This window comes from Bos mutus, chromosome 13 (genome assembly GCF_027580195.1).
Source record: "Bos mutus isolate GX-2022 chromosome 13, NWIPB_WYAK_1.1, whole genome shotgun sequence".
Lineage (NCBI taxonomy): Eukaryota > Metazoa > Chordata > Mammalia > Artiodactyla > Bovidae > Bos > Bos mutus.
Window position 1 is genome coordinate 8723535 of NC_091629.1, and position 144179 is coordinate 8867713.

General features: G+C 38.0%; 2 protein-coding genes across 2 annotated transcripts; one reads left to right on the forward strand and one right to left on the reverse strand.

Moving 5' to 3' along the window:
• Nucleotides 1–2481: 2481 nt before the first annotated feature.
• On the reverse strand, nucleotides 2482–70267 carry LOC102275284 (coiled-coil domain-containing protein 7). The gene is made up of 18 exons (XM_070380979.1): nucleotides 70069–70267; nucleotides 69586–69684; nucleotides 67165–67494; nucleotides 65388–65480; nucleotides 59569–59652; nucleotides 58491–58511; nucleotides 58156–58188; nucleotides 56486–56652; nucleotides 50462–50523; nucleotides 48470–48526; nucleotides 46068–46140; nucleotides 44719–44749; nucleotides 44237–44326; nucleotides 38197–38282; nucleotides 32040–32094; nucleotides 25077–25142; nucleotides 21769–21990; nucleotides 2482–2649 (listed from the first exon to the last, which is right to left on the reverse strand). The coding sequence occupies exons 3-18, from the start codon at nucleotides 67441–67443 to the stop codon at nucleotides 2629–2631; spliced, it is 1440 nt and encodes a 479-aa protein (XP_070237080.1). The 5' UTR covers nucleotides 67444–67494; nucleotides 69586–69684; nucleotides 70069–70267; the 3' UTR covers nucleotides 2482–2628.
• A 7800-nt stretch (nucleotides 70268–78067) lies between these two features.
• On the forward strand, nucleotides 78068–104988 carry ARL5B (ARF like GTPase 5B). Its single transcript, XM_070380980.1, has 6 exons — nucleotides 78068–78410; nucleotides 91289–91349; nucleotides 93255–93402; nucleotides 96015–96098; nucleotides 97481–97632; nucleotides 98642–104988. Exons 1-6 carry the CDS (start codon nucleotides 78362–78364, stop codon nucleotides 98688–98690), a joined length of 543 nt encoding a protein of 180 aa, XP_070237081.1. The 5' UTR covers nucleotides 78068–78361; the 3' UTR covers nucleotides 98691–104988.
• Nucleotides 104989–144179: the final 39191 nt, after the last annotated feature.

The window sequence follows — 144179 nt, forward strand, 5'->3', positions numbered from 1 at the left end:
GGATTGGGAGTTACTGCCTAACATGTTTCTTTTCAGGGTGATGAAAGTTGTGGATATAGATGTAGTGATGATTGCACAACACTGAATGCAGTTGATGCTATTGAATTTTATACTTTAAAGATGATTAAAATGTCAAATTTTATGTATATTTTATCACAATGGAAAAAAAATGGGTCAGTTGATTAAATTGAGTTCAATACTGGTTAAAAATTCATGATAAACTCTGAACAAAAGAAAACATCCTGACCATAATCAAAATATTTATCTCAGGTAACTAATCATCATAGGTGAAACCATAGAGACACTCTCATTTCAAAGCACAAAACAAGAGCAATACTTCCATACTCTCAGTTCAGTCACTCAGTTGTGTCCAACTCTTTGCAACCCCATGCTGCAGCACGCCAGGCTGCCCTGTCCATCACCAACTCCTGGAGCTAGCTCAAACTCAAGTCCATCAAGTTGGTGATGCCATCCAACCATCTCATCCTCTGTTGTTCTCTTCTCCTTCTGCCTTCAATCTTTTCCAGCATCAGGGTCTTTTCCAATGAGTCAGTTCTTCATATCTGGTGGCCAAAGTATTGGAGTTCCAGCTTCAGCATCAGTCCTTCCAATGAATATTCAGGACTGATTTCCTTTAGGATTGACTGGTTTGATCTCCTTGCATCATAACTGTTTAAAAAAAATTACTTTGGAAGTTTCAGCCAATGCAATAAGATATGGATGGGTCATAATAAAAGCTATGTATGTTGGGAAAAAAGAATAAACTGATGTTTTATAAAATATACATTGAACACCCCAAAACCCAGCTAAAACATTAATTATTTATAACCCAAAGCATATTTTTTCCTGCTATACTCTGATGAATTTGGGGTATAATATTATGTTAAGAATTCATAATGCCAAATACTGTTATTTGGTTGAGACAAAGCTATCACTTTCCTTTTACATAAAGTTTAGTTAAGATAGACTGAGCAGTATGTTAACTCACCAAATTAATCTTTACACATTGGTCAGTATATTTATATATTATCTCATGACTGTCTAAAAAGTTATTTCTATACTTAGTAATGTTCTCACATCATTTACTTACAACATGGGAACACAAAGTCATTAATATCTTTTTCTTACAAAAGACAAAATCTTTTTACCTTGAAACCCTCTTGCTTCTTGGTAAGTTTGTTTTTCAAGCTTAGTTTTAAATTTCTCTTCTAAAATATCAGCCTTAATCACAAAAGTTAAAACAAGTAATTACAAATTATGCATCACAGAACTCTAATTACCTTCTTCTATAATATCATTAAAGAAACTTTTTATCTTTCATTATTTCTTGAATGTATCAAACTTAAAAATGAAAACAATTAATGCATATGAGGGACATTTTGGAACACCTAATAGTGTGGAAGGACCTTTCCCAAGCAAAATTGTGATCCCTCTTCATAAATAATTCCAAATAAATCAAGTTAATGTTTTAACATTATGAGTCTAGTTTAGATTTATATTTTCACCTAATTCAATCTCTAGACAAACTCAAATGGCTTTACAAAATTATTTTTATAATGCCACTTAATAGCTTGCATGATAAAAAATATTGTGAATATGTTAAATATCATTTATATATATATGAATATATGTCAAATATCATTATCATTTTTCTTTTTCCCAGAATTTTAACTAAGAATTTCCTAGTTAAATTGTATTTAGCAAAGGCAATTTTAATAATTTTCTAAGGCATGTTTAAGGTATATAAAATTATTTCAAAACAACTATGCTCTCACAATTACCTTAACATGTAAAAATGTTTATAGATGAACATGAAATAATTTCTCTGTCTCAAAATTACATATTTTTCAATTTATCATTAAAATTATAATTCAAGCCACAAATTCTTTGTTGGTACAGATGAGAACTTTTACATTAAAATATTGATTCCCAAATATCCCTTTAAAATTCTAAATATATAATAGGTTTTATCATAGTTAGGGAGTTTGGGATCAATATATACACATTGCTATATTTAAAATGGGTAACCACAAGGACCTACTGTATAGCACATGGAACTCTGCTCAATGTTATGTGGCAGCCTGGATGGGATAGGGGTTTGGAGGAGAATGGACACATGTATACATATGGCTGAGTCCCTTTGCTGTCCACCAGAAACTATCATGACATTGTTAATCGGCTGTACTCCAAAACAAAATAAATTAAAAAAAATAGTAATAATTGAATCAAAAGGGAATTTTTTAATTCCATTTAAATAGGAAAATATTGATGCTTTAAATTAACATTGAATGAAAATATTGAAGATGTATAGCAATTAAAATAAAAAGCTTTCAATTTATTATGTTGTATCTTACCACCTTTGAGATGTCAGTACCCAGTACCCTTCTTTGAACAACAGAAGGTGAGATGAATGATGATGCAAACATTTCATTCTCTTGAAGCAATTTTCCAGCAGACTGTGCATCTTTAATTTCTTCATGCTGTAACATTGTTGTGAATGTTTTATCATAGTTCTTTGATGAAACTATACGGGATAGATCTTCATCAGTTAAACGTTCACTTGGAGTCTTTAAAAAAGATGATCCATCTTGAGACTTGAGGATCTGTGAAAGATCTGAAATAGCAGGGCTAGCTCTTTCCTTCTCTGAGCTTTAGAATTACAAAACATCTGGTATTAGATTATATGAACAACATTTTTTATTTGTAACTAAAGAATCATTTGCATAATCTATAACAATATTAAATGAGCAATTAAATGAGCAAATAAATTATTCACTAATTAATAGTAATACAAATGTGAAATTGATGCTAGATAACAAGCTAAGGATAATATATCTCATGGGTTTTAAAATGGAGACAAAGAGTCTCAAATTGGCCAAGACAGCAGAGTGGGAACACTCTGAGCCCACCTCCTCTAATGGGCATATCAAAATTACAACCATTTACAGAGCAACTATTGATGAGAAAAACTGGATGATTAGCAGAATCTTCTACTAAAGATTTAAAGAAGGAACCACAAGAAGATAGGGAGAAGTGGAGTCACACTATAGTCAAGATCCACAGCCGCAAGTGAGTAACCCACAAAGGGAGGACGATTACAATTGCAGAGGTTATCCCCGAGGAGCAAGAGGTCCAAGCCCCACACTGGGGTCACCAGCCCAGGAGTCCTACACCAACACAAGCCATCTAGAACATTCGGCTTTGAAGGTCAATGGGACTTACTTTCAGGAAAGTCAGAATATTATGGGAAATAGAGACGCCCTTCTAAGAAAACACACACATAATCTCACACACTCCAGGAGTCATAGCAGAATCAGTCATTTAAAAGGAGACTGGATTACACCCACCTGCTACTCTTGGAGAGTTTACCAGAGAGGCAGAAGGCAACTGGAGCTCACCATGGGGACACAGACACTGGTGGCAGGCAATTTTGAAAGTTCTTTCTACCACATGGTCACTGGCACAACCAAGCTCCACTCTGGAATACTCCCTCTAGCTTATTGGGACCCAGCCTCGCCCACCAGTCTGTCAGAACCAGAACTGGGACCCCTCAGGCCAAGCAACTAGCCAGGAAGGGACTTACTCAGTAGCTGCTTTCAGAGGACCTGAGCCCACAGTCACCCTGGGACACAGCCCTATCCACCAGCCCAGTCAGACCAGCCCCAGGACCACTGCGGCCTGCAGCCTGCCATGGTAGGACCCAGCCCACTCACCAGCAGGTCAATACCAAGTATTTAAACACCTTAGGCTCCGTAGCCAGCTGCCCAGGGATTTGGCCACAACCCTAACCAGGTTGGAACAAGCGTCAGATAACTACTCATCCTGCAGCCAGCTGTATCATGAACCAGTCCAACATCAAACCTAATATTGGCATTATAGAAATCTCAGAAGGAGAAGTGAGAGAAAGGGGGCAGAGGGCATATCTGAAGATAAAATAGCTTAAAAACTCCTATAGCCTGGGAAAGGAAATGGTATCAAGGTCCAGGAAGCACTGAGAGTTCCAAACACAATCATTCCAAAGACAACCACACCAAGACACACCACAATTAAAATGAGAAAAATTTAGATAAAGAGAGAACAGTAAAACAAGGGAAAGCAACAAGTTAGGTAAAAGAGAACTCCAAAAGGCCAGGCTATCAGCTAACTTTTCAGCAGAAACTCTATAGGCCAGAGGGGAGTGGCATGATGTATTTTAAATGATGAAAGGGAAAACCTACACCCCATAATGCTTTCATTCAGATTTGATGGTGAGATCAAAAGTTGTACAACCAACCAAAAGCAGAGTTCAGCATTACCAAGCCAGCATTACAAGAAATGTTAAGGGAACTTCCCAAGTGAAAAGAAAAGGCAAAAACTAGAAACATAAAAAGTACAAAAGTGAAAAGCTCATTGTTAAAAGCAAATATACAGTAAAGGTAGTAAATCAACCACATACAAAGTTAGGAGGAAGATTAAAAGACTAAACTAGTAAAATTTTCTATATTCACAATAAGCAGTTAAGAGATACAAAAAGATGTAAAAGACGATGTCAAAAACAGTAGTCATGGAGGGGGTGGAGAGAAGTGAAAACACAGGGTTGTTAAGATGTTTAAAATGCAGAAATTAGCAACTGAAAATAATCACATGTATATTGAGAGATTCCTACATATAAAACTGATGGTAACCACAATCCAAAAATCTACTCTAGATACACAAAAAAAGAATCCAAACATGACACTAAAGGCAGTCGTCAAAACACAAGAGAATGAAAGGGGATAAAAGGTCTATAAAACCAATTCTAAAACAATTAACAAAATGTCAATTAGAACATACCAATCAAAATCACATTGAATGTAAATAGAATAAATCCCCCAATCAAGACACAGACTGACTGAATGGATACAAAACAAGACACACACACACACACACACACACACACACACACACACACTGCCTACAAGAGACTCACTTCAGACCTAAGACATCCAACCATCTAGAAGTCAGGTGATATAAAAAGATGTCTCATGCAAATGAAAATCAAAAGAAACCTGGCATAGCAATACTTAGAAAAAAGTATATAGATTTAAAACAAAGACTATTATAAGAAACAAAGGAAGGAATTAAACAACGAAAAAGGGATCAATCCAAGAATATAAAACTGTAAATATATATGCACCCATTGTAGGAACACCTAAATGCATAAAACAAATATTAATAATACATAAAGAGAAACTGGCAGTAACACAAAAATAGTAGGGGACTTTAACACCCCACTCACATCAAAAGGACAGATGATCCAGACAGAAAATCAATAAAGAAACACTAACTTTAATCACACATTAAACCACATGGATTAGGTAGATACATGGAACAGTCCATACAAAATCAGCAGAATACATATTGTTTCAACTGCACATGGAATATTCTGTAGGAAAAATCTCATGTGAGGCCACAAAAGAAGTCTCAGCAAATTCAAGCAAGCTGAAATTATATCAACCATCTTTTCTGATTGCAACACTATGAAACTAGATCAACTACAAGAAAAAAAACTGCAAAAAAAAAAAAAAAAAGACACAAACGTGGAAGTTAAACAATATGCTACTAAACAACCAATGAATCACTGAATAAATCAAAGAGGAAATAAATACCTAGAGACAAACGATAACAACATGACAATCTAAAACCTATGGGATGTAGCAAAGCAGCTCTAAGAAGGAAGTTAACAGCAAACAAGCTTACCTCAGGAAATAAGAAAAACATCAAATAAACAACCTAATCTTACACCTAAATGAGCTACAGAAACAAACAAACAAACAAAACCAATAGTCAGAGGAAAGAAATCATAAAGATTAGAGTAGAAGTAAATAAAACAGAAACTAAAAAAAAAAAAAAGATCAATGAAGCTAAAGGCTGGTCATTTGAAAAGATAAGCAAAATGAATAAACCTTTAGCCAGACTCACCAAGAAAAAAAGAAAGTGCCCAAATCAATAAAAATGAAAAGAAATAAATGAAAAAGAAGTTACAACCAACATCACAAAAATAAAAAGAATCATAAGAGACTACTTGCTGCTGTTCCTTAGCGTTCAGTTGTGTCCAACTCTTTTGCGATCCCATGGACTGTAGCCCGCCAGGCTCCACTTTCCATGGGATTCTCCAGGCAAGAATACTGGAGTGGGCTGCCATTTCCTACTGCAGGGAATCTTCCCAACCTAGGGATGGAATCTGCCTCTCTCGCAGCTCCTGCATTGGCAGGTGGATTCTTTACCACTTTGGGAATGGACAACCTAGCTTTTCAGGACAAATTCTTAGAAAGGTACAATCTCCTAAACTTAAACCAGGAAGAAACAGAAATATGAACAGACCAACTACCAGTACTGAAACTGAATCAATAATTTTAAAACTCACAACAAACAACAATCCAGCTTCAGAGGCTTCACAGGTGAATTCTACCAAACACTTAAAAACTTAACCCTTATGCTTATAGATTCAATGCAATCCCTATCAAGCTACCAACAGTATTCTTCACAGAGCTAGAACAAATAATTTCACAATTGTATGGAAATACAAAAAACCTCGAATAGCCAAAGCGATCTTGAGAACGAAGAATGGAACTGGAGGAATCAACCTACCTGACTTCAGGCTCTACTACAAAGCCACAGTTATCAAGACAGTATGGTACTGGCACAAAGACAGAAATATTGATCAATGGAATAAAATAGAAAGCCCAGAGATAAATCCACGCACATATGGACACCTTATCTTTGACAAAGGAGGCAAGAACATACAATGGATTAAAGACAATCTCTTTAACAAGTGGTGCTGGGAAATCTGGTCAACTGCTTGTAAAAGAATGAAACTAGACCACTTTCTAACATCATACACAAAAATAAACTCAAAATGGATTAAAGATCTAAACGTAAGACCAGAAACTATAAAACTCCTAGAGGAGAACATAGGCAAAACACTCTCTGACATACATCACAGCAGGATCCTCTATGACCCACCTCCCAGAATATTGGAAATAAAAGCAAAAATAAACAAATGGGACCTAATTAACCTTAAAAGCTTCTGCACATCAAAGGAAACTATTAGCAAGGTGAAAAGACAGCCTTCAGAATGGGAGAAAATAATAGCAAATGAAGCAACCGACAAACAACTAATCTCAAAAATATACAAGCAACTCCTACAGCTCAACTCCAGAAAAATAAACGACCCAATCAAAAAATGGGCCAAAGAACTAAAAAGACATTTCTCCAAAGAAGACATACAGATGGCTAACAAACACATGAAAAGATGCTCAACATCACTCATTATCAGAGAAATGCAAATCAAAACCACTATGAGGTACCATTTCACACCAGTCAGAATGGCTGCGATCCAAAAGTCTACAAATAATAAATGCTGGAGAGGGTGTGGAGAAAAAGGGAACCCTCTTACACTGTTGGTGGGAATGCAAACTAGTTCAGCCACTATGGAGAACAGTGTGAGATTCCTTAAAAACTGGAAATAGAACTGCCTTATGATCCAGCAATCCCACTGCTGGGCATACACACTGAGGAAACCAGAAGGGAAAGAGACACGTGTACCCCAATGTTCATCGCAGCACTGTTTATAATAGCCAAGACATGGAAGCAACCTAGATGTCCATCAGCAGATGAATGGATAAGAAAGCAGTGGTACATATACACAATGGAGTATTACTCAGCCATTAAAAAGAATACATTTGAATCAGTTCTAATGAGGTGGATGAAACTGGAGCCTATTATACAGAGTGAAGTAAGCCAGAAGGGAAAACATAAATACAGTATACTAACGCATATATATGGAATTTAGAAAGATGGTAACAATAACCCGGTGTATGAGACAGCAAAAGAGACACTGATGTATAGAACAGTCTTATGGACTCTGTGGGAGAGGGAGAGGGTGGGAAGATTTGGGAGAATGGCAATGAAACATGTAAAATATCATGTAGGAAATGAGTTGCCAGTCCAGGTGTGATGCACGATGCTGGATGCTTGGGGCTGGTGCACTGGGACGGCCCAGAGGGATGGTATGGGGAGGGAGGAGGGAGGAGGGTTCGGGATGGGGAACACATGTATACCTGTGGCGGATTCATTTTGATATTTGGCAAAACTAATACAATTATGTAAAGTTAAAAATAAAATAAAATTAGAAAAAAAAAAAAAACTATTCCAAAAAATTGCAGAGGAAGGAACACTTCCAAATTCATGGCATGAGGCAGCATCAACCTGACACCAAAACAAGACAAAGATACCACAAAAAAAGAAAATTACAGGCCAAAATCACTAATAAATATAGATGGAAAAATCTGCAATACTAGTGAATTATATTCAACAATACATTAATACATGATTAAGTGGGATTTATCAGAGGAATTTGGCTTAAAACTGAACATTCAAAAAACTAAGATCATTTCATCTGGTCCCATCACTTCATGGCAAATAGATGGAGAAACAATGGAAACAGTGACAGACTTTATTTTGGGGGGCTTCAAAAAATTTGGGGGCTCCAAAATCACCACAGATGGTGACTGCAGAAATTAAAAGACACTTGCTTCTTGGAAGTGAAGCTATGACCAACCTAGACAGCATGTTAAAAAGCAGAGACACTACTTTGCAAACCAAGGTCTAGTCAAAGAGATGGTTTTTCCAATAGTCATGTATGGATGTGAGAGTTGGACTATAAAGAAAGTTAAGCACCGAAGAATTGAAGCTTTTGAACTGTGGTTTTGGAGAAGACTCGAGAATCCCTTGGACTGCAAGGAGATCCAACCAGTCCATCCTAAAGGAAGTCAGTCCTGAATATTCATTGGAAGGACTGATGCTGAAGCTGAAACTCCAGTACTCTGGCCACCTGATGAGAACAACTGACTCATTTGAAAAGACCCTGATGCTGGGAATGATTGAAGGTGGGAGGAAAAGGGGACCACAGAGGATGAGATGGTTGGATGTCATCACTGACGTGGACATGTGTTTGGGTAAACTCCTAGAGTTGGTGATGGACAGGGAAGCCTGGTGTGCTGCAGTCCATGGGGTCTCAAGGAGTCTGACACGACTGAGCAACTGAACTGATACTGATCACACAAATGCAATGATTTTTCATTATCTGCAAATCAATGTGATATGTAACACATTAAAAAATTTAAGAATAAAAACCATATGATTATCTCAATAGATGCCTTTGATGAAATTCAACATCCATTTATGATTAAGAAACTCTCCAGAAAGTGGGCTTAGAGGGAACATACCTCAACATAATAAAGGCTATATATGACACCTTAGCTAACATTATATTCAACAGAGAAGATGAAAGCATTTTCTCTAGTATCAGGCAAAGAACAAGGATGCCCACTCTTGCCATTTTTATTCAACACAGTCTGGGAAATCCTGAACACAGCAATCAGAAAAGAAATTTTAAAAAATCCACATTGGAGAGAACAAGATGGTGGAGGAGTAGGTGGATGTGGAGTACATCTCCCTGCACAGATACATCAGGAATACACCTTCAGACACAGAAGTGCATGCAGAAAACCAGCACTGAACTACAAAGTAGGACCCCACGCAGAGTGCTCCTTTAAGTGTCTGGTGCACCGAACTACAGAGTAGGACTTTACCTAGTGTGCCACTTTAAGTGCCTGACGCACTGATCTACAGAGTAGGACCCCAGCCAGGGGCGCCCTCTATGTGTCTAAAGCACTGAACAACAGAGAAGGATCCCAGGCAAGGGAGCCCTCTAAGTGCCTGAACAGGCAGAGCTATGGAGAAAGACTGGCCAAAAAGGCCTTCTGATGGCCAGCTACAAGAGGCTAGAAAAAACAGTCTGATAGGGCCATAACTCCTGCAGTGGAGTCAGTCCATGTCCCTGAACACTTGGTGCCACCAGGGTCCCCGCAAGCCAAGCAGCTGTGCCACCTTCATGCTAAACTCTCATTGAGGCATAGCTGCCACAGGCAAAAAGTCTTGCATCTATGCACACAGGGTCACTTTGGTAGTGTCAGACTCCTTGTGACCCTGCAGATTGTGGCCTACCAGGCTTTTCTGTCAGGGAGGGGTTTCTCCAGGCAAGAATACTGGAGCGTATTGGCCAATACTGGTTGCCATACCCTTCTAGAGCACTATATTTCCTGCTGCCCTAGCCACCAACTCCCCTGAGTACCTGGTACTACAAGAACCCCTGCAACCCAAGCAGCTGTACCACCTCCATACCTGGGCCTCACAGGGGCAAACCCAAGTCCTCCAAGGCAGCCTCAGGAGCAAACTCCAGTGGATGACCCACATGCAGAGGTGGAAATAAAACCACAATTGAAACCCAGGGGTAGAGTGGCTAAGGAATAGGACCCAAAATCTTTCCACCAGCTGTACAAGATGAAGATTAAATCCACACAATCAACTAGGAAGACTCTGTGTGTATGGAATATATAAGGTCATTGAGAGCTCCCACAAAAGAAAATGCACTAGTTCTGATAGCTGTGGACATTGGAGGCAAGAACACACAAGTCGGACCAGATTAGAACCTGAGCTGCCCCCACAGCAGGTCCAGAGATCAGCACAGTGTTGGAGGGCCTCCTAGGGTAGTGAGGTGGACCTGACTCCCAGCAAGGGGGAAAGGACTCTGACGGTAGTGACTCAAGAAAAACATTTATTATTGTTTTGACTTGTTCTGTAGATTCTTTTGGATTTTTTTTTTTCATTTTTGTCCCCCTCTGTTGTAGTTATCGATTTTATTGGCACTATGAAATCTAAGCTTTTGAGCAGTTTTTTTTTTCTCAGTCACATTTCTTATTGTTGTTATAAATCTCTGCCTCTACATTGGGCTTTTGCAGTTCTGTGGAGTTTCTTTTTTTTCTCTTTTTTAATTTTTAAACCTATTATTTTTCTACATTTATTCCTTTGTTTGCTTTTCCTACTGTTCTTTTCCCCTTGCACTTAATTTTAATGTATATAAATCTTCTTCATCTACCTCTATTTAACTGTGCATATCTATTCTTTCTTTCCTTTCCTCTCAACATATTTCTCAGTTGGGTTTTCATTGTTTTATTCCCCACTTGAGGATCACAATAAACTGTGGAAAATTCTGAAAGAGATGGGAATACCAGATCACCTGATCTGCCTCTTGAGAAATTTGTATGCAGGTCAGGAAGAAACATATATGATAAGCCTACAGCAAACATTATTCTCTGCGGTGAAAAACTGAAAGCATTCCCCCTAAGATCATGAATAAGACAAGGGTGTCCACTTTCATCACTTTTATTCAACACAGTTCTGGAAGTCCTAGCTACAGCAATCAGAGAAGAAAAAGAAATAAAAGGAATCCAGATCAGAAAAGAAGAAGTAAAGCTCTCACTGCAAATGACATGATACTGTACCTAAAACGTCCTAAAGATATCATCAGAAAATTACTAGAGCTAATCATGAATTTAGAAAAGCTGCAAGATACAAAATCAATACACAGAAATTACTTGCATTTCTATATACTAACAATGAAAAATCAGAAAGAGAAATTAAGGAATAAATCCCATTTACCACTGTAACAAAAAGAATTAAATATCTAGGAATAAACTTAACTAAGGAGACAAAAGAACTGTACACAGAAAATTATAAGACACTAATGAAAAAAATCAAAGACAGCATAAACAGATGGAGAGATATTCCATGTTCTTGGGTTGGAAGAATCAGTATTGTGAAAATGACTATACTACCAAATGCAATCTACAGACTCAATGTGATCCCTATCAAATTCTCCGTGGCATTTTTCACAGAACTAGAACAAAAACTTTCACAATTCATATGGAAACACAAAAGACCCCTGAATGGCCAAAGCAGTCTTCAGAAAGAAGAACAGACCTGGAGCAATCAACCTGCCTGACTTCAGATTATACTACAAAGCTATAGTCATCAAGACAGTGTGGTACTGTCACAAAAAAAAAAAAAAAAAAAAAAGGAAAGAAATATAGACCAATGGAACAAGACAGAAAGCCCAGAAATAAATCCATGCATCTATGGGTACCTTATTTTGACAAAGGAGACAGGAATAGAGCAAAGACAGTCTCTTCAATAAATGGTGCTGGAAAAACTGGACAGCTACTTGAAAAAGAATGAAATTAAAACACTTCCTAACACCATACGCAAAGATAAACCCAAAATGGATTGAAGACCTACATGTAAGACTAGCAACTAGAAAACTCGTAGAAGAAAACAGAGGCATAACACTTGATTCCAAGTGTTCGATAAAAAAGCAAGATCCTCTACGACTCACCTCTTAAGAGTAATGGAAATAAAAACAGAAGTAAACAAGTGGGACCTGATTAAACTTAAAAGATTTTGCACAGCAAAGGAAACTATAAGCAAGGTGAAAAGACAACCCTCAGAATGGGATAAAATAATAGCAAATGAAACAACTGGCAAGGGCTTAATTTCCAAAATATACAAGCAGCTCATACAACTCATTGCCAGAAAAACAAACAACCCAATCAAAAACAGATATTTTTCCAAAGAAGACATTACAGATGGCTAACAAACACATGAAAAGATGCTCAACATAACTAATTATGAGAAATGCAAATCACAACTACAATGAGCTATCACCTCACACCGTTCAGAGTGGCCATCATCAAAACGTCTACAAACAATAAATCCTGGAGAGGGTGTGGAGAAAAGGGAATGCTTCTGCACTGCTGGTGGGAATGTAAACTGATACAGCCACTATGGAAGATGGTATGGAGATTCCTTAAAAAACTAGGAATAAAACCACCATGTGACGCAGCAATCCCACTCCTAGGTATATACCCTGAGGAAACCAGGGTTGAAAAAGACACATGTATCCCATTGTTCATTGTGGCACTATTTACAATAGCTAGAACATAGAAGCAACCTAGATGTCCACTGACAGATGAATGGATAAAGAAGTTCAGGTACATACACACAATGAAATATTAGTCATAAAAAGGAACACAATTGAGTCAGTTCTGATGAGGTGGATGAACCTATAACATATTATACAAAGTGAAGTGAGTCAGAAAAAGAAAGATGAATATTGTATTCTAATGTATATATATGAAATCTAGAAAAATGATACTGAAGAATTTATTTATAAGGCAGCAATGGAGAGACAACCCAGATAGTCACGATGGTGTGATCATTCATTTAGAGCCAGACATCCTGGAATGTGAAGTCAAGTGGGCCTTAGAAAACATCACTATGAACAAAGCTAGTGGAGGTGATGGAATTCCAGTTGAGCTATTTCAAATCCTGAAAGATGATGCTGTAAAAGTGATGCACTCAATATGCCAGCAAATTTGAAAAACTCAGCAGTGGCCACAGGACTGGAAAAGGTCAGTTTTCATTCCAATCCCAAAGAAAGGCAATCCCTAAGAATGCTCAAACTACTGCACAATTGCACTCATCTCACACGCTAGTAAAGTAATGCTCAAAATTCTCCAAGCCAGGATTCAGCAGTACGTGAACCATGAACTTTCAGATGTTCAAGCTGGCTGTAGAAAAGGCAGAGGAATCAGAGATCAAATTGCCAACATTCGCTGGATCATAGAAAAAGCAAGAGAGTTTCAGAAAAACTGAAAAATCTATTTCTGCTTTATTGACTATGCTTTCAAAGCCTTTGACAATAAACTGTGGAAAATTCTGAAAGAGATGGGAATACCAGACCACCTGACCTGCCTCTTGAGAAACCTGTATGCAAGTCAGGAGGCAACAGTTGGAACTGGACATGGAACAACAGACTGGTTCCAAATAGGAAAAGGAGTACATCAAGGCTGTATATTGTCACCCTGTTTATTTAACTTATATGCAGAGTACATCATGAGAAACCCTGGGCTGGAAGAAGCACAAGCTGGAATCAAGATTGCCGGGAGAAATATCAATAACCTCAGATATGTACATGACACCACCCTTATGGCAGAAAGTGAAGAAGAACTAAAGAGCCTCTTGATGAAAGTGAAAAAGTTGAGAGTGAAAAAGTTGGCTTAAGCCTCAACATTCAGAAAACTAACATCATGGCATCTGGTTCCATCACTTCATGGCAAATAGATGGGGAAACAGTGGAAATTGTGGCTGACTTTATTTTTTTGGGCTCCAAAATCACCGCGGATAGTGACTGCAGCCGTGAAATTAAAAGACGCTTACTCCTTGGAAGGAAAGTTATGACCAACCTAGACAGCATATTAAAAAGCAGAGACATTACTTTGTCAACAAAGGTCCATCTAGTCAAGGCTTTGTTTTTTCCAGTAGTCATATATGGATGTGAGAGTTGGACTATAAGGAAAGCTGAGTGCCAAAAAATTGATGCTTTTGACCTGTGGTGTTGGAGAAGACTCTTGAGAGTCCCTTGGACTGCAAGGAGATCCAACCAGTCCATCTTAAAGGAGATCAGTCCTGGGTGTTCATTAGAAGGAGTGATGTTGAAACTGAAACTCCAGTATTTTGGCCACCTGATGTGAAGAGCTGACTCATTTGAAAAGACCCTGATGTTGGGAAGGATTGAAGGCAGGAAGAGAAGGGGATGACAGAGGATGAGATGGTTGGATGGCATCACCGACTCAATGGACATGAGTTTGGATAAACTCTGGGAGTTGATGATGGACAGGGAGGCCTGGCATGCTGCAGTTCATGGGGTCGCAAAGAGTCGGACATGACTGAGCTACTGAACTGAACCGAATGGAGAAACAGACGTAGAGAATAAACTAATGGACATGGGGAGAGGGGAGGAGAGGTTGAGATGTATGGAAACAGTAACATAGAAACTTAATTACCACATGTAAAATTGATAGCCAACAGGAATTTGCTGTATCGATCAGGAAACTCAAACAGGGGCTCTGTATCAATCTAGAGGGGTGAGATGAGGTGGGAGATGGGAATGAGATTCAAAAGGGAGGGGATATATGTATACCTGTGGTTGACTCATGTTGAGGTTTGACATAAAACAACAAAATTCTGTAAATCAATTATCCTTCAATAAAAAATAAATTAAAAAAATCCAAATTGGAAAGGAAGTAAAACTGTGATTCTTTGCAGATGACACGGTGACATACACAGAAAATCCTAACCATGCCACCAGAAAACTACTAGAGCTCATTTTGAATCTGGTAAAGTTGGAGGATACAAAACTAATATAGAGTAATCTGTTGCATTTCTATATGCTTACAATGAACTATCTGAAAGAGAAATTAAGGAAATAATCTATCTAATTTACCATCACTTCAAAAAGAATAAAATACCTAGGAATAAACCTATATAAGGAGGCAAAAGAACTTCACTAGGAAAACTATAAGACACTAATGAAATGAAGAAAACTCAAACAGATGGAAAGATATACCATGTTCTTGGATTGGAAGAATTAATATTCTTAAAATGAAAATACAGGACAATCTACAGATTCCATGCAACCCCTATCAAAACACACTGCAGCCACTGTGGAAAACAGTAGGGTAAGTTCCTAAAATGTAAAACAGAACTTCCATATGACCCAATAATTCCACTCCTAGGTATAGTTGATTTACAATTCTATAGATATATATGTATATGTGTGTGTGTGTGTGTGTGTGTTGTTTTATTCAATATTTAAATTGAAGTATATAGTTTTATACTATTGATGTATACTATTATACACCAATTTTTAAACTGGTATACTATTTAAAATTGATGTATACTATTACACACTATATATTACAGGTATACAATACAGTAATTCACAATTTTTAAAGATTATATTCCAATTATACTTATACCAGAGAAGGCAATGGCACCCCACTCCAGTACTCTTGCCTGGAAAATCCCATGGATGGAGGAGCCTGGAAGGCTGCAGTCCATGGGGTCGCTGAGAGTCGGACACGACTGAGCGACTTCACTTTCACTTTTCACTTTCATGCATTGGAGAAGGAAATGGAAACACACTCCAGTGTTCTTGCCTGGAGAATCCCAGGGATGGGGAAGCCTGGTGGGCTGCCGTCTATGGGGTCGCACAGAGTCGGACACAACTGAAGCGATTTAGCAGCAGCAGCAGCAGCAGCATGTACAGATGTGAGAGCTGGACCATAAAGAAGGCTGAACGTTGAATTGATGCTTTGTGGTACCGGAGAAGACTGTTAAGAGTCCCTTGGACAGCAAAAAGATCAAACCAGTCAATCTGAAAGGAAATCAACCCTGAATATTCACTGGAAGGACTAATACTGAAGCTGAAGCTCCATTACTTTGGCCACCTGATATGAAAAGCCTACTCATTAGAAAAGACCCTGATGCTGGAAAAGATCGAAGGCAGGAGGTGAAGGGAATGACAGAGGATGAGATGATTGGATGGCATTACCGACTCAATGGACATGAGTTTGAGTAAACTCTGGGAGATAGTGAAGGACAGGGAAGCCTGGTATGCTGCAGTCCATGGGGTTTCAAAGAGTCAGACATGACTGAGTGACTGAACAACAAGAATATACCTATCAATAATCACTTTAAAGTAAATAAATTAAATTCCCAAATCAAAAAACATATGAATATATTAAAATAAACACACACACATGCACGTGCACGCACACCCCTACATGCTGCCTACAAGAGACCATTTCAAATCCAAAGACACAGACTGAAGGTGAAGGGATCCAAAAAGACACTCCATGCAAGTGGAAACCAAAAGAAACATAGAATAGTGGTACTTCTATCAGACAAATAAAATTTGAAATATAACCATGATAAGTGACAAAGAATGGTATTACATAAAGATAAAAGGGTCAATTCAACCAGAGGATGTAACATTATACACTCAGTATAGGAGCAATAAATATACAAACCAACTGTTAACTGACCTAAAGGAAGAAATATACAGCAATAAAGTAGGAGATTTTAATACCCCCACTTACATCAACAAATAGAGCATTCAAACTGAAAATCAATAAGAAAGCATTGTCAGGAATTTCCTTGTGGTCCAGTGGTTAGGACTCCATGCTTTCACTGCCGAGAGTGTAGGTTCAATCCTTGGTTAGGGAATTAAGATCCCACTAGCCATGTGGTGTGGCCAAAAACAATAACAAAATCAAACAAAAAACATAAGAAAGTATCATATTTAAATGGTATATTTGATCATATTAACTTGACAAATACATATAAGTAGATAGAACATTCCATCCAAAATAATTAGGATACAGATTCTTCTCAAGTGCACATGGAACATTCTCCAGAAGAGATTGTATGTTAGGCCACAAAACAAGTTTTAACAAATTTAGGTAGATTAAAATCATATTAACTATCTTTTCCAACCACAACATTATGAAAGTAGAAATCAATTACAAGAAGAAAACTGGAAAATTTACAAATATGTGAAGATTATATAACATGCTACTGAACAACCAATGGATCAAGAAAGAAATCAAAACCAAAATTAAAATAGTACCCTGAGACAAAAGAAAATGGATATACCACATACTGAAATTTATGGGATGCAGTGAAAGCTATTTTACAAGGAAAGTTCATAGTAATAAATGCCTACTTTACAAATAAGAAAAATCTCAAACCAGTAACAAATTTATATTCCAAGGAACTAGAAAAAGAAGTACAAAATCCAAGTAATACAGCAGTATTACTCAGCCATTAAAAAGAATACATTTGAATCAGTTCTAATGAGGTGGATGAAACTGGAGTCTATTATACAGAGTGAAGTAAGCCAGAAGGAAAAACACCAATACAGTATACTAACGCATATATATGGAATTTAGAAAGATGCTAACAATAACCCTGTGTACGAGACAGCAAAAGAGACACTGATGTATAGAACAGTCTTATGGACTCTGTGGGAGAGGGAGAGGGTGGGAAGATTTGGGAGAATGGCATTGAAACATGTAAAATATCATGTATGAAACGAGATGCCAGTCCAGGTTCGATGCACGATACTGGATGCTTGGGGCTAGGGCACTGGGATGACCCAGAGGGATGGTATGGGGAGGGAGGAGAGAGGAGGGTTCAGGATGGGGAACACATGTATACCTGTGGCAGATTCATTTTGATATTTGGCAAAACTAATACAATTATGTAAAGTTTAAAAATAAAATTAAAAAAAATAAAAAAAAAAAATAAAATAAAATTATAGCAGATAAGAAAGAAAATAAAAATAAATTCTTAAATAAAAAAAAGAAAATAAATGAAATGGAAGCTAACAAGACGTCAAAAAAACAAAAATCAATAAAACCAAGAAGTGGCTCTTTGAAATGATAAACAAAACTGACAATTAGCTAGACTCACAAAGAAAAAAGATAGAAGGCTCAAATTAATAAAAGAAGAAATATGACATCTGGTATCACAGAGATACAAAGGATCAGAAGTGACTACCATGACAATTATACAGCTATAGTATAAATTAATAAATAACTACAATATTAGTTATTGTAGAATAATATTAATATTGAGAATAAATTAATCAATAACTACAACATACAATCTTCTAAGATTGAATCACGAGGAAACAAAAATTGAACACACTCATTACTACTATCAAGGATAATGAATCTGTAATTTTAAAACTCCTTACAAACAAAAGTACAGGACCAGGACACTTTCCTGCTGAATTCTACCCAATATTCACAGAAGGATTAATACCAATTCTTCTGAAACTCTTTCAAACAATAGAACAGAAGGCAATATTTCCAAACTCATTTTACAACACCAGCATTATTCAGATACTAAAACCAAAGACACAACAATAAAAGAAAATTACAAATATCCCTGATAAACAAAGATGCAAAAATAACAAAATATTAGCAAACTGATTCTAACAATCTATTAAAAGGATCATACAACATGAGCAAGAGGAATTTCTACCAGGGGTGCATAAATGATTCATTATCTAGAAATTAGTCAATGAGGTATACCACATTAACAAAATGAATAATTTGGAAGATCATCTCAGTAACTGTAAAAAAACTGAAAGCATTTCACAAAATCCAACATTTATGATAAAAGCTCTCAATTAAGTGGGTATAGAGGGAAGGAAAATACTCAACATAAAACTGGCCATGTGTGATAAACCCATAGATAACATCACACTCAAAAGTGAAAAGCTGAAAGCAATTCCTTTAAGATCAAAAATAAGAAAAGGATGCCCATTCTTGCTGTTTTTATCCAACATATTAATGGAATTCCTAGACAGAGCAATTTGGCAAAAAACAAACAAAAGGTGTCTACATTGGAAAAGAGGAAATAAATCTGTCACCATATTCAGATGGCATGATAGAGAAAACCCTAAAGACTAACCCAAAACTGTTAGAATAAATAAAGTTGCAGGATATACAACTGATGAATAGCAATCTATTGTATTTTTACATACTAAAAATGAACTATCTAAAAGAGAAGTCAAGAAAGCAATCCCATTTGCAATTGCATCAAAAAGAATACAATACCTAGGAATAAATTTAACCAAGGAGGTGAAAGACTTATACACCAAAAACTATATGATACTGATGGAATAAGACAGAAATAAGTGGAAAGATAGTCTATGCTCATAGATTGGAAGAATTAATATTGTTAAAATGTCCATACTATACAAAACAATCTATAGAATCCATGAAATCTATCAAAATTCCAATGACATTTTTCACAGAAATAAAAGAAATAATTCTCAAATTTGTATGGGACCACAAAAGACGCTGAATAGTCAGAGGAATCTTGAAAAAGAATAACAAAGCTGGAGGCACCATGTGCCCAATTTCATATTATAGTTGTCATATTCTATGGCAATTAAATCAGTATGAGATGTGGGGAGGAAAACAGACATATGGATTAATGGAACCAAGTAGAGAACCCAGAGGTAAACACACATACACATGGTCAATCAATTTATGATGAAGGAGCCTCAAATATACAACAGAGAAAAGACAATCTCTTCAATAAATGGTTTTGGGAACCTGGAAAATCACATGCAAAGTATGAAACTGGACCATTTTCTTACACCATATACAAAAATGAATTCCAAATGAATTAAACACTTGAATGTAAGACATGAAACTATAAAACTTCTAAAAGAAACACAGACAATAAGCTTAACGTAGGTCTTACTGAATTTGGGTGTCTGACATCAACAACAAAAATAAAGTGGAATTACATCAAACTAAAAAGTTCTGCACATCAAAGGAAACCATCAACATAATGAAATGGCACCCTACTAAATGGGAGAAAACATCTAAAAATCACTTATCTAAAAAAGGGTTAATATCCAAAAATACATAAAGAACTCATACAACTCAATTGCAACACAAACAAAAAAACTGAATCAATCTGAGTTAAAAATGAACAGCTGATCTGAATAGCCATTCTATGAAAGAAAACATACAGGTGGCCAACAGATACATGAAAAGATGCTCAACATCACTAATCATCATAGAAATACAAATCAAAACCAAAATGAGATATTACTGCACACCTGTCAGAATTGTTATTAGCTAAAAAACAAGAAATAACAAGTATTAGCATGAATGCAGATAAAAGGGGGAACCCTTGCACACCGTTGATGAGAATGTAAATTGGTGAAGCCATTATGGAAAAGAGTATGGCAGTTCCTCAAAAAATCTAAAACTAGGCCTACCAGATGATCCAGGCAATACGCACTTCTAGATATTTTTCCAAAATAAATGACAACACTAACTAGAGAAGATATATGTATCCTATGTTCACTGCAGCATTATTTACATTAGTCAAGATGTGGAAACAGTCTGTATATCCATTGATGGGTAATGGATAAATAAAACATCACATACGTACATATATTCCCTGGTGTCTCAGACAGTAAAGAATCTGCATGCAACGCGGGAGACCTGGGTTCAACTCCTGGGCTGGAAAAATCCCCTTGAGAAGGGAATGGCAACTCACTCCAGTATTCTTGCCTGGAAAACTCCATGGACAGAGGAGCCTGGCAGGGTACAGTCCATGAGGTCGCAAAGAGTCAGACATGACTGTACAACTAACATTTACACACACACACACATATACAGACAGTAGAATATTATTCAGACATGAAAAATAATGAAACTTTTCCATTTGTGACAACATGGATGGATCTTGAGAGCGCTGTGCTAAGTCAAATAAGTCAGACAGGGAAAGACAAATACCATACAATCTTACTCATACGTGGAATCTAAAACAAAATGAAAACTGTGCTCATAGATACAGAGAACAGATTGGTAGTTGCCAGAGGCATGGATTTGCGGGTGGGCAAAACGGGCGACAGGAATCAAAAGGTACAAACTTCTATTTTAAACAATTCCAAGTGGTGTAAAGTACAGCACAGTGACCACAGTTAATAATACTGCATTGCATAGTTGAAAGCTGCTACTACAGCAAATCTTAAAAGTTCTCGTCACAAGAAAAAAATTCTGTAATTATGTACAATGTTATTAACTAGATTTATTGTGGCGATTCAGTAACAGTATATACAAAATACTGACTCATTAATTTGTATACCTGAAAATGTCAATTGTATCTCAATAAAAAATTTTTAACATAAAACAATTTTATATCTGACAAGTCTACTGTATCAACTATCCTAAAGAAAAATGCAAATATTTGGATTACCTAAAACCCACAAAAATCAATACACATTTAATTTAGATTTGAATTCAAGATGTTAATGAACTGATACATCCAAAAGGAACAATTCTAAGTAAAAAAAAAAAAAAAAAAAAAAGGCATAGAAAAATTTTAAAAATACAAATAAAGCTAATATTATAAAAGGGTAAATTTCTTACTGCACATATTACTGTTTCTATTTTGGTTATTTCTTACCTGTGGATATGTAATTTTATCATTTGTTTTTTGTCCACCTGAATCTCCCACTACTGCTTTTCTTGTTTCATTTTCCAATAGTATATATTTTGAATCTTCACCTTTAACTTTTAATTTACCAGTACCCATTTCTGTGGTTGTCTTGGTCTTTGCCTCACTTTTAAGAAACTCCTTTTCTTGATTTAGGAAATAGGCAAGTTGCTGCTTAGCTCTTTCAGCTTCCTGTTTTTAAAAGAGTAACTGTCAAGTATCATTTCTGTGACATTTTCCTGCCAATATTATAATTTTCAGGAATCTTCATATATTCATGCCCATACTAATTCTCAATTTTATTTTTACAGAGTAAAAGAAAGCTAAATTAAACCACTGGTATAATACATAGTTTAACAGATCCATAATTAAAATTAAAAACTATGAAGAAATCTCTTCTACTTAAACAGCTATTTTTATACCCAAGAGGTTCTCCTGCCCAGTTTTTTAAGGTTCTAGTTATAATATAGGCACAATAAAAGTTAATAAAATGCATACATTATAGAAGGTGATAGAATGTACCCAAGATAATTAAGACCTATAATATCAAATAGTAAATGTGAAAAATAATTTATTTCTTCTAGAATTAAATCTTTCTTTAAAAGTCACTTTTAATAAATTTTAGTTTCATAAAATTAAGTTACTTGTATAAAAGAACACATAAATCAATAAAAAAAGTTCACAATCTCCCTACAAACAGAAAATGTACTGTTGACATATATACTTTTAAATTATTTCTAAATATGCTAGTGCTGATGCTGCTGCTAAGTCACTGCTAAGTCGTGTCTGACTCTGTGCGACCCCACAGACGGCAGCCCACCAGGTTCCCCCGTCCCTGGGATTCTCCAGGCAAGAACACTGGAGTGGGTTGCCATTTCCTTCTCCAATGCATGAAAGTGAAAAGTCAAAGTGAAGTCACTCAGTCGTGTCCGACTCTTAGCAACCCCATGGACTGCAGCCCACCAGGCTCCTCTGTCCATATACATATATAAATTTTAAATTTTTATCCAGATTGGATCATACTATACACACACATATGACATCTTTTCATTAAATAATGTCACAGTAAGTTCTCATTGGAGAAGGCAACAGCAACCCACTCCACTTTTCTTGCCTGGGGAATCCCATGGACAGAGGAGCCTGGCAGGCTACAGTCCACAGGGTTGCAAGAATCGGACATGACTTAGCAACTGAAGAAAAAGAGAGATATTCCCATGATGATAAATATACATCCAAATTAGAACAGCTAACAGTAATGAAGTTGCTCAGTCCTGTCTGACTCTGTGACCCCATGGACTGTACAGTCCATGGAATTCTCTAGGCCAGAATACTGGAGTGGGTAGCCTTTCCCTTCTCCAGGGGATCTTCCCAACCCAGGGATTGAACCCAGGTCTCCCCAACTGCAGGTGAATTCTTTATCAGCTGAGCTACCAGGGAAGCCCTAGGTAACAAGTAAATTTTAATAATATATCTTAACTAATTTAGCAAATTGCTTATCAATGGATATATTGGAAATTTTAAAACTTTTGCTATTAAAAATTTCCCATTCTACATACTTGTACAAACTTTGTACACTTTATTATTTACAATAAATTTTAGAAGTGGAATGGTTCACTGTAAAGACTATGTCTTTCCAAGACTTTCTCTATATATTTTCTTCCAGAGAAGTATCAATCCATACTGACAATAGAAGTATATGAAAGACCTGCTCATCTCAACATAAATCTACAAATATTAAATATTTCTGTTCCTTCAATTAAAAAAAATAGTAGGTAAAATATATCTGTACTGCTGCTATTTTAATGTTTTTTATTTGGCTGTACTGAGTCTTAGCTGTAGCACATAGGATCTTCATTGCCCTGTGCAGGATCTTTGAAGCATGTGAGCTCTTAGCTGCAGCCTGCAGGATCTAGTTCCCTAACCAGGGATTGAACCCAGCACCCCTGCGCTGGAAGCATGGAGGCTTAACCACTGAACCACCCTCTCTCTGTTATTTTTAAATTGCATTTACTTGGTAATTCATAGAGCTGAATATATTTGTATGCATTTATTGGCAATGCGTGTTTCTCAATTGACGTGCCTATGTCCTTTTTCTATTGAGGAGGAAGACTATCCATATTTTCTGTAGATATGTAAAAGACTTTGATATGGAACACTTTATAAAGATCTTCCATTTATCTTTATATCTTACAAAAATTTTAACCATAATAGTTTTATTTTATATATATATATAGCCAAATATATTAACATATTCTTTTTTGGTATAATGCTTCGAAAGCCCTGCTTTAGCCAAGACATGTAATTGTTATTCAGTGTTTCTTCCAATTTATGGACTTCCCTGGTGGCTCAGACAGTAAAGCATCTGTCTACAATGTGAGAGACCTGGGTTCGATCCCTGGGTTGGGAAGATTCCCTGGAGAAGGAAATCGCAACCCACTCCAGTACTCTTGCCTTGAAAATCCCATGGACGGAGGAGCCTGGTGCAGGCTACTATCCATGGGGTTGCAAAGAGTCGGGCACAACTGAGCAACTTCACTTACTACATAGTTCACTTGTATGCCTAAATCTTAAATCAATTTGTAATTTGTTTCAGTATATTAAATCAACTAGAAATCACAAGTTTTTCATAGTAGTTTACTTTTGTGACTTTTATCCTTCTATAAAAAAATTTATTTAATAAGCAAAACAATAAAATACAAAATTATTATATTCATTTGAATCTGTTTCTGGACTTTTCACTCAGTACAAAATTTGGAACCACACTGCTTTAGTAATATATTTTTATGTCTTATATTAATTTTTGATGAGCAAATAATTGTTCTGTAAAATAACCAGGTTCTTATCTCAATATATCTTATAATTCTGCTAAGCTCAAAAAGACTCCATCTATATCTTGAAATAAATTGCTTTAAGTGTGTACATCAGTTCTCTCTCTAGCTTACTATTTTGGAGAGAATAAATATCAAATTTTATCAATATATTTCTACTACATTAGTTGTGTCCGACTCTTTGCGACCCCATGGGCTGTAGCCTATCAGGCTCCTCTGTCCATGGGATTCTCCAGGCAAGAGTACTGGAGTGGGTTGCCATTTTCTTCTCCAGGGGATCTTCCCGACCCAGTGATCAAACCTGGGTCTCCCAGTGAAAATACTATAAGCTGGCAAAACAATATAATATATAGATTCTTGCTTTACAAACTAAAAATTATTCATTTAAAAAGTTGTTTAAGGATATTTTCTTCAATTTTTCACAATATGAAGGAACATGACATCTTTTACCTGTAAAGCTTGTTTCAGTTGTTCCCGAAGAACTTTGTTCTCAATTTCCAGAGCATGTGCTACTTTCTAGGATGTAATATGGGGTGGGGGAGAAAAGTATTCATTTTTTAAACTAATTTATTGTCATAATTATTATCTTTCTAAAACCCATAGATAGTCAAGATGATGACTTGAGCACAAACATTTACTACACACTTCTTAGGCATAATGACAGATAACTTATAGCTCAGTTGGTGAAGAATCTGCCTGCAATATAGGAGACCCTGTTTCAATTCCTGGGTTGGGAAGATCCCCTGGAGAAGGGCTAGGCTACCAACTCCAGTATTCTTGGGCTTCCTTAGTGGCTCAGCTGATAAAAGAATCCACTTGCAATGTGGGAGACCTGGGCTCAAATCCCTGACCCTGAGATGGGAAGATCTCCTGGAGAAGGGAATGGCTACCCACTCCAGTATTCTTGCCTAGAGAATTCCATAGACTGTTTAGTCTGTGGGGTTACACAGAGTTGGACAGTGACTTTCACTTCCACTTTCTTAAGAATATAGCAGAATCCAGAGCTTCAGCAACATGACAATCCCAACGTCCAAGATACAATTAAGAGTAATTTGAATTTGAGACTTACTCTTAAAAGAAAATCTACAGGGAAGGTGATTGAAGACGGGGGATAGCAAGAACCTCTTCCCATGGATCAACAAACATACACCTGCAAAGAGATCAACTCCCTGTGAAAAGAACCTTAGAACTAGTCAAACACGCTCCACAACAAAGAATAAAAAGGACTACATCAAGACAGGTAGTAGAGGAAAAGAAACACTCTCACTAATAACCATACCCCCAGCATGATGGCACACAACAGAGAGGGATCTCACCAGACAGGCACTTTTGCCAGGGGAGCAAAGGGTTGGTGCCCACGTCAGGAACCTTGGCTCCTGGATCTACACCAGAGAGAGGAATCCCTGAAATGCCTGGCTTTTAAAAGCAATAGGGCTGACATCTAGTGGTCCCAAAGTGCTATAGAAAACTGAGACTCCCTCTTAAATAAGGGCTTGAAAGTGAAAGTGAAGTCGCTCAGTCATGTCCGACTCTTTGCGACCCCGTAGACTGTGGCTCATTCCATAGTTCATCGGGCACTCTATCAGATCTAGGCCTTAAATCTATTTCTCACTTCCACTGTATAATCATAAGGGATTTGATTTAGGTCATACCTGAATGGTCTAGTGGTTTTCCCTACTTTCTTCAATTTAAGTCTGAATTTGGCAATAAGGAGTTCATGGTCTGAGCCACAGTCAGCTCCTGGTCTTGTTTTTGCTGACTGTATAGAGCTTCTCCATCTTTGGCTGCAAAGAATATAATCGATCTGATTTCGGTGTTGACCATCTGGTGATGTCCATGTATAGAGTCTTCTCTTGTGTTGTTGGAAAAGGGTGTTTGTTATGACCAGTGCATTTTCTTGGCAAAACTCTATTAGTCTTTGCCCTGCTTCATTGCGTATTCCAAGGCCAAATTTGCCTGTTACTCCAGGTGTTTCTTGACTTCCTACTTTTGCATTCCAGTCCCCTATAATGAAAAGGACATCTTTTTTTGGGTGTTAGTTCTAAAAGGTCTTGTAGGTCTTCATAGAACCGTTCAACTTCAGCTTCATCAGCATTACTGGTTGGGGCATAGAGTTGGATTACTGTGATATTGAATGGTTTACCTTGGAAACGAACAGAGATTATTCTGTCGTTTTTGAGATTGCATCCCAGTACTGCATTTCGGACTCTTTTGTTGACCATGATAGCCACTCCATTTCTTCTGAGGGATTCCTGCCCGCACTGGTAGATATAATGGTCATCTGAGTTAAATTCACCCATTCCAGTCCATTTCAGTTCACTGATTCTTAGAATGTCGACATTCACTCTTTCCATCTCTTGTTTGACCACTTCCAATTTGCCTTGATTCATGGACCTGACATTCCAGGTTCCTAGGCAATATTGCTCTTTACAGCATTGGACCTTGCTTCTATCACCAGTCATATCCACAGCTGGGTATTGTTTTTGCTTTGGCTCCATCCCTTCATTCTTTCTGGACTTATTTCTCCACTGATCTCCAGTAGCATATTGGGCACCTACTGACCTGGGGAGTTTCCCTTTCAGTATCCTATCATTTTCGTGACATTGTACAGGAGACAGGGATCAAGACCATCCCCACGGAAAAGAAATGCAAAAAAGCAAAATGGCTGTCTGGGGAGGCCTTACAAATAGCTGTGAAAAGAAGAGAAGCGAAAAGCAAAGGAGAAAAGGAAAGATATAAACATCTGAATGCAGAGTTCCAAAGAATAGCAAGAAGAGATAAGAAAGCCTTCTTCAGCGATCAATGCAAAGAAATAGAGGAAAACAACAGAATGGGAAAGACTAGAGATCTCTTCAAGAAAATCAGAGATACCACAGGAACATTTCACACAAAGATGAGCTCGATATAGGACAGACATGGTATGGACCTAACAGAAGCAGAAGATAGTAAGAAGAGATGGCAAGAATACACAGAAGAACTGTACAAAAAAGATCTTCACGACCCAGATAATCAGGATGGTGTGATCACTGACCTAGAGCCAGACATCCTGGAATGTGAAGTCAAGTGGGCCTTAGAAAGCATCACTACGAACAAAGCTAGTGGAGGTGATGGAATTCCAGTTGAGCTATTCCAAATCCTGAAAGATGATGCTGTGAAAGTGATGCACTCAATATGCCAGTAAATTTGGAAAACTCAGCAGTGGCCACAGGACTGGAAAAGGTCAGTTTTCATTCCAATCCCAAAGAAAGGCAATTCCGAAGAATGCTGAGACTACCGCACAATTACACTCATCTCACACGCTAGTAAAGTAATGCTCAAAATTCTCCAAGCCAGGATTCAGCAATATGTGAACCGTGAACTTCCTGATGTTCAAGCTGGTTTTAGAAAAGGCAGAGGAACCAGAGATCAAATTGCCAACATCCGCTGGATCATAGAAAAAGCAAGAGAGTTTCAGAAAAACATCTATTTCTGCTTTATTGATTATGCCAAAGCCTTTGACTGTGTGGATCACAATGAACTGTGGAAAATTCTGAAAGAGATGGGGATACCAGACCACCTGATCTGCCTCTTGAGAAATTTGTATGCAGGTCAGGAAGCAACAGTTAGAACTGGACATGGAACAACAGACTGGCTCCAAATAGGAAAACGAGTTCGTCAAGGCTGTATATTGTCACCCTGTTTATTTAACTTATATGCAGAGGACATCATGAGAAACGCTGGACTGGAAGAAACACAAACTGGAATCAAGATTGCCGGGAGAAATACCAATAACCTCAGATATGCAGATGACACCACCCTTATGGCAGAAAGTGAAGAGGAACTCAAAAGCCTCTTGATGAAAGTGAAAGTGGAGAGTGAAAAAGTTGGCTTAAACCTCAACATTCAGAAAACGAAGATCATGGCATCCAGTCCCATCACTTCATGGGAAAGAGATGGGGAAACAGTGTCACTTTATTTTTCTGGGCTCCAAAATCACTGCAGATGGTGACTGCAGCCATGAAATTAAAAGACGCTTACTCCTTGGAAGAAAAGTTATGAGCAACCTAGATAGCATATTCAAAAGCAGAGACATTATTTTGCCAACAAAGGTTCATCTAGTCAAGGCTATGGTTTTTCCTGTGGTCATGTATGGATGTGAGAGTTGGACTGTGAAGAAGGCTGAGCGCCGAAGAATTGATGCTTTTGAACTGTGGTGTTGGAGAAGACTCTTGAGAGTCCCTTGGACTGCAAAGAGATCCAACCAGTCCATTCTGAAGGAGATCAGCCCTGGGATTTCTTTGGAAGGAATGATGCTAAAGCTGAAACTCCAGTACTGTGGCCACCTCATGCGAAGAGTTGACTCATTGGAAAAGACTGATGCTGGGAGGGATTGGGGGCAAGAGGAGAAGGGGACGACAGAGGATGAGATGGCTGGATGGCATCGCTGACTCGATGGACGTGAGTCTCAGTGAAGTCCGGGAGTTGGTGATGGACAGGGAGGCCTGGCGTGCTACAATTCATGGGGTCGCAAAGAGTCAGACACGACTGAGCAACTGATCTGATCTGAGATGTAGCTCACCAGGCTCCTCTGTCCATGGGATTCTCCAGGCAAGAATACTGGAGTGGGTTGCCATTTCCTTCTCCAGGGGATCTTCCTGACCCAGGGATCAAACCCAGGTCTCCTGCATTGCAGGCAGATGCTTTAACCTCTGGGCCACCAGCTTACATGTGCTCAATTAAACTATGACAAAAGAAGCAAGAATATACAATGAGGAAAAAAGAGCCTCTTCAGTAATTGGTATTTGGAGTAGAGTGGAACTGGATTACCTTTTACATCATATACAAAAATAATCTCAAATGGATTAAAGGCTTAAATATAAGACCTGAAACCATAAAATATCTAGAAGAAAACACAGGCAGTTAGCTCTCTGAAATAGGTCTTAGTCACATTTTCTGTATATGTCTCAACAAAAGGAAACAAAAGTAAAAATAAATGGAATTACATCAAACTAAAAAGTTTTCATACTTTCAAAGTATCAGCAAAACAATACAGTTACCTAGTAAATGGGAGACTATATCTGCAAATGATATATCCAATAAGGGATAAATATCCAAAATATACACAGAACTTGTACAAGTCAACATCAAAAGATCAAACCTAGAGGGGTGGGATGGGGAGGGAGATGGGAGGGAGGTTCAAAAGGGAGGTGATATATGTATATCTATGGCTGATTCATGCTGAGGTTTGACAGAAAACAACAAAATTGTGTAAAGCAATTATCCTTCAGTTAAAAAATAAATGAATTAAAAAAAAAAAAAAACAAACCTGGGTAGAGTACCTAAACAGACATTCTTCCAAAAGAGACAAACAGACAACCAATACATAAAAAGATACTCAATATCACTAATAATCTGGGAAATACAAACTAAAACCACAGTGAGATACTCCCTTTTCCTGGTCAGAATCATGAGTATCAAAAAGAAAAGAAATAACAAGGGGAAGGATATCAGGAAAAGGGAAAATTGGTACAGCCATTGTGGAAAGTAGAATAGAGATTCCTCAAAAAATTAAAAATAGAATGGCCATATGATCCAGTAATTTCACTTCTAGGTACTTACCACCTCCCCCAAATTCAATAATATATTTACCTCTACATTCACTGCAATCCCTGATACTTCGTTAAAGCAGTCTGAAGGGATTAAGACATGGCCCAAATGAACTAAAACACTAGTTTAAAGACTTAAAACATGATGGAATTATAATTTTTTAAATACACAAAATGCTGTTCTATATAAAATCATGACAGATTTCTAAAATGGCCTCCAGGATCTCCATCCCTAAGGTTATGCTCTGTATAGTCCACTCCTTTTGAATGTGGATACCACCTATGACTTGCTTTTAGCCAACAGAATATTGCACAGTGATGAGATGCCACTTTCTTTATTAGACTGCACTACATAGTTGACCTTTGAACAAGATGGGTTTGAACCACACGAGTCCACTTATACAAGGATATTTTTCAGTGAATATAGTATCTATGTTTTCACTTTACAGATGTTTAACTAAATGTGGGGGAAGTTTACATCTGGTTAGAGATCACAATATTTGGAATCAAAGAACTAGGGTTTGAGTCCTGATTCTATCCAAGTCATTTTACCTTTGTGCCTTTCAGTGAGTCATTTATCAATTCTTTTGTTTCAGAGGCAGAGACAGCAGTATGCAAATTTTCAACTGTGAGGGAGTGGGTGGCACCCCTAACTCTCATGTTGTTCAAGGATCTATTATATAGCTACAGTGAAAAGGTATCATTCATGATCATGTTATTCATGTTATATTACATAAGACTGTCTTAGCAAAAAGAAAAAGAGAGAAAGAGACTTAGCTGGCCTTTAAGAAGATGTAAGATGCCATAATGTAAACTGTTTGTGGAGAAGGCCACTGGCTAAGTGCCCCAGGCCAACAACTGCAAAGAGAACTTAAATTTGCCACTTCCACTTGAGCTTGGAAGAGGACCCCCAAGTGACCAAAAAAAAAAAAAAAAAAAGAGCCTAGCCAACACCATGATTGTAGTTTGGTGAGTCCTTGAGCACAGGATACAGCTAAGCCATGCTCAGACTCCTAAGCCATTCAAACCATGAAAGCAATTTCACTATTTTAAGCTGCAAAATGTGAGGTAACTTGTTATGCAGGAATAAAAAACTAATACCATAAAGTTGTTCCTTTTATATTCAGTATCTCAAGAAGTACTATAATTTTCTTCCCAAATTTATGCTATTTGATTCTTGAAACATGAAAGTATATACTTGTGGGACAGTTAAGTCCAGTCACTCACTGGAAGAGAGTAACCAAACGGGTTACATGATGCTCTGATGGTTAAGAAGTTTTAACTTTCAGCAAAAGAAAGTTTATCAAAGAGAAGATAAAATAAAGGGTTACTTGTATTCTTTTCAGAATACACATGGATCACATGAAAAAGAGTGAGCTATATTAACAATCTCTGAAATATTTTCCTATTTGCCTCTTGCATCTCACACCTTTCTGAGATAGATGGGACAGCTATTATTTTACCCATTTTAGTGATGAAAGACAAAGTTTAAGTAGGTTAAAGGGACTTGTCCAATGTCACTTAACTAGTAAGTCTGTTCTGACTCTTAATATGGTGTTCTTTCCTCTATGACGTTGCCTATAATTGAGTGAATAACAGTTTTTTCATAACCTTGACAGTAAACATATCTGAATTCACCATTTGATTTTCTAAAACTTGCTGAAAAAAGTCAACCAATAGTAAAGAAGCATTGTAAGAAGAAATTAAGTACACATGCACACACACAAACACATATATACCTGTATTCACATACATATGTTGTCTATATAAACAGTTATCAGAGCATTATTAATCAAATTTAGATGCACAGGGAGAGATTCTGTGTTACCTGGACTTGAGGCATATTTTCTTTTACTTTAAGCTCTTTCCCTACAGACTTCTTCCTGAAAAAGAAATATTTTTAAATATATCATGATGTTTTATGATATCTGATGACTATGTTTTCTTGATAAGTACTTAAATCATTTTAAAGAAATGAAATTTTGAGAGGTGCACTCAACACGATGGAGTAGGAACACCCTGAACCTAACCTCCTCCCAGAGGCACATCAATTAGAACTATTTACAGAGCAACTATTGATGAGAATGACATGAAGACCACTAGGGAAGATTTTCCACAAATAAAGATACAATGAAGCTAATTACTATAATGAGATGAATACGAAGGGCAAAGACTCAGTATAGTGAAGAAGTACACTCCTGAGTAGGTGACCCACAAATGGCAGCACGATCACAATTGCAGTGGTTCTCCCCCGAGGAATGAGCGGTCTGAGTTCCACATCAGGCTCCCTAGCCCAGGGGTGCTATACTGAGAAGACAAATCCCAAGAATATCTGGCTGTGAAGGACAATAGGGCTTGCATACTGGACAGCAAGAGGGCTGAATCTATGCAGGAAATACAGAGCCTACTCTTACAAGGAGCATGCAAATCTCATATTCTCTTAGTCTCCCAGTACAGGGGCAGTAATTTAAAAGAAGCCATGGGGCTTCCTTAGTAGTCCAGTGGTTAAGAACCTGCTTTCCAATTCAGGGGACACAGGTTCAATCCCTGGTCAGAGCACTAAGATCCCATATGCCATGGGGCAACTAAGCCTGCATGCCACAACTACAGAGCCCAAGCCCTACAACAAAGATCCCACAAACTGCAACTAAGATCCAATGCAGTCAAAAATTAAATAAATAAATATTTTTAAAAAATAAGTAAAAGAAGCCAGGGTTTGACCCAGTTGCTGATCTTGGAGAGCCTCCTAGAGAAGCAGGAGGCAGCTGAGACTCCCTCTGGGGACACAGAGGCTGGTGGCAGCCATTTTTGTGAGCTCATTCCACCATGAGGACAAAGTGCTGGCAGAACCATTTTAGAGTCTTCCCTTTAGACTATTAGTAGTTAGTCTAATAGTCTAATTGGCTTATCCACTCACCAGCCAACTGACACTAACCCAAGACATCCCTGAACCCCAGCCTGGGTACCCAGCCCTGTCCACCAGAAGGCCAGCAGCCACTGCATGAGGCATGGTCTAGCACCCTATCTCAGAAAACAAAAATTTCAAATAAACAATCTCACCTTACACCTAAAGGAATTAGAAAAAGAACAAAGTCCAAAAATTAGTAGAAGGAAAGAAAAAAGAGGTTGGAGCAGAAATAAATGAAATAAAGATTTAAAAAAAATTTTGAAGATCTATAAAACTAACGGCTGGTTTTGAAAAGTTAAACAAAATTGATAAAACTTTATCCCAACTAAAAGAAGAAAGAAAGAGGGGGCCCAAATAAATAGAAAATGAAAGAGAAGTTATAAAAAAATTAAAGAAGTTACAACACACACCACAGAAATACATAAGAGATTAGCACAATAATACACAATAAAATGGACAACTTAGGAAAAAATGGACAAATTCCTAGAAACAGACAATTCCCCAAGACTGAATCAGGAAGAAATAGAAAATACAAACAACACAATTACTAGAAATGAAATTGAATCAGTAATCAAAAAATTCCCAATGAAAAAAAATCCACAATCAGATCACTTCATAGGTTAGTTTTACCAAACATTTAAAAAATAATTAACACTTAGCCTTCCCAAACTATTCAAAAACTTTAAGAGAAAGGAACACTCTGAACTCATTCTATGAGGCCAGCAAAACCCTGATATTAAAACTAGACAAAGATACCACGAAAAAGGAAAGTTACAGATCAACATCACTGATAAATATAGATATAAAAATCTTCAACAAAATAGCAAACCAAATTCAACAATATACTAAAAGAATTATAGGACTTCCCTGGTGGTCTAATAGTAACAGTCTGCCTGCCAATGCAGGTGACATGGATCTGATCCCTACTCCAGGAAGATCCCATATGCTGTGCAGCTACTAAGCCCGTGCACCACAACTACTGCACGCATGCTTTAGAGTCTGTGTGCCGCAAGAGAAGCCACTGCAATGAGAAGCCTGTGCACCACAGCTAGAGAGTACACACTGCTCACTGCAACTAGAGAAAGCCTGCACACAGAAATGAAGACCCAGTGAAGCCACAGATAAATTTTTTTTAAAGGATCATACACCATGATCAAGTGGAATTCTAACCATTGTTGCAAGGTTAATCTGACACCCAAAAGTCAATCAACATGATAAAGTACATTAACAACAAAGAATAAATATTATACGATCATCTCAATAGATGAAGAAAACCTTTTGACTAAGTTCAAAATCCACTTACGAGAAAAACTCTAAACAAAGTAGATACAGAGGGAATATACCTCAACATAATAAATGTCCTATATGACAAACCCAAAGGCAACAACATACTCTATGAGAAAAAACTGAAAACATTTCCTCTAACATTAAGAACAAGACAAGAATGCCCACCACTTTTATTCAGTATTTTCCAGCCACAGCAATCAGACAAGACAAAGCATAAAAGGAATCCAAACTGGAAAAGAAGAAATAAAACTGTCGTTGTTTCCACATGACATAATATTATATTTAGAAAATCCTAAATATGCTATCAAAAAAATTATTAGAAATAAGTGAACTCAGTAACATTGAAGGATACAAAATAAACATACAGAAATCTGATGTGTCTCATACACTAACAACAGACTATTAGAGAAATTAAGGTGAGTCCCTTCACTGTTCATTTGAAACTACAACCACATTGTTATTAATTATACCCCAATGCAATGGCACCCCACTCCAGTACTCTTGCCTGGAAAATCCCATGGACAGAGGAGGCTGGTAGGCTGCAGTCCATGGGGTCGCTAAGGGTCGGACACGACTGAGCGACTTCACTTTCTCTTTTCACTTTCCTGCACTGGAGAAGGAAATGGCAACCCACTCCAGTGTTCTTGCCTGGAGAATCCCAGGGACGGGGGAGCCTGGTGGGTTGCCGTCTATGGGGTCGCACAGAGTCGGACACGACTGAAGTGACTTAGCAAAGCATAGCACAGCAATGCAAAATAAAAAGTTAAAAAAAGAGAGAAATTAAGAAAACAATCCTAGTCACAACTGCATCAAAAAAGAATAAAGTACTTAGGAATAAATCTCAAGGAGGTACAAGACCTGTACCTGGATGACCATAAGAAAATGATAAAAGAATTAAAAATAACATAAGCAAGTAGAAAAATAGTTCATGTTCATCAATCAGAAGAATTAACACTGCTAAAATGACCATACCATTCAGAGAAATCTATCTATATAAAAATACCAAAGGCATTTTTCACAGAACTAGAACAAATAATTCTAAAATTTCTATGGTAACACAAAAGACCCCAAATAGCCAAAACAATCGTGAGAAAAAAGAACAAAACTAGTGGTTATCATGTACCCAGATTCCAAGATTTGGTAATACAGTTTGAAATCAGAGCATAAAAACAGACACGCAATTCAATGAAACAGAATAGAAAGCCCCAAAATAAATCCATATGTATGTGGTCAATGAATCTAAGACAATGAAGGCAAAAATGTACAATGGGGAAAAAAGCATCCTCTTCAATAAACAATGGGGGGAAAACTAAACAGTTACATGTAAAAGAATTATATTGGACTACATTCTCACACCACATACAAAAATAAACTCAAAGACTTAAATATAAGACCTAAAACCATAAAACTCCTAGAAGAAAACGTAAGTGGTACACTCTTTGACACAGATGTTAGCCATATTTTTGGCATATGTCTCCCCAGGCAAGAGAAACAAGAAAAAGTAAACAAATGGAACTACATCAAATTAAAAAGCTTTGCACAGCAAAGGAAACTATCAACAGAATGAAAAGTCAGGCTACTATATGGGAGATGATATTTCCAAATAATATATCTGATAAGGGTCAATATTCAAATACAAAAAACTCCCACAACTTAACATTTAAAAAAAAAACCCAAAACCTGATTTTAAAATGGCAGAGAATCTGAATAGATATTTTTCTAAACAAGGTATCTAGACAGCTGACAAGGTACATGAAAAGATGCTCAACAGTACTAATCATCAGGGAAACACAAATTAAAATCTCAATGATATATCCTTACACCTGTCAGAATGGCTATTATCAAAAAGACAACAAGTAAGTGCTGGAAAAAATGTAAAGAAAAGGGAACTCATGGTGCTTTGATGTTGGGAAAGTAAATTGGTGAAGTCACTATGAAAACCAGTACAAGAGTTCTTCAAAAAATTAAAAATAATACTACCACATGATCCAGCAAATCTACTTCAAGTATTTTTCCAAAGAAAACAAAAATACTCTCCCCGAAATGCCCCACGTTTATTGTAGCATTGTTTACAATTGCCAAGTCATGAAAGCAAGTACTTAAGTACCCATCAACAGATGAATGGATAAAGATGTGGTGTTATGTATGTGTGACATATACATACAAATACACACACACACACACACACGTATGTGCTTAGTCGCTCAGTTGTGTCTTTGTGACCCCATGGATTGTAGCCTACCAGGCTCCTCTGTCAATGGGGATTCTCCAAGCAGTAGGCTGTCCAGGGGATCTTCCCAACCCAGGGATTGAACCTAGGTCTCCCGCACTACAGGCAGATTCTTTACCGTCTGAGCCACCAGAGAAGCCCCATATATATGACAGAAAATAACTCAGCCGTATAAAAGAATGAAATCCTGCCATCTTTGACAAAATGGATGGACCTAGAGGGTATTATGCTAAATGAAATAAGTCAGGTAAAGAAAAATACTGGATAATTTCACTTATATATGGAATCTGAAAAACAAAACAAATGAACAAACACAGCAAAACAAGCAAACATATAGATACAGAGAACAAACTGGTTGTTACGAGAAGGGAGGAGGACACAGGGATAATTAAAATAGGTAAGGAACATTAAGGAGTACAAACTTCTAGTTACAAAATTAGTAAAAGTCATGGAGATATAATGTACAGAATAGGGAATATAGTCATTAATATCATAATAACTGTCTGTGACAGGTATGATTGTTTTGAAACATTAAAATATCAGATTACTATGCTGTATGATGGCGGTGGTAGTTTAGTCGCTAAGTCATGACCGACTTGCGATCCCACAGACTGAAGCCCGCCAGGCTCCTCTGTCCAAGGGATTCTTCAGGCAAGAATACTGGAGTGGGTTGCCGTTTCCTTCTCCAACTATGCTGTATACCTGTAACTAATATATCAATTATAATTCATAAAAAAGAAATAAATTTCAGATGGAATGCATATTTTTATCAACTATACTTCAATTTAAGAAAAGAAATTCTTATTTTTAAAAGCCATAAAATTCATAAAGCTTAACTGATAAATAACTGAATAACATTTGTCAAACTAACATCTCATTGGTATGATTAAAATATGCTAAGCTGAGATGGGAAAAGGATTTTCAAAGTACACTGGTCATTTTTTCTTCTCTGATTTTCTTTTCCTCTCTTAAGAAAAGGACATTTGTCTGGTAAGTTTCTTTTTAGACTTTGTGGAACTCTACAAAGATTGAATTAATAGTTTCCTTTTTAAACTATATATTTATATTAGGGTTTGATCAAGAAATTTCCAATGGCATAAATTATTTTATATTAATAAGGAAAATATTCTGTTAATAAGGCCACTTTAAAATAACCTACATTAAAATCAGATACTTTTCTTCATTAAATAAGACAACTAAGAAGTGCAGTAAAAAGGAACAGCCCCAGACTGGGGAGAGGGGTTAACATACAAATCACAAATCATGAGCTAACACATCAATGAAACATTGTAAATCCTTTCATCTCTAAAATTATTTGGGTTTAATTTTGTCTACCTATACCTGAATATCTTGTGATTCTCTCTAACCCATTTTCAGTTCTTTGTTCTTCCCTTCTCAGCTCTCTCCCACCCATATGCTGGTCTGCTTATAAAATTATACATTTGCTAATGTTGTGTTTTTATAAACCTGTTAATAAATTGTTTATATGACTTTAAATTGTATAAAGTGAAAATGTAAATTTATAAGTAAAAAATATTAACAAGTATCTTTTTGTCTTACGCTTCTGAATCTTCAGACTTTCCTTTGTCCTTTTTCTTCTCTGTTTTCATAACTTTCTTTGTTCGCTCACTTGTAGCCTTTGTTTTCTGTGTAGTTTTATATACGCCAGAAATAAATAGTTAGGAAAAAAATAAATCATAAGTAAATACATGATAATATACATTACTTAGATTTCCATTTTACTCTGAGAATCACTACACTGTGTTTCAAGGGAAATTATTGAATAAAAGCAAAACAAAAATAATGATATAGCCAGAATGTTTGTTACAGTGCTATATAGAATGTAACTCGCCAAATAAGCTAATACATATGAAACAAATTCCTCTGACAAATTATAGTCAGTTCTTCTATAACATTATATATGCCATCCTGAAAATCACCTCCCTGTGAAAAATCATATTATAAAAACTGCAGGATATATGGGGGGAAAGAGTCTAGGTTATGCAAAAACACTGTCGATGATACACGTAAAAAATTAAAACCTATTAGGAACATTAATTCAGTTTTACATAGTTAAATGATTAAGAAATAAGATATGATGAGAAACATAGCTCTTTATGCTGAAAAAGAAATCAAGTTTCTTTGTGGAAATGAGCATCAAACAGATTTCAAGTTGAGAGCTAGTAAGCAGTATTGGAAGGAGGGTTATCTGAAATTGGACAAAACTTTCTAACACCTGGATTGGTGTGGTACACTGTATACCTGGTAAACTAAGGAAGCTTGCAGAAGCTACTTTCTACCTTCACCTAGTATTATTTCCAGATGAATTTGTGTGTAAGAAATTGTAAAATTCACATTATGCTCAAACTGTTCAGTCATGCTGGAACAAGTTTGCATTTCAAAACAAATATTATAGCAGAACTGAGATGTTTTAAACTATTTTTGAACTACTATGTAGTATCAGGTTATTTTATACAAGAAAGTATAAAAAATTTGACAATTAGATTACTAAAAATTTTAGACAAGCTTAATAATAGAGACCTATTATGATACTGAGTGGTTATTTCCTATTTCAGACCACAACTTCCAACAGATACCAAATTCACCATAGCAAAGTTCTCACAAGTTAAACACCAAGTGTAATAATTTCCATAAAACACAGAAAGTTAGTATAATAATACATTTTTAATGAAAATTGTTAAGGTTGCCAAATAGTTTTTCAGTTTAAATCTGAATTTTGGTATGTATTTCCTATTTAGAAAAATCTAGTATATGGGCAATCAAAACACACTAAAATAATGAAAGGGATAAAAGAATTAAAAAATAATGAACATATCATCAGTGAGCTATGGGATAAATTCAAATGGATTAATATGCTTACAACTGGAGTTCATGATGGAGAAAAGGGGTGGGAAAAGAATATTTGAAGAAATAATGATCAATTATTTTCAAATTTGATGCAAACTATATATCTGCAAATCTACAACAGTATAAAGAAAACTAACCCCCAAGACACATATAATCAAATTACTTTAAAGCAGTAATAAAAAAAAATCTTAAAAATGGACAGAGGAGAAAAGCAGACACAATAAGGAGAACACAGACTTCTTGCAAGAAATACTGCAAGCCTGAAGAAAAAGGAACAACATCTTTAAAGCACTGTAAAGTGGGGGAAAACGTAAACCGAGAATTCTTTATTCAGAAAAAATATCTTGCAAAATTGAAGGCAAAAAAATTCGTCCAGAACTCAAAGAGCAGCAACCCTGCACAACAAAATGACAAAGAATCCTTCAAAGAGAAGAAAAATGATACCAGATGGAAATAAGGAAATAAAGAATACAATAAATGATAATTATTTGGGTAAATATAAACACTATTTTCCTGTTAATTAAATCTCTTTAAAGGACAATATTATACAACAAAACTAATAACAGTGTGTTGTACAGTAGTAAAATGTTTAAAAACAATAGCACAAAAGCTGGAAAGGGACAAACGAAAGTATGTTTTAAGGTTCTTATACATAAAGTAATTTAATATCACTTGAATAGAGACTACAATAAGTTAAAAACAAGATTGTAAACTCTAAAGCAATCAATAAAGCAACCCACTGAGCAGCAAATTAAAAAGTAATACAGACATTGCTACCTGAAAGCAGGGTGATGTTGCAACACAACTAAAACTGTGCAAGTGGCTTTGAAACAAGGCATTGAGCAGAGGTTGGAGAAATTTTATGCAGTATAAAAAGAAATTCATGAAAAAGTAATATGACAAAAGGAAAAAGTCCTTTACCCTGATACATTGTTTTGAGAGACAGATAGAGAAACAGAAAGGCAGGCTGACTGATCACAAGAATAAAAAAAAAAATTCCCCTTAAAATCAGGAATAAAAAATGCCCACTTTCAACATGTCTATTCAGTGTTATTCTAGAGATCTTTGCCAGTATAAGAAAGAAAATTTGGTCTATCATTTATAGATATGTCGATTATGCAAGTAGAAAAATAAAAATCTAACCATTATGATAGTGTGACTAGGTTTGTAGATGCAAACTACAATACACAAAAATTTGATATATTTCCCTAGCAATAGCTTTAAAATATTTTAATATATCAACCCATGAACAGTATGAAAAGGCAAAATGATAGGATACTGAAAGAGACACTCCCCAGGTCAGTAGGTGCCCAATATGCTACTGGAGATCAGTGGAGAAATAAGTCCAAAAAGAATGAAGGGATGGAGCCAAAGCAAAAAGAATACCCAGCTGTGGATGTGACTGGTGATAGAAGCAAGGTCCAATGCTGTAAAGAGCAATATTGCATAAGAACCTGGAATGTCAGGTCCATGAATCAAGGCAAATTGGAAGTGGTCAAACAAGAGATGGCAAGAGTGAACGTCAACATTCTAGGAATCAGCGAACTAAAAAGGACTGGAATGGGTGAATTTAACTCAGATGACCATTATATCTACTACTGCGGGCAGGAATCCCTCAGAAGAAATGGAGTAGCGATCATGATCAACAAAAGAGTCTGAAATGCAGTACTGGGATGCAATCTCAAAAACGACAGAATAATCTCTGTTCATTTCCAAGGTAAACCATTCAATATCACAGTAATCCAACTCTATGCCCCAACCAGTAACGCTGAAGAAGCTGAAGTTGAATGGTTCTATGAAGACCTACAAGACTTTTTAGAACTAACACCCAAAAAAGATGTCCTTTCCTTTATAGGGGACTGGAATGCAAAAGTAGGAAGTCAAGAAACACCTGGAGTAACAGGCAAATTTGGCCTTGGAATACGCAATGAAGCAGGGCAAAGACTAATAGAGTTTTGCCAAGAAAATGCACTGGTCATAACAAACACCCTTTTCCAACAACACAAGAGAAGACTCTATACATGGACATCACCAGATGGTCAACACCGAAATCAGATTGATTATATTCTTTGCAGCCAAAGATGGAGAAGCTCTATACAGTCAACAAAAACAAGACCAGGAGCTGACTGTGGCTCAGACTATGAACTCCTTATTGCCAAATTCAGACTTAAATTGAAGAAAGTAGGGAAAACTACTAGATCATTCAGGTATGACCTAAATCAAATCCCTTATGATTATACAGTGGAAGTGAGAAATAGATTTAAGGCCCTAGATCTGATAGATAGAGTGCCTGATGAACTATGGAATGAGGTTCGTGACATTGTACAGGAGACAGGGATCAAGACCATCCCCATAGAAAAGAAATGCAAAAAAGCAAAATGGCTGTCTGGAGAGGCCTTACAAATAGCTGTGAAAAGAAGAGAAGCGAAAAGCAAAGGAGAAAAGGAAAGATATAAACATCTGAATGCAGAGTTCCAAAGAATAGCAAGAAGCAATAAGAAAGCCTTCTTCAGCGATCAATGCAAAGAAATAGAGGCAAACAACAGAATGGGAAAGACTAGAGATCTCTTCAAGAAAATCAGAGATACCAAAGGAACATTTCATGCAAAGATGGGCTTCGATAAAGGACAGAAATGGTATGGACCTAATAGAAGCAGAAGATAGTAAGAAGAGATAGCTCAATACACAGAAGACCTGTACAAAAAAGATCTTCACAACCCAGATAATCACGATGGTGTGATCACTGACCTAGAGCCAGACATCCTGGAATGTGAAGTCAAGTGGGCCTTAGAAAGCATCACTACGAACAAAGCTAGTGGAGGTGATGGAATTCCAGTTGAGCTATTCCAAATCCTGAAAGATGATGCTGTGAAAGTGCTGCATTCAATATGCCAGTAAATTTGGAAAACTCAGCAGTGGCCACAGGACTGGAAGAGGTCAGTTTTCATTCCAATCCCAAAGAAAGGCAATGCCAAAGAGTGCTCAAACCATCGCACAATCGCACTCATCTCACACGCTAGTAAAGTAATGCTCAAAATTCTCCAAGCCGGGCTTTAGCAGTATGTGAACCGTGAACTTCCTGATGTTCAAGCTGGTTTTAGAAAAGGCAGAGGAACCAGAGATCAAATTGTCAACATCCCCTGGATCATGGAAAAAGCAAGAGAGTTCCAGAAAAATATCTATTTCTGCTTTATTGATTATGCCAAAGCCTTTGACTGTGTGGATCACAATAAACTGTGGGAAATTCTGAAAGAGATGGGAATACCAGACCACCTGATCTGCCTCTTGAGAAATTTGTATGCAGGTCAGGAAGAAACAGTTAGAACTGCACATGGAACAACAGACTGGATCCAAATAGGAAAAGGAGCACGTCAAGGCTGTATATTGTTACCCTGCTTATTTAACTTCTATGCAGAGTACATCAGGAGAAATGCTGGACTGGAAGAAACACAAGCTGGAATCAAGATTGCCGGGAGAAATATCAATAACGTCAGATATGCAGATGACACCACCCTTATGGCAGAAAGTGAAGAGGAAATAAAAAGCCTCTTGATGAAACTGAAAGTGGAGAGTGAAAAAGTTGGCTTAAAGCTCAACATTCAGAAAACGAAGATCATGGCATCCAGTCCCATCACTTCATGGGAAATAGATGGGGAAACAGTGGACACAGCATCAGACTTTATTTTTCTGGGCTCCAAAATCACTGCAGATGGTGACTGCAGCCATGAAATTAAAAGATGCTTCCTCCTTGGAAGGAAAGTTATGACCAACCTAGATAGCATATTCAAAAGCAGAGACATTACTTTGCCAACAAAGGTCTGTGTAGTCAAGGCTATGGTTTTTCCTGTGGTCATGTATGGATGTGACAGTTGGACTGTGAAGAAAGCTGAGCACCGAAGAATTGATGCTTTTGAACTGTGGTGTTGGAGAAGACTCTTGAGAGTCCCTTGGACTGCAAGGAGATCCAACCAGTCCAGTCTAAAGGAGATCAGTCCTGGGTGTTCATTGGAAGGACTGATGCTGAAGCTGAAACTCCAACACCTTGTTCACCTGATACAAACCAACTCATTGGAAAAAACCCTGATGCTGGGCAAGATTGAAGGCGGGAAGAGAAGAGGATGACAGAGGATGAGAGGGTTGGATGGCATCACCGATGCAATGGACATGAGTTTGAGTAGGCTCTGGGAGTTGATGGACAGGGAGGCCTGGCGTGCTGCAGTCCGTTGGGTTGCAAAGAGTCAGACATGACTGAGCGACTGAACTGACTGGTGGTAATTTAGAACATAGCATTCTTTTTTTTCAAAGCACTGCTACTGCTGCTAAGTCGCTTCAGTCGTGTCCGACTCTTTGCAACCCCATGGACTGCAGCCCACCAGGCTCCTCCGTCCATGGGATTTTCCAGGCAAGAGTGCTGGAGTGGGGTGCCATTGCCTTCTCCTTTCAAAACACAGTTGCTGCCAATTAATAGAGCTTCTCAAATGGTGCTAGTAAGAAGGAATCTGTCTTCCAATGCCGAAGACATAAGAGACCCAGGTTGAATCCCTGGGTAGAGAAGAGCCCCTCGAGTAGGGAATAGCAACCAGATCCAGTATTTTTGCTAGGAAAATTTCAGACAGAGGAGCCTAGAAGGCTACAGTTCATGGGGCTGCAAAGAGTCGGACATAACTGAGCACAGGCTATCAATTATTAGTACTGGTATGTATGCCATTTTCAGACACTAAAATTAACTAACCTCTGTACTTTTCAACTTTTGTAGTTCATTTTCCAGCATTAATTTCTCCTCTGATAATACTTGGAGATCACTTTGAATCTGTGTGTATTTCTAAAAACAAGTATTATAACTTCATTAATAATGAAAAGCAAACATATCAATATGGAGAGGTTATTCGGGTACTTGATTATTAAAGTAAAAAAGTCTTTTTTAACTCATAGAAATCATGAACCACTGGTATTAATCTGCATAGTGAAGTTATAACAGGTGCTGAAAGAGGCAAAGGTACTATGATTGACAATGGAAATTCAGAGACTGTGGGATATTATAGTTCAGTATTTCAAGTCAAGTGTTTCTGAGTGATTTAATAAAGTCTACTAAAATCAAAAGAATAGACAAAAATTTCCAGCTCTCATATGCATAAAAATCTCTTGAATAAACTAAGCATCTATCAGCAACATCAAGGACAAAGTGCAAATTCAAACTGAGAGCACAATACTTACAGCCTCTAACATCAGTTGCTCATTCATAGCTCTGAAAAGCAAACCAAAAATATAATTTTAAATTTTTATTTTTATTTATGTAATATCATGTATTTTCTATGTAAAAAAAATTAATATAAATAAGGTTAGAGTATACTTTGACTAGCATTCCAAAATTTCAGTGTTCTTCCTAGAGATACTGTTCGATTGCTGTATATCTTTCCAAAACTTTTTCCATGGATTTATGACACTTTATATACCTATTGTACACTTTTTCTTAATGAGCTGGATGTTTGTTTTGTTTCCTTTTTCATATAAATGACATCACTGGATATGTTCTCAACATTTTTTTCACTTAACACAACTTCTGAGATCTATTTATATAGGTAAACATAGATTCCTCTCACTCCCTTTAAATACAATTTCTTATTCCATATCAAGAGTTGGCAAACTTTTTCTGTAAAGAGCCAGATAGTGAGTCTTTTACACTTTACAAACCAGTTAGTCTTGTCACTACCAGCCAGCTCTGCAGTGGATATGGCTGTGTTTTAACAAAACTTTATAAACAGAAACAAGCTTCAGGCTATATTTTTTTTTTTTAAACTTTACATAATTGTATTAGTTTTGCCAAATATCAAACTCATGGACTGCAGCTTGCTGACAACTGTTCCATAGTACAGATAAACTATTTTTTGGACTAATGAGCTTTTTATTAATTATAATCAGAATTTTTTAAAGTTTTATTATGATTAACATACTATAAAATTAACTCACTTTATACAATTCAATACCTTTTAATATATTCACTGAGTAACAATTGTTGTTAAGTGAAATCACACAATTTTGTCTTTTACGACGGGCTTATAATTACTCAGCATTAAGGTCCTCAAGATTCATCCGTGTTGTACCATATGTTAGAATTTCTTTCCTTTTTAAGACTGAATAATATTCCATTGTATGTATACAACACATTTTCTTTATCTTCATCCACTACTGGATACTTGGGTTGCTTCCACATCTTTGCTATTTTTAATGATGCTACAGTGAACATGGCTGTACAAATCTCTCTTCAAGACTGTAATTTCAATTTGGGGGGTTACATTCCCAGAAATGAAATTGTTTTATCTCTACCTCATGATCCAAAAAAACGAATCATATTTTTTGAGGAATTGACATACTATTTTCTGTTGTGGTCATACAGCTTCACATTCTGTATGATTATAATTTTAAGCTTCAAAATTAAACATATCATAAAAATTAGCAAAATTAAAATTTTTAACAGTAGTTTTATTTTCTATGTTTCCAATTTATCTGAAATAAATATGTACTTGTATTTATAATGAGGAAAAGGAGTTATTTTAGAAGCTTACCTTTCTAATTTATTTGCCTGATTTTCAAATATTTTCAACATGGTATTCAATTGATTAGTTACAGGAGAAGTTTCTATTGTTAAAAAAAAAAAAAAAACATTTAAAGGTATTACAAATGGGAGGGGCTATATGTATATGCTGGCAAAACTCACTGCTATATGTGAGAACCAAACAACGAGGAAACAGCAGAAATGTGCAACATATAACAAGGGGACCAAATAAATTAAGTATATCAAGATGCTAAGTAAACCAGAGACCTTGCTTTGGGAGGGTCAGTACTCCCTGAATATTCAGAGTATATTGGAAGAAGTCAGCTTTAGAAGAATAAAATTCAGAATTTCTTATAGGTAAGAAAGTATTTAATAATGCTTATACAGAAAGTAATACGGTATAACAAACAATATTTTAAAATTAATCCAATAAAAGCATAGCACATAATTTTAAATTATGTCCTGTATACAGTAAAAGTTTACAAAGAAATCAAGTATTATTTATGTCACAATCTGAAAAACAGTTCTCAAGAGGGAGAAAGGACCCTGCTATGGACTGAGTATTTGTGTTCACCCAAATTCATGTTAAAATCCTAATCTCCAATACAATAATAATTAGAGATGGGGTCTTTGAGAGATTATTAAATCATGAGAATGGAGCCATGTGAGACACAAGAGAGCTTGCTTGCTCTCTTTTCGTGGTCTCTCCATTATTTAAGGACACAGCAAGAAGATGTCCATCTGCAATACAGGAAGGAAGCTCTCATCAGAACCTGACCAGGATGGAACCCTGATTTGAACTTCTCAGCCTCCAGAACCATGAGAAATACATTTCTATTGCTTAATCCACTAGTCTATGGCGATTTGTTATGGCAGCCCCTAAAATGGGTCCATATCTACAATTCTACTAGTTCAGGAATTTCAACTCAGTAGCATAGAACGTGTAGATGAGAATATTACATATCCATTGCCAAATGGAACAGCTTGGAAAATCATCCAATTGCTCTTCCTCAAGACCTCATTATGAATTACCTTAAAACAGAAGAAAAAAGATCAGAGACTCCAAGTCTCATTGAACTGTTCTATTATAGTTAAGACCCTTTTCTGAGCAGAGTGTCTCTGGTTAACAAAGTGGTTTAAAAGTTATTTTAAAGTAGCCAAATTTTTCCTTAAAAATTATGAGTAAAATTTTTACTTGTAAAAATAGTAAAAATTTTACTATTTTAGAATGGTTTTATGATTAGAAGATGTGTTCCATTGGTCTATAAGTGGGCACAGAGACCTCTGTTTTTGTCCATGATGGTGCATCAGGGACCAGAGTTACACTTTCACTTTAAACCTATTAAAAACTGGACAAATATACGATATAGTATTCAGAAAACAGAAGGGACAAGGCAGTAATCCCTCACAGAAGGAAAACAAAGAACTGCTCAATGATGACTCTACCTTACTGCCTGAAGTTCCAGACCACAGCATAAGGAAGGGAAACCCATATAAAGTTACTGGTCTTGAGTTCACAGACAAGGTTTAGAGACTGGAGAGGCCAAAGCAGCTAGAATTCACAGGGCACAGTAGTAGACAGAAGACAGTGGCATAGATTGAGGAAGAGCGAGCTCTACAGACATGCAAATGGTTCCCCCTAAAGCAGAGAGAGACTTTTACTGTCTACTCCAAAGCTCTAGATATCTTTCTATCCAACCTACTCAGTCAGGGCTGCCTCAAACCAGAAGTCTCTATAGATCTTGGGAGTACTATAGAACGTATAGCAGGCCTTCATTTAAACATGACACTGTTAGAGTTTATAGCTGAAGCTGAAAGAACAGGATTACCATCAACTTTTTCCAACCAAGTCTTATTTTCCACTTCCAAAACAGTATTCCACAGCACACATAACATGATTGTTTGAAAATTCTCCCCAGTATTAAGACATAAAAAAGGCAGTTTCTCCTTTCTGTTGATAAGTAGTCAGAAGTTTGAATTCTAGCAGCTCTTTATATTCATGAATTGATAGGTACTCAGCTACAAAGTATAAGTGTATATGGGATGATCTGTAATTCACAGTAACAGAGTCTACAAATGACCTCTTAAATTTATCACTGCTCCTTCCTCAAAGGTCTACCACCTCTGAAACACTTTTGTAGCATATTCTAATCATAATTAAAAATCCTCCACGCCAAGTAATAATATGGAACTCCTTAAAAATGAGTCTATTAAAAAAAAACAGTATTTTTGGTAGGCAGTAGCTAACTAAGAATTTCAATACTTACTTGATAGCCAGCTCAACTGTATGGCTCCAAACTCCGGGGAATTTATGTTTTAACTTAACAAGTATTATTTTAAATTATAGAAAATTATAGAAATACACATAACAGAAGTTATTAATACAATGATGTTTAATGAGTAGAAACTTACGTGGCTCAGTCACAGAAACATCTGTAATTTCTTCAGTTGAGTGTGTTTTTATGAATTCTGAAATAATTAATAGTTATAAGTTTCAATATCAATCATATATATCAATTGAATTTAAATTTCATATTTTTTTAAATAACTCATTCAAGAGAAAATTCCTGGGCTTCCCTGGTGGCTCACTGGTAAAGAATTTGCTTGCCAGTGCAGGAGACACAGGTTCAATCGCTGGTTGGGGAAGATGCTGCATGGAGCAGAGCAACTGAGCCTGCACCACAACTACTGAGTCTGAACTCAGGAGCCTGTAAGTCACAACTACTGAAGCCCAGGCATGCTCTGTCACAAAGAGAAGCCTGTGCACTGAACCTGGAGAGTAGCCCCAGCTCTCTCCAACTGGAGAAAATCCTGCACAGCAACGAAGACCCAGCACAACCAAATGTAAGTAAATATTTTTTTAAAAAGAGAACACAAAAAGTCTAAGAAAAGCAACAAAGCTGCCAATATTGTAGATTCTCTGAATCAGGCAACAAATTGTAACATCTAAAACAATGTGCATAACAACTGAGTGATGTGAACTCACCATTTTCTCAACAAAACTTGCTTTTCCTCTTATATTCTCCCAGTTATGATTACCATCATCTAATCTCCCTTCCTTTCATATCCAAATCTGCCCCCTTTCCTCTCTTATTTGTACTCTAATACAGTTGAATTGGTGTATCACTATGCAGTTACAGGAGAAGGCAATGGCAACCCACTCCAGTACTCTTGCCTGGAAAATCCCATGGACAGAGGAACCTGGTAGTCTGCAGTCCATGGGGTTGCACAGTCGGACATGACTGAAGCGACTTAGCAGCAGCAACAGGCACTTATCACACATTTAAGATACAACAGTTAACTTCCCTTTCTTACTCCCAACCCCCAAATCTACCTTCTCAATGTGGCCAGAATAATCTAAAATTCAACATGACACTTCCCTATAAAAAAGTCTTCAATGATTCTCTAATTAAATATATTGGCGGGGGTGGGGGGGAGAAAGTGTTCCTTAGCACAGAATCTAATCCCTTGGCATAGGCTTTCTCCTATCTTATCCCTTCCTATTACTCCGTACTTGAATACCATACCAGTAGTAAGGTAGCACTAGTGATAAGAACCCACCTGCCAATGGAGGAGACAGAGGAAATGCAGGTTTGATCCTTGAGTTAGGAAGATACTCTGGAGGAGCACATGGCAACCCACTCCAGTATTCTTGCCTGGAGAATCCCATGGACAGAGGAGCCTAGAGGGCTGTGGTCCATGGGGTCGCAGAGTTGGACATGACTGGAGCAACTGAGCGCACACACGCGGTAATTCCCTATTCATGCTGTTTCTCATGCTATACCCTCTTCTTAAAATACCAAATATCTCCCTTCTACACTTGACAAAATCTTACTGATCCATTGTTGTTGTTGTTTAGTCACAACATTGTGTTTGACTCTGCAACCCCATGGATTGTAGCCCTCCAGACTCCTTTGCCATGGGATTTCCCAGGCAAGAAAACTGGAATGGGTTGCCATTTCCTTCTGCAAGGGATGTTGCAGATCCCGGGATGAAATCCACATCTCCTGCACTGGAAGGCAGATTCTATACCACTGAGGCCACCAGGGAAGCCCTTTAAGGTTGCATAAAACCTTAAGTCTCTCAAGCTGAACAAGCTGGCTCCTTTCTATGGAATCATGGCAAATAACACACATCTTTTTCATGCATTACACTATATTAAGATAATACATAATATGCTTGTATCCATGCCATGTTGTGGATTTTGAGGGTAAAAACCAAGTTTTATTAATTTTGTATACTCCCAGAATTTGAAACATAAGACCTTGTACTGAAAAGATCAATTACTACTGAATATCTTTATCATTGTATAATTTATATGGCTATAAATTTTTACACTTTAAATCTCAAAATGTTAGTGTATTTAGGAAACCCTATAAAGCCTGGACTTGAGCAAAATACCACCTTCAATTTTCTGCTTCAGAGTTTCATAAGTTTGCACATCTTCTGGTGGAATTCCACTATCCCTGTTAATATTTAAATAAATAAAACATATTATCAAACAATTTAAATTACACTTAAGAACCAGAATATATGTTCTAGACATATGCAGTTTGTAAAATAAAATTTAATGTTTTCTTTAACCTTTATTCAGACATTAAGGTAAATTATCTAGTAAATAAGTAAAAAGTATCAAACTATGTAATTCTATGAATTCTATATATTGACAGAGTGTATTCCATGAATATAACTGGGCATATTCCATGAATATAATTAGGCATACCATGTATATGACGTATTCTATGAATATAATTAGGTATACCAACAACCACATAAATGAAACTAGTAAAAATATATTTGGTATAAGCATGACATTTCTTTATATCAATGTATTATTAATATGTAATCAATTGTTAAGAGCACAAGTTCTAGAGTCAGACTGCTTGGCTCAAAACCTATTTTATCCATTTACTAACTATGTGATCTTGGGTAAGTCATTTAACCTGAGCCTCAGTTTCTTAATCTATCAAAATTGGGTATTAGGGTACCTATTTCATAAAGTAGTTATAGGACCAAAAGACACACATAAAGTTACTAGGAAAATACCTAGCACACATCTGATGCTTAAATTTCAAGTATTAACATATGAAATTAATCCTATGCTTCATAATAGATAGCACAGGTGAATTTATAACTGAACCTCTGAACCAAGGCTCTGTTATGCAGTTCCCATTGAAGCCAACACAAGTATCATTCCCTTCATTCCTTTAAGTCTAGTCATTGACATATGGAAAGATCAATGAAGTTACTGCATAATAAATAGTAGCCTCTACCAACGACGGGTATTTTCTATTTTAACACTGTAAAATGAAAGGGTTTTGTTAATGTTTAATGTAACAAAATGGTTGTTGATTAAACGGAAAGTTTTACTAGGATAAGTTACTATACCAGATATGGTTAGGGATAAGGGAACAAATGAGTTGAATTAAGGTATCCATAAAAACTCATATTTATTTACTATTTATTACATGTGATAGGAAATATGTAGATGTGCATGACTGGTTCTGATCTTAAGAAAGTAACAATCTTGACAGGAAAACTTACACATGAATAATCAAATTAATAACTTATGAAGTTAAATTGGTAGCTAATCATTAATTCACAATAAAACTATTAGGTATATTATTTGTTGTCAAACAATAGGGGACAAGAAAGAAGTAAAAAAAGAAGAGATCTCTACAGGATGGATTTCTCAACCCCAGTACTATCGACATTTTTTTTTTTTTTTTAAATTTTTTATTTATTTTATTTTTTTTTTTAAAAGAATCCACCACAGGTATACATGTGTTCCCCATCCTGAACCCTCCTCCCTCCTCCCTCCCCATACCATCCCTCTGGGTCGTCCCAGTGCACCAGCCCCAAGCATCCAGCATCGTGCATTGATCCTGGACTGACATCTCGTTTCATACATGACATTTCAGATGTTTCAATGCCATTCTCCCAAATCTTCCCACCCTCTCCCTCTCCCACAGAGTCCATAAGCCTGTTCTATACATCAGTGTCTCTTTTGCTGTCTCGTATACAGGGTTATCGTTACCATCTTTCTAAATTCCATATATATGCGTTAGTATACTGTATTGGTGTTTTTCCTTCTGGCTTACTTCACTCTGTATAATAGGCTCCAGTTTCATCCACCTCATTAGAACTGATTCAAATGTATTCTTTTTAATGGCTGAGTAATACTCCATTGTGTATATGTACCACAGCTTTCTTATCCATCTGCTGATGGACATCTAGGTTGCTTCCATGTCTTGGCTTTTATAAACAGTGCTGTGGTGAACATTGGGGTACACGTGTCTCTTTCCCTTCTGGTTTCCTCAGTGTGTATGCCCAGCAGTGGGATTGCTGGATCATAAGGCAGTTCTATTTCCAGTTTTTTAAGGAATCTCCACACTGTTCTCCATAGTGGCTGTACTAGTTTGCATTCCCACCAACAGTGTAAGACGGTTCTCCACACCCTCTCCAGCATTTATTATTTGTAGACTTTTGGATCGCAGCCATTCTGACTGGTGTGAAATGGTATCTCATAGTGGTTTTGATTTGCATTTCTCTGATAATGAGTGATGTTGAGCATCTTTTCATGTGTTTGTTAGCCATCTGTATGTCTTCTTTGGAGAAATGTCTATTTAGATCTTTGGCCCATTTTTCGATTGGGTCATTTATTTTTCTGGAGTTGAGCTGTAGGAGTTGCTTGTATATTTTTGAGATTAGTTGTTTGTCGGTTGCTTCATTTGCTATTATTTTCTCCCATTCTGAAGGCTGTCTTTTCACCTTGCTAATAGTTTCCTTTGATGTGCAGAAGCTTTTAAGTTTAATTAGGTCCCATTTGTTTATTTTTGTTTTTATTTCCAATATTCTGGGAGGTGGGTCATAGAGGATCCTGCTGTGATGTATATCAGAGAGTGTTTTGCCTATGTTCTCCTCTAGGAGTTTTATAGTTTCTGGTCTTACGTTGAGATCTTTAATCCATTTTGAGTTTATTTTTGTATATGGTGTTAGAAAGTGTTCTAGTTTCATTCTTTTACAGGTGGTTGACCAGATTTCCCAGCACCACTTGTTAAAGAGATTGTCTTTAATCCATTGTATATTCTTGCCTCCTTTGTCAAAGATAAGGTGTCCATAGGTGCGTGGATTTATCTCTGGGCTTTCTATTTTGTTCCACTGATCTATATTTCTGTCTTTGTGCCAGTACCATACTGTCTTGATAACTGTGGCTTTGTAGTAGAGCCTGAAGTCAGGTAGATTGATTCCTCCAGTTCCATTTTTCTTTCTCAAGATCGCTTTGGCTATTCGAGGTTTTTTGTATTTCCATACAAATTGTGAAATTATTTGTTCTAGCTCTGTGAAGAATACTGTTGGTAGCTTGATAGGGATTGCATTGAATCTATAAATTGCTTTGGGCTATCGACATTTTAGACTGGATAATTCTTTGTTGTAGGGGCCTGTCTTGTGTATTTTAGAATGCAGTGTCTCTGACCTGTACCTAGTAAGTGCCAGTAGCATTCTTCCACTTCCTAGTTGTGACAATCAAAGTGTCTACATACAAATGTCTTCTGGGGCACAAAATAGCCCTCATGTGAGAATCAGTGCTATAATGAAGCTCTACCATGGCACTCTATCAACATTACACAGGTTCATAAAGTCTACATAAATAAGACTTGACAGCAGCCAGATCCAAATCTTAATTCAATGCCCTAAAATTTCTGCTAGAGAAAGAGAAGATAAGCCTGGTGAAGAGAGTCCATTAGATAGCTTCTCATTCCTGTCTCATGGAAGACTGACACAAACTTATTTTTCATCTATCCCCTATTTCCAGTTGAACACGGGGCCTCCTACCCCTCTCTTCCTTACAGCCCAGCTGAAGGATTCCATTCAGCAGAAACTAACACAACACTGCAAATCAACCATACTCCAATAAAAAACAATAAAAAATAAGATATTATAAAGATGCATGGCTCTAGTTTAGACTTTTCTCCTTTCACGTCAGCAACAAATTGCTTCTCTAGCCTGTCACCTGGTCCCTTCTGCTCCGTGTCATCCTGTGGAACAAGGAACACAGGGAGCTGACACCATGCTGATCTTGCTCTTGCTGTTGGCCTAAGTAATTCAACACCATTTGTGCCCACTGTCTCCGTACTACCCTAATATTCCAAAGTATGATAAGCCAGTCTCATGGCTACCACTATGCTGCTACTTCGGGGCTGCCTGCTTGCCAATAATATAAACAAAAGTATGTTTGAAAAATAGTTTTAAGATACAATGAAAGAGGATAGAAAGTACTGAGGAAGTTTAGCAGAATGAATTGGAAATAATTGGGCAAATTATGAAGTTTATGAAGATTATAAATCAGATAATACTAAGTGAAATATCTCAAAACTGGAATTTTGTTCAGGCTAACTTTTCACTAAGGGAGAAAAGGTCTGATATTCATACAGTGGTATTATATAACAGTAACACTGGGATTCCACTGACCCAATTGGAAAATAGCTCTTCCCTGAGCCATTCAAGTTTCTGCCAACTGCCCTGCCCCCTCAACCTTTCCAGGATCCAGCACCTAAAGGAGTAATCCTTAGCACATACAGGACCCTGTTTCAGTGATAATATCTATTCTAATCAGATGGTACCCATATTATCCTGGTTCTTCATATATTTGGCACTACCACCAAGAACAAAATAGTATGTGCCCAAAGAATATAAATTACACACGCACATTTTTTTCTAGAACCAAAAAAATTTTAAAAAGGAAAATTATAGTTTGGGTTGGAAATAAAAGCAGAGTAAAAGTATTTTATGTCAAATATAGAAGGAAATGCTGCCATTTGTGACAATATGGATGAACCTGGATGATGTTACACCAAGTGAAGTAAGTCAGAGAAAGATGATTAATGTGTTATTTCGCTTACATGCAGAGGCTAAAAACTCAAATTCTTAGAACCAGAAAGTAAAATGGTGGCTGCCAGGGGCTGAAGGGGGTTAGGAAGACGGGCTAATGTTGGTCAAAAAGTACAAACTTTCAGTTATAAGTTGAAAAAGTTCTAAAGATCTAATGTACAGCATGGTGCTTACTGTTCATAATACCACTGTTATCATATACCTGAAATTGCTAAAAGAGTAGATCTGAAGTGTTCTCAAGGAAAAATAATAACCACAGAGGTACAATATATTCTATGAAGATACCCTATGAAGATATTATACAATGATTTACTCATCTACTTCATTTCAAGAGAGCTACACCTCGATAGACAACAGAAGTATTCTTGTAATCATTTTAATCTTCCTCCCACCTACCAAAAAAAAAAGGATTTTCTCAACTATAAAGTAGTAATTCATTCTTTGGAACATATCCCTGTTCATATGCAACACCAGCAATGGTGTTCTTGAATAATGAAATATTTCACTATGCCTTAAATATATTATGGAAGACACCAAATCAAACTGAGAAAAGAGTTTATAAACCAGATATTTCAAAGCCAGTAGTGTTCAACAGAACTTTCAAACCATAGCTACATGTGGCTACTAAGCACTTGAAATGTTGTATGACTAAAAAATTGGTTTTTTAATTAAATTGAATTTTAATAGGCACAGGTGCCTAGAACCATTTCAAACTACTAAAAATTTCAAGTAGGAGTGAGCTAATTTTATCTTCTAATTTGATCTGGTCCCATCACTTCATGGGAAATAGACGGGAAACAGTGGAAACAGTGTCAGACTTTATTTTTTGGGGCTCCCAAATCACTGCAGATGGTGACTGCAGCCATGAAATTAAAAGACGCTTACTCCTTGGAAGGAAAGTTATGATCAACCTAGATAGCGTATTCAAAAGCAGAGACATTACTTTGCCAACAAAGGTCCGTCTAGTCAAGGCTATGGTTTTTCCTGTGGTCATGTATGGATGTGAGAGTTGGACTGTGAAGAAGGCTGAGCACCGAAGAATTGATGCTTTTGAACTGTGGTGTTGGAGAAGACTCTTGAGAGTCCCTTGGACTGCAAGGAGATCCAACCAGTCCATTCTGAAGGAGATCAGCCCTGGGATTTCTTTGGAAGGAATGATGCTAAAGCTGAAACTCCAGTACTTTGGCCACCTGATGCGAAGAGTTGACTCATTGGAAAAGACTCTGATGCTGGGAGGGATTGGGGGCAGGAGGAGAAGGGGACGACAGAGGATGAGATGGCTGGATGGCATCATTGACTCGATGGACGTGAGTCTGGGTGAACTCCGGGAGTTGGTGATGGACAGGGAGGCCTGGCGTGCTGCGATTCATGGGGTCGCAAAGATTCGGACACAACTGAGCGACTGAACTGAACTGAATTTGATTTAGAAGCTCTATGTACAGTATAATACCTGAATCATTATCTTATAAGCGTTACTAATTATATACCTACTCTTACTTTTTAAAATTCTTTTAATGCTTTTAACATTTTACTTACTTGGGTTTAGACAACAGTTCTCTGAAGTTGCCTTTAGACCCTTCTTTAAGGCGATTTTTCAGTTCTTCAAGTTTGTGTACCTGCTTTACTATTTGTGCAATGCTTAAACTGACTGTTTTATCAGGTGTTGGAAACTCTGCTTCTGAAAAAGTTTGATCTTTGCTTATCTAAAAATAATAAAATTATCCAATTACTTGGGAAATACTCATTATGCTCCCATACCTCAAAGGAACTTCATTTCACTTATATCTAAATAAATTTTATATTGTCAATCTATAACTATAATGAAATACTAATTTTACAAATATATGAGCAACTTCCTAGCAACAGAATTACAGTAAGTGTTGGTTTTTATATGTCAAAACTCAAATCCAATCTTGTTTATTTTTTTAATATATAAGGATTTTAAGTAAGTTAAATAACAATTTTAGCAGAATCAGTTAAAGGTAACTCAAAATATTTAAAAAAGAATGCTAATCCTTGGGATGAGAGGATAAGTTAGGAAAAAAGTAGTTAAGCCATAGTCTTTGCGGCATAGCAAAGAGAAATTCTAACACTGGGAATTTAAAACAGATACTTCACCTTACGAACATTAACCTGGAATGGGATTAAAGATATAACAGCATGAAGTACTGGGTGATGTCCTAGAAGTCTGAGACTGTGGGATGAAGAACAAATGGAAGGGAAGCAGGAGATAAAGAAATACCTTATGGACAAAGGCAAGATCCCAAATAAGAGGATACCAGTTATAAACTGAACCTTTAGTGACATAGCAATCAGCTACAATTATCCATATACTGCATGTCATCAAAAATACACTCTCTATTGTCCCTGTTTATAGCAGTGGAACATTTCTATCTTGACAGGCAGCATGGTATTAACCTTTGTCAGCAGAGGGTCCTGAAAATTTAGAGGAGGAAGAAGCTTTTCTTCCAAGTTCTGTCATCTCTCTGCTTAATCCTAGGGCAGTACACTGTGTAACTAGTACTATTCACCTACAGCAAGTTTTAACAGCACCCACCCCCATGGATGGCTTTCTGGCAGGTCCCTGGTATGGTACATTCCCCACAGGCATCTTCTCTCAGAACTTTAATTGGACTAAACAATAAACACAGCCAAGGTAGAACTAGTATAATTCTCTAACTCCCTAAAGCTACCCAGGAAATCATTCTGCTGTATTAATAACATATATAAAATCTTTTTCAAAGTGGAATTTAAAGCCCATAAGGATAGGGACCAGCATTCCTCAAACTGGTGGCAAAAATGTGAAAATGAAAGTATTAAAAAATCATTAAAGTAACATTAAATTTAAAGAAAAACAAATACAAAATTTTATGAATAAGCATATATCATACTATGAATTTTTACACAGGAGAAATCTTTAAGTTGATAAGGCCTCGTGTCACTTATTTACTATTTTAGTAAATTATGGAAAAAATAAGTTAAAATTCCATTTCAATTTTAGAAGAATGAGTCAAATTCAAAGTAAGCCAGACAATACAGGAATATTGTGTATAAATCACTAAAAAACATTTTATTCTACCTATTTATTCCTCCTCTTTCTAAGTCAAAAGATTATAACCAATGGTTATTAAAATTCTTAAATTTATACTTCAAATTGGTTTTCAAATGAGACAAAATATTTAATTAATAAGAAATGCTATGCTTACCTCTTCCATCTGATTGACCTGTCGCTGAAACCACTTTTTAAAAAAGAAAACAAAAAGAAATATTGACAACTTAATTTCTGCAGTGAAATAAATGAGTCCGTATGTCTATGTGTATGTGTGTGTCTATGTATCAAATATTAGCCCTACATCAAATATCATTTTATCCTAGTGTTCAGAATGGAGCTAATGCCACATAAAACTGAAACATAAAATTTTTAAATATATATAGTAGCAAGTTTGGGAGCTTTTGTTTTTCATTTCTTCAAAACTTAGAAAACTTTTTCATTTATATGCATTTCTGTATTAAATTATAGTAAGCAATATATTGAACATACCTTAAAAAGAGATTCCAAAATCTGGAAAATAAAGTTTTAATTAAAACACTTAAAAATAAAATTCTTACAACATAAAATATCTAATTCAAGTCTCTTGAAATTTTTAATCACCAAAATATACTAGTTACTAAAATACACCTATAAATCTATAATCCAAATCACAACAATTTTATATTTACAGATGGTTTTTAGTATATCTTGCCAAGACAATTTAGTTCTAGGAAAAAAAGAATTTTCCATCCTTAATAGATCTATATTAAAAAAACTCAATTCACATTTATGATTTCATGTATTTTCTTAATATAGGTAAGAAAAGAAAATTTAAATTCCTCTCAGAAAAGCACTATTTTTTCCACGGAGCAGATAGTACAATAATGAAAAGCATTATCATTATTATTTTTTAAATATAACTTTGCTATACTAAAAGATCTAAGAATCAAGATATAAAATATTACACTACTACTTGTTTTTTTTAATGGAAAATGCAAAGAACTAGTTTTGGAGATTGAGAGAAAATGAATACACAAAACCCATCACACAGTCTAAAATACCAATATTTACCACTTTCAAAATGTAATGCTAAACTGATAACCTTTGCCACAAAAACAACCAAACTCAATCACAACCAAGTAAAACTTATTAAAGAAAAATTTTATTACAAACATTCAGGCAGGAAGAAAAGTTGCTTAACTGAAAGAAATCAGAATAAGCATAGGGAATTTCCTGGCAGTCCGTACTCACTTTAAAAACAATAAAATGTAAATACTACATATGAAAATACTAATGACCCATTCAATGCTATAAATAAAGGAAAATTCACAGAAATAAATGCCTATGATGATAAATAATGCTTTCCAATGCCTTTTATAACAACTTAAGGCACCATACCTAGACTAATATTGCTGACTGGATAGTCATATTTAACATCAAACAGCAAATATAACTAAGTATTTTTTTACTAAAATGTTACTAATAACAATAATTTAATTAGTAATTATCAGTTTATATTGTTTTATCATTTTAAACTTATGATTAAAATATTAAGTAACATACTTGGCAGTTTACATAGAATACATACATTATGTTCTTCCTTAGCTGCTGCTTCTAACTGAGTTGCAAATTGTGAACAACATATTAAGAATGAAGTCAGATCATCCCCAACCTTATGAAAAAAGCAGCAAAACACAGTTACTTTTATTTCAGAATTCATATGCATATCCATCTGTATTTCAGTATACTTAACTATTTTTTAAAATAGCTTTGTATGTGTAAATTATGTCCCTTGAAATGCATCAAGATAGGAAACCATGTTCACTACACTAGCAAATTCTCCTGGAAAGAAAGTACATTCTGAGAAGTGGTTCAATAATGACATATACCCAACTATGTCTTTTCTTACATTCTCCTTTACACAGATGCAGAATATCAGGCATTCCAGCCTTCAGACTCCTGAAATTTGCAGGTAGCCAAAAACAAAATATAGGACTTCCCTGGTGGCTCAGACGGTAAAGCATCTGTCTACAATGCGGGATACCTGGGTTCTATCCCTGGGTCGGGAAGATTCCCTGGAGAAGGAAATGGCAACCCACTCCAGTACTCTTGCCTAGAAAATCCCATGGATGGAGGAGCCTGGTGTCCATGGGGTCGCAAAGAGTCGGACACGACTGAGCGACAAAAAAAAATTTAAAATATACAAACTATACAAAAATATAAAATATATAAAAACAAAATATACACTTAAATATGCATTATAGTAATGCTTTGTGTTAGAAATGAATGTTGACTATGACTTCTGATTTATAAGCATACTTACCAAGAGGTATAGTCTTTCATCCTCATTTAATGAGCAATAGAAATTTTTGAAGAAAAAGTTACATATTAAAATGTCACAATGACTGAATCACTTTTAGTAGAGCTGCTGCTGCTAAGTCACTTCAGTCATGTCTAACTCTGTGCAACCCCATAGACAGCAGCCCACCAGGCTCCACCATCCCTGGGATTCTCCAGGCAAGAACACTGGAGTGGGTTGCCATTTCCTTCTCCAATGCATGAAAGTGAAAAGTGAAAGGGAAGTCGCTCAGTTGTGTCCGACTCTTGGCGACCCCATGGACTGCAGCCCACAAGGCTCCTCTGTCCATGGGAGTTTCCAGGCAAGAGTACTGGAGTGGGGTGCCATCGCCTTCTCCAAATGTACAGTAGTACCTGGAGCTTATTAAGAGTACTGGAGTGGGGTGCCATTGCCTTCTCCGTTCAGTAGAGCAATGATGTGTAAATCAGACAATTGACCAAAGATTTTTTAAAAATCTCAGATGCTTATACACAGTTATAACATTCTCAACAGAATATTCTCCAAGAGGAATATGTTCCCTCAACATTACATTTTAAACACACTCAAGTTCATACTTTTTTTTATCATGGTAAAAACTGATAGTCATATAGGAGACAGAGGGGGAAAATAGTCATTCAGGAGAGTGGTAAAATGAATTAACCAGAATTATTCACCAATAGAAAATGAGACCATCTGAATACTTGGGGATTTCCTCCCACCTATATTCAGGTCACAAATAGAAGATGAAGATCAATTTGATCAAGATAAACATTCTTTTTCAAGTATACATGGAAATTATCCAGGACACATGCTGGGCCACAAAGTAAGCCTCACTAAATATAAGAAAATTGAAATCATATCAAGCAAACTGTCTGACGCTGTGATGCCAGAAATCAATTACAAGGAAAAAAAACCTGCAAAAAACACAAGTACATGGAGGCCAAACATTATGCTACTAAACAACCAATGGTTCACTGAAGAAATCAAAGATGAAATAAAAAAATACCCAGAGACAAATGAAAATGAGAACATTATGACCCAAAAACTATGGAATGCAGCTAAAGCAGTTCTATAGAGGGAAGTTTATAGCAATACAAGCTTATGTCTGGCAAGGAGAAAAATCTTAAACAACCTAACTTATACCTAAAACAATTACAAAGAACAAATGAAACCCCAGGTTAGTAGAATAAAAGAAATCGTAAAGAATCAGAGCTGAAATAAATTACAGACTAAAAGAAAAAAAATAGAAAAGACCAATGAAACTAAAAGCTAGTTCTTTGAAAAATTAAACAAAATTGATAAACTTTTAGCAAGAGTCATCAAGAAAAGAAGGGAGAGAACACCAATCAATAAAATTAGAAGTGAAAAAGCAAAAGTTACAACCAAATCATAGAAATACAAAAGATTATTAGACTACCATGAGCAACTATAGGCCAATAAAATGGACAACCTCAAAGAAAACAAAAACAAATAGAAAATACGAACAATTATCAGAAATGAAATTGAAAGCGCAATTTTAAAACTCCCAATAAGCAGAAGTCCAGGATCAGATGACTTCACAGGGGAATTCTACCAAATATTTAGAGAAGAATTAACACCTATCCTTCTGAAAATATTCCCAAAAACTGTAGAGGAAACAACACTTCCAAACTCATGCTATTAGGCCATCATCAGTTCAGTTCAGTTCAGTCGCTCAGTTGTGTCCAACTCTTTGCGACCCCATGAATCGCAGCACGCCAGGCCTCCCTGCCCATCACCAATTCCCGGAGTTCACTCAAACTCATGTCCATTGAGTCGGTGATGCCATCCAGCCATCTCATCCTCTGTCGTCCCCTTCTCCTCCTGCCCCCAATCCCTCCCAGCATCAGAGTCTTTTCCAATGAGTCAACTCTTCGCATCAGGTGGCCAAAGTACTGGAGTTTCAGCTTTAGCATCAGTCCTTCCAATGAACATCCAGGACTGATCTCCTTTAGAATGGACTGGTTGGATCTCCTTGCAGTCCAAGGGACTCTCAAGAGTCTTCTCCAACACCATAGTTCAAAAGCATCAATTCTTCGGCACTCAGCTTTCTTCACAGTCCAACTCACACATCCATACATGACCACTGGAAAAACCATAGCCTTGACTAGACGGACCTTTGTTGGCAAAGTAATGTCTCTGCTTTTCAATGTGCTATCTAGGTTGGTCATAACTTTCCTTCCAAGGAGTAAATGTCTTTTAATTTCATGGCTGCAATCACCATTTGCAGTGATTTGGGAGCCCAAAAAAATAAAGTCTGACACTGTTTCCACTGTTTCCCCATCTATTTCCCAGGAAGTGATGGGACCAGATGCCATGATCTTTGTTTTCTGAATGTTGAGCTTTAAGCCAACTTTTTCACTCTCCACTTTCACTTTCATCAAGAGGCTTTTTAGTTCCTCTTCACTTTCTGCCATAAGGGTGGTGTCATTTGCATATCTGAGGTTATTGATATTTCTCCTGGCAATCTTGATTCCAGCTTGTGCTTCTTCCAGCCCAGTATTTCTCACGATGTACTCTGCAGAGAAGTTAAATAAGCAGGATGACAATATACAGTCTTGACGTACTCCTTTTCCTATTTGGAACCAGTCTGTTGTTCCATGTCCAGTTCTAACTGTTGCTTCCTGACCTGCATATAGGTTTCTCAAGAGGCAGGTCAGGTGGTCTGGTATTCCCATCTCTTTCAGAATTTTCCACAGTTTATTGTGATCTACACAGTCAAAGGCTTTGGCATAGTCAATAAAGCAGAAATAGATGTTTTTCTGGAACTCTCTTGCTTTTTCCATGATCCAGCAGATGTTGGCAATTTGATCTCTGGTTCCTCTGCCTTTCCTAAAACCAGCTTGAACATCTGGAAGTTCACGGTTCACGTATTGCTGAACATCCAAGGAGTGGTGGCTGCGCGGGAGCAGGAGGCCTGAGAGGAGCTACTCCACGTTCAAGGTCTGGAGGAGCGGCCGTCAGGAGATACCCCTCGTCCAAGGTAAGAGGCAGCAGCTGCGCTTTGATGGAGCAGCCGTGAAGAGATACCCCACGTTCAAGGTAAAAGAAACCCAACTAAGATGGTAGGTGTTGCAAGAGGGCATCAGAGGGCAGACACACTAGTCAATCTAATCACATGGACCACAGCCTTGTCTAACTCAATGAAACTAATCCATACTGTGTGGGGCCACCCAAGATGGGAGAGTCATGGTGGAGAGATCTGACAGGATGTGGTCCACTGGAGAAGGGAATGGCAAACCACTTCAGTATTCTTGCCTTGAGAACCCGATGAACAGTATGAAAAGGCAAAATGATAGGATACTGAAAGAGGAACTCCCCAGGTCAGTAGGTGCCCAATATGCTACTGGAGATCAGTGGAGAAATAACTCCAAAAAGAATGAAGGGATGGAGCCAAAGCAAAAACAATACCCAGTTGTGGATGTGACTGGTGATAGAAGCAAGGTCTGATGCTGTAAAGAGCAATATTGCATAGGAACCTGGAATGTTAGGTCCATGAATCAAGGCAAATTGGAAGTGGTCAAACAGGAGATGGCAAGAGTAAACGTTGACATTCTAGGAATGAGCAAACTAAAATGGACTAGAATGGGTGAATTTAACTCAGATGACCCTTATATCTACTACTGTGGGCTGGAATCCCTTAGAAGAAATGGAATAGCCATCATGGTCAACAAGAGAGTCTGAAATGCAGTACTTGGATGCAATCTCAAAAACGACAGAATGATCTCTGTTCATTTCCAAGGCCATTGTCACTCTGATACAAAAATCAGACACACCATGAAAATGAAAATTATAGGACACTATCACTGATAAACATAGATGAAAAAATCCTCAAAATACTAGCAAACCCTACTCCAACAGTACGTTACAAGGACCATAAAATAAGATCAAGTGGGATTTATCTGAGGGATGCAAGGGTTTTTCAATATCTGCAATCAATGTGATACACCTTAAGAATAAAAAGCATATGATAATCTCAACAGATGCAGAAAACATTTCTGATAAAATTCAACATCTAGTTATGATTAAAAAAAAAAACTCTTTAGAAAGTGGGAATCGGGACTTCCCTGGTGGTTAAGAATCTGCCGAGCAATGAATGGATGTGGGTTCGATTCCTGGTGGGGGAACTAAGAGCCTGCATGCTATATAGCATGGCCAAAAAGAGACAGAAAAAGGAGGAAATAAAAACATTCAGATTGGACAGTAAGAAGTAAAACTGTCCTTATTTTAAGATGACATAATTGCTTAGGTACAAAACCCCGAAGTATCTATAGAAAGATCCTAGAATGAAAAACAGTACATTGAGCAAGTTGGTAAGATATAAGATCAACACATGAAAATCACTCATATTTTTATATACTAATAACAAGGGAAAAAAATAAAAAACACAATGCCATTAAAAGTCATTCCAAGTAGCATGATATTAATGTATAAATCTAAAGAAAAATATACCAGATCTGTATGATGAAAATTACAGAATGCTGAAAAAATAAATCAAACAAGAAAAAGAAATCAAATAAACCAAGAAACATACTGTGTTTGAAAGACCCAACACAATCGTTGGGTTTGAAATATCCAACATAGTTATTTTATTACATGAAGCCAAACCCAAATCCCTAACTAACAAAATTAATTATAAAATATAATCACTTTAATAGTTACATCATTTCAATATATACAATGAAGATATTTGTTAAAATTCAATAATCACTTCAATGTTTGGGATTCTTTTATTTAGCAAACCAAAAAATAGAAAAATAATTTCTTAACCCAATAAAGACTACACATTTGCAAATCAACTCCAACCAAAGCTTAAATATTAAGCAGGAGATTCATTAGCATCAAAAGTAAGCTCAAGATACAGATATGCCTTACTTAAACTTTAAGATAAGTATTTGGCAGAGGATGGAAAAAATCAGTACAGTACTTTCAGGTTTCCTAAGATGATCATTTTCATGGATGGTGAATTCAGAAAACATATATAGATTCTAAAAGAAAATCTTAGCCCTTTACAGCATTAATGTCTCTACATTAGCATTACATACACTTACAGAAAAGTTTAATTCTTCATGTTCAGGCTTCACAACTGCTTTTTCTCCATTTTGAGTGCCATATCCATAGGTTTCTTCCAAACTGGAAACCACCTATAAGAAAAATCAAAGTGAATTATGTACTTACAGTGTAAAAATTGTATTTATTAATACATTAAACATAAAAATGTACTTAATCAACCATGTCAGAATCATTTTAGCAGTAAGACTTATTTCTGCCAGTGCCATACACTTAAATTTTCCATCTCATGCCCCACCTCACATCATCCTGAAGAAGCAGTATAAGCAATAGTCCTTGATGCCTCTCAATGAAGGCAGGCCCTATGACTCTTCCATTTCCGCATTGAAGGAAGAGTCTATGAACAGCTGAAGCCTCAACTCTACTCACCACCTCAAAATCTGACTTGACTTTCTTTTCTTCCTTGAAGAGACGAGGAAAACTAGAGAGATGGAGACCACAAAGCAATATGTTTTTAAAGGAAATTCTCTGAGCTAACCCTTTGAACTTTGAGCAAACTTGTACTTTGGAAGTTTGATAAACTATACTTTTTGTATATTTGTGCTATCCCTCACTGTTCTCACTTGGTATTGGGTGCATGTACAACTCAATTCTGGATCAATGTGCAAAAAAGAAACTCAGAGAAAAGGAGATTTCCCCCCCTCCATCACTGAGAACTTGAGTTTCTAAAGCGCAGAGAAGAGCTAACAGAGCAAGCATGAAACTTAGAAAGGCCTATTCTTAGAAAGATCTGCTTATGTCTCAGAACCTGTATTTCAGGAGGATCCCCACTGTTTGCTGACTGATGATAATGGCTCACTGTCCCTAAATTCACTGTACAAACTGTATGATTTATGCTGAACACCTGCTTTCCTTCGGGGAGTATGGAATTTTGGTACATGCAGTCACGAAATCAAAAGATGCTTGTTCTTTGTCTATGACAAACCTAGACAGTGTATTAAAAAGCAGAGACATCACTTTGCCCACAAAGGTTTGTATAGTCAAAACTATGCCTTTTCCAGTAGTCAGGTGCAGATGTAAGAGTTAGACCATAAAGAAGGCTGAGCACTGAAGAATTGATGCCTTCAAATTATGGTGCTGGAGAAGATTCTTGAGAGTCCCTTGAACAACAAGGAGTTCAAACCAGTCAATCCTAAAGGAAATCAACCCTGAATAATCATTGAAAGGACTGATGCTGAAGCACCAATACTTAGGCCACCTGATGGGAAGCGCCAACTCATTGGAAAAGATTCTTCATGTTGGGAAAGATTGAGGGAAGGAGGAGAAGGGGGCAACAGAGGATGAGATGGTTGGATGGCATACTGATTCAATGGACATGAGTTTGAGCAAACTTTGGGAGACAGTGAAGGACAAAGAAGCCTGGTGTGCTGCAGTCCACGGATTCACAAAGAATCTGATACAACTGAGCTAGTGAACAACAAAAAGGCAGAGAGTACCAAGATGACCAACCTCCAATGAAACACTGGGCATTGAGTCTCTAATAAATTCTTCTGGTATACATTTCACATGTGTTGCCACAATTTGCTGTTGGGGGAATTGAGCATGTCCTGTGTGACTCCAAAGGTAAAGAAATCTAGGAAGCTTGGACCTGGTTTCCTCCAGACTTCATCCCATGTGCCTTTTCCTTTTGCTGATTTTGCTTTTCTTTCACTATATCTTAGCTATCAATATGACCATATGCTGAGTCCAGTGTGTCTTCTCAGGAAATCAATAAACCTGGAAATGGTTATGGGGATCAAGCATCAACAAGTATCTTACCATCTTCAGATGTTTGGTAATTTTCCTGATCAATTCATCTTCTGCTATTAACTCCTTTGTCTTACTTGATGGAATGGGCAAAGCATACCTTACAATGGATTCTCCTGTTGGTGGAGATTTTAAGACCATCGGTTCAAGTTTATCACGTACTACTTTTGCACTATGTTTTTCCTTTGGTTTAGGTGACAATGGTGAATTAAATAGTCCTTTTTTAAATGTTAATTCTGGAACGTTTACCAATTTACTACTAGAGGTCAACAGATGCTTTACTGGCTTCATTTTGTTATTTACTTAGCTTCTGAATTATAGATGAAAAATCTGTATTCCTCCCTGTGAATAAAACATTAAGATTTCAGATTAAAGATAATGGAAGATTAAAAATAATGAAATAATGCCACTTGCAACATGAATGGACATGGTGATTATCATACTAACTGAAGTAAGTCAGACAGAGACAAAAACCACATGATATCACTTATCTGCAGAATCTTTAAAAAAAAAAAAAAGATACAAATGAACTTATTTACAAGACAGAAACAAAATCACAGAATTAGAAAACAAACTTCTGGTTACTAAAAGGTAAAGGTTGGGGGAACAGATAAATCTGGAGCTTAGGATTGGCATGTATACACTACTATATTTAAAATAAATAACAAGGACCTACTGTATAGCATGGGGACCTCTACTCAATACTCTGTAATAACCTAAATGGGAAAAGAACTTGAAAAAATATAGATATATATGTACACACTAACTCAATTTGCCAACTAAGTGCTAACTTTCTGAAATTAACATTATAAATCAATTATACTTCAATACAAAACAAAAAAAATTTTAAAGAAACAAAAAGGATAGCAGGATTATCAACTGACATGAAGATGGTGAATCCTAAAATCAACTCTGGAGAAATTACAAAATGGAGAGGGAAACATTCCTAACAGCAACAACTAAAACCCGTGAAAACCCCCCAGACGTGTGATTTATGAGTGGGCATTTAGGACAGGTGCTGAAAGGCAGGAAGAAGACAGTGGCAACAGTGAAAGAATGTATTTAGAAAACTTTAAAATTTTATTTTTACCTTTCCCCCATTCTTGAGCTAACACATGCCTTTTATGCATATTATTATTTCCACAGAAAGTAATAGCCTTTCAGCTGAGCAATATGAGGGCAGCACCAAAGTCATGACGGACTAAATAAGGAAGTAAGACCGGCAGGCCTTAAGCTTTCATCCTCCTACTTCTCTTTGTCCAAAGCTGATTAACATTCAGGACAATGCCTCCTCCCCAACAGTTTAAAAGCATGTGCTTGACCCTGGGAATTGTCTGATAGACTGGCATAATTAAGATGAAATAGCATTGGTTCCCTGTTGTCTCAAGCACTCCACACCTAGATTAGTCCCACTGTTGTAATCTGAAGTATGTCCTCTAAAAACACATGTTCAAGTCCTAACCCTTGATACCTGGGAATATGATCATATTTGAAAAGTCTTTGTAGATATGATCAAGTTAAAATTAAATCATATTGGATTAGGGTGGGCCCTAAACCCATTGACTGGTGTTACTATAAGAAAGGAAGGTAAAGACACTTGTGCATAGACATAAAAGGAAGAAAGCTATGAAATGACAAGGGCAGAGATTGGAGGGGTGCAGCCATAAGCCATGGAATATTAAGGATTGCCAGCATCTACCAGAAGCTGAAAAGAAGCAAGAGAGGATTCTTCCCTAGAACTTTCAGGCGGACCACAGCCCTGCCAATATCTTGATTTCAGACTCAGGCTCCAGAATGATGAAATAATAAATTTCTCTCACAATAAACTGTTTCAGGGACTTCCCAGGTGGCCCAAGTAGTTAAGACTCTGTGCTCCCCAATCCCTGGTCAGAGAACTAGAGTTTGCATGATGAAATGAAAAATACTCCCTGCAGCAACTAAAGATCCCACCTGCCACAACTAACACCCCACACAACCAAATAAATTTTAAAAATAAATTGTTTTAAGTCACCTTATTTGTGGCACTTTGGTACCACAGTCCTAGGAAACTAATTTGCTGATTGAAATGATTCAATAGAAAGAAAAAAGTATGATTGAGAGAGAGGGAATTGCTGTGAAGAAGTCCTTGCGTAAACAAAAAGAAAAGGGTTTTAAGGCACAAATGGGCCAACGCACTTTAGAGGAGGGAACAGAGCAAGTTTATCTAAGATAGAAGATGGGAATGCAGAGATAATGGGCTACTTTAAGAAATCAACAGAAAAGGATGGAAAATTCACCAGGTGCTAGTAATTAACCTAACAAACCACTCCATCAAGCACACCACAATTTTTAAAAAGTTACGTGTGGTGAATACTTACAAAAAAATACTTAGAATTTTACACCTCCGTTCCATTTAACCCTCCTAACAGTGCCAGGAGGTTGATTCTGACTCACCAGAAATTGACCCAAGGTTACCGGCACGCTGGTTCAGTGGTAAAGAAACCGACTGCCTATGAAGGAGATGCGGGTCTGATCCCTGGTCTGGAAGATCCCCTGGAGGAGGACAAAAAAACCCACTCCCGTATTCTTGCCTGGAGAATCCCATGGACAACAGGAGCCTGGCGGGCTACAGCCCACGGGGTCACACAGAGTCAGACTCACTGAGCAACTGAACAACAACCAGTCACTTTTCACCACGAAGACAAATGTACAGTGTTCCTTCAAGGATTCGCTTGATACCATTTCAAGCATTTTAAAGAAACATTATAGAAAAGGGGGAGCGAGGGGACATTATAGAAAATGTGGGTACACGGACGACTGGCCTTAAAGTCTGCATCAAGATAAGAAAGCGGAGAGAAAAACAAGGCTGCTTCTGCCAGAGAAACCAGTGGAAACGCTTGGTGAGGACGAGGGAGGTAGCTCACCCCCTCGGTGTACCTGCTGACGCTGCGGGCACTCAGGCTACTGGGTGGGCTGGCGCTGCCGTGGCTGGCTCTAAGGTGAACACGTTGGAAATTCTGAGCCTCCCGCACTTGCTGCAGGACTGAAGCCTGCAAATCCTGCAGACTCCAGCCCTGCTGTTTTACAAATGGACATTTGTGCTGAAAGGAAAGGGCGGGTTCCGACGACCCGCGACGGCAGCTACCAGCGCCGAACGCCAGCCGTCGCCCAACGGCCGTTGACGCCACGTCACGGCGCTGTCGCCCCAGTAACAGCGCCAGCGTCGGGAGCCGAGAATCACCTGCGGGAGGGGGATGGGCGAGGGCGTCCGCGTCCCCTACTCGGCCGCCCCGCCCTCTCTCCTCGGTGATTCCTTCCAGGTGATTCACATGGGCAGGTGATTCACGTGCGCAGGTGCTTCTAGGCTTTCGGCCTGGAGAGCTAAAACACCATCCTCTGTGGTGCTTTAAGAGCTTGGGCTTCACTGGCAAAACCTGAGTCCCAGGCCCTCCTCTGGCACCAGCTAAAGTTTTCACTGGGAGGTGTTGCGGAGTCAGTTGCCGTGCTTTTATCTATTTGTTTTAGACTAAATGTTTTGTTGCGAAATAACTGATTTGCCTGCTAAGTCACTTCAGTCATGTCCGACTCTTTGTGACCCCCACGGACTGTAGCCGGCCAGGTTCCTCTGTCCATGGGGATTCTCCAGGCAAGACTACAGAAGTGGGTTGCCATGCCCTCCTCCAGGGGATTTTCCTCAGGAATTGAACCCACATCTCTTCTATCTCCTGCATTGGCAGTTGGGTTCTTTACCACTAGCGCAGCCTGCTGCTGCTGCTGCTAAGTCGCTTCAGTCGTGTCTGACTCTGTGCGACCCCAGAGATGGCAGCCCACCAGGCTCCGCCATCCCTGGGATTCTCCAGGTAAGACCACTGGAGTGGTTTGCCATTTCCTTCTCCAATGCATGAAAGTGAAAAGTGAAAGTGAAGTCACTCAGTCGTGTCGGACTCTTGGCAACCCCATGGACTGCAGCCTACCAGGCTCCTCCACCCATGGGATTTTCCAGGCAAGAATACTGGAGTGGGTCGCCATTGCCTTCTCCCAGCGCAGCCTGAGAAGCGTGTAATTTATGGGTACTCATTAAGTACTCATAAGAATTTTGCCTCAGGAGATGGTCAAAACTAGTCTTACACTAAACACTTCCCTAGACCTGGCAAAAATGAATCTTCAAAGTAATACCTGAGTGAAATATTTTCAATAATTTGACTAAGAGCTCAAGAATATTTACAGGCATGTTAAAACATCCAGTACCCAACAAGGTAAAAATCATTCAAGTATGCAATCAAAAGTTGCCAGGTTGGGGGAGGGTGGTGTCTGTCTCCCAGAGTTTGCGCAAACTCATGTCCATTGAGGCTATGATGCCATCCAACCATCTCTTCTTCTGTCACCCCCTGCTCCTCTTGCCCTCAACCTTTCCCAGCATGAAGAGTCTTCTCCAATGAGTTGGTTTGGTGCTTCCCATCAGGTGGCCAAAGAATTGGAACTTCAGCATCAGTCCTTTCAATGATAATCAGGGTAATTTCCTTTAGGATTGACTGGTTTGATCTCCTTGGTGTCCAAGGAACAAGAGTCTTCTCCAGCACCACAGTTCAAAAGCATCAGTTCTTTGGCACTCAGCCTTCTTTATGACCCAACTTTCACATTCGTACATGATCACTGTACAGGTACATGAGGAGATTATCTGGGATAATCTGGGTGTCAGCAAGTGAGAAAGAGGCAGAGGGGGACTTCCCCGATGGTCCTGTGGTTAAGACTCTGTCTTCCACTGCAAGGGGCACAATGGGTTCCATCCCTGTTCAGGGAACTAAGATTCCCACATGCTGCCAGGCACGGCCAAGGGGGAAATAAAAGGAAGAGGGAGATTTGACATAGAAAAAAAGAATGCAATGTTACCAGCGAGGCAAAGATTGGAGCAATGTGTTCATAAGTCAAGGATTGTCAACAGCTACCAGGAACTGGAAGAGGAAAGAGGCAAATTCCCTTCTAGAGCTTTTGGAGGTAGTGTAATCCCATCAACACTATGACTTTAGCCCAGTGAAATATTTCACATTTCATGAGAGATTATTTTGTTTTAATACACCAAGTAATAATTTGGAACAGAAGCTATAAGAAACTAATACATGTAGTAAGTTAAAGACAGATACTCTAAAACCTAAGTGTTAGTTGTTCAGTCATGTCCAACTCCTTGCAAACCCATGGACTGTAGCCTGCCAGGCTCCTCTGTCCATGGGATTCTCCAGGCAAGAATACTGGAGTGGGTTGCTATTCCCTCCTCCAGGAGATCTTTACAATCCAGGGATTGAACCTGGGTCTGCCGTATTGCAGGCAGGGTCTTTACTATCTGAGCCTAAAGTAAACCATAATATAACACAGAAAAGAGTTGTAACCAGTGACTCAAAAGTGAAAAGGAACAAAAATGGAAATTTAAAGATACCATAGGAAGTGAAGAAACTGGGGCCATTTGCTGCTATTTCCAATACTGAGAAGTAAGATTAAGAGAACGGCGGTCAAACTGCAGTCAAAGCTGTCTAATAGACAGCAACCCAGGAATCAGTTAAATTAAAGGAACTTGCACTAGTTTGGGAGAGATGCACTAAGGCATTTTCCTTTGTGAGGAAGAGTCCTAGAGTTGTTCTAAAAGACAAAAAAAATATTAATGTCCCTTCATTTCCCTCTACTTCTCAGTGCTTAAGTTGCTCCCTCCCCAGATGCTTTTTTTACCCCCTGTCTTTCCATTGCCACAAAATTCATGTGTCCCATTCCAGGAACTATAACTACATCTTTCCAATAATCCTTTACTGTCACCCAAGCTTTTTATTTGGAAGAATCAATCAGGAGCAAGAGGGACAAGAGGATTTTTATAAAACTTATAAAGATCCATAATGTCTCTTTCAGCCCATGAGGGCCAGTATAGTGGAGCATACAGGCAAAAGGCAGGACAATATATGTCCAAATACTATGCAGTGCTTCATCTGTGACTTCTCATGGGATTTTTCTGTCTTAGGGAACTTTTACTAAGAGGACCAGGGTGCCCTTATGACCCAAACCCACTTCAAAAAAAAAAAAAAAAAAAAAAACTTTGAGGCTTTTTAATGTCATCTTTGAAAGGATCTGAGATTGGCTTGATAGAATTCAGGAGAAGTTGAGCTGTAAGAGGGCCAAGCTAGTCCCATCAAATAGTTTGTGAAAAGAAATAGTTCTGCCTAGAGTGCTGAACCAAACTGTCTTTTACAGCACCCTGCTGCTACTGCTACTGCTAAGTCACTTCAGTCGTGTCCGATTCTGTGCGACCCCATGGACGGCAGCCCACCAGGCTTCCCTGTCCCTGGGATTCTCCAGGCAAGAACACTGGAGTGGGTTGCCATTTCCTTCTTCAATGTATGAAAGTGAAAAAATAAAGTGAAGTCGCTCAGTCGTGTCCAACTCTAGCGACCCCATGGACTGCAACCCATCAGGCCCCGCCATCCATGGGATTTTCCAGGCAAGAGTACTGGAGTGGGGTGCCATTGCCTTCTCCCTACAGCACCCTAGGAAGAGCTATTCATTCCTTTTCACACATCTGACTCCTTAACAAATAGTATGTGTGCCTTCCTTTTATCTCCCAAGCTAACCAGTCAAAGTTCTGTAAATTTGCAAGATTTCTACTCAGAGCATACATAAATTTCACTCTTTTTGCATTTGGCATAGGTGAGTGTCTCTGTAATTATTGTCTGAAAAGGATCAGAACTCTCCTCTAAGCCAGGGTGAATCTTAGCATTGGTTCTTGTCTGGAGAATCCCAGGGATGGGGGAGCCTGGTGGGCTGCCGTCTCTGGGGTCGCACAGAGTCGGACACGACTGAAGCGACTTAGCAGCAGCAGCAGCAGCAGGATGGGTGTGAGGCTGATCATATGGACCCTCTAGCCCTCATCCCAAGGAAACAACAATCAAGTCACTGTTCAGGAAGCTGTCTTTGAACCTGCTTCCCAGTGCTCGGTCCACATCCTTATCCCTAATTCTTCCTCAGTGAGAGAATAGAGGATTATTTATTGCTGGATTGAATAATATAGCCGTTACTAAATCCAAGGACTGTTTTTAAAATCATGTTGCTGTTGTTCAGTCACTAAGCCGTGTCCGACTCCCTGAGACCCCATGGACTGCAGCACACCAGGCTTCCCTGTCCTTCATCATCTCCCAGAGTTCGCTCAAACTCATGTTCATTGAGTCGATAATGCCATCCAACCATCTCATCCTGTGTCACCTGCTTCTCTTCTTGCCCTCATTCTTTCCCACTATTAGAATCCTTTCCAGTCAGTCAGTTCTTTGCATCAGGTGGCCAAAGTATTGGAGCTTCAGCCTCAGCATCAATCCTTCTAATGGATACTCAGGGTTGATTTCCTTTAGGATTGACTGGTTTGATCTCTAGGAGTTCAAATCATGTTAAATGGACTAAATGGACTGTGGAGATCCTCTTATATTTCCTGTTCCAGGAAGTCATGTCTTGTTAGTATTCCATCTTTGTCACTGAAACTGCCAACAACTGGGAAGGGTCTACAGTTTTGCTTATTCGTTAGAAAACAAGTCAGCATACCACAGTATCATAGATCCTCGCAGAAGCTATGAGACTCCTGAGCCAGAGTCAAAGGAAAGTTTATTAATCATAGCAATAGCAGCAGCCAGAATAGTAACACTTGTGTTCGTTCCCAAATCTCTGACTCCTACAAAGCAGTGGTGGCCAGCTGATGCTTGTAGAGTTGAACTGGGTTCTTTGAGAGGAATCCTGTTTAGGAAAGCCCTATATTTTCTCCCCCTCTGGGAACTCACCTCCCTGAACCTCAAGAAGGGTCCTTGTCTCACACCTTCCCAAAGACTGTGGGGTAGAATGACTAAAAGTGTTCAGCTCGTAGCCCCACCCATGAGCTTCGCTCCACCCTATCCCTCATCTTTTCTGAAAACCTCATCTTTTTTCAGTGGGAGACATTGTCTTTACTATCATGATGAGTCAACAAATCTGCCCTCTGCCCCAAAGAGGGATGTTAAATTTCTAAAACACATTTGCTATACAAATATCTTTGAAAAGATAGTCCAAATCAAAAAGGTATGAGAAGATATGCAGAAACATGAAAGACTGATGGAGAATTTTAAAGTCACAGTGAATATAATTTTTTTAAGATTTAGAAGTTTTTTTTTTCTTTTTAGTTTCATTCCTAGTCAACAGAACATGCTGTCCCTGGATCCTTAGTTAAAGCTATGCATACAATATATCTTAGTTAACTGAGTAATAAATTGTATTCAATTCCATCTGTGGCCAGTTCAGCTTGATCTAAAGTTAGTTTATAATAGTTCCTTCTAGGGAATATTAAATATATGTAGTTGTACAGCCAGGACATGAAAGCAACCTAGATGTCCATCAACAGATGAATGGATGAAGAAGCAGTGGTACATTTATACAACAGAATATTACTCAGCCATTGAAAGGAACGAATTTGAGTTAACTGTAATGAGGCAGATGAACCTGAACCCTCTTATACGGAGTAAAGTAAGTCAAACAAGTATATTAGCACATATACATGGAATCTAGAAAAATGGTACTGATTAATCTAGTAGAGAACGGACTTATAGACACAGCAGAGGAAGGTGAAGGTGGAACAAACTGAGAAAGTATCATTGACATATATACACTACCATGTATAAAATAGGTAGAGAGTGGGACATCACTAATTAACATAAGGAGCCCAGCTTGGAGCTCTGTGATGACCTAGAGGGGTTGGATGGGGGGAGGCTCAGGAGGGAAGGATATATATATATATATATATAATTATGACTGATTCATGTTGTTGTATGGCAGGAAACAACACAAAAACTGTAAGGCATTTTTCCACCAAGTAAAGATAATTTAAAAAAATATGTAGTTTAAAAATATTTTTAATTCCCTAGTTGTTTTGACTTTATCTTGAAACTAAGATTAGAAATGTCCCTTTAAGGCTTTATGTTCAAACACAAAAGCAGTGACTATAAATTTATATGTATGGGGCTTCACAGGTGGCACAGTGTTGAAAGAATCAGCCTGCCAATGCAGGAGCCTCAAGAGATTCGGTTTTGATCCCTGGATTGGGAAGATCCTCTAGAGGAGGAAATGGCAACCCACTTCAGTATTCTTGCTTGGAAAATTCCCTGGACAGAGGAGCCTGGTGGGCTATATAGTCCATGGGGTTGCTGTATATACACATCATATATACAATGGGCCAATTCATGGTCATGAAATTAAACTGATTTTCATAGACAGTACATACATTTTTGTATGGGAGATTTAAACTTGCTTTTAATATCAGAATGTTGAAACACACTATTTTACATATAAGTCTTAAAGGGTCTTTGAACCATAACACTGGAAGCACATAAAAAGAAATACACTTGTACAAGTAATAAAATAGTTTGTCTCAAAAGGCCCCTGCTGCTGAGGTTAAAATCTACCACATAAATCCATTGTCTTTAATTTCTCTCCTTCAGTTTCATGGGTATTTGTTACATTTCATCCCAATCTCTGAAGCGTTCATATTTGTTAAAACCTAACCACGGTGGGGGGAGGGGGGCGGGTGTGGAAAAAGGCAATGAAACCAGTATGTAGAAAATTGGCTTATATATGTGGACTTCTTAGTTAACTGAGTAATAAATTTAATTCAATATCCAAGTGCAGCCAATTCTTCCAAGACTTTTAAGTCAGTTTACGATCAGATCAGTCGCTCAGTCGTGTCCGACTCTTTGCGACCCCATGAATCGCAGCACGCCAGGCCTCCCTGTCCATCACCAACTCCCGGAGTTCACCCAGACTCATGTCCTTCGAGTCAGCGATGCCATCCAGCCATCTCATCCTCTGTCGTCCCCTTCTCCTCCTGCCCCCAATCCCTCCCAGCATCAGAGTCTTTTCCAATGAGTCAACTCTTCGCATGAGGTGGCCAAAGTACTTAAGTTTCAGCTTTAGCATCATTCCTTCCAATAGTTCTTATTAAAGAACATTAGATAACAAACACTTTTATAATCCCTAGTTCAAATTTTTTCCTTTAAATTTTAGTTTCTGTTTTGCACTTTGTAGCTATTCCTTCTTTGGTTAAACTGGGAAGAACGATTCCTAGGATTCATTTTAACTAAAGGAACTTATTTCCAATCAACACTTCACAAAATACACTTTTTTTGTTTTGTGGGCTGGAGATCCTCGAAAACACCGAATACTTTGGAAAATAGGGGGACCTTAAACTAGTCACATGGGATTCCCAGGTAAAGAATGCCAGTGGTAAAGAATCGGTCTGCCAAATCAGGAGACGCAGGAGAGGAGGGCAGAATCCCTAGGTCGGGAAGATCCCCTGGAGAAAGAAATGGCAATCCACTGCACTATTCTTGCCGGGAAGGGAAAATCCCGTGGACAGAGGAGTCTGGCGGGGTTCTGTGCGGTAGCAAAGACTCGAATAGGACTGAGACCACACAGAGCACAAATCGATCACACAGCCGAACTCTGCGGCTACAGGCATTCCATGCATCTTTTCGTAATCAATTCTATTCAGAATTAAGAATCACTGCAGAAGCGAAGCTTGCCCACTAGCCTGAACTTGGCAGTTGAAACACTCCTCCCTTTTGTGCAACAAAAGGCAGCTGCTCAGAATAACTGTAGTCTGTGCCCAGGTTTAAGGACCAGGAAGGCTCCTGCTAGTCAACAGAAACTCAAGAAAGGTAACTCAGCAACAGCTTCTAAACAGGAAGACACCCGAAGAAGCGTTCTTCCCGGGAAACTCCGCGACTTGCACCCACACCCCCACTTTCCACCCCTCTGGTAGCTCGGAGCCCGCCCACCGGAAGTGAAACTGAGGAAACGCCACATGGAAGGCGTGGGCTGACGTAAGCGCGCCGACGTCCGGCGCCGTGCTTCCGGCGATGGGTGGTTCACAGATCGGCAGGGGAGGCGGAGCGGAGGCGGGGCGTGGGGCTGGTTGAGGCTCTGGTGGGTAGGTGGGTTCAGACCGAGGGGACTACGGGTCGGCGTTGGGCTCAGTGGGCTCGAACAAAGGACTCTCGGCCAGGGACTCGGCGCAGTGCCTTCTGACGGGTAGCTGAGCGGCAGATCGCGGCTTCTCCGCCAACCAGTGCCCTCGCCGCGAGGTCCCAGTCGGCTTTACCTCGGTGCCCCACGGCCAGTCCCGCGGTGGGGGGCCCGGCGCAGCGGCACCTGCTGCTGAGGGACCCCGCGGCCCGCCAAGGTGCTCATGATGGGGCTGATCTTCGCGAAACTATGGAGCCTCTTCTGTAACCAAGGTGAGAAGGATGGAGCTGCGCAACGGCTCGAATCCGAGGCAGAGGGTCTAACCGCTGGAGGGGACAGCTGTCTGGGGGTTAGGACAAGGTAAGGCAGGGCCCTCGGTGGACACAAACGTTCTGAGACGCAGAGAAGCGACTTAGTCAAGGAGGTTGGGTAGAAACTCACTGTTATAGCTTGGAAGAAGGTGCAACTGATGGTTGCGAGAAACGGAATGATAGTTGCGAGAAATGGAAAGTCAGAACAGGGGGCATTTGGTGTCCTGGGATCCAAATCAAGAATTTGGAAATTTTACCGAAGGAAAGCGGAAAGCAACCTAATGATACCGGGAGACATTTGGAGGGCCTTTTCCTTTTCTAATTAAGTATCCTAAGTCTTGCCCCAGGATGTGTTCGCTCAGAAACCTATCAACTTAAAAAAACGTTACTAGTGCTGCTTTGTTTTTCGCCCTGTTCTTTTATCCAGTTCGCCGTCACGTTCTCTGTGATTTCGCCTGCTTTCCCGGACTTGGGAATGAATTGAGATACACGGGTTTCTAGAAATCTTCGTACTAAACCCTTTATTCCTTTCTTCGATATTGAAAAACTCAATGCTTTTGGTTCTATGGAGGATATTGCGTGTCCGTAATTAGTTTAGAAACTGGTTCTGAGATGTCTAAAAGTTGCAAATCCAAACGGCCAAGAAGTTGTAAAACCTGTTCTCAGAGTGAATAAGACGTGATGGCTTCTGAAGAGAATATACCCAGACAAAAGGGCCGGCTATAGGTAAAGTTTTAGGCATTCTTTTAACTGTTATCTCAGTAATTAAAACCATTCTAAAACATACGGGTTTTTTTTTTTTTTTTTTGCATTTAGCATCGGAACATAATAAAAGCCAGTGTTTTATGATAGTACAAGTCAATTATTGCTAATGTGATTCATTTTTTCTGTATTTAAGAAGTTAGGAGAATGAAATGACTTTATAGTCACTTGTTCTGTAGATCGATAAGAATACTAAAATATTCTTTTTCAAGGTTACAAGTTAATAAAGATGGATATATGCATACACATATACGTGTGTGTATAAACGCAATTACCGCAGGTTTCAAAGTGGCCAGAGTTTTAATTCCATATGGATATTATCCATAACTTTAATACATTATTTTTTCAGCAGTGTATGTTTTCTAATCCTCATTACATGAATTTACTATGTAAAGCAACATTTTAAGACATATTTAAAAGTATAGAGATTAATAATCACTTGCTATCTTTTCTCATAGTTAAAGAGTTTTCTGTGTGTGATTTGTCCCATCCCCTTTTCTCTCCTTTCTGTTTTATTACTGTGTTTATAATTTTTTTATAGATTTTTTTTGATGTGGACTATTTTTAAAGTCGTTATTGACGTTTTTACAGTATTGCTTCCCTTTTATGTTTGGTCCTGGGGCGTGTGGGACCTTAGCTCCCTGACGAGGGCTTGAACCCGCAGCCTCTGCATTGGAAGGTGAAGTCTTAACCACTGAACCACCAGGAAAGTCCCTGTTTATCATTTTTTTGAGGTTTCTTAATCAAACTAGGTTTCCCTGGTGGCTCAGAGGTTAAAGCGTCTGCCCTCAATGCGGGAGACCTGGGTTCTATCCCTGGGTTGGGAAGATCCCCCGGAGAAGGAAATGGCAACCCACTCCAGTATTCTTGCCTGGAGAATCCCGTGGATGGAGTAGACTACACAGTCCCCGGGGTCGCAAAGAGTCAGACGCGACTGAGCGACTTAACTAACTAACTAATCAGACTAGAAGGGTATGAAGAGGGAAAATTCAGATGATGAAAGGCATTCAATAGGCTATTTCTATAAGTCATAATTGTTTCATCCTTTTAAATCCCCATTATTATTTAGGAATTTTTCTTTTCCTTTAACTTCCTTGTTTAGAAAATTTAGAACTATGTAATGGTTATTCTGTCATTGTATTCATTCATACAACTAACATTTACTCATAGACCATAAAGCCAGACATGAGATTTAGGCATAGGAGAGACAAAGGTTAAAAATAAACAGAAAAGTTAAGGTAGTTACTTGCTCTCAAAGTACTCAAAAAAGATGCAGCATGGTAAATTATTTCACAGATAATGTAATAAAAGCATGGTGATGGTCACCGACAAGGAAGCAATAAATTTTTTCTCAGGTCGTTCCTAGAAGACATTACAGGAAAAGATATACTTGGACTTTAGTGATAAATAGGTGTTTACGAGGCCTGCTAAGCGGTCTGAGTGGAAGGACTGATATGCAAATAAGAGAGGAATGAGATAGTTGGATAAGTAGTTTTGTTTGGCTGTATCTTAGTTTGCCTGTGGGGGGAGTTAGAGGAGATGAAGTTGGAGAGGTAACCGGGAGAACCAGATCATAGAAGGCCTTGTGTGTAGACCTGCTAGCCATAGAGCCCTTCCAGAGTTTGGTCCTTGTATGTTATTTTTAGAGCAGGGGAATAATATGATCAGATTAGTACTTTAGTTCTGTATTTTTACTTTCTATTTCTATCATCTGACAATCTCAGCATTTTCCATTTTCACCACTATGACACATCAAGTGATACTCAAATCACTCAGTCTTGGTTGCATATTAGAATAATATGCCCAAGGCCCCACCTCAGACCAGTTGAATCAGAAAGGGGAGGAGTGGCCCTGGGCCTCAGTGCCAAGATGACTGGAATATAAAGAGGGAATTGAGGACTGTTTATCTTGCCTTAAATAGTCCTTTCCCTTATCTTTCTTCCAACGTTTGTTTCCTATAGTATTTTAGAGCACCAGGCATCTTCTCATAAATGTGATACCTTTCTGGGAATAAGTATACTAACAGCACGTTTGGCTAAACAAAGCTATGACAAAGTGCATGCTTAATCTCTGTGATTTTTGTGTTTCCTTATTTTAAGCTAGGAGACTGATTACTTCAATGCACTTATCAATGAAGGAAGTAATCTTTGTGGTGGTTTATGTGTTTTGTACAAGCATACCTCAGAGATAGTCTGAGTTCGGTTCCGGACTACCAGAATACGGCGAATATTGCAAAAAAGCCAGTTACACAGTTTTTTTGCTTTACCAATGCACATAAAAGTTATGTTTAGGCCATACTGTAGTCTATTAAATGTGCAATAGTATTATGTCTAAAAAACAATGTACAGATCCTAGTTTAATTATTGCTGAAAATTGCTAGCCATCATCTGATAGTGCAGGATTGCCACAAACCTTCAATTTGTAAAAAATGAAATACCTGTGAAGTGCAATAAAATGAGGTTACGCCTGTAGAAAATACATATGTTGATATCTGTCTTCAGATTCACCTCAGAAATTGAGCACTCTTTTTTTTTTTTTATTAAACTTTCTTAACTCTGTTAGACCTTGGTCTTTTTTTCTCTGTGTTGTCACCACTATACAGTTGGTCATCAGTTATTTCTTATTTTACTCAGAGTTAGGAATGAGTGGAATATGGTTTTAATTGTAGTTCATTTTCAGAACCAAAGAACAGTGACATTTTAATTTCATTAATTCATCATTTCCTTCTCATTGGTTAATTTCCTGCTATCATTTTGAGCAATGATAGCCAATTTGTATGCATTGTTACTGTTCACTTCTGATGGCTTACATCTGATGTCTCCTATTAGTGTTTTGCTCTTAATTCTGGATTTTTTGCTAGTTTGAAACACACCAGACTTAATTTATCACTATCTGCCCCATTTTCTAAAACCTGCTTTATCCATACCTTCAAATGGTTCAGATTTCTGATCAAATGTCATTCCTCAGAGAGCCCTTTTCTTCCCTGACCACTTTTACCCCAACATTCACTGTCTTTACCCTCCTTGTTTTTCTGAGTAACACTTATCACTCCCTGTAATCATATAAATTTAGTTGTTTACAGTACTTATCTGTTTCAGTAGAAATGAATTCCTTGAGGCATGAACTTTGTCTTGTTTGTTATTGTATCCCCAATACAAAAGAACTTTTGTTCAATTTTTTTTGTTTTGTTTTTCAAATAAAAATTTTATATCAAAGTAATACACTTTTTAAAAAGTTATATAGTTCTGAAGTCTGTAAATGATGTATTAGTCAAATCACATGTTTCTGAATAATATGCATATTCTGGATAACATGGAAATTTTAAACATAGTTTGGGGTTTTTAAAGAATTGAGGTATAATCAACACATAACATTATATTTGTTGCAGGTGTACTGATTATTTGTCTTATTGTGGTAGGAGAGAAATTAGTATTTTTATACCTTTTTCCCTCATTATCCTAGGATAGTATTTTGGGTTAATTTTTGTGACTGTAAAGTTTTGTTACTACTGAGTTGCAATATGCTATAATTATGTTTCCCTTTTTTCTACAGCTTTTCCCCCCCTTGAATAATCACATCTCATTGCCTTAGTTTTTTTTGTGCGTGCTGTGTGCTAAGTCGCTTCAGTTGTGTCTAACTCTTTGTGACCCCATGGACTGTAGCCCCCCAGGCTCCTTTGTCCATGAAATTTTCCAGGCAAGAACAGTAGAGTTTCTACATCACACCTATCATGATCTACTCTTCCTACTCGCCCCCTCAGTATTCCATCCTGCTCTTAGTTGGGCCTGTTTCTCATCTTTGACTGCTTGCTATACGACTATTCTGGACTTGTCTTTGCTACCATTCTAGGAATTTCCTTTGCTTTTCCATTTTATTAGAAATTTCTTTTTTTTTCTTATTTCCTGGCTGTACTCCTTGATGAAGTTCATCCTTCAGAAATTTCCTGCAAAGGTGTCCAAAGTGATAATTTTTTGTGTGTGATTCCAAATACCTGAAAATATCTTGGCCTGTCCTCATTTTTGATTTATACTTGGGCTGGATATAGAATTCCAAGTTGGAAAGCATTTCTTTCAGAATTTTGAAGGTATTACTGTCTTCCAGCTCCCAGTATTTTTCATTCTAGGAAATCTGTTTTCTTTCTTCTTAAATTTAGGATTTCTTCGTCTACTAATCTGTAAATCTTATTGGTCATATGGTACTAAATGTCCTTTCCATTTTTCTGTCTTTTGAGTGTGTATGTGTGAGTGCTGGGATATTTCTTTGTCTTCCAATCCTATTGTCTATTTTTAGCTGTTATATTTCTAATTTATAAAAACTTATTATTTGCTAAATGTTACTTTGTTGTTGTTCCTATGTCATTGCTTCACAGTGCTATGTCTTCCAAGTGTCTTAGGTTTGTTTCTGTTTCTATTTATTTTCTGTTTCTGTGTATTTACCCTGGAAGCTTTCCCTATAGAACTATTATAAGTAATTCCATTGCATGAATATACCACAGTCTGTTTATTCATTTGCATCATGTTGGGTTGTTAGATTGTTCTAAAGTGGTTTTACTTTTTTTTTTTTACTTTTACCAGCAACATTTGAGGCTTCTACTTGTTCCATATCTTTACCAACATTTGGTGTTGTCAGTATTTTAATTTTAGCTATTTTGTTGGGTGTGTAATGGTGTCTCATTTTAGTTTTAATTTGCATTTCTCTGATGACTTTAGATGGGGAAACAATGGAAACAGTGGCTGACTTTATTTTTCTGGGCTCCAAAATCACTGCAGATAGTGATTGCAGCCATGAAATTAAAAGATGCTTACTCCTTGGAAGGAAAGTTATGACCAACCTAGACAGCATATTAAAAAGCAGAGACATTACTTTGTCAACAAAGGTCTGTCTAGTCAAGGCTATGGTTTTTCCAGTAGTCATTGTATGGATGTGAGAGTTGGACTATAAAGAAAGCTGAGCGCCGAAGAATTGATGCTTTTGAACTGTGGTGTTGGAGAAGACTCTTGAGAGTCCCTTGGACTGCAAGGAAATCCAACCAGTCCATCCTAAAGGAGATCAGTCCTGGGTGTTCATTGGAAGGTCTGATGTTGAAGCTGAAACTCCAATACTTTGGCCACCTGATACAAAGAGCTGACTCATTGGAAAAGACCCTGATGCTGGGAAACATTGAGGGCAGGAGGAGAAGGGGATGACAGAGGATGAAATGGTTGGATGGCATCACCGACTCAATGGACATGGGTTTTGGTGGACTGCAGGAGTTGGTGATGGACAGGGAGGCCTGGCGTGCTGTGGTTCATGGGGTCGCAAAGAGTCGGACACGACTGAGTGACTGAACTGAATTGATGACTTTTGGGTATTAACACTTCTTTATGTGCTAACTCGGCGAAGGCAATGGCACCCCACTCCAGTACTCTTGCCTGGAAAATCCCATGGATGGAGAAGCCTGGTGGGCTGCCATCTATGGGGTCGCACAGAGTTGGACACGACTGAAGCCACTTAGCAGCAGCAGCAGCAGCAGCATGTGCTAAGTGGCCGTTTGTGTACTTTCTTTGCAAAATGTTTGAATCCTCTGCCCTGTCCCTTTTTTGGGGATCAAAAAACTTTTTATTTATCCTGGAATTGTACTTCCCAGGTGGTGCTTGTGGTAAAGAACCCTCCTGCCAATGCAGGAGAGGTAAGAAACATGGGTTCTATCCCTGGGTTGGGAAGATCCCCTGGAAGAGGGCATGGCAACCCACTCTAGTATTCTTACCTGGAGAATCTCATGGACAGAGGAGCCTGGTGGGCTACAGGTGGACACAACAGAAACGACTTAGCACGCATCCTGGAATTAAGTCTTCTGTCAGATGTGTTTTGTGAATATATCCACCCCTAACCACCCAGCCTATGACTTTTCTCTTAATTTTTAACTGAGATTTTTGCTGAGTGGAAGTTTTGGTTTTGGTGAAGTCTCATTTCTCTATATATTATTATTTAAGTGATTGTTACTTTCTATGTCCTGCTCCTTTCATCTAGAAGCTTTAGATTTGATGCTTTGGTCTGTAGCCATCTCTGTTTGGGGGTTGGGATTCATTATTTTATTTTATTTTTTTATGTGGATATTTGTCCCAGTAGGATTTCCTGAAGACTTTTTTACCCCAGTTGATTACTTTGGAGTCTTTATTGAAACAGAAATGTTTCTCATTTTTTAGTTACTCAGTGTCTTGACTCTTCCTGACCCAGGAATCCCGCATTGCAGGCAGATTCCTTACCCTCTGAGCCATCTGTTACCTTTAGACTTTCTCTTCTCTTGCAGTGACTTCACAATAAATTTTAAAGCTGGTATTACTCCCACCTTTGTTTTGTTAGATCTTTTCAAAGAAAAGGTTTTCATTTTCTCATTTGTTTCTTTGTTTCTGTTTCACTAATTCTTGTTTTTCATTTCCTCCCATCTACTTTGAGTTTCCTATCCTCCCCTCCCCCCACCTTCTTAAGGGTTGGGTGGATGCCACTCCAGTATTCTTGCCTAGAGAATCCTGTGGACAGAGGAGCCTGGTGGACTGCTGTCCATAGGGTTGCATAGAGTCGGACACGACTGAAGCAGCTTAGCATGCATGCATGCATTGGAGAAGGAAATGGCAACCCACTCCAGTATCCTTGCCTGGAGAATCCCAGGGACAGAGGAGCCTGGTGGGCTGCTGTCCATGGGGTCGCACAGAGTCAGACACAACTGAAGCAACTTAGCAGCAGCAGCAGCAGGGTGTCATTGTTTTTATGTCTTTCTCCTTTCATATATAAACATCTTAAAGCTATAAATGTTCCTCTTATGTACTGCCTGGCTTTATTCCACAGATTTTAATATATTGCATTCAGTTTTAAGAGAGGGTAAAATGTTCTCTTATATTTACCCACATTCCTGTTTTTCATGTTTTGAATTTCCATCTTGTATAATTTCCTTTCAGGCTAAAGGAACTACACTACCATTTTTGTAGTGTGGTTTTACTGGTGAATCAGTTCTCTTAGTTTTCTTTCATCTGCAAATGCCCGTTTTACCTTCATTCCTAAAGTGTATTTTTGCTGAAAATAGCATCTTGAGTGTTTTTTTTTTTTTTTTAACTTCATAGGCCTGTAATTTCTTAATCTATAAAATATGCAAGGTGGCCCAGGTCAGTATTTTTGTGCATTTTTGGAGACCTGGGTTCCTCAGATTTGCTGTGTAGGTAACACATTTGTTGATGAAGAGGTGGGAGAGAAGGAGCAGATAAAGCTATGGCGTTTATGATTCTGTAATAGTATACTTTGCCAACAAAGGTCCATCTAGTCAAGGCTATGGTTTTTCCAGTGGTCATGTATGGATGTGAGAAGTTGGACTGTGAAGAAAGCTGAGTGCTGAAGAATTGATGCTTTTGAACTGTGATGTTGGAGAAGACTCTTGAGAGTCCCTTGGACTGCAAGGAGATCCAACCAGTCCATTCTGAAGGAGATCAGTCCTGGGATTTCTTTGGAGGGAATGATGCTGAAGCTGAAACTCCAGTACTTTGTCCACATCATTCGAAGAGTTGACTCATTGGAAAAGACTCTGATGCTGGGAGGGACTGGGGGCAGGAGGAGAAGGGGATGAGAGAGGATGAGATGGCTGGATGGCATCATCAACTCGATGGACATGAGTCTGAGTGAACTCCGGGAGTTGGTGATGGACAGGGAGGCCTGGCGTGCTGCGATTCATGGGGTCTCAAAGAGTCAGACACAACTGAGCGACTGAACTGAACTGAATAGTATAATATAGGACAGGGTTTTTAATGGTTCTCCCTTTTGCCCTCTCCAGGAGGCAGGCTGTGTCTCATTGCTCTCCAGGCCTTCAGGTCTCAGGTTGTGACCCCATATCCGCTGACATTTTACTCCCTACCTATTGCAATAATGCAAACTTATTTTCTATACATGCAGTATTTTAAATTTCCAAGTCACTAAATTTTGGCGTGCTGCTGCTGCTGCTGTGTCGCTTCAGTCGTGTCTGACTCTGTGCGACCCCATAGACGGCAGCGTAGGGCATCTTTATTTGTGTAGTTACATAGTTGTTCACACTCTCTGTGTTCATAGAGGGCTTGTTCTCCTTATATGGCAATTTTAGTGCAGGTATTATGTATCTAGAAGATAGCAATCCCTATTTCATGATATTTAGGTGGCTATCTTTTGTCTTAAGATTAAAAATTGGTCATTTTATATATATTTTTTGGCGTTAGCCCATTTTCATTGTTTAATAGTCTATGCTAAAACTGTAAATTCTGTTTGTTATCCTTACAAATTGAGTATATAAAAATTTTTTTAGTTGGATAAAAGGAGAAATTTTTTTGTTGTTTCTTTTTCCTGCTTTTTTTTTTAAGTTCCTTTTTCATCATATTTTTCCTGTTAGCCATTTTACCCATATTTGTCTACAAGCCAGTGAGCGTACTAATTTTCTTTGAATCCTCATCCTGTATAGTCTTTATGTCTTCCTTGCTGGGGGGTTGGGAGGAGCCAGCTTTTAAGGAAATCCAAGAGAATAAACACCAAAGCCAAGCCCTGTTGAAAAACTTCTGTGCAAATACTTGGTCAAAATTAAACAAAAGCTCTATGATTGAGTATTTTCCTTCATTTAATACAAATAAACCTTCTTTGTGCTGGGCTCACATACCATGAGATGGTCTCTGTGGGCACCGTACTTCATTAGAAATCTCTTCCAGGAGACCAAGCTGCACCTCAACCCTCAACAAAGGTCTGAGAATAATGTTTCCAGTGCTACTCGTTGATGCATCTCCAGAACCCAAATGAGCTGGAAGAGATTTCTAGTGAAGTAGGATGCCCACAGAGACCATCTCACAGTGTGTGACACAGTTCTAACATGTTTGGATTCCTTGTCATTCTGATTGTTATGGCTTAACTCCAGAATTACTTGGTTTTCCACACACAACCATGCCTTTAAAACACACATTCCTTTCCCTAAGCATGGGCAGCCTATTACTCTATGACAACATGTTTTTTAAATAAATAATGCTATCCGGAAACATTGGCGAAAAGACAGTAAATCTTAATTTAATTACATATGTAAAGTCCATTTGAAATAAAGAATTTAGTGTTGTCCATGTTATGGTTTGCCCTCTTTAAGCTTAACTAAAAATTGACTTTTTTGGTATTCATGGAGAGTAGTTTGAAGAACTGGAAGATAAGAATATATGACTTACATATACATGTTGAGGAGAAGTTGCAGTTATAAAAATATACAATTGTATAATTTTCTCCTCATAACTTTAGAAATTTCAGTTTTAGTGAAATGGAAATCTCTACTCCCTGCTCTGTAAATAAAAATGACATTAAAATATTTCAAGTTCATCTCATAGGCAGCAGGTTGCAGTTCAACCTTTGGCATAAATCCTTTCTCACCTTAATTTGAGACTCACTTGAACCATAACTGATATATTTTGAAATTTTTTTTAGCATACTAGGTAAATAAATAATAAAAGCACATCTGTTTTAGTTAATTATGAAAGGCAAGGGAAATTGTTTTTAATCGAAGCTACTCTTACAGGAAATCACTGACAGTTATATAGCTTAGTCTCTTAGTTGATCTTTTGGGTTTCAGTACATAAAATAAGAACTGTCTATGGCTTGTTGATTATGCCTAACCAAAAAGACAGCAGTACAGAATAAACTCCCAGTACAGAACAAACAGATTTTGTGAGCATGAGGGCCCCTTTTTAACATCAGGTAACACCATACACTATGGTAGTTATGATGGTAGTTATGCTTTTGATATGTATTGATGTGAAAATTTGATAGAGCGCTGTGATTCAGTAGCTCCAAGAAACTAACACTTGATTAGTCTAGACACCCACTGGTGGACGTTTAAAGCAGTGTGTTAAATTTTTCTGCTATGCTAGGGAGAATATGTGTCACTTTCCGTATTTTTCTCAGTATTTCTTTGAGAACTGAATTAAGTCTTTGGTCATTGATATGCTCAAGTAGCAGCTAAACACAGCAGAGGCATTTGAAAGGAGGAGGAAGAATTATGGTTGTGCATAGAATACAAACAGCTTTTATTTTATACTTGTTTTTAGTAAATGCTCTTTGAACTTGAGTGTACTCTTATTATATAGATAGTTATAGAGATTTTTCAAAGAAAAGATTTAAAATAAACTTTTGGTTATTTCATGCTTTCAAAAAGCACTTAGCTGTTCTTTTACTAATGGTGCTTTATTATATAGACTCAATTTTCACTTCAGAAGATGTGTCTTAGTTTACCTGAAGGATAGATACACATCCCTTCATCATAAGACAGAGTTGAAATTTTATGTTTTGTCTTAATTGCTAGAATTCCATATCTTTGAGGGGGAAAGGAGTCTGAAAAGGTTAATCTTGATTAACTTTAAGTTAATTAAGCATTTGAAACTTTAATGAAGTTCATACTCCATCTACCTTCAGTGTTTTCTTTCCTAACAGTTTAAACTCAGGGCCAGTCTTTCAAAATGATGGGTTATTTATGAATTTACCATTACAAGTCTTCAGTACCATAATAGTGATTATAATACAACCGTAAAGCCAAGAGCAGGCATGTTTGCAAATGGCCCTGTGTGTTCTCTTGAATTGCTCAGTAATGATGGTATTATCGTTCCATACCCTTCTCCTGGCAGGAGTACTCAGGTTGAGTGCACCTTTACATTAGTGGCTTCTTCTCCTGTCCGCTAGGGCCACGTGGTCTCCAGATCCTGGGCAGGTGGAGTTTCCAGCTGTCACCAAAGTTTAGGATATCTGTTCCTCCACTAATAAGAGTGCTGTCACTCATGTACTGTTCTCAGGGACAGAAACAGGGCAACACTTCAAGATCGACTCCATTAGAAATTACGGGATACAAATCAAAAGCCAGAAAAAGAAAAAGAATGACAGTGAGTTAAGATAAGCAAACAAGTTGTGTTTCTTTTTTTAAAAAGTAACTCCTGCCATAGTGAAAATAGCCTTTCCAGAGGACCATGTCCTTTGTCTTGCAGTGCTATAGACAGCGCCCGTGTAGCATGCGGGTCATGAGAAGACAGAGACGTTTTGTGAATTATGGCTCCTCTTTTTGATGGGTGCAGTGTTGATACTATTTGAGTAGATGTATAATCAGAATTTTGACATTCATCAGAGGTTACCAAGAGCATCAGGGATCTGATATGAAATGTAGCAGATTCACTACATATGAGTTGATTATGTGGCTGTTCTTATGGCAACTTCCTTACGTACCCTGTTGAATTCACTGGTAACTTTTTAAACGTTCTGCCCTGGGAAAGAGGAATCATACATTCTGTATAGGTTAAAAGTCTAGCAAAGATGATATGTGAAGTATTTTCTGAATACTAAGGCAGTTCCCAAATATCTACTACTTAACAGAATAATTAGCTGGGCCTTAAAAATGTGTTATGAAAGAAATGGCACTTCTAACGCAAGGCACCTGAAGGAGGGAACTAAAGAGTTGTTTTTGTATGAAGAGTGGAAACAGTTGAAAAAGCATGAAAAACTCAGTAATTGCTTATTTGTCTGGAAATTAATGGTAGGAAAAAAGTCTAGTTGAAATTATGTGTCTTAAAAAAAAGAAATTATACATCTTATTATTGACAGGGAATACTGTTCAGTATTTTTGGATTTTTAAGTGGAAAGAAAAAAATATCTTGGTATGTGTAGGTGGGAAAACATCCGACTGTAAAAACAACTTGATAAAAAACTAATTTGATTGGTAGAGAGGGCAAGCAGTTGTGTACAGCGCTTTTTTTAAAACTTATATTCTAAGTCATACTATCTTGTCAAGATTACTATTTGGGTTTTCCCCCCAAACTAAGTGACAAAGTTCTCTTGTGCCTGCATCTTACCCATCTCCCAGATTCTTTTATAAGAGAGAGAAAATGTCATAACAGATTGCCTCACTTAAGGCAAGTAGTCTTGACATCATAAAGTTTTCTTTCTGTCTGTATCTTAATCCAGGAATAAATATCCAGTGAATGATTCTCATTAGAGAGCTACCTAATAATCATTGTTGAAAGCGTGTAATTGAAGTGCGCAGCAGTGTTAAATGTTTCTGGTTTGCTTTCTTTTTGTAGAACACAAAGTAATTATAGTGGGACTGGATAACGCAGGGAAAACCACCATTCTTTATCAATTGTAAGTATGGGTGTTTAATTAAACAGTTTTTATTTTCAATATTGGAGCTAATTTTGTATAATTAATAAGAATGAGATGCCATTATAAGGGGAAAACTTAAACATACAGTTTTGTATTTAGCCAAACACAAAATTTATTAAGCAGTTTTTAAGGTAAATTTGCTGTATGTTTGCTACAACGTTCAAAAACACTCATTTTTTTTTCCAGCCTTGAAAGAAAGAATTAATATTAAACTAAAAATAACTGAAGCACACATTCCTGTGAGGGAAGGATGGGATAAAGTACATTTTGCTGAGCTCGTCCCTCTCTGAAGTCCATGTGAATAGAATGATATATTGAAGCTATTATTGCTCTCCTGACTAAATAGCTCAGGAATTGTTTAACATACCCAGACTTGTCAAATCAAAAGAAATGAAGATCGCACCTGAAAATACTGCTTTAGCGGCTTGCAACAAGAGGCTCGAGACTTCCAGAGAAATACATTACTACTTTCAGGATATTTTAACAGCCCATCAATCCACTTGTCAGACTGCCTCCCATTATCCTCTCAGTGCCAGTGCAGTGATCCTTGTTAAACAGTGGGAATGGATCTGTGTCCCAGGCATTTTAACAAATAATTATAAAATACAGTGCTCCATTGTGTGCTTCTTGTCTCTTCCCGCCTCATCTTAAGTACATCAGCTGACAGCTCTCCAGAAATACTTCACTTAAGCAATGCTTAATGTTTTTTTTTCAGCTGCTTTGCTGAAAAGCTACCAACTTATGGCTTGTTGTTTCAGAGTTGAATAACTACTTGTTTTTCTTTAAAACATTTATCCATTGGTCGTTATGTAATTTACTATGCCTTAGCCTTTGGACTTTAGAAATAAACATTTCAGAAACCTGTCATCATTGTTGAAGTAATTTTGCATATAGCTTCAAAAATACATACATTAAACCCAAGGGAGAATTACAAGCTTCTTCCAACATAGTACTGACATATTATAGGCAGATAAATTTTGTTGAATTAATTGATTAATATAGCTTAACTGATGATTATGATAATACACGTGATATGAGCATCATTGTATTTTCATTTTCCCATAGACTGTAGTTTTGGTTAATAGACATCTAGTAATCTTTATGGTTAAGCCAAGTGTTAGCTTTCTCATGTAGACAGTCTTTAAAATGATCTCAAGCCCTTGTAGCTCAGTTGGTAAAGAATCTGTCCACAATGCAGGAGACCCGGGTTTAATCTCTGGGTGGGTAAGATCCCCTGGAGAAGGAAGTGGCAACCCACTCCAGTATTCTTGCCTGGAGAATCCCATGGACAGAGCAGCCTGCCAGACTACAATCTGTGGGGTCGCAAGAGTCAGACATGACTTAGTGACTAAACAACCGCCATACTCGAGCCCAGAGCAGGATGGCATATCGACTGTAGTTTTAGTTAGTAGACATCCAGTAATCTTTATGGCTGAACCAAGTGTCAGTTTTCTCACGTAGACAGTTTTTAAAAAGTGATAGCCTACTTACTATTCATTGGTTACTACTTTACAAGTATAGATGACACAGTCACCTAGAAATTTGCTCTTTCAGCATAGGGGATTGGTTCTGCTCTAACTGATAAGAGGACATGGGACTATTGGAATTCTGGCCACAAAAATGCCCTCTCACTCCACACAGTTCTGTCCAGATCAAGCCTGTAGTTTATTCTATTAAAAGAACCAAAAAGCATTCCTTCAGTTGTTGTTTGTCTAGGTATTTGTTTGCACAAATGTTCTGCAAGGTTGAACAGTGATTTTGTTGCTAGTGATTACCATCATTGGTGCAAGTAAAAAAGGTTGATTCATATGAAAATACAGAGATAACAGTTGCTTTGGGTTCTCAAGATTTACAAGAGTTTTTATGGTATCTGTCTTTTAACAGCTTAATGAATGAAGTGGTTCATACATCTCCAACCATAGGAAGCAATGTTGAAGAAATAGTTGTGAAGAACACTCATTTTCTTATGTGGGATATTGGTGGTCAAGAGTCACTTCGATCATCCTGGAACACGTATTACTCAAATACAGAGGTATACTGAGGTTACTTCTGAATTTGAATGAGAAGAACCAAAGAGTAAACCCAGAAAACAGATAGGCTATACAGAAGGCATAGTCACAGTTCCCTTTTAATAAGATTCTTTTTCTGTAAGGAATTGGAGGTTTTCAAATTAAAGAGGAAAGGCAAGTCGGGAGAATAATGGGAGCTATTACTAGTGGAGTGCTTACTGTTGTCTGGCTCTCTAAATTCATCCTTAGGCTAATACTGTAGTATCTCCATTGCTGGAGGAAGTGGACACCAGGATAAACTATATAACCTTTCCCAGCCTTACAAGAGGCTGTGGGTAGGGGGGAATACAATACTTTAAGCATAATTTAATACAGGATTTTTAAATCACATGAATTGAACATTCACATTTTTGGTGAGATTATATTTTAAATAAAAAGCAGATGATTTGCAAGCCATCCTCCCAGCATTCACTATCACTTATTTCATTATTTGAGTCAACCCAGGAAGCAAATCTGGAATATCTTTTATATTTGTGTTTATTTAATCTTTTTAGAGGCAAATTCTTTAAAAAAATAATAAGTGCAGTGCTATTGAGACAGGTTTATCTTCAGGAATACTAATGCGCAATTGCATCTATAGTTTTTCTTTACAAAGAGGTACACTAAACCAGTTACTTTTTCTGTAATGAAACCTTAAAAATTGACTTTTTTTTTTGAGAAGGAGTTGCAGAGGAGGTGGGAGTATTGATGCAAAGAATTTTTGGTGAATAACTTGTCTTTTAAAATTAAAAAAAAATAATAGCCTATGTGTATGTGTATATATATTCTAGTGCAGTGTGTGACTGGTCAAACCATGATGGCATATCATAGGTACTTAGCAGTTGTAGTAGTGCTTAATTATTTTTATTTGCAAGGGGAGGATAGGTTGATAAGCTAGTATTTATGGTTATAGGTTAGTTTAGTATATATTTCTACATAACATAGCAAAATAACATTCTGAAACTAAAACGTGTTAGAATAAGGGAAGAACATTTTAATATAGCTGTAATTTCTTCACAGCTCGCAGTTAACTCCAAGTCTGAAAGGAGCAGTTACCTTTGGTGAATAGATCAAAGTTGGTTCCAGCTGATTCATACGTATTGATAACATTCCTAAATGGTAGTTTTTCAATTTGTTAACACAAAAGGACTTCACATTGGTCCAGAGAGACATACATTATTAGTGACTCCACTTACATGAATTGTCCTTAGAAACTATTTCTACAAGAATATCAGAATTACTACAGAGAACTTTTTGACCTTCCAGGTAGCACAGTAGCATAGCACATAGCATTTGCAGCCTTAGATTCTTAGGTAGAGATTTTATCTACATAGTGATTTTTGTTCACTTTGTTCACCCTTCTTATCTTGCTGCTTAAATTCTTTATATAGAGGCATCATTTAAAAGCTGAAATGTCACCATACAGTAAGTTACACAGTCATTGACTAATTTCTGACACCTTCCGTCTTTAACTTAGGAGAAGGCAATGGCACCCCACTCCAGTACTCTTGCCTGGAAAATCCCATGGACGGAGGAGCCTGGTAGGCTGCAGTCCATGGGGTCGCTAAGAGTTGGATATGACTGAGCGATGTCACTTTCACTTTTCACTTTCATGCATTGGAGAAGGAAATGGCAACCCACTCCAGTGTTCTTGCCTGGAGAATCCCAGGGATGGCGGAGCCTGGTGGGCTGCCGGCCATGGGGTTGCAGAGTCGGACACGACTGAAGCGACTTAGCAGCAGCAGCAGCAGTCCGTCTTTAACTTACAGAGTTACTTCCCCGTATTCTGTCTATTCTGACTTGGCCATATTTCTTACATTTATCCCCTGTTTTTAGATTTCCTTTTATCTCTTTATAAGCTCTTGTTAGTTTGTGCTCGGATTGCTCTATTTGTTTCTTTCCCCTAATTGTAGGGTCATTTGGACAATATGACCTACCCTTCCTGTGTATTTGACTCATCTTCTATAAGCCTCAAAATGTTTAGTCTCATTTCTTTTTCTTCTGTATAAGATGTTCAGTTTAGTTTCTCATTGTATCTTATTTTTCTTATCAAAGATGCTTTATTTTGAAAATGTAACATACCTTTCTTTATTTACACCATTATCAATAGCTTTCTCCTGTTAGAGTATTAGTAACATCCAAGTGTGTATATATATTTCCATTTAACACATTTTTCTTGCCCTTCTATTGTTGATATTTTACATAAAATTTTTTTAAGTTTTAGTGTGAGTTATTTAAATTACTGGGACTTTTTTTAAAGACTGTGGCTTTCTTTTTTAAAAACACCTTTTACTACTTGAATTTTAAAATAAATCTTAGTATATATATTAAGGGCATATTATATCTTTAAATATCACTTTTAAAAAATAAACTCCAGCATGGTTTTTATTTGTTGAAGTTGTGAGTTATTTTTCATATTGACATTTGGATTTTACTGCTTGATGTAATTCAGTATAATACAAATTCTTTATGATGAAAAAGACCAGTTTTATAGTGATGATGTTGCCATAGTAGAAAGTACTTCTAGCACTTAGAGTAGTTTTGCAGAAAACATGAACATCTCATTCAATTTTCTTTCTTTTTACTTGTCTTCTAGTTCATCATTCTTGTGGTTGATAGCATTGACAGGGAACGACTAGCTATTACGAAAGAAGAATTATACAGAATGTTGGCTCACGAGGTAAATTTTGAAAACAAACGTAAATGGAGTAAGGTATCCAATACTGCTTTTGTGTTTTCACAAAGATTAATGTGCTCTGCTGTTGGTTATTTCTTCGTTAACAAAGTTTTATATATCAAACTGATGAAAGTCGTGAAGTCAAAAAATTTTAATACTTTATCAAACTTAAGAAAACCTTACACATTAATCTGGAGACTGATGCTGTTAATTGAAAACAGTTTTCACAGTTAAAACTACTTGTTCATACCTTAAAAAGTCTGATAAATTGTGGCAAGAGAATGGAAAATTTAAGATCTTTTCATCTCTGCAGTGTATAATGGGTTACCCTGGTGGCTCGGTGGTAAAGAACCCTTCTGCCAATGCAGGAGGTGAAGGTTAATCTCTGGGTCAGGAAGATCCCCTGGCAGAGGAAATGGCAGCCCAATCCAGTATTCTTGGCTGGAAAATCCCATGGACAAAGGAACCTGGCAGGCTACAATCCATGGGGTCGCTTAATTCTAAATAGTTCATAAATACAAAAGACTTAGAAAGTAAAACATTTATGTAGCTACCACTCAATATATGATGTTAAATACCTTATGAGATCTCTCCAATCTGATTTTCTTCCCTTCTGTCTGAGAGGATCCTGAAAGATTACACCATCCTAAAAGTAGTGAATATTATGCATATTATTACTGTGCACATTATTACTACAATTTTATGTACCCATCAACAACTATATAGTGTTTTACTCTAAGTATATATACCACACTTCATCTGTTCTTGTCTTAATGAACACTAAAGTTACTTCCAGTGTTCCCAGTTCTGCAGTGAACATTAATCAATGAGCTTTGGTTGGACAGATTAATTAGTAGTATTGCCCAACCCTCACCTTCAGTACGCTCCTTTAAATTCTGGAGAGATTCTATAGTATACTGTATTGACCTACTAGAATATTGCTCAGATAATTTTAAGTCATTATTTCAGATTCAGGTTTATTTTACTTTTAGCTTGACCCATTTGGCCCAACAACAGAAAAATAACTTTTAATATCTAGCTTATATTAGTTTAATGTGTTTTTTAGAGTGAATCATTAAGTCATGGTTCTTTGAGGTCATTTTTTATTTCAACAAAACTTTTAAATGATTAGTGCCTGATTATTTTAAAGTACAGAGATTTCATTAGAATTGTTCCGTAGGGCCTATTCTACCCTCCTGCTTCATTAGTTTTATTTTGAATTGTGATATTTGATGTATTATAAGTATTTCATTGGGGGAGAATAGATGCATGTATATATATAGCTGAGTTCCTTTGCTGTCCACCTGAAACTATCACAGCATTATTAATTGCCTATACTCCAATATAAAATTAAAACATTAATAAAAGATTCATGTTGATTGCAGGATTTACGGAAGGCCGCAGTCCTTATCTTTGCCAATAAACAGGATATGAAAGGGTGTATGACAGCAGCTGAAATCTCTAAATACCTCACCCTCAGCTCAATTAAGGATCATCCATGGCACATTCAGTCCTGCTGTGCTTTAACAGGAGAGGGGTGAGTGTGTGACTTCTTTCAGATTTCTCGCAAGTGTTTTCCACCAACTTGCTTTCTTATTTGAATCCTTTTCCATTTTTGTTCTTATGGTGTCTCAGGTTGAATAATTTTACTCAATTGCTACTGTTAAATTACAGTTTAACTAAGTTACCAACAATTTTTTTTTGTAACTTTTAGTATAAATGGAATGTTTTACCAAAAAAGGGCAAGAACAAACTTTTGAAGAAAGTTTTTACAATCTAGATTTTCAGTTGTTGTTCATTTCTTGTGTCATTGATTAACTGGGAGAAAACTAATGTAACCGGAATAAAAGAGGAGACGTCAAAGAAATTAAGTCTAAACTCCCAGCTTTCGACAAGAGCGCATCTCTTTCTTATCAGGAGTCATTTTGGGAGGCACACTTGTAAACAATGAACAATTAAGAACAATCCATTCTAATGTATTTCTCCTTTTCTAAGAACGTACATTTGGACATAGTAGACTGAGGAGAACCCATTGTATTATATATGGCCTACCCAGTTTATTTCTAGGAACTTATTTATCCTCAAATCAAACTGACCTTCTCATTATTTCTCATACTAGAAATGACTTGTAATATAGTAGCTATATGTTGATGTTTGGACCTATACTTGTTAAAGTATACTTATGCTATGCTATGCTAAGTCGCTTCAGTCGTGTCCGACTCTGTGCGACCCCATAGACGGCAGCCCACCAGGCTCTGTTGTCCCTGGGATTCTCCAGGCGAGAACACTGGAGTGGGTTGCCGTTTCCTTCTCCAGTGCATGAAAAGAGAAAAGTGAAACTGAAGTCGCTCAGTCGTATCCGACTTTTAGCGACCATGGACTGCAGCCTACCAGGCTCCTCCGTCCATGGGATTTTCCAGGCAAGAGTACTGGAGTGGGGTGCCATTGCCTTCTCCGAAAGTATACTTACAGTAGACTTAAAGGATGCTTTCAGTTTTTAATATATAGTTTTTTTATTTTGAAAAGACTTTTGCTTTCTGTTTCAGGTTATGCCAAGGTCTAGAGTGGATGACCTCCCGGATTGGTGTGAGATAACTTTTTTGCTCGAAAGAGACTCTATTTATTCTGTGACATGAACCTAGTACATTTGGCTGCTAAAGCAGCAGCATGTTTAATTAATTTATAACAACACAAACCTCTGTGAGCAACACTTGAATCAAGTGCAGCTGAACTGGAACATAAAAGATTTTTTCTTAACTTTTTTTTAATGCACTAATCTTCAGTTGGATAAACATAATGTATAACTGTTTTCAGCAACAGAATTCTTCAGACTGCTTATTCTAATTATTCAACGACTGCCTTTTAAGAAATATTTGTCATATGTTTAATGTTTTCTGAAGTATTGTAATGACTTTAATGACCAGTTTCTTTTCATTTCTTGACTGCTCCCTCCCCCTACCAGATAATTACCAGTTGTGGAACTTGTCAGGTACTGTTTGCAAACTTATCTAGCACTAAATATTTGCTCCCTCTGTAAACCACTTACTTTTGGACAGAACTTTATTATAGAGAAAGAAATATGCCTAAAAGATATATATTTAAGGAGTGGATGAACATCATGAGACCTGCCTTTTAAATGAGTTGCTTTACCCCACATTATTACAAGTCATGGAATAATTTTAAGTTTCTATTAGCATCTCAATTAAGAAGGCTGTTTATCTTAGAAGAATTAAGTTCAGTTTTCAGCCTACAAGACGGGATTGGTTTTGGTTAAAAACTAATAATAGTAAAATATTTATTTCAAAGCCCAACTTCAATAGTAAATACTTTGATTAAATATGGTATTTTTAAGAATGTCACATTATTCAACGCATATATAACTATCAGAAATTACTAAAGTATACCAGCACTGAAAATATAACAAGGCACTTGAAATATATTTTTACTATCAATTACAAACAACTTTATTATCAGAAAAAAGTTAACTGTTTCATTTGCAAGGGTACCACATCTGCTTTGGGCAATAGCTAAAAAGCAGAATAATAAACAGTTCATTTTATTTCTTAGGATTTCAAATTGTGTGATAGCATCTCTACCACCAGCAGTATATTACTTAAAAAATCCATGTCTTTGCTTAAATCTGTTGTGGTGTAATAGGCTTGAAACGATTAACATTTGTGTAATTATGCCTCGTGTTCTAAAATCTTTTACTAGATTATAGGAAACTGCTGAACTTGAGCGTGGCTTTTAGAATATTACTATGAAACTCAAGTTTAATACACTAACAACTTAAACAAATTTTTGCTAGTTAAAAACTCATAATCTAGCAAAAGTTTATTTTATTGAATAACATTAAAACATTTTTAAGGCAGTGTCTAATATGAACAGTAATCTAAATAGTACATACCTTAAGGGGGGGGGGAAGTATTGTAGTTTTGCTTCTCTTTATTTCAAATGTGCGCTTTTGCTATAATGAAAGGGACAAAACACATACATAGAGAATAATACTTTATTTTTGCAGTATTCTTTCATTTGGGTCAAAAATAGGATTCAGTGTTCATAAAAATATCAATACCTATTCAAAAGCGATATTTTAATATTTTTACTGTAGGTTGTTTAAATTTTGCTGTTTTCAGGTATACTGGATTTATTATACTTAGTCTAAATAATTTAGTTGAATGTGGTGACATTTTTCTGATTCCTATTTAGTGGTAGTACTCCCTGGAACTGGAAATCACCAGAGGAAAACTCTCTGGGCTTTGGGACCTAGTTGTTCATTAACCTTGTTTTCAACCTTTTTCTTAAGTGATACTGTACCAGGTAGAGGGAAATTTTGTTTTTAATATAATGTATAGTCAGGAACAGGAGAGAAAAGTAGACAAGAATCAATACGGTATGTATGTGGGGTAGAGTAGGGGCAGGAGAAATTATGAAAATCTGTTTACCTAAAGCACACTTGGCCAGAATTTCTATCATGGGTTGTATAGTTTAGCCATGAATACTGGGGATAATTCTCTGAATTCTTTCCTGAGAAAAATCATATTTAATACTCCTGTATTTGTTCTTATTGTGATATCTTTCTTCTTGTATCTAATAAGATTGGCTGGCTCCATTTTCTTCTATCAAATTATATGGTTATTTTTTTGTATTACCACATCAGCATTATACTGAAAGTGTTAATAGTCGATTGTATTTTGTCAGACTACTAGTGTAGACTCAAGTTTTCTATTTGATCTTTAAAATACAATTTGTTTTATTTTCTAAATGCTTTAAAAAAATATTTGTTGGTTCTGGATTAGAAATTGTTAGCTGTGTGTTGAAGATGAAATAGATGTCCAGCTAGTTTTGTGCCAACGATTGGGAAAAGTTCAATTAGAAAATTCATGTAAGACTTTTTAAGTTTTTTTTTATGGGTTCTCATTAGATATTTCCTCTTATAGTAATATGAAAACTGATTATCCTTTACTCCAAGAGAATGTTTTGACCTAAGCACGTATTTAACATTGAAACATTGATTCTGAAATTTATTGAAAATCAGTCAACTATAAGATACTGTCTGATAAAAAAATGTAAATTGTGATTAGTGCCTTTATCTGAATTTTGAGATAAGTTCTCAATTTTGTATTATACCTGTTCTTTAGAAGTCATAATTGCAGCTCATTATTAATTTAACAATAGTTCAGGTTTCACCCTCCCCGTCAATCCCTTAGTTGCCTAGCAAAATGTCTAATAAGTGGTAGAAGGCAGGGGGACCCACCCATGTTACTTCTGGGAGATTATTCTACATATTTATTTTTAATTTGAGATAAAGAAACTAAACAAATCTTTGGTTATAACTAAAATGTAACTGTTACCCTTGTAAGTTCAAGGCATTTTTCTTAATTTTGAACATGTTGCATTCTTCCTGTTTAAACCCATCTTTCTTATCAAAGTCCATTTGAGAACTTTTAGAATTAATAAGCCTTTTTATATGGGAACACAGCTGTGTATTGTTAATGTAATTTAATTCCTTAAAATTTGAAATAGTATATCTATAATCTATTAAATAACACGATTAAGTACACATTTTTGCTTTTAGGTTCTTTGTTAGTATACTTAAAGGTATAATTTTATTCTAGCTTCACTAGAGGAATGATGATAAATTGAAATTTCATTGTTAAAAATTATTTTTTAAATGGATGCTACTCTTGTAACCATAGTCATTTTGATTAAGCATAAATAACTTTCATTATCTTTAGCATAAAGAGAAAACAATTATTTTCCTATGGAAACCAAGAGTGATATAGGCAGTGCTGTAAACATTATTCTCGGAAGAGTGATGGGGAGCCACAAAGCAAAGAAAATTTTAAAACAATAAAAGCTTTATTTTTAAAAAAGTATTTTTGATGTAGTATCTTAGGATGAATTATAAATGGATTTGTCTCTGCCTAGAGTTCATTGAATTCTTAACTATATAAAAGAATACCAGTTGATAAAACATACTGGTATTATACCTAGAATAGATTAATTCCCTTGATATTTATCTTTGAAGACCAACTTTCTGAGCCTAACTATGGCTTTGAATCCAAAACATATTTCATACCTAGTTCAGTTCTAAAGGATCTTTTTTATCTTGTCAGGGTATGGTCACTTCACAATATAGCATGATGGCTTGTAGCTAGTAGAATGTAGGGCTGGCTATCTAAAGAAGTGGATTTGAATCTGTTTGGCTGTGACCTGTGTGACCTTGGACAATTACTATTGTTCCTGGCCTTCTTACTATTTTTCCCATACTGAAGAAAACTAGAGCAGCAGTACAACTTTTGGTTTTAAAATTCTGAAAGTTTATATACTACTATTAAAAACTGAAGGAAGAAAAAAACACCCAAAACACAGAAACAAAAAAGAAGCAAACCAGATGGAGGAAGGACATGTAACATGAAATCAAATCTATTATTTGATTCCCACCTTATTATCATTTCGTTTAGTATATCAATACAATCAAATAAGAAAGCAAAGAATCAGCTAGTAACTGCCACTCCACTTAAACTGAGCTAATAGTTAATGAAAATGCAAAAGAGAAAATAAGCCACATATTGCTAAGAAGATATTTAAGCTATTTACAAAACACTATACTGGGAAGTGCTCTCTTCTAGAAAATATCTTGCTTATTTTCCTGGCTTTTACTAATTGGATGGAAGTGGTTAGTTTGTTCAGAGCTTATTGGCTTTAGAGGATTACCCCAAACTCCAGTTCTGTGTTGATTTTCCAGTACTGAAAGGATAGTGCAGCCAGGATTGTCAATATTTTACAAATATCATAAATCTGTAAGTAGTTTAGATTCAAAGTCAGTTTTTTCAGTAATGTCTCATCCTTATTCATTTAGCATTACTGTGAAGACTGGCATCTAAAAGCCAGGTCCCCAAAAAGTACTTTTTAAGAGTTTCAGTTAACCAGAGTTATACAGAGAAGGCCAATTAAAAAAAAAAATTTTTTTTTAAGCTGCTTTGTATTAAATTCAAGATAGAAAAAATATTGTGTTTCATCACAGACCTAAAATCAGCTTTAAATATATGAAGTCTTGTGAGATGTTTGAGAAATGTTAGAGGTTTAGAAGCATGTGTAGAAACAAAAGTCAAAAAACTTGATAATGTGAGGTTAAAATCTTCAATAGAAAATTTGAATGAAAACAGTGAATTGCCCCCATTCAAAGCACTTAAAACTACTAGAAAATTCAGTCTTACTGTAGAACCAGATGGCCTATATTATTATTTATGTGACCAAAGGATTGAAGACTGATTGGGTTTCTAGAATTTGAGAGTATAGTCACAAAAAGCCCCTTTTGCATTTTTATAAACCAGTAGTCTGCCCCCGCCCCCACCTAGAAATGGAAAAATAATGTGCTATGCATGTCTTCTGGAATTGAAAACAAAATTCTAGAAGAATAGAAATGTTCTCTTGCACAAACTTGTAAAATTTTAATTTAAAAATTACCTCAGTTTTCAGTCCATATGGTGTTGTCCTCCAGTTTGTGTGATGTGGCACCCCAAACTGTACTGAAATAGGCAGGTTTCACAGCCAAGGGAGAACGTTCCTCAAAGACTGTTTTCTTTTAGTCTAGTTTACCACCAGCAGGACTCATGTGGAGCAGATCCATATACTGTTCATTAAAGCACATGGACAAGTGCTTAGTCAATATTTAATCTGTTTAATTAAAACCAAGTAAGGGAAAGGAAAAACCTTAAAATTTAATTGATTTTTATTATACTGTGAATATATTTCCATCAGTGTTGGTAAGATATCAAATGACTATCAGTTGATGTTGGTTATATATCATTTATTTGTTATCTTTTGGCCATATTCATAAGAGAATATAATCGTTGTAATCTTACATTTTCCTTTAGGAAATTCAGGGACTCTACAGCCCCTATTTTGTTCTCTTGGAGTAAACTATTCAGTGTAGTTATGAAAACTTTTCATTTTGATTTTTCTTAAAAGTTGAGCTGCTGTTTCATTAAAAGTGTGAAATAAAATAATGGTTATGATTTTTTTCCATTATGTAATTATTATAAATTTTACCTTATTGATCACTGTACAGAGGATGGTTAAAAAAACAAAAAATAAAGCTGAGAATCATTGCAGCCTTGCTTTGTGTTAGTTCTGATCAGAATATCATGATTATAATTGCACGTTGCCATCTTAACATAAATTGGTGCTTTAGAGCATGAAAGAGGAAACAGCAGGCCCTATATAATACACTTCTTGCCTCAGAATGTAAAACTACATTAAAGTGTCTGTATATTTATGTTCATTTCTTAAGATTTAAATATAAATTGTTACCCATGAAGCTTCAGGCTTTCTGCAAACACTGTAACAATATATTAGCTAATCAGCTTGGTAAAATGAAGATGGTGTTAATAAGGCCAAAATTATGAATTGGATCTCTCTGGGGGTCCACTGGTATTATACAGAGGAAAAAAATGTCTTTCATGCCACAAACTGTGCTTCTTAATCCCAACCAAACAACTGAGATGTGTGCTATTGGTGCAGTATATAAGCATTCATAGAATTAAAAGAGCAAATTAATTATTGAATGCACTCACATCATCACTTCTTGAAAGTGGTTCAAAACATGTTCTTCTAGTGGTGGGGTTGTTTTAAAGACATGTTTTAACTTTTTAATAGTTTTATTACTGTCGTAAAATGCTTCGATATGTTAAGTTTAGGTTACTGGTACTCATGACTTACTGCTTGCATGCCTACTTATCCAAGTGAAAGGATGCTGTTTGCTCTGGAATGTTCATCTTTTAGACAGGTTTTGGCTCATTTGCAATCATGGTGCAATACAGTGTAACATTGTTTTCAGTCAACAGTTTTATTTTTGTCATAATAAATAATTACTTTTCCAATATGACATGAACCCAGTGTTGTTGTTGTTTTTAAGATAAAATTTTAACAGTTTTGCTGCAAGTGATAGAAACTCACCTAAGCAACGTAGAGGAATTTTATAATTAAAAATGAGGTGCTGGTGCAACTGCTGAGCCCACATGCCACAACTCCTGAACCCCGAGCACCTAGAGCTCATGCTCCACAACTGAGAAGCCACCATAATGAGAAGCCCATGCGCTGCAACTGGAGAAAGCCTGCACACAGCAACAAAGACCCAGCATAACCAAAAAAAACCAAAACAATGAGGTGGTAGGCTCTCACAGAACCCAAGGTCAGAAATACACTTGGACTTCTAGAACAGCCTGGGACTGGAGACCGAGAAACACTGAGGAGAAACCAAGAGCTTGCCTTTCTCTTACTTTTCTTTCTCAAATCCACTTCTAGACGGGATTTTTCTGTTTCCTAGTCCCATGCCATATAATGTCCAAGTTTATAATAGCTCCCATAGTTTTATCTTTATGAAACAGAGACATTAGATTATCATTGTTGTTCAGTTACTAAGTCATGTCCAACTCTTTGCAACTCTATGGGCTGCAGTATACTAGGCTTCCCTGTCCTTGACTATATCCTGGAGTTTTCCCAAACTCATGTTCATCCTCTGTCACCCCCTTCTCTTGCCCTCAGTTTTTCCCAGTATCAGGGTTTTTTCCAATGAGTTGGCTCTTTGCATCAGGTGGCCAAGGTATTAGAGCTTCAGCATCAGTCTTTCCAATGAATATTCAGGGTTGATTTCCTTTAGAATTGACTGGTTTGATCTTGCTGTCCAAGGGACTCTCAAGAGTCTTCTCCAGTACCACAGTTTGAAAACAAAATTCGCTGGCACTCAGCCTTATGGTCCAACTCGCACATCCATACACAACTGCTGGTAAAACCATAGCTTTGACTAGACAGACCTTTGTTGGCAAAGTGATGTCTCTGGTTTTTAGTATGCTATCTAGGTTTAGTATGCATGCATGCTGCAGTCCGTGGGGTCTCAAAGAGCCGGACATGACTGAGTGACTGAACAACAACTAGATTTGTCATAGCTTTTCTTCCAAGGAGCAAACATCTTAATTTCATGGCTGCAGTCACCGTCCACAGTGATTTTGGAGCCCAAGAAAATAGAAACCACCATTTTATTTTATTCTACCGATAGTTCAGCCGTTTTTATTGCTGAGTAGTATTCCACTGTATAGAGGTGGCCCAATTTGTTTATGTACTCCCTATTAGTACACATTTGGGGTGGTTTGCAGGGTTTAGCTATTACATATGAAGCTGCTGGAGTGTTAGAACGTTTACATATAAGTCTTTGTATAAACATTTACTTTCACTTGTCTTGGCTAAACTAAGAAAAGTAGTGGAATGACTGGGACATATGGTAAGTGTCCATTGAACTTTTTATGAAACTGGCAAGCTTTTTCAAAGTGTGCTATTTTACATTCCCACTAATGGTATATAAGGGTCCCAGTTGCCAACATTTGGTCTGGTCACTGATTTTAGACATTGTAATTGGTATCTTGTGAGTTTAGTTTGCGTTTCTATAATGCCTAATGATGGACATCTTTTCAAGTGCTTGTTTACCATTGTTTTGGCAAACTGTTCAAATATTTTGCTTACTTTTTCATTGGCTTTTCTTATGATTGAGTTTCGAGAGTTGTTTATTCTGCATAGAAGCTATTATCAGATGTTATTTGCAGTCCATTCCCAGTCTGTGGCTTGCTTTTTTATTAACAATGTCTTTTTACATTCTGCCTATTTTTAACACTACTTAATTTACAGAGGACAAAATACAAGAGGATCAGTACATGGGTTTTGGCTAATTACGTGGTTGAATATACTTAACAGATTCCTATATAGCATCTGCATGTAATTTTTATATAGTCCATTCCATTTTCTAATCGTTAGCCCAAGCTTGCTTGGAACGAACATGCTTGCTTCATAGGAGAAAAATTGTCAGTTCTCCATTAACATGGAAGCCTGATGTCAAAGTATAATTTTAAAAAGTTAAAAACAAACTCATATAATTATATGGTGATCACTTGTTAAAGATTTAAGTCAGTGGTCAAGGAACCAGCAGGCTACAAAGCTGATTCAAAGGAGTACACATCTGAAAAACTTGCAAGCTAATTTTCGGCACATTACCATCTAACTTATAAAGTCTGGGGCCTAAATGATAGTAAGCAGAAATCATTTATGTCTTCCTCTAGAAAATCAGATGAACTTTCAGTGGATTTGGTGGACAATGAATGCCACAGTATGACTTTGAAAATGTATGGTAATCTTTTTACCTTGTTTCTAAGTTTTAGGTTAATTTAATTTATTTTAGTTTACTAAAACTCTGGCCCATCAAACTATGGAATACTCAGTGGGTTGCAAAGATGGGAATCAATCAACTAGAGACATATTTTTGGTGTCCCTAAAATCCAATGTAAATACTAACTAGTGCAGAACAGATTCTCTGAGTTACCATCTCAAAATCCAGGATGGTTCCAACTAAACTGATTATGCAGAGAATCTTCTGGAAGCAATAGCTGCTGGGAAACCAAACTAGAGAGCTCTGGTCCGTGGTTTGTTTATTAACCGACACTCTCTCAAATGACAGTTGAGTCAGAAAAGTGACCAGGTACCAACATGACGGGTTGTTTTGATTCTGGGCACTCCTTTTAGCTCATGTGAAGTACTGATTCATTCCCCAGAACCTGTGACTGCTGCCTTACACGGTAAAAGCATTTTGAGATGGGGAGATCATCCTGGATGGTTCAGATAAACCTAAATGTAGTTGCCAGGGACTTTATGAAAAGGGCCAGGTGGATCAGCCTCAGAATCAAGAATAGGATAGGAGACAACAGAAGGAAGATTTTGGAGTAAAGTGAGGAAAGGGCTAAGAGCCCAGGAATGCAGGAGGCCTCTGAGAAAGGCAAGGAAAGCTTGTCCCCTAAGGTCTCCAGAAGGAATACAGCCAGCCCTGCTAGCAACTTGATTTTATGTTTTTAAGTTATTTTTAAAAAGATATTTATTTGACTGCCCTGGGTCTTAGTTGTGGCACGTGGGATCCATATTTGTTGTGGCATGAGGGATCTAGTTCCCTGACCAGGGATGGAACCCATGTCCCCTGCATTGGGAGCAAGGAGTCTTAGCCACTGGACCACCAGGGAAGTCCCGGCGCCTTGATTTTAGACTAAGGTTCTAGAATAAATTTTTATTTTAAGCCATTAACATCTGTGGTAATCAGTTACATCAGCAGGAAGAAACTAAAACAGGACCACATTGTGTTTCTCCAAACTATTTGAAATCAGTGAACTAGAGGAGCCAGCAAAGCTGGCTTACCATTTCAGTGGGCTGAGATGTCTGAGGTTTCTGTGGGGATTTGAAGACTTGGTACTGTAATCATCTGGGAAGATTCTTCTGCAGCAGTAGCAAAGGCAACAGGAGTTCTGTGACAAAATCCATGCCCTCTGAATGGGGTTGGTTATTTTATCATTTCTTTCAAATTAATCACTTTATTTTTGGTAGATGACGTATAACTCAAAGTCAGGGTACTGCTTAACCTTATAGGAGTCATCTCATCTATCTAGTGCTTGATGATTCTGTGCTGAATTATTTTCACATTCCGTTTAAGTTACAGCCTATTGAATTCTGCCTAAGTAGAAAATGAGATTATTTCTGGCACTGGATCCAGTTGCTGAGCCAACAGGAGATGGGAAGTCAAATATAGCTAGTTACTGTGGAATTGGTGGAGAGATGGGATACAAGCCACGGTATTGAAGAATGTGTTCAGAGGGTGAGACAACTAATTGTCTTAAGTTTACGAAGACATCTACTGTTCTGAGCAAACCACACACCAGGCCCTATGCTAACCACTCTGTAACTCATTTTACTACAACAGCCTTATGAAGGTAAATGTACTTATTCCTATTCTGTAGTAAGAAAACTGTCTCAGAGGGAAAGTGACCTGTGCAAAATCACAAGGTTAGTAAGTGGCAGAGCCAGGACTCAGATACGTGTCTTTCTAAGCTGTTAACTATTAATGGAGAAGGTTTGGAAACTTTAGTTCTGGCTTCATTTTCTCCTTTCAACAGAATGAAAGAGACATGAAAGAATTCCCTGCAAAAATGCCTTGACCAAAAGGTTCAGAGGATGCATAGGCATAATGGAAATCCTGTCTAACAAAGAGAATGAAGTGAAAGTCACTCAGTTGTGTCCGACTCTTTGTGACCCCATGACCTGTACCATCCATGGAGTTCTCCAGGCCAGAATCCTGGAAAATCCCTTCTCCAGGGGATCTTCCAAACCCAGGGATCGAACCCAGGTCTCCCACATTGCAGGTGGATTCTTTACCGGCTGAACCACAAAGGAAGCCTAACAGAGTCTGGATTCAAAAAAAGACCCTGTGGCCAGAAGAGGCTTAGAGAAGGATTTCATGTTCTGGGGAGAAATCAGTGGAATGCTTGACTGAGCTAAATATGGACCCTGGTTTCCTCTGCTTCATAAGAAAACAAAAAGCAAATGTAAAAAAAAAATCTTTTTGTTCCTTCCTCATTAGTGTTATAATTTCCTTTTTTTGTGTGAATTATTAACTTTAATAAAGTACACAAAACAATGTGCACAACTAATAGAGTGAACATATGTACCCACAGCTTGTCATTGTCATCTTGGTCCACATGGGATTCCTCCCTGGAAAAAGCCATCTTCATATGGTCATGGCTACCACTCTCATTCAGCATGGTTAAGATCATCTCCTATCTCCAAAATTTTCCCTAGGTGGGCTTAGGGCTGTGACTGGTCCTCTCTCAAAGAACCCACAGAGTTCCCCAGTGATGGGTATAAGTTATAGGGACAAGGAGAAATCTAACAGGGAAAAGCTTTGGTCTCCTATTCGCTCCTTTTATTTCCTGGAGCTTGTGACATGGAAATAACTCAGATTGAGCTAATAGAGAAAAACAGAATCAAAACAAGTCAACACTGATAAATGTTGATGAATGGGGAAATCTTCAGTAGCAGTGGATTCCCATGAGTATTAACTTCCAAAGACCCCCATTGAATTTCATCTGTACATGAGTCCGTTCAGTCACTCAGTTGTGTCTGACTCTTTGCAACCCCATGGACTGCAACATGCCAGGCTTCCCTGTCCATCACCAACTCCCAGAGCTTGCTCCAAGTCATGTCCATCGAATTGGTGATGCCATCCAACCATCTCATCCTCTGTCATCCCCTTCTCCTCCTGCCTTCAATCTTTCCCAGCATCAGGGACTTTTCCAATGAGTCAGTTCTTCACATCAGGTGGACAAAGTATTGGATTTTCAGCTTCAACATCAGTCCTTCCAATGAATATTCAGGACTGACTTCCTTTAGGATGGACTGGTTGGATCTCCTCGCAGTCCATGGGACTCTCAAGAGTCTTTTCCAACACCACAGTTCAAAAGCATCAATTCTTCAGCACTCAGCTTTCTTTATAGTCCAACTCTCACATCCATACATGACTGCTGGAAAAACCGTAGCTTTGACTTGATGGACTTTTGTTGGCAAAATTATGTCAGGTAAAGTTAAAAAGACAGCTTTTTAATATGCTGTCTAGGTTGGTCATAGCTTTTCTTCCAAGGAGCAAACGTCTGAATTTCATGGCTGCAGTCACCATCTGCAGTGATTTTGGAGCCCTCCAAAATAAAGTCTACCACTGTTTCCATTGTTCCCCCATCTATTTTGCCATGAAGTGATGGGACTGGATGCCATGATCTTAGTTTTTTGAATGTTGTTTTAAACATACTTTTTCATTCTTCTCTTTCATTTTCATCAAGAGGCTCTTTTTTGCTTTCTGCCATAAGGGTGGTGTCATCTGCATATCTGAGATTATTGATATTTATCCGGGCAGTCTTGATTATAGCTTGGGCTTCATCTAGCCCAGCATATTGCATGATGTACTCTGTATATAAGTTAAATAAACAGGGTGACAATATACAGCCTTGACCTACTCCTTTCCCAATTTGGACCAGTTTGTTGTTCCATGTCCAGTTCTAACTGTTGCTTCCTGACCTACATATAGATTTCTCAGGAGGCACATCAGGTGGTCTGGTATTCCTGTCTCTTGAAGAATTTCCCACAGTTTGTTGTGATCCACACAGTCAAAGGCTTTAGTGTAGTCAATGAAGCAGAAGTAGATGTTTTTCTGGAAATCTCTTGCTTTTTCTATGATCCAACAGATGTTGGCAATTTGATCTCTGGTTCCTCTGCCTTTTCTAAATCTAGGTTGTACATCTGGAAGTTCATGGTTCATGTACTGTTGAAGCCTGGCTTGGAGAATTTTGAGCATTACTTTGCTAGCATGTGAGATGAGTGCAATTGTGTGGTAGTTTGAATCTTTGACATTGCCTTTCTTTGGGATTGGAATGAAAACAGACCTTTTCCAGTCCTGTGGCCACTATTGAGGTTTCCAGATTTGCCGGCATATTGAGTGCAGCACTTTAACAGCATCATCTTTTAGGATTTAAAATAGCTCAGCTGGAATTCCATCACCTCCGGTAGCTTTGTTTGTAGTGATGCCTCCTAAGGCCCACTTGACTTCACATTCTAGGATGTCTGGTTCTAGATGAGTGATCACACCATCATGTTATCTGGGTCATGAAGATCTTTTTGTATAGTCTTTTGTGTATTCTTCCACCTCTTCCTAATTGCTTCTGTTAGGTCCATACCATTTCCATTCTTTATTGTGCCCATCTTTGCATGAAATGTTCCCTTGGTATGTCTAATTTTCTTGAAAAGATCTCTAGTTTTCCCCATTCTATTGTTTTCCTCTATTTCTTTGCGTTGATCACTTAGGAAGTCTTTCTTATCTCTAACTTGCTGTTCTTTGGAACTCTGTATTCAAATAGGTATATCTTTCAGTTTCTCCTTTGCCTTTAGCTTCTCTTCTTTCTCAGCTATTTGTAAGGCCTCTCTAGCCAACCATTTTGCCTTTTTGATTTCTTTTTCTCAGGGGTGGTCTTGATCTCTACCTTCTGTACAATGTCATGAACCTCCATCCATAGTTCTTCAGGTACTCTGCCTGTCAGATTTAATCCCTTGAATGTATTTGTCACTTCCACTGTATAATCGTAAGGGATTTGATTTAGGTCATACCTGAATGGTCTAATCATTTTTCCCTGCTTTCTTCAATTTAAGTCTGAATTTGGTGATAAAGAGTTCATGATCTGAGCCACAGTTAGCTCCCAGTCTTGTTTTTGCTGACTGTATAGAGCTTCTCCATCCTTGGCTGCAAAGAATATAATCAATCTGATTTCGGTGTTGACCATCTGGTGATGTCCATGTGTAGAGTCTTCTCTTGTGTTGTTGGAAGAGGGTGTTTGCTATGACCAGTGCGTTCTCTTGGCAAAACTCTGTTAGTGTTTGCCCTGCTTTATTCTGTATTCCACATCAGAATTTGCCTGTTACTCCAGGTATGTCTTGACTTCCTACTGTTGCATTCCAGTCCCCTATAATGAAAGGGACATCTTTTTTGGGTGTTAGTTATAGAAGGTCTTGTGTGTCTTTATAGAACTGTTCAACTTCAGCTCCTTAAGCATTACTGGTCGGGGCATAGGCTTGGATTACTGTGATATTGAATGGTTTGCCTTGGAAACGAATAGAGATCATTCTGTCGTTTTTGAGATTGCACCCAAATACTGTATTATTTCAGACTCTTTTGTTGACTACGAGGGTTACTCCATTTCTTCTATGGGATTCTTGCCCATAGTAGTAGATATAATGGTCATCTGAGTCAAATTCACCCATTCCAGTCCATTTTAGTTCACTGATTCCTAAAATGTTGATGTTCACTCTTGCCATGTATTTCACCACTTCCAATTTACCTTGATTCATGGACTTAACCTTCCAGGTTCCTATGTAATATTGTTCTTTACAGCATTAGACTTTACTGCCATCACCAGTCACATCCACAACTGGGTGTTGTTTTTGCTTTGGCTTTGTCTCTTCATTCTTTCTGGAGTTATTTCTCCACTCTTCTCCAGTAGCATATTGGGCACCTACCAACCTGGGGAGTTCATCTTTCAAGTGTCATATCTTTCTGCCTTTTCATACTGTTCGTGGGGTTCTCAAGGCAAGAATAAGATCCTTGCATTTCTTTCTTTTTTTCGATAGGCAAGAAGTAGATTTATTAATATAGGACACTTGTAAGAGACGCAAGTGGGCAGGTGAGGGAACTCTGCAAGCCCTGCGTTTTTAATGAGAGTCTCTTGGTAATATCTTTCAATAAAAGACAATTTTTGGTTTGGTTTATTTTGCGGCTTTTTGGCCAAGCCATGTGGCATGTGGGATCTTATTTCCCAGACCAGGGATTGAACCCATGCTCCTTGCAATTGAGGAGTACAGTCTTAACCAATGGACTGCCAGGAAAGAGCCTGGGAGACAACTTTTATGCAAATTCTTTCAGAAGAAACCAGACATCTCTGCTTTTGAAGAGGCAGGAACAGTCTGAGCATGTGCCTATTGTCAACTAAAACAAAACACAACATGAGAGTTGCGAGTTAATATTTATTTGGGGCAAAATGAGAATTGCAGCCTGGGAGATAGCACCTCAGATAGCTCTGAGAAAATGCTCCAGAGAGGCAGTGGGGGAAGGTTCATATAGGTGCCTTTGGTGAAGGGAGAGTTCACACAATCAAGCACTTATCTTACAAAAGGTTTTCTGCTAGTCACAAAGAGCTGATGTCACCTTGAAGGGATTTAGTACTTTTAGGTATGAGTAGATGCAAGGATTGGGATCTTGAAATCAGTTCCTTAAAGACCTGTTCCACCAGTTTCCTTGGAGCACGAAGTGCCTCACTCTCCACTCTGAACTGCCTTCAGAGTGTGTTGAAGGTCAACAGCTGCAGGGACACAGGGTTCCATCCCTGGTGTGTGTGTGGGCTGAGTGGCTAAGTTGTGTCTGACTCTTTGCGACCCTTGGACTGTAGGCCACCAAGCTCCTCTGTCCATGGAATTTTCCAGGGAAGAACACTGGAGGGGGTTGCATTTTCTCCTCTAGGGGATCTACTTGACCTAGGGACTGAACCTGCATCTCCTGCATTGGCAGGCAGATTCTTTACCATTGTGCCACTCGGGAAGCCCAATCTCTGCAGAGGCAGATGGCAAATGCCCTTTGCAAGCACCAATTTGTTGTTGACACTATGAAAGCGAGAATAAAAAGGTTTTATGCTCCAGATTCAAGAAAAGAAGTCCATGCTTTTGTAACAATGCCACAGTGCAAGGAGTGTTCTGTCCAAACCAGGAGACACTGCTAACATCACCACATCCTATGGTGCCTCTCTGATGCCAGGGCACTGCTGTTCAGTTCAGTTTGGTTTAGTCGCTCAGTTGTGTCCGACTCTTTGCGACCCCATGGACTGCAGTATGTTAGGCCTCCCTGTCCATCACCAACTCCCAGAGGTTACTTAAATGAGTCCATTGAGTCGGTGATGCCATCCAACCATCGCATCCTCTGTTGTCCCTTTCTCCTGCTTTCAATCTTTCCCAGCATCAGGGTCTTTTCAAATGAGTCAGTTCTTCACATCAGGTGGCCAAAGTATTGGAGTTTCAGCTTCAGCATCAGTCCTTCCAATGAACACCCAGGACTGATCTCCTTTAGAATGGACTGGTTGGATCTCCTTGCAGTCCAAGGGACTCTCAAGAGTCTTCTCCAACACCACAGTTCAAAAGCATCAATTCTTCAGCGCTCAGCTCTCTTTGTAGTCCAACTCTCACATCCATGCATGACCACTGGAAAAGCCATAGCCTGGACTAGACGGACCTTTGTTGGCAAAGTAACGGCACTGCTGTAGTGCAAGCTATTGTCATGTTTGGCCCCCTAACTGGGCTTATGCAAGGTCTTTTCTTTCTTTCTCTCTGTCACTCCCTGGATCCAGTGCAAGCTTTCAAAAGCACAAATCTGATTGTCTAAATCCACTTCTTAAAACTCTGCAAGTCTTGCTATTGTCTGTCATGGCCCTCCTCATCTCCAGATGATGACCCCAGTCAGTCTAAGCAGACAGCTCACAGCTGTTTCTCACTGATCTTTCAGTTCCACTAGAGTATCAGCCTTCCTGCTATCTCAAGACCTTTGCAAGTGGTGTTTACTCTCCCAGGAATGCATTTTTCTCTCTGCTTTCCTTGGATAACACCTATTTATCTTTTAAATCTCTGTTTAAAAGTAGCTTCTTTAGAGAAATCAGACCTGCTCTTCTAGACCAGACTAAGTTCTGCTCCCACTAAATTCTTAATCTCCTGTACTTTTTTTTTGGTCTTTATTAAATTTGTTACAATATTGCTTCTGTTTTTTTGTTTTTTCTTTTTATGTTTTGAGTTTTTGGCCAGGAGGTCTGTGTGATCTTAGCTCCCTGATCAGGGATCAAACCCAAACCTGCTGCATTGGAAAATGAACTTTTAACCATTGGACCACCAGGGAAGTGGTGTACTTTCATAATTTTATATGGCTCTGATTAATGTTTCATTGCCAGCAGACTTAGGGTCTGAAGAGCAGGGACTGTATTTTTTCATTTGCTTCTTTGTTTTTCAGGTGGCATTTTCTGCTCAGTGCCTATCACAATACTTAGTCCATAAGTGCTAAGCCCATAAGTGCAGGTAAGTGCTAAGTGTTTGTTGAATGAATAGATCCATGAAGTGGAAAACATTGGATTTAAGGCTAGACAATGAAAAAAAAAAAAAAAAAAGTAGGCCATGAGTGTTATCATGAAAACTCCACTGATAACTGGTGTGTGATCTTAAGACAGAGTTATAGAGTCTCTTGATCTTAGTTTCTTCTACCAAAAAATGAGGAAGTTGAAATAGGTTGTCTTTACTATCCTTTCAGTGGTGAAGTTCTCCGAGTACAGGCGTACCTTGTTTTCTTGCACTTAGCAATATGACAAATTGCTGTGGAATTCTGGGATGAATCATTTGGAGAGAGTCAAATTAGAATATCATCAGAAATATTTGAAAAATTGCTGATTGAGTCTAATGAGGTCAAACCCAGATGCCTCAGATAACTCTGATTACCCTGTGGCAGGCACAACAAAGGCTGTACTGTTTGTCTTTCGGTGGCCAGGAATGTTTCTTAGGGCATGTAGCTATGGCCAGGGCTCTGCTTTTGCAAGTGGACAAATCCTTGGAGGCCAGATGGGGTCAAGAAAATTTGATGAAGTGTAAAACCTCAGTTTGGTGCATATCTAATCCACAGTTTTTAATTTTAAAAATTGCTTTAAAAATATTGTTTTTTTCTCTATGGCAAAATCTGATATGTTATAGAGCAAAACACGCCACCTTCTTTTTTTTTTTAACAGAATATCTCTTTTTATTTTAAGCTTCAGGGGTCTTTAAAGACAAAATATTTTCTACGCCATTTGTGTGTGTCCTCTAGATGGCAGAACAGGATTTCATTTTGTATTGCTGAATCCTCTTGGCTATTTAATTGAAGTTTCCTATTCCCTGGGTCAGGAACCTGGAGAAGGAAATGGCTACCCACTCCAGTAATCTTGCCTGGAGAATCCCATGGACAGAGGAGCATGGCAGTCTACACAGTCCATGGGTGGCAAAGAGTCAGATACGGCTGAGCAACTAAGCGCGAACATGAGCACATTGTAGAAAGAGCTTAATTTCTTTTTTTACAGACAACACCTCACTTATCCAAAGTCACAGGAAGGAGAAGCAAGGTACACTAGTGTAAAAATAGAACAATACATTGTTTTAAAAATCCAAAATGCCAAAATGTTTGATGTTCTTAGGTTGCATGCTATCTTGAATAAATTGCTAATTATCTTGCCAAACTGTAGATCCTGCTCTACCAGGTTTAAAAAAGAAAAGATAAGACCTATTGTTAACTGACATTTATTGTTTCTACTTAATGAATGTCATTGCTGCTGCTACTGCTGCTAAGTCACTTCAGTCTTGTCCAACTCTGTGCAACTCCAAAGACGGCAGCCCACCAGGCTCCGCCATCCCTGGGATTCTCCAGGCAAGAACACTGGAGTGGGTTGCCATTTCCTTCTCCAATGCATGAAAGGGAAAAGTGAAAGTGAAGTCGCTCAGTCGTGTCCGACTCTTAGCGACCCCATGGACTGCAGCCTACCAGGCTCCTCCATCCATGGGATTTTCCAGGCAAGAGTACTGGAGTGGGGTGCCATTGCCTTCTCTGGAGTCCTGGAAAATTATTCTCTCACTCTCTAGGTTGAAAATGTTGTTACATTTACCTTTATGTTGTGGATTTGCTCACTGACACATTTTTTTCCCCAAGAGAAATTTCAAAACGAAACTTTAGAATAGACCTGGCTTAGTTTTTAGGAATAGGAATTTGGGATTAGTGACATCCAAAAGATGAAATTTATGTCAGGCCCCTTAAGCAATCATAATTTATAAAAGTTTATGATATTATGAAATGTCATCTCTGAATACAGTTGCCAGTGGGGACTATTAGCTTTCTTTCATCTCTTAATAACCTATTCCTGAAAAGTGAAAGTGTTAGCCAGTCAGTTGTGCCTGACTCTTTGCAAGTCCATGGGCTACTGCCCACCAGGCTCCTCTGTCCATGGCATTTTCCAGGCAAGGATACTGGAGTGGTTTACCATTTCCTTCTCCAGGGGATCTTCCCAACCAAGGACTGAACCCAGGTCTCCTGCACTGCAGGCAGATTCTTTGCCGACTGAGCTACCAGGGAAGCCCAACCTATTCCTACCAGGGAATATATTTTCCACAGCAGACACTCAATAAATACACATTTGTATTTGAGTAGACTTAAATACAAGTCACTGTTGGTCCAATGGCTAAAATTCACCACTCCCAGTGAAGGGGGCCCTGGTCTGATCCCTGATCAGGGAACTAGATCCCATGTGAAACTAAAGATCCTGGAGGCTGCAATGAAGATAAAAGACCCCACAAACCTCAACTAAGACCCTGAGCAGCCAAATAAATAAATAAATTTTTTTCTAAATTTTATTTTATTTTTAAACTTTACAATATTGTATTAGTTTTGCCAAATATCGAAATGAATCCACCACAGGTATACCCGCGTTCCCCATCCTGAACCCTCCTCCCTCCTCCCTCCCCTCCCCTCCCTCTGGGTCGTCCCAGTGCACCAGCCCCAAGCATCCAGTACCGTGCATCAAACCAAAAATAAACTCAAAATGGATTAAAGATCTAAACGTAAGACCAGAAACTATAAAACTCCTAGAGGAGAACATAGGCAAAACACTCTCCGACATACATCACAGCAGGATCCTCTATGACCCACCTCCCAGAATATTGGAAATAAAAGCAAAAATAAACAAATGGGACCTAATTAAACTTAAAAGCTTCTGCACAACAAAGGAAACTATTAGCAAGGTGAAAAGGCAGCCTTCAGAATGGGAGAAAATAATAGCAAATGAAGCAACGGACAAACAACTAATCTCAAAAATATAAATTTTTTTTAAAATGTCACATTTGCAGCTTTAATCTGAAACATCCCAAGAGGTGTACTTGAAAGTTCAAGTTTAACCTTTCTTTTGCAGGGGTCATATTTCCATCACAAAAGCTTGGATCTCATGTTTCCCAAAATGAAGATCATTCTTTCTCCACTAATATGGAGGTAAAGTAATAAAGACTAACATCTAGATTTTAGGTTTACATACATTGAGGTCTGTGTTCTATAATATTTGTTTTAGGTAGTAAAGTAATAATTTTACTTTACTAAATTGCTTTCTCAATCTCTGCTCAGTCTTTCCTCAGTCAGTGCTTTCTCAATCTCTGATAATTTGCCCTAGTCTGACTAATACAAGAAACAATGACATATACTGTCATCTAGAGTAATGACAGCTATGGCATCTAAGAGAGCCTTGCTGAGGATTCTGAGATACAAGTCTGGGTTCAGAAGGAAAGGACGCTATGATTGATTGATGAGCATTTTCTGTCTTGTGGAAGAGTAGGGAGGAGGAGCATGTATACAAGTTTGCCTTCACCTCTGGGTTCTGGCTTCATTATCAGAGGGATTTCAAGTTCATCTCTTCAAAGGAATTCAACAATGTGATTGCAGGATTAGACTAGCTCCACTAAAAGGTCGTTTCTGGTCCACTCTGCTTATGCAATAGGCTAGAGATGAACAATCCCAATTTTCTAATCTCCTTATGTGTTTCATAAGGCTTTGCCAGGCTTCTCACCAATTGCAGGCTTCTGTTTTTTTATTGTTGCTGTTCTTTCCTGGTTAGCATGCAGGTAGAAGGTGTTAGCTGGGAAAAATATCTCATTACACATTTTAAGGACCAGTAGCACTGTTTGTTTCATTTGAGGCCACAGTTTACTCATCTCATCCACAGATACTCGTTTAAAAACTATTACGCAGCAGGGCACTTTGTTATGTGTGGGATTCACAGTGCTGGGTAAAAATTTAAAATACCCCTTGCCCTTCTGGAATTTCCTTTTAGATTTGAGTTCCTCTAAAATTACTTTATTGAATGGCTCTTCTGTGTCCTCTAGCTCCAACTATATGCCAGCAGTTATTCTAGGTGCTGTAGATATAGCAGTGCCTAAAACAGACAAAGCTTCTTTCATAAAACTTTCATTTTAGGGGGAAAAAAAAATTAAACATAGTGTAATGTCTGTAATACACACTAGAAAGAACAGGAGAAGGTAATAAGAAGTGAAAGACTGGTCAGGGAAGGTCTCTTTATGGATTTTTAAAAAAAAATTATTATTATTTTCTTTGCTACACCACGCAGCTTGCAGGATCTCAGTTCTCTAACCAGAGATTGAACCTAGGCCACAGCAGTGAAAACCCGGAATCCTAACCACTAGGTCACCAGGGAATTCACTCTCTAGATTTTTAAAATTTAAGCAGAGATATGAATGAAGTGAAGGAGACACCTGCGTGAAGGCCTATAGGAAGAGTACAGATGGGTGGTAGGTGCAAAGATTCTGAGACTCATGCCTGTTGAGTGAAGTTATCATGGAGGAGGCCCTGTGGTCTAATTCCATTAGGTCCCTAATGGGAAGTGGTAAGATAGCAAATTAGACATGTAGCCAGATATGAAAACTTGGTAAAGACTTTGGCTTTTATTCCAAGCCTTTTGGGGGATATTGGAAGGTTGTGAATACGGGAATGATACAGTCTGAATTTTTGTTAAAATATTTACATCTATAAAGTAAAGACCAGAGAAAAAACTAGAATAAACAAGAAGACCAGATAATAAAATATCTATTGTAAAGAGTGATAAAGATTATCATAAAATTCTATTTTAGATAGTCAATAACATATACAATTATATGTATTATTGTCAAAATCCTTAAAAGTTAAATCCATGTACTTTTTAAGGAATTCTAAGCCTGTTAGCCCTTGTCTTATGTTGTCTGATACTACTCAAATATCTATATATATATATATAAAATGATATAAAAACAGTGATTTCTTAATTTAGGTACAAAGAAACATCCAGGCCCCTTCCCAGATGGCATAGACACTGATGATATTCAGTTTGAGATTACTGGGGGTAAAAGCAAGTATGTCCAGGCCTCACCAAATCCTGGGCTTCCCCGGTGGTGTTAGTGGTAAAGAACCTATCTGCCAATGCAGAAGACATAACAGACATGGATTCGATCGCTGAGTCTGGAAGATCTGCTGGAGGAGGGCACGACAACACACTCCAGTATTCTTGCCTGGAGGATCCCATGGATAGAGGAGCCTGGTGGGCTACAGTCCATGGGTTCGCAAAGAGTTAGACATGAATAAAGTGACTTGGCATGCACACATCAAACCCTATATTGAGGCACTGGAAGGTCTAAGCAGTTTGGATGGCAGTTCCAAAAATATATAGGGTGTTAACAAAGATTATTAATTGTTATTATTACAAACCTCCAATTTGACCATGTGAATAGGATTATTTGACCTTCAGGTTGGGAAAGAAAGATAAAAGTTTCCTCAAAGTAATATTTGCTGAGATTTTGGGGGCAGTAAGGGGAGTGTTGTATTGTTAGTTTCAAACATTTCTATTTCTTTCCCACTCTGGGCACTTGGAAAAAATGGAACTTTCTGACTTCCCGTGGTTGAGAAGCCACATAAGTGATTTTGGAAATGCTACCCATCACTTCTGGGCCAAAACTTCAATACTCGTACAAGACACTCCAGAGCATTTTGCTTCCTCTGGCATGGAAACCAATACTTGGAGTAATGTTCCTCAATCAGCTTGAGTCTCGTAATAACAACAATGAGCAAATTCTAGCCCCCTGCTCAAACTCATTCCCTCCATCTCAGCTCTGGAGATATGTAATAGGAGCAGGACATGAATCTGGGTAGTTTTATGCCACTTAGAATTTAAGATTACTTGCTAGTTCATATAACCTACATCCTGATACAGGCAACAAAGTTCTCTGAGTGGAAATATCATTTAAATGTCATTATTAATAAACTGTCACACTTTCATTCAATTTGGCTAATAGGCCATTTCACTTATCCAAAGATACTGTCTGTCACTGACAGAGCAGTTATCAGATGGGATTTTGGAAACCATCAAGTCTTGTAAGAGATTAATTAGGAAAGCATATACAGCATAACACAGCACTAGGTAGCTGAAGAAAAGCTCTACTTCTTACTTTTTAGATGACCATGCAACTGGGATCTGTTACAGTTTTCAGATCCGTTCTTCACTATTTCCATCATCTTCAGGCCACACTCAGCATCATGACCAAAGAAGAATGTCACATCCAAGATTCTAAAACTTATCTGATTCATGGCAGTAAAGTATCCTAAACTGGTAAAGAAAATATGAAGCAAAATAAAAGAGTTAAAAAAAGTATAACCCAAAATAAGATGAGCCGGAAGAACATCTGCGTTAAGCAGCCTCCAGGATGGCCCCTCAGTGACTCCTGTCTCCTAGTCTTCACGCCCTTATGTAATGCTCTCCCCTTAAATGTGAGCTGGACTTAGGGATTCACTTCTAACGCGTAGGAAGTGAAAAATATGACTGCTATGGCTGAGCTTAGGTTACAAAAGACTGACTTCCATCTTCAGCTGCTCTCTCTTGCTCATTCACGCTAAGGGAAAAGCCAGCACCTGTGTTGTGAGCCGCCCTATGGAGACACACTTAGCTGGGACCTGAGGGAGAATTCCAGCCCACAGCCAGTGAGGAACTCGAGTCCCCAGTCCAGCAACCTGTGAGGAACTGAATCCTGCCAAAAACCACGAAAGTGACCTGAGAAGCAGATCCTCCTCTAATTAGACCTTTCCATGTATCCTCACCCCAGCCACCCAGTGTGACTGTGAGCTCAAAGCTCTTAAGCCAGAGGCCATGTCCAAATTCATGACCTACAGCAACTGTGAGATAATGAATGTTTGTTGTTTCAAGCTGCTAAGTTTTAAGATCGTTTGTTATGTAGAAATAAACGATACAATACCTTAAGTATATCCTAGTATACAATGCCAAAGAATCTAAATGCAAAGCTATAGGTTTCTGAGTGTATATTTTAAAAGTGTCTGGACTAAACCCAATTATTGTCAAAGAAATAGCCCTTTTAGCTAAACCATCAAGACCGAGTGTCAAAAAGCAGAATTGCTCTGAAAGACCCAACTTTACTGTGGTAGAAACAGTTAATATTCATATCCACATGCTCACTCTTTATTTCTCATCTTTTCTTACAGTTGGATTCACCATATGATGAGTTCTGCCCCATGGAATGTAAGTAGAAGTAAACTGTTTTACTCCAGGTTTATTCCTTTGCCCAATAATGCAACTAATCTTTAAGCCAGAAGATGGCAAGACTCCAAGATAGAAAAGGCAGGTGGCAAAAGGGAGAAACAAACAAATTAAGCCACTAAGATTGAATGCTTTATTTCTTGAAAGTGAGAGCCGCTCAGTCATGTCTAACTCTTTGGGACCCCATGGACTACACAGACCATGGAATTCTCCAGACCAGAATACTGGATTGGGTTGCTGTTCCCTTCTCCAGGGGATCTTCCCAACCCAGGGATCAAACCCAGGTCTCCCACACTGCAGGCAGATTCTTTACCAGCTAAGCCACAAGGGAAGCCCTTTCATTTGTTACCATAGTGTAACACACCAGGCTCCTCTGTTCATGGAATTTTCCAGGCAAGAATACTGGAGTGGGTCAGTCAGTTCAGTTGCTCAGTCATGTCAGACTCTTTGTGACCCCATGGACTGCAGCATGCCAGGCTTCCCTATCCATCACCAGTTCCCAGAGCTTGCTCAAACTTATATCCATCAAGCCGGTGATGCCTTCAACCATCTAATCCTCTGTCGTCCCCTTCTTCTCCTGCTTTCAATCTTTCCCAGCATCAGGGTCTTTTCCAGTGAGTCAGTTCTTTGCATCAGGTGGACAAAGTATTAGAGTTTCAGCTTCAACACCAGTCTTTCCAATGAATATTCAGGATTGGTCTCCTTTAGGATGAACTGGTTGGATCTCCTTGCAGTCCAAGGGACTCTCAAGAGTCTTCTCCAACACTACAGTTCAAAAGCATCAATTCTTCGGTGCTCAGCTTTCTTTATAGTCCAACTCTCACATCCATACATGACTACTAGAAAAACCATAGCTTTGACTAGATGGACCTTTGTTGGCAGAGGTACGTCTCTGCTTTTTAATATGCTGTCTAGGTTGGTCATAGCTTTTCTAACAAGGAGCAAACGTCTTTTAATTTCATGGCTGCAGTCACCATCTGCAGTGATTTTGGAGCCCAATAGTCTCTCACTGTTTCCACTGTTTCCCCATCTATTTGCCATGAAGTGATGGGACCGGATGCCGTGATCTTGGTTTTCTGAATGTTGAGCTTTAAGACAACTATTTCACTCTCTTTTTCACTGGAGTGGAGTGGATAGCCATTCCCTTCTACAGAGGATCTTCCCAACCCAGGGATAGAACCTGGGTCTCCTGCATGGCAGGCAGATTCTTTACCATCTGAGCCACCAGGGAAGCCCTAAGATTGAGGTTTTATTTGTTACCATAGTGTAACCTAGTGTAGATCCTGGTTACTATACCCAGAAATAGTCACAATGCAGTTTCTAAGTGCTCTGACTGATGGAGACAATATCACTAGTCCAATTTTTAGAACAAATTCTTTGTGCATATTAATTTTCCCCCAATTGAGGAAAAGCTTCTTTTCATCCTCCACAAGGATCTGGCTACATAGTTCAGAGAGGATTTAGATGCAGCCTGGGCTGTGGAAATCAATGCCACTTGTGTTTCTGCTGATTTCCATCTAACCTTAATGACCAGTATACTTGTATATGAAACTTCTGTATTTTTAGTATTACCCTGTGTGCTTGTTTATTTTTCTTTCAGGATATAAATAAATTCCTGGATCTCTTCAGCTCTTTGGAAGATGACAAATGGTCAGAGTATCTGCTTTAATAAAGAACTATGTGCTTTAGGGAATTCCCTAGTGGTTCAGTGCTTGGGACTCGGTGCTTTCACTGCTGAGGACACAGGTTCAATCCCTCTTTGAGGAATGAAAATCCAAGCTGAGCTGAGCAGTGTGACCAAAAAAAAAAAAAAAAGGTGAGGCTTTTGGTTGCACTTTTATTTTTTGGCCACAGTTATACACTTGGTTGTCTGGACATGGAATATTCTTTGGAGACTTTGAAAGCACAATGATATCATGTTTTAAAAGTAACTGTTTCCTGGTGCTAATTTGTGACCACCCTGTAAAAGTACATCAACATGCTTGAATTCATCCAGTCATGTTTCATCAAGTAATTCAAGAAATAATTATTGAGTGCCTAAAATGTGATGGGCTCTATGTTAAGTGCTAGGGACAGAAAGATAAAGAAGACTAGGTCTCAGTCATCATGGATCATGTGGACTATAGGAAATATCCATGCTGAAAAGTCACTATAAGTATGAAGAACTTTACAGGGGAGGTCTGGGGGCAATAGTGAAAGTGTAAGGGTGTGAGGGAAGGAAGCCTGGATTGGGGGAATTTGTGAGATGATCACTGTGAGGGGGTGATGTTTAAGTTGAAATTAAAGGAGAGGTCAGAGTGAGCTTGTGTGGGAAAGGGCATGGAGGATGTTCCAGGTTGAGAAGGAGGGCCAGTGTGATGGCTCTGAGTGGAGGGATAACTGAATGAGTTGGAGGAACTGAAATTGAAATAAGATCAGGTTGGCTGGAGGCAGGTGGATCTTCCAGAGCCTAATACTGATAACAGTATCTTCTCACAGTCAGAGAAGTTTGCAGAGACACCCTGATTAGAAATTTCCAAATTCAACAGAAAAAATGAAAGGTTTTTTTGTCTGTTTCTGATTCTGATTGTTTCCTTCAGTATTCTCCATGTTTAGAAAGATGAAGTTGATCAAATGCTTTCTTTTTTTTTCTTTTTCGAGTTTCACTGATGGTTGAGGTTACTGTACGTGGCTCAAGTTCCCTGTTCTTCACTCTTTTTATTTAGGATCACCAATGACATATTAACACTTTGAGGAAGTTGAGAGGCTAAATGCTCAAGCTTTAAACAGCTGTAGAATAGATTCTGTGGTAAAGAGGGTGCTTAATTTTCAGCATGAATGTTCATCAAAGAATTCAAAGTCTTTGTGAAATTCTCACTCTAAAGTCATGTTTGTGGCTCCCCTCTGACCCTGGAAACTCTCATCCTCAAACTTTATTCAAAACACAGACTTTCATTTTTTTTCTGATTTCATCCTGGGAAATATGAGAGCAACCAAAACACTCTATTATTCTGTCTGCGCTATGTGATTATGTTTGCTAGTGGCCTGGAAATGAATCAACTGGACCATTTTAGAAAGGATATCTTTGCAAACCAAACCATAGAATAATATGAGAGGATATTGTTTGATGACAATCAGTGACTGGCAAAGGCTACGTGGCCCGAAACAGAGAGAGTGCCAGGTGCCATCCTCCGAGTCCTGGGTGCCGAGAGTGATTTGCGGAATGACATTGCTTTTCCCGTGCTCATCTACTTGTTGTGGCAGGACACCCTGTGCTGGCAGCTCATTTATCAGGAAGCAGCGCCATTCACATCGATAATGTCTGCAATTAGAGCCTATTAGTCCTGATTGAAAGTGAGGCATCAAAGGTATTATGTAATCTGAGGAAGGAGGAATAACATCTGGAGCCCTGTCATCTCAGTGGGGCAGAGTAATGAAAACCTGGTAAGAGTAAGTGCGAGCTTTTGTAAACAAGAAGTTTACAAAACTTGGGGCATTTTCTTTAGAGATCAAATGCCGTACAACTTCGTAGATTTTTAACAACACTAGTTATTATTTCTGGAGTGCTGCAAGGATCATCCCAGAAGTTTACTCGTGTGAATTCCAACACTCAACAGAGCCCTGCGAGAGAGTCTTATTATCCTTCTCATTTTACATATGGGGCTTTAGAAAGATGGGATGAATGAATGAATCAACAGCGCCCAAGGATGGGGAGAGTGAGGCCGGGGTGAACATGGCACTGGACTTTAGCCCAGTGGGTTCGCCACCCACATCTCTTTATCCTGCAACACATTTCCAGTTCACCAACAGAAACCTAAGGGATGAATGACCCTGAAGTTTCATGAAAAATAGAAAGAAGAGCTGGATTAATAGAAGAGGACTAGGTGCCCATCTATACGATTTATTACATATGAAGGCTATGTTGGGGAGGAAGAAAATTTTCTCTTACCCTTCAAGCTTCCTCTGGCTGGTCTAAGAATTAAACTGACCTAAAACAGATTAACAAGAGAAAATCAAAGTTTAATAATATGTATACTTGGGAGAGACTCAGGAAAACTGAATAACTGGCCAAAACAGATGAAACCTTTACCTTAAATACCAACTTCAGCTAAAGACAAAAGGGATGTTGAGGGTAGGGGTTTGGGACTTTAAAGGGGTGAAATGCGATTGATGCAGAGGTGGATGAGTGAATGTTTGGTAAACAAACCTTTGCTGGGCCTGCCACACAGAGGAATTTTAACAGAAATACTTTGCTAGGGTCCTCTCTGTCTACCACAGCTAGTTTATGCTATAGCTATCTATGGTGATAGCTCTATTCCTGTGAATGGGCTCTTGATTTAAATTCTTTAGGCAGCTAAGGGGGGAGGTCAAAGTTTCTACCTGAGTCTCTTGGGCCTTGATTATTTTCATTTCAAAATAATCCACATGCCAAAGTGATATTTTGTAGTGGCAAGTTTTGCTTCCCTATAGATGAGATGCTTGGACGTCCTCAGATATTTCCTTCTACCTGCTAACTGATGCTTGAAATTCCCAAGCCTTCAACCTCAGGTTCTAATCTTTTCTTTTCTGTGTTAAAATGCAGGAAGGGTAGATCTTTAAACTTGAAATCAGTTGTGGTATTTGTATAATGTGAATAAAAGGCAGAGATCTGATTTCCCCAGGAAAATGGGACACTGTAGGGTTGATTAATGGAAAAGGCAGTAAGAAGAAAGAAAAGAAGGAGCATAAATAGAAGCATTGCTTTAGACTACAGTGTGAGTGGTGTGTCCAGAAATGCCAACATGGTGATGGGCAGGGAGTGTGTGTGTGTGTGCTTGTGTGTGTGTGTGTTTAACTGAAGATTAACTGAGGACATATTTTTGCTTCCTTGTCAAATACTTCTTATCGCAGTTTTCAAGCCATTCCCATGCTCAACTTTAAAATTTGCTCTACTATTACACTGAGCTGAATTTAAGAAACTTTCCTGAAACCCGAACTGACCTACATATTCCATAAAGTCAAATAGACTTAACAACTTCTCCATGTTGTGACCACAGAGAACATACATGATATCAATACTCAGTGTTATTCCATTTGTTAAAAAAGGAAAAGCATAAACTATGACCCTCAGTAGTTTATTAATATTTTATTGAGTGCTGATTAGAATGGGAAAAATTTTTTAATTTCCTTTGCATCAAAGTTATAAAAACATTAGTCTTTTAAAAATTATTCCCATTGGCAACCTGCTTTGAATTATTATGAAGCAGAAAAAAACATGGGCCACGTTAAGGCCAGATGATTGAAGATGAAAGCTACATGTGGTTTTTCTAGCAAGCATTCCCAAAGGGGCCTTGATGGCTGTGTACATAGTTTTGATTAAATTCACTGAGTTTCCTCTATTGTGGCTACAGTTCTGGGCTGGTTACCAAATGTTTTGCTTTCATGGGGATCTGTGCATTAAAAAAATCACAGAAAGGTGCTTTCTGAATATGCCATATTATATGAAAGTTTTATAACAGCACACGAATGTTGACCATTTGGGGTAAGGATTTTAACTTCAAGATAATTACTCCCAGTGTACCTAGTGTGGGCACCCAAAGGTCAGCAAGATGGAAGCTACATTTCATTCGCCAGTTCCTAAATGTTCCTTCTCCTTGTAGTATGAGTGAAAAACCCTTCTACTGAACTGTGTTTCACTGATAAGTATAGACATTAGCGAGTCCCTTGGACAGCAAGAAAATCAAACCAGTCAATCCTAAAGGAAATCAACCCTGAATATTCATTGGAAGGACTGATGCAGAAGCTGAAGCTCCAATAATTTGGCTACCCGATGCAAAGAGCCAACTCATTGGAAAAGACCCTGAGGCTGGGAAAGACTGTGAGCAGGAGAAGGGAGCAGCAGAGGATGAGATGGTTGGATGGCATCACTGACTCAGTGGTCATGAGTTTGAGCAAACTCCGGGAGATAGTGAAGGACAGGGAAGCCTGGCATGCTGCAGTCCATGGGGTTGCAAAGAGCTGGACATGACTTATTGATTGAACAACAACAACAGACATTAGAGTCAAACGGCCTGGATTTGAATGCCATTTTTTTTCCCATTCTAATCAGCACCTCCATCATTCCTTAACTGTCTAACTTTGGGCAAAGTATTTAACTTCTTTGTGTCATGGTTTGCTTCTTTGTTAGAATGAAAATGATAACAATACCTATTTTGTTGTGAACATTAAATGAGATAATGTACATGAATTGTATAGCACCTAGTAAGTTCTTAATAAATATTCATTATTAATATTGCCCTTTCTAGTTTTCTTTTCCTAACCTTTCCCCTCAAACTGCTCTCCATCTTCTTGCATCAAACATTTCTTAATGCCTTACAAAATTTGCTGTTTGATCTCTAAGTTTCCTTCTAACTCTGAACTTAAGATTCTAGGATTCTTTTACATGTCAGGCATTGCAAAAGTTATATTGGGGAGGACAAGGAAAGTAGTAAGTTGTATTCTCTGCTCTCAGATTACAGCCCTGAAAAGGAGGTAGACAGTCTTAGCTGACTGCTGCATTAGGAAGAATGTGATGTGTTCCTACTCATGTATAAAATGCCTCGGTAATACTGGAACAGTTAGGGACTTCCCTGGTGATCCAGGGATCAAGCAAAGAGTTCGAGTGCTGCAACTAAGATTGTAGATCCTGTGTGCCACAACTAAGACCTGGTGCAGCCAAAAAAACAATACTGGGAGAGAGAAGAAAGATACATTTCAGTGGGAGAATTACATATGATTTGGGGAAACTTTTCTGCCAGATTGACCTCTGCATTAGATCTTGAGTGAGCCTATATTAAGGATATTTTAAGACGAGGGGACACGTGAGCAAAGGCACTGAGCTGGAAAGCGAAGAACGAGTTTGGAGAATTTAAGTAATTCTTTGAAATTGGAACCTATGGAATGATGACTGCCAATGAAGCCTAGGAATTAGTGATCATGTGACATGTTAAGGACTTTGGAATTTATTTTACTGATAATAAGAAGCCGTCAAAAATTAAGAACAAGAAGGGGCAAAATAGCTCACTGTTTTTTTTTTTTTTTCTTTCTGTTCTATTCCCTCTTCTGTTCCTTCTTTATTTTCACCACTGATTAAAGGGTTGCTTTTCATTAAAACACTAGGTCAACCCCACCTCATCTTTCCCTTTGCATCACTAGACCTGCTGTATGTAATTCACTCTGCACAGAGAGTACTGTACCCTCTGTTAAGGTTGTTTATTCTTGGTGGGGATCTTAACTCGCATCAACATATTCTCAATGACAGATGCAAAAAGAACATCTTTAAAAAAAAATTTATATACTTTTGGCTGTGGTGGGTGTTCGTTGCTGTGTGCAGGCTTTCTCTATTTGCTGCGAGCAGGGGCCTACTCTGCAGGTATGGTGCCCGGGCTTCTCATTGCAGTGACTTCTCTTGTAGCACAGCACAGGCTCTAGGGTGCTTGGGCTTCAGTAGTTGTGATTCCTGGGCTACAGGCTCAATAGTTGTGGCTCAGGGGCTTAGTTGCTCCACAGTATGTGGGATCTTCCTGGCAGGGATCAAACCCATGTCTCCTGCATTGGCAGGCAGATTCTTTACCTATTGAATTGGAGTGGCTATCCTATCCTTTCTCCAGGGGATCTTCCCAACCTAGGAACTGAACCAGAGTCTCCTGCATTGCAGGCAGATTCTTTACCAGCAGAGTTACCAAGGTAACTACATATGGAAAGAAAATTGCTTTTTGAATCTATAAAAAACAATGTGATTTTCTGTTGAGATCATTGCACAGTTGACTCTTGAACAACATGGGAAGGTTAGGGGCCTTGACCCCTGCATAGTCAAAAATCCACGTGTAACTTTGACTCTCCCCAAATTTAACTACTAACAGCCTACTGTTGACCAGTAGCCTTACTGATAACATTGAGTCAACAGATATTTTGTATGTTATAAGTATAATATACTGTATTCTTACAATAAAATAAGCTAAAAAAAAGAAAATGTTGTTAGGAAAATCATAAGGGAGAGAAATACATTTAAAAAACCATACTGCGTTTATTGATACCATAAGTTTACATTGTCGATTTATAAAATGAATTGTCTATACCTACATCAATATTGTCTTATATGACACAAAACACTATAGATATTCTACATATTATAACACTAGACATCAAAAATTAAAAGATGATGTGAAAGGGAAATTCATATTTATTTCCAGGTATAATGATTCATGCATTGATAACAAAAAAGCAGCAATATACTTATTTTATGATTGCCTAGTGTCTTTGGTACAGTTGTTGCACTGTAGCTTAGCCTATACACTAATGGATGAATTTTTATAAAATTTCTATTGTAGACAGTATTACAGTCATATTCATAGTATAGTATTTAAATATTTTACAATATTTAAAAAATCACTTACCTATTATGATAGATTGATAAGCAGTTTATCTAATTATGAGAGAGAGAGGCATATTTGTCTAGTAATGGAATTCTTTCAAGGTACAGTTATAAGACAGTAAAATATTGACACATTATTAATTTTATATTAAACATCACTCATCTTACATCTGCATAAGGATAGACTAGTGTGTACCTCTATTTTGTGCCATTATGACATACCTTTTTCTTAATTTTTTTGATATTTCTAGGCCACATGATTAGTCTGCAAACTTTTTCAACCTGTTGCAAATTTCCAAAAAATTTTTCTAATACATTAAAAAACATCTGCATATATGTAATTCAAACCCTTATTGATCAAGGGTCAACTGTATTTCTGCATAAATTGATTCTTTAGTCAGTATTACATAGGTTAGTATAAAAAGTATAAAATTTCAAAACTCTTGTTATGAGTAGGACTCTATTTAATGCCCTCAAACTTAGCTGTATTCTATTAAAGTAATCAACTAAGGAGACTGTTAGAATGAGGTGGCTCTAATACCTTGGGGGTCTATGTAAACCAGAGGGGATGCACCTGAACCTGAGGAAGGACAATTTAGGAACAAGTGATCACCAACAACCGATTAGGTTTTCCCAAATGAGCAACCAGAGAAGCTATAGCCAATCAAATAATTTCCTTGCTTTGCTTCTGCTCTGTTCAATAAAAGCCTTTATACTAGCTTCTATCGATGGAGTGCTCCTAACCATTTTCCGTCTGACACTGAGTGATTCAAATGGATATTTACTCAAATAATCTTTTGGAAATTTAATGTACCTCAGTTTCTGTCTTTGTGTTTTACTTAGAAAGTATTACCTGTCTTTATGTTTTTCTGCCTTCTCAACAACTCCCTGAGTATATTTCCTTGTCTGTACAGACTGATGTTGAAGCTGAAACTCCAATACTTTGGCCACCTGATGCAAAGATCTGACTCATTTGAAAAGACCCTGATGCTGGGAAAGATTGAGGGCAGGAGGAGAAGGAGACGACAGAGGATGAGATGGTTGGATGGCATCACAGACTCAATGGACATTGGTTTGGGTGGACTCTGGGAGTTGGTGATGGACAGGGAGGCCTGGTGTGCTGTGGTTCATGGGGTCGCAAAGAGTTGGACATGACTGAGTGACTAAACTGATACTGAAACAGGAGTAATTATAAAAGTAGCTACCTCATAGTAATATTGTGATGATTGATTAAGTACATTTGATTATTGAGTAAGTTATGCACACCAAGTAGCTCAGATGGTAAAGAATCTGCCTGCAACGCAGGAGACCCAGGTTCCATCCCTGGGTCGGGAAGACCCCCTGGAGAAGGAAATGCAATCAACTTCAGTATTCTTGCCTGGAGAATTCCATGGACAGTGAAGCCTGGTGGGCTATAGTCCATGGGGTCACAAAGAGTCCGACATGACTGAGCGACTAACTCTTTCATATGTACTGCAAGCTTTTTGAATATGGTGATATAGGAAACTCTGTGTACCAGTAAATCTACTGCTTTATAATTAGGAAGAAATTGTTTTCTTTACTTGGTAAATTGTCTTCGTTCATTACCCCACTTCAATCTTTTAAAAAAATTGAATTTTTTTTTTTTTAAGGAAGTTTTCGATATAAAGGAATGTTGAACAGAAGTGTTTGCACAGCCTTCCTGAGCATTAGCTTACATCACCAATATGATAAATACATTATAATTGATGAATCTATGTTGACGGTTTTTTCAGGCAGTGAAACTACTCTGTATGATACTGTAAGTGAATACATGTCATTACGAACTTGTCTGAACCTTTAAAGTATACAACACCAAGAGTGAACCATAACACAAACTATGGACTTTGGGTGATGGTGTGTTAATGTAGGTTTATTGATTGTAACAAATGTACCACTCTGGTGGGTCATGTTGACAGTGGGGGAAGCTGTGCATGAGTAGGGGCAGGGCATATATGGGGAATCTGTGTGCTTTCCTCTCAGTGCCTATGAATCTCAATCTGTTCTATAAAATAAAGTCTATTAAAAAAGAAATCCCCTACACTGGACCTTTTCATCCATTCCCTCCCCCTCATCTCTGGCAACCACTGATCTTTTTACTGTCTTTATAGTTTTGTCTTTTCCAGAATGCCATATAGTTGGAAACGTACAGTCTTTTTTATTTATTTTGGCCATACCACGAAGCATGTGGGATCTTAGTTCCTCAACCAGGGATTGAATCTGTGTTCCCTGGATTGGAAGGGGGAAGTCTTAACCACTGGACAACCAGGGAAGTCGCTATACAGTCTTTTTAGATTACCTTCTTTCACTTAGTACGTCTTATACATTTGTTTCCTCCATATCTTTTCATGGCTTGACAGCTCAGTTCTTTTTTCTTTTTTGCTGTACCACAAGGCATTTGGGATCTTAGTTCCCCAGACCAGGGATCAAACCTGTGGCCCTGAATTGGAAGAATGGAATCTTAACCCCTGGTCCACCAGGGAAGTCCTGACAGCTCATTTCATTTTAGCACTGAATAATATAGTCCATTGTGTGGATACACACAGTTTATTAATCCATCCACTTACTGAAGGACATCTGTGTTCCTGCCAGATTTTGACAGTTATGATTAAACATCCATGTGTAGACTTTTCAGTTCAGTTCGGTCACTCAGTCGTGTCCAACTCTTTGCGACCCCATGAATCACAGCACGCCAGGCCTCCCTGTCCATCACGAACTCCTGGAGTTCACTCAAACTCATGTCCATTGAGTCGGTGATGCCATCCAGCCATCTCATCCTCTGTCATCCCCTTCTCCTCCTGCTCCCAATCCCTCCAAGCATTAGGGTCTTTTCCAATGAGTCAACTCTTCGCACGAGGTGGCCAAAGTATTGGAGTTTCATAAATACTAAGGAGCACCATTGCAAAACTGTATTGTAAGAGTCTGTCTAGTCAAAGCTATGGTTTTTCCAGTAGTCATGTATGGATGTGAGAGTTGGACCATAAAGAAAGTTGAGTGCTGAAGAATTGATGCTTTTCAATTATGGTGTTGGAGAAGACTCTTTTGAGAGTCCCTTGGATGGCAAGGAGATCAAACCAGTTCAACCTAAAGGAAATCAGTCCTGAATATTCATTGGTAGGACTGATGCTGAAGCTGAAGCTCCAATACTTTGGCCACCTGATGTGAAGAACTGATTCATTGGAAAGGATGCTGATGCTGGGAAAGATTGAAGGCAGGAGGAGAAGGGGATGACAGAGGATAAGATGGTTGGATGGCATCACCGACTCAACAGACATGAATTTGTGCAAGCTCCAGGAATTGGTGATGGACAGGGAAGCCTGGCATGCTGCAGTGCATGGGGTCACAAACAGTCAGATGTGACTGAGTAACTGAACTGAACTGATTTTAAGAGTATGTGTAGTCTTATAAGAAGCTGCCAAATGGTCTTCCACAGTGTCTGTACCATTTTGCATTCCCACCAGCAATGAATAACAGTTCTTGTTACATATCCTTGTTAGCATTTGGTGTTTATAGGTTTGTAGGGTAGTACCTCAGTGCTATTTAATTTGCTATTCCCTAGTGATGTAAGGAATTGTGCACCTTTTCATATGATTACTTGTCATCCATATATCTTCTTTGATCAGGTGTCTATTCATTTGCTCATTTTAAAATTGGTTTATTTGCCTTCTTATTGTTGAATTTTTAAGAATTTGTTGTATATCTTGGATAACAATCTGTTATCAAGTATATCTTTTGCAAATATTTCTCTCTTTGTCTTCTCATCCTCCTGACCTAGGTCAATCTTTTAAATGAGAACATTCTTTTAATTAGAAAAAAATTATAAACTTAAAAGAGAGTGATGAGAAACAGCATTTCAGCACTCCAAGAAGGTTGTGGTGTTTTTTTATTTTTTAAATTTTATTAAAAAAATACTGAATGGTTTGATTGCTTTTCTAGTCTTTTAAAGGACATTTGTATTTTGAAATAATTTTAGAAGTGCAGAATTGCAAAGTTAGTACAGAGAGTCCTGGTTTATTCTCTCCCCAGTATCCCTTAATGTTAACATCTTACCTAATGTTAGTACACAATCACAACTAAGAAATTAACATCAAAGCCACACTATTAACTAAATTAATACAAACTGTTATAGGATTTGATCAACTTTTCCACTAATGTCCTTCTTCTGTCCTTAGGGTCCATTCTTTTGTGGTTTCTTGGTTCCTCCTTGTTTTTCATGATTTTAAGACTTTTACCTGAGTACCAGTCAGGTATTTTGTAGAATATCTCTCAATTTTTCATGATTAATTGGATCGGGGTTATAGACATTTGGGAAGAATATCACAAAGATAACATGCCCTTCTCATGTTGACATCTTAATGAGAATATGATATCAACATGACTCACACTGGTGATGTTAACCTTGATCATTTAGTTAAGGTGGTGTCTGGCAGGTTTCTCGCCTATAAAGTTACAAAATTTCCCATACCACATTCTATTCATTAGAAGCTAGTCACTAAATCTGGACCCCATTCCACCTCCTGGAACCACAGTAATTAACAGGCAATATAGTAATTAATAAATATTATGAGGTGATACTTTGAGGCTATGCTAATATCCTGTTTAATATCCTGTTTCTCCTTAAAGTTTTACCCACTAAGTTTAGTATCCATCAATGGGATTTCCCTGCAGAAATAACCATTGTGGTTTTCTATTTCTTTCATTTCTGCTACATTTATTTTTGGAATTCTATTTTTTAAAAAGTCTTGTCCCCATTTATTTATGTATTCAGTCATTTACTCATATCATGGGTATTTATTTTATTCTTTGGGTTATCCTCCACTACTACATTTACTGCATTGCTCAAATTGCCCCAGCTCTGGGCCTGAGAGCACTTTAAAGATTGGCTCCTGTATTCTGTTCACATGTCCTCATCCCAAGCAGCATCTATAATGGGCACAGCCTGACCCACAATGACCCCTGTTTTTATTTCACCAACTAGCCCAGACCTGCACTTTGACATTCTGATTAGGACCAACTCTGGCATCTGCTTGTTATGCCTTCTCAACTGCTCCCATCTGCTTGTCCTGTCTTCTCAGCTGTAGGTGACATTCTCTCCCTCCTACTAGAAGCCCTTGTTGGGCTTGACCTTGAGAACAGCTCCTGTTGAGCCAGGCCTGGCCTTCCTGCCTGGAGGCTCTTCTTTGTCATCAACCCTATGCCGACCCTGGCTTTGAAGGGTGGAGCCTGTGACAGTCTATAGTCATGAATGTAAATTAAAAGTCAAAAGTGAGCTTAGATGAAACAGTCAGTCAAGGAAGACTGTTCTCAACAAAATCAGATCCTGGTACAGTCAGCAAATTAGCATTTTTCTCTGAGTCAGTTTCTTGAGCTAATTAAGCTTTCCTTTGCTCACCACCCTTTGTTGGATTTTCTCAAGCTTTTTATGACTCATTGAAAACACAAATTGTGCCTCTCTTCATACATTACTTAATAGATCAGCAAAGCAAATAACTTATTAGCAGCAAGCTGGCGAAATGTAGGGATGACTGACAATTGCTCAATGTCTAGAAAAAACACATCATCAACTAGAGCACCTTGGGAAAAGAGTACAGAGACTTGAAAGCTGTAATCATCGATTCTAGGTCTGAATGCTGAGTGGATTAATATAACAATGGAGACTGTACCTATTGACTGCTGGGGGAAAAAATCAGGATATTCCTTTTGCATGGTATTCATTAAGCACTGGCAAAGCCACAGTGTCACCATATTTTGGCTTTTCATATATGTCATCAGAGACAGAAATTGAATTTCTTTATTTGGGTCTGTCATATCTGAATGATGAAAATAGCTAGCAAATTAGCTAAAACATTTACAGTGTTGTTTGGCATCGTGAGAGTTGAAATTTTAGAAAGGGGATGTGTGGGAAAAGACTGGGTGAGAGGAAGAAGGGGCTTCCCAGGTGACTCAGTGGGAAAGAACCTGCCACCAATGAAGAAGAAGAGAATTCAATCCCTGGGTCAGGAAGATCCCCTGGGGAAGGAAATGGCAACCCACTCCAGTATTCTTGCCTGAGAAATCCTATGGACAGAGGGGCCTGGTGGGCTGCAGGCCATGGGGGTCACAAAAAAGCAGACATGACTTAGTGACTAAAGAACAACAACCAGAGGAAGAAGTCATTAAAGTTACAAATAGCACTTTTAAGGAAGATAGAATTGTAGGGAAGAAAAATCTGGCAGTACTTGTTGCACAGGTGGTTCTCCCCTTGCAGATCCACATTCTAATCCTGAGCCTCTTCCATGCGTGGGAATGGTAATGGCAGCCATGGCATTGGCAGAGGTAATTTTCCATGTGGGGCATGAGTAGGGCTTTAGAGATGGGATCTGTGCAGAGTCTGGGGGCCTCCTCCATCACTGTGCTTCTAGAATATTCAGAATGTCCGCAATTTCTGCCATTAAAATGACATTTATATCTTTGTATCATAATTTCTGTTTCTCAATCCTCCTGTTATTAGGACAGAGGAATATTTTAAACGTTAATAACCATCAATATTCTAAGTAGATTTCCCTCCTGGCAGTCACTAAAACACACACTAGAATGCAATCGAGGTACCTGGGCAGTAGACAATGATGAAAAAGGTGGGACTAGTTCTGCCAAAAGTGGAAGGATGGACAAAAGTAAATACATTAAACATGTTAGGGCAAGAGCTCAACTGTGGATTTGGAAGGTCTGATATTCAGGGGTGGTGAATGAAAAATAGGTCTTTTTATAGTACTGACACAGTTTTGCTTTTTTTTTTTTTTTTTACTAGCTATTTCCATTGTTTCTTCTATTTAAAATGCAATTAATATGACTGAAACATAGTGATAGCAGTAGGAACCATTTTACCCAGACTTAGATCCTTGTTCTGCATAAAATTTGATACCTCCTAAAAGTTTGTATCCAATTATGTAATATTACAAGCAATCTAATGTTATTTAAAGCTTAAAACTGTAGTCAAAACACAAGTAAAATATCATATTATATATGCCTTATTTCAAATGAATCAACTGGTACTAACCTGCAAAGCAGCTATTAACATTAGGTAACTGTCTGCATCTGAGAGATAAATGCTCCAAAGACACACAAGGAATACTTGGCTGACAAAATCATGCAAAAGAGGTTCGAAAACATTTCATTAGACAGTAATGCCAATTTGAGTTTTTATCTTTACAATGTTTTGATTTGGAAGTGACTTCTGTTGTATGGATTTTTATTGGTAGAAGGCCAGGCAAATTCACTTTTCAAAAATTGCATGCATATGTATTCAGTCATGTCTGACTCTTTGTGACCACATGGACGGTAGCCCACCAGCCTCGTTGGTCCATGGAATTTTCCAGGTAAGAATAGTGGAGTAGGTTGCCATTTCCATCTCCAGGGTTTCAAAAATTGGCTGAGGAATAACAGTTTCTCCTTACTACAGAGTACTTATTTATCTCTCATTTCTTGTTTGTACTCTTATCCCATTATAGTCTATTTGCATATGACACCTAGAGCAAACTTCTTAATGGAAATAGTATAATGTCACCCTCTGCTTTAGCTTTTCATTGGTTTTTTCCTGTGTTTAAAATTCAAGCTATGGTTTTTCCAGTAGTCATGTATGGATGTGAGAGCTGGACTATAAAGAAAGCTGAGTGCCCAAGAATTGATGTTTTTGAACTATGGTGTTAGAGAAGATTCTTGCGAGCCCCTTGAACTGCAAAGAGATCCACCCTAAAAGGATTTCCTAAAGGAAATCAGTCCTGAATATTCATTGGAAGGACTGATGCTGAAACTGAAACTCCAATATTTTGTCCACCTGATGTGAAGAACTGACTCATTGGAAAAGACCCTGATGCTGGGAAAGATTGAAGGCAGGAGGAGAAGGGGATGGCAGAGGATGAGATGGTTGGATGGCATCACTGACTCAATGGACATGAGTTTGAGCAAGCTCTGGGGGTTGGTGATGGACAGGGAAGCCTGGTATGCTGCAGTCCATTGGGTCCCAGAGAGTCAGACATGACTGAGGCTGAAGTGAACTGAACTGAAAATTCAAGGAACTTTTCTAGGGGTTTAGTGGTTGAGACTTCCAGTTTCCACTGTAGGGGGTGCAGGCTTGATCCCTCATTGAGGAACTAGGACCCTGCATGCAGCACGGCATGGCCAGAAAACAAACAAAACCCCTCAAACCAAAAACAATCCCTCAAAAACAAAACAAAAAAGCCCTAAAATAAAATTCCAGTTTCCTTACTCTTTTTCAGCTGAAAAGAATGAACCCTTTTCTCCAAGCTCATCTCATGACACTTTCCCACTCGCTCTTTTCTAATTATAGACCGTCTTTCTAAATAAACTGCCTACCTTTCCCTACCCTAGATCTTTGCCACTGCTGGCCATACTGATTTGAAAATCCTGCTCCCCAAATGTGGCATGATTGGCTGCTTAATCAGTTTACACTCAAATGTTATCTCCCTGGTAAGTTCTTTCTTGCTTTTCAAACCTAACGGTGGCTTTTATTACCTGGCACTTTTAGAAAAAAATACTATTTTTCCTTATCTGAAATTATCCTCTTTAATCCTCTAATTTTTGTCCTTCCATAAGACTGTACTCTACACAGTGGAGAGCCATTGTCTGTCTCCCCTCCCCCTCCATACTTTGAGTCTAAGAACCTTCAGTCACGTCCAACTCTTTGTGACTCAACAGACTGCAGCCTGCCAGGCTCCTGTGTCCATGGGATTCTCCAGACAAGAATAGTGGAATGGGTTGCTATGCCCTCCTCTAGGGGAATTTCCCGACCCAGGGATCAAACCCATGTCTCTTAGGTCTCCTGCATCAGCAGGCTGGCTTTATATGACTAGCGCCACCTGGGAAGCTTGGCAAGTGTGGAGCTCTGCAAAAAAAAAAAATTTTTTTTTTGGTAAATATTACTTGAATGAGAAAATGAATACATTCTTCTTGTATTGGTTGGTTGACAGCCCACAAATACTGCACAATAGTAAACAGAGTTTGACAATTATCCTTAACAACTTCTAGGAGATCAGGTTCCTCTGGCCTCTGACCTAAGAGTAGACCTTTGTGTTTAGGAAAAAAAGAAATGCTGCTGGTTTATTAAGAGAATGGTCTCTTCAGATTAGTTAATCAGACAATATAAATCACTGAATAAAATACATACTTAAAAGAGGGCTAGGAGACAAGCCCAAGAGAGGCTGCAGGGTATACCTAATATATAGATCAACCAAGAGAATCCTTGTTCTGTGTCAGGGCCTCAAGATAGGCCTGTGACTGGTAAGGACACTGAGAGGAGGACGAAGCAGTGACTCTTTGATGCTTTCTAGATGCGCCAGGAAAACTGAGTTAGTTATGTGGGGCCCACAGCAAGAAAGCCAATCTCTGTGTTAAACCAGCAATTAATATGGAGGAAGGGAAAATTTTCCACAACATAATTGGGGAAGCAGTGGTAGTGCAATCCCCAGAGGGTTAGAGTGAGTCTGTGGGTGTAGCATGGGGGTAAAGCACAGCTGAAATAAATAATAAAGTTCCCCTGGAAGGGAGAAGGTATTTTTTATTTTTTAATTGGAGCATAATGACTTTACAATATTGTGTTAGCTTCTACTGTACAACTATGTGGATCGGCTATATGTATACATGTATCCCCTCCCTCTTGGATCTCCCTCCCACCGCCAACCCCTGCCCCAGCCCACTGCATCTCTCTAAGTCATCACAGAGTACTGAGCTGAACTCCCTGTGGAGGAAAAGTTTCTAAAAATAAAGGTTGTACATAGAGGGAGAAAGGGGGCTATTTTAAACTTCGTCCTTAATGACAATTAAGGAATGGAATGCAGTCTTGGGACTGACTGGTTGTGGGGAAATGTAACTCCAGCCACTTTATGAATAGTAGTTCACAGAGTCAAACGTTTTCTGGTCACTGGCCGCCTTCTTACGTCACCGTACGGACATGGGAAACTTAAAACTGACACATAATAACCTCCTCGGGCAACGGTACTCATTTCAAAAGCTGTGGGTAAGAGTTTTAACCAGATGTTCATGGGTAAAATTCAGGAGTATGTGAACTGAAACCACATATGTTTGTGATTATGAAAACTAGAGTGGGTTGTCATTCCCTTCCCCTGGGGATCTTCCTGACCCAAGGATTGACCACAGGCAGACTCTTTACCATCTGAGCCATCAGGGAAGCCGATTATCCCCTATGTGTATTTAGTTCTAGGGAAATTATTTGTTAAGTTTTTCTAGCATTCTCAAAGGGGTCTGAGATTTTTTTAAAAAGCAAGGTCCTCTATTGGATGGCTTTGCCAATGCTATACTTTTTATGAGAAAACTCAGGTAGTAACAAGTCAGGTGACCCACCAAAAGGGCAAAACTGGAACTAAAGTCCTGTTGTTTAGTCACTATGTCGTGACTGACTCTTTGGTACCCCATGGACTGCAGCCCACCAGGTTCCTCTGTCCATGGGATTTCCCAGGCAAGAAAACTGGAGTGGGTTTCCATTTCCTTTCCACAGGATCTTCCTGACTCAGGGATTCAACCTTTGTCTCCTCTCCTGCATTGGCAGGCAGATTCTTTATTGCTGAGCCACTGGGGAAGCCCCAAAAGCCTTTCTACTGTTTGGTAAATTTGTGAATAGCAGTCTAGGAGGGAGTGATACGAGAGAGTGATCCTGCTACGCAGAACATAACTATGTCTATCAGCAACTCTGAAAAGCAAGCTCTTATTGCAGTGTAAATAAGACTCTATATAGAGTTTGGCTGAGAGACAAATGACTCATTGTCCTTGATAATACTCTGGAAAAAGCTAGGTTTTGCATCTTTCTTGGGTGTAAAATTTGCTTTTGATTGAAGCTGTGATGGCAAACAATTTAAAGCAGAGAAACAAAGACAGAAGTGTCATCTTTGTGGGCAGATGCTACTATTAGAAGCTGAAAGTGTGATGGAAGTGCTTTTGAAAATGTATTATTTCTCCATATTCTTTATGCCACTGTAAGCATAGGAAAAACATTTTTTAATTCTTACTCTTCAAGTCAGCAGATGATGACACTCACTGTAACCACAAAAACACTGTGAATTTGCATTTTGTGGTGGCTATATAATGGTTTCCTAGTAAATGGCTTTTGGGGGGGCCTGTACATACAATTATCGTTGCAATTTATACTGATATAACAACTTTAAAAAAGTTATTTATTTAGCCGTGTTAGGTCTTAGTTGCGGTATGCAGGATCTTCCATCTTCATTGCGGCATTCGAACTCTTCCTTGCAGCAAACTGGGTCTATATCCCTGACTGAGGATCGAACTAGGGAAGTCCCAGAACAGCTACTCTTGATGAAACACTATTGTGTGAAAACTCACAAGCGTTTATTGGAGAGTCTTTATGCTTTTTGTACCGGAGTTTTGGGCTCAAAATCTTTGATTTATTGGGTAGATTGCATTGTTCTAGCCCAACATCACTTTCGTGGCTCCTTAAATTCAGTCAGTGATTTTGGTATTTGTGGATGATATGGTAATTAAAAAAAATCATAAGGGAGACTTTTAAATAAGCACTGCCACATAGGCCTAACAAGTTCATATCTTTTATTCCAAGGAGTTGCCTAAACCCTGGAAAGATAAGATGGGAAACTAGCACTCCCTATTCAATAATAGATAAGAAATAAGTACTTTCTTATTTTCTCAAAGCTATGTAACCTTTGGGTTAATTTGTATGTTTAGAGAATTTTTCTTTTTGTACTTTATAGGAGTTTATATATATATATATATATATATATATATATATATATATATACATGCACACACACCAATGAGTTTATTGAGAAAAAAATGACCTATTTAAAATAGAAAAAAAAAAACTGGTTCCATTCGTCTGAGCCAGCAGAAGCTGAAAATCCTTTACACTGTTCTTTTCTACCAATTGTCTCACTTTGGGCCTTTCTTTCAATTTCCCTGACACTCCTCATTGCAAAGGGGCTGAAACCTATCAACCCCAACACTCTTTCAAACGTGCACTGCAGATTCTTTCTGGGAGACCTCTTGGGCTATTCACTCTGAGTTATTACCTGATAAAAAAGGACTTACATGCAGAAGCTAACTGTCACTCAAACTCCCTCCACTCCCTGGCTTAATGTATCCAAAGCAAGGTTTCCTGCACTCTGAACTCAACAGGCACTTGGCTTTGGCTGATCTTTAGATATCAAGATTTTGTCACCGTCTAGTCTCAAGTGACTGCATCACCATTTCATTCTGCTTTACTTTAGCTACTTATGCATTCAGAAAGCATTCAGAATGTGAAAAGTTTAGAAAGGTCTTCATAAAGCTAAATAGTCTGACTCCCAAGGACTTTACTTTTTTATTTTTCAGTATCAATTTCTTTGAGGATTTTTGCTATTTTTCTCGATTATGTAAGGCCATTGTGAGAATAATCACCATTACTCACTTTCCAACAAATTGTGACTTTGAGCAGACATCAAACTTATTGCTTCTCAGATCCAAGGAGAGAGAGACAGAGAAAGAGAGACAGAGGGAGAGAACTGTATACATGCATGCACCCATGTATATGCACCATCCATGAGAAACTGGTATCCAGAATTCTAGAATTTCCTAGAAATTGAGAAATAATTGACAACATTATATTAGCGTATGTGTGCAACATACTGAGTTGATATTTATAGATATTGTGAAATGACCACAATAAGTCTAGTTCACATCTACCACCAAACAGTCACAATTTTTTTAATGATAAAAACTTGTAAGAGCTACTCTCTTAACAGCTCTTAAGTATAAGATACGATATTATTGACTACAGCCCCCATTACAGCCCCATGACTTATCTATTTATAACTGGAAGTTTGTACCTTTTGACCACCTTCTCCCATTTCATTCACCCCTCACCCCAGAATTCTAGAATTTAAAGACCCATTTCACTGATGCCAAATAATTATTGTGTCAGGACGCTCTAGTTCCTTTCTGCAATTTTAATTTTCAAAAATTTTGGTCATGCTGTGTAGCTTGCAGGATCTCAGTTCCTGGACCAGGGATCAAACCCAGGCCCATGGCAGTGAAAACAACAAGTTCGAACCTCTGGACCTCCAGGGAAGTCCCAGAATCTTGAGTAAA

Coding starts and splice junctions, on each gene's coding strand:
- ARL5B (XM_070380980.1), top strand. CDS start 78,362: ATGATGGGGCTGATCTTCGCGAAACTATGGAGCCTCTTCTGTAACCAA. Junction 78,411..91,288: donor GAGCCTCTTCTGTAACCAAG/GTGAGAAGGATG, acceptor TTCTTTTTGTAG/AACACAAAGTAATTATAGTG. Junction 91,350..93,254: donor ACCACCATTCTTTATCAATT/GTAAGTATGGGT, acceptor GTCTTTTAACAG/CTTAATGAATGAAGTGGTTC.
- LOC102275284 (XM_070380979.1), bottom strand. CDS start 67,443: ATGAAGCCAGTAAAGCATCTGTTGACCTCTAGTAGTAAATTGGTAAAC. Junction 58,512..59,568: donor CAGCTAAGGAAGAACATAAT/GTATGTATTCTA, acceptor TTTATTTTCCAG/ATTTTGGAATCTCTTTTTAA. Junction 48,527..50,461: donor TCTGAAGCAGAAAATTGAAG/GTGGTATTTTGC, acceptor TAATTATTTCAG/AATTCATAAAAACACACTCA.